This window comes from Aulonocara sp. 'chitande type north' Nkhata Bay, linkage group LG17, assembly GCF_057382095.1.
Source record: "Aulonocara sp. 'chitande type north' Nkhata Bay isolate Kocher_YH1m ecotype deep benthic linkage group LG17, A_spYH_male_GT1.1, whole genome shotgun sequence".
Taxonomy (NCBI): Eukaryota; Metazoa; Chordata; class Actinopteri; order Cichliformes; family Cichlidae; genus Aulonocara; species Aulonocara sp. 'chitande type north' Nkhata Bay.
Genome location: NC_141360.1, coordinates 1,424,564 through 1,536,234, shown reverse-complemented (window position 1 = coordinate 1,536,234; position 111,671 = coordinate 1,424,564). Strand labels below are relative to the sequence as shown.

Below are 111,671 nucleotides of genomic sequence, written 5' to 3'. Positions count from 1 at the left end.
ATGGTCTCCCTCACTAGTTTCTCTCCAGGTTGAATGTAGCTGTTATACATAATATGGATTATTATTAAATAAAAAGAACACATTACACTACACTACTGAAACCTTCTGCTGCTGTTTTTAAAGTTTCCATGTTACCAGGATGTAGACTAGAGATTTAAACAGTTTTAGATCCATTACACTTAGTCTTAAATGTTAAAATCTCAAAGGACAGCATGATATTAACAGTAACACTGGGCCTCTGTGGAGTGTGCAGCCGATCTGATCGCTGTCTAAAAATGGATAAAAAAAAACATGAGTGCTGAATCCTTCAATAACACAGACTATTAGAGTAGCAGGTGTGTAGCATCGCTAACTAGCTAGCAACAAGCCTCCAACACAGTGCGTATGCTAGCAGCTAATCTAGCAAACGAATTAACAACAGAGCGATTTTAGAACTATGAGACGATAAGCTGCGTGTCTTTTCTTATAACAGTGACATGGTTGTACAGGGAGTGCAGAATTATTAGGCAAGTTGTATTTTTGAGGAATAATTTTATTATTGAACAACAACAATGTTCTCAATGAACCCAAAAAACTCATTAATATCAAAGCTGAATGTTTTTGGAAGTAGTTTTTAGTTTGTTTTTAGTTTTAGCTATTTTAGGGGGATATCTGTGTGTGCAGGTGACTATTACTGTGCATAATTATTAGGCAACTTAACAAAAAACAAATATATACCCATTTCAATTATTTATTTTTACCAGTGACACCAATATAACATCTCCACATTCACAAATATACATTTCTGACATTCAAAAACAAAACAAAAACAAATCAGCGACCAATATAGCCACCTTTCTTTGCAAGGACACTCAAAAGCCTGCCATCCATGGATTCTGTCAGTGTTTTGATCTGTTCACCACCAACATTGCGTGCAGCAGCAACCACAGCCTCCCAGACACTGTTCAGAGAGGTGTACTGTTTTCCCTCCTTGTAAATCTCACATTTGATGATGGACCACAGGTTCTCAATGGGGTTCAGATCAGGTGAACAAGGAGGCCATGTCATTAGTTTTTCTTCTTTTATACCCTTTCTTGCAGCCACGCTGTGGAGTACTTGGACGCGTGTGATGGAGCATTGTCCTGCATGAAAATCATGTTTTTCTTGAAGGATGCAGACTTCTTCCTGTACCACTGCTTGAAGAAGGTGTCTTCCAGAAACTGGCAGTAGGACTGGGAGTTGAGCTTGACTCCATCCTCAACCCGAAAAGGCCCCACAAGCTCATCTTTGATGATACCAGCCCAAACCAGTACTCCACCTCCACCTTGCTGGCGTCTGAGTGGGACTGGAGCTCTCTGCCCTTTACCAATCCAGCCACGGGCCCATCCATCTGGCCCATCAAGACTCACTCTCATTTCATCAGTCCATAAAACCTTAGAAAAACCAGTCTTGAGATATTTCTTGGCCCAGTCTTGACGTTTCAGCTTGTGTGTCTTGTTCAGTGGTGGTCGTCTTTCAGCCTTTCTTACCTTGGCCATGTCTCTGAGTATTGCACACCTTGTGCTTTTGGGCACTCCAGTGATGTTGCAGCTCTGAAATATGGCCAAACTGGTGGCAAGTGGCATCTTGGCAGCTGCACGCTTGACTTTTCTCAGTTCATGGGCAGTTATTTTGCGCCTTGGTTTTTCCACACGCTTCTTGCGACCCTGTTGACTATTTTGAATGAAACGCTTGATTGTTCGATGATCACGCTTCAGAAGCTTTGCAATTTTGAGACTGCTGCATCCCTCTGCAAGATATCTCACTATTTTTGACTTTTCTGAGCCTGTCAAGTCCTTCTTTTGACCCATTTTGCCAAAGGAAAGGACGTTGCCTAATAATTATGCACACCTGATATAGGGTGTTGATGCCATTAGACCACACCCCTTCTCATTACAGAGATGCACATCACCTAATATGCTTAATTGGTAGTAGGCTTTCGAGCCTATACAGCTTGGAGTAAGACAACATGCATGAAGAGGATGATGTGGACAAAATACTCATTTGCCTAATAATTCTGCACTCCCTGTATTTACCTTAATTAAATGAGTCGTCAGTCGCGATAAACCAGCAAAAAACTTGAGCCACAGGTGCTACGTAAAAAGTGTAGGGGGCGTGTTTGCGGTCACGTCCAGCGGGTGTGTGGGCGGGAGTGTTACACAGTCGCTCCACCTCAAGTCACTACTGCGCAGACTCTGGCTCCAAATTTGCAAGATGGCAGCCTCCACAAGCGGGATATTTTGGCTTCATTTTTGCACAATGGTAGGAGGCGGGGTCGCGTCGTCCATCTTTTATACAGTCATTGGGTCAGACCCACACGAGCATACAGAGTGGAGTAAGGACGTTAGCGTGCTGCCCAACTTTCATCACGCACATTATTATTATTATATGGTCCTAAGTGTGAGTGCATACACTCACAACATGTTTAGTAACTTCAGATCCTGCAACAAGCCCAGGTCCAGTTTACTTTGGTGATTTGGACGATTCCATCTCACAGCTGTTGTTTTTTCCTTTATCTCCTGTACAGGCAAACGCATCTATTTGTCGTTTCAGGTTGTATTGTTACACAACATTTTCAGATCTAATAGAAATAAAATGAGTTTCGTAATTCATTCAATTATTGTCTTTATTTATAACTGACATTATTGTTTCATTCTGTTATAGAATCTTACAGGAAAGAGGCAAAATTGTAAAAATCCACCGTGCTCTATTAGCTGCTTCGGTGAAAAACAAATCAACAATGCAAAAAAAAAAAACAAACATTGCAAAACAACATACTGGAAAACAGTTGGCGGGACGTTTCGTGGCTGTTTTGATATCACTCTCACTCTCTTAACCAATCAAATCTGGCTGTGGTAGCAGCTTTAAACTCGGTGTGACCCAGGCTGACAGAGGGGCCCAGTCTGGATCGCATTCCAGCATTTTGTTGGCTGGTTTTCCTACAAAACACAACAAACATTAGCCTGCAAAGCCACAGTGAACAAAGCAGCATAGCAACGAATTCAATTCAAATTAAGACTTATTTGTAACCTACATCAACAATTATGTTATGATAAATGACGCATTAACTACAACAGAAGACTGACCTTTGTGTAAATGCTTGTGAGCTGGAGTGTTCTGGGACGTTATATTTGGTCTTCGAATGGCTGCAATCCAGGCCATCCGTCGCCTCTTTGTTACTTCGGTAACACAGCTTGAACAATTTCTGTTCAACGATGGAATCCAATAAAAACCGATCTCTTTCCCCGTCGGCTTCCCCTGGCTGTCATGCGACCGGCTATTGCAGTTAATAATACAACAGCTTCTTGCCACTCTGTTTCTTTTTATCGCTGTGTGACTTTTTCATGTGAAAGCCTGCGTGCGTTAGTACTGCTTGCCACTCGTTCCCAGAATCCTTTGCAGTTTTACCCCTGAATAATGTCACATTTTCAATCTCTATAGGGCTTTGGAACGTGATGTCACGGGAGGGGGCCATGACAGTAGGCCAAACGAAGCACACGGAAGCGTCAGCTATGGTTCGTACGTACTGCGTGGTCGGTTGCAACGTTAGATCACATGATGGGCTCTCTTTTCATCGTTTCCCCTCCTGGAGGCAACGGGAGGGATCTCATGTATCCGATATTACTAAACGAAGACGTCAGGCACGCAAGGCAAGTGCAACGAAAGCGAAAAAGAGCACCCAAAAACATACAAAATTGTGCTCATTGTACGCTAATCTGCACATAACTTTCAGATGAATCACACACCTGGAATACTGGTGTACATTTACCTTATGTGTATGCACTAATTTTATCTTACAGGCTTTCATTATACAGCTGCAGAGTCTGAAGGTGTGCACCGTGCAGAAGTAATAGATGAAGATCTGACAGAAGACCAACAACAAAATCACCATGTCATGGAGGCTGCGGACAGGAGTTACTCATATCATGTGAGGGTGAAGACACAACACTGCTTGATAACAATGTTAAGGTGTGCTGTGTTTTGGTGAACATGTGTGGTTGTCAAACCAGGGCCAAATGAAGCTTGCTCTTGTTGAATATTCATAAAACTGCTGTGTTGCATGTACAGTTCATTGTAAATAATTGTACTTTCTGTGAAGTGGTTTCAATACAACAGAAATGAAAAGTATGTTGTTGTTTTTTTATTATTATTCAAGATCTGTTCACATGTACTTAGCAAATACATGTGCGGTTACACATGAAATGCAAACTATTTACATGGCAACGCACAGCTGGCACCAATGGTGAATCGTTCATCTAGAGCAATTTTTGGGGCAGCTGCTGAGGAGAAGTCAATGTTATGTGCAACCTGTGGCTGTATCTTGGTCATATGGTGAACGTACTCACAACGTGGAGGCTTAAAAACGGCCAAATCTTGTACCCAACTGTTTGGGTATTAGGTGTGCGCCTCCAGCGATTTATAATTCCGAAAATGATTCGCCGTGTATGCGCTGACTCCACAGACAAGGTACGCGAAAATATCGGGATAGGACAACGGCGGTAGGCTGTCTGGGTTCCCGCTCCACTGCCTTATTTCAGACGGGTCCACATTACCAATGCACGCTACCATCTCTTGGCGTCTGGGCGCAATCGGTCGCGATACAGCCCTTTGTCTTTTGTGCTGATTTTAAGCATGGTTCTGGCAGTCCTGCTTCCAACACTTACTGTGTTTTGATTTGTGGCCTTCTGTCATGGCGCCGCGATCCCACAATGCACTGCGGCGTGACGTCAACTCCAAAGCCCAATACCGTCCTTTTTCTTTTGAGCTACTTTTCAGAATGCTTCGTAACAATCTTGTTTTGATTCGTGGCCTGCCAAGCTGGTGCTGCGCTCCCACAATGCATTGCGCCGTTACGTCAACTCCAAAGCCCTTTGCGTGCAGGAGGATATGCGCATGCGCATTACCATGGTGATTTTAAAAATAAAGATAAAATGAAAAGTAATTAATAAAAAGTACAGATTTAAATATTCCCACAAATGTGCAATGAACGTGCAAAAACTCTGTTTATTAGTTGTTGCTGTTTCTTTCTTTCTTTTTTTTTTTGAAAAATAACTTCGTCTCTGAGGCGCGAATTCCGACAGCGAGAGGAACGGCCGGATACAGGAGACGGGAAGAAACAAGCCGATAGACTATGCACCTTACCATATGCTACTTCCGGTGGGGAAACTCCTGTAGGCGCTTCGTTTCCGGTGTGATATTCGCGTCTTGTTTACGGTCGGGTTTTCCAAAAAAAAGGCCACCAAATGGACAAATCAAGCAGCGAGTTACATTTCTCAAGATGTCTTGGGCATTTACCAAATATATCTGTAGATGATGTTCATCGACTTGTCGATATTTTTCCCTTGCCCCTCAGAGCAAAAGAGAAAAGGGATTGAAAATTCTCAGTATTTGTATATAGCGTTCCCTCGTTTATCGCGGGTGTTATGTTCTACAAATAACCAGCGAGAGGTGAAATCTGCGAAGTAGCCAGCTTTATTTTTTACAATACTTTTAGATGTTTTAAGGCTGTAAAACCCGTCACTACACACTTTATACACTTTTCTCAGACAGGCATGAACAGTTTCACACTTTTCTCTCTTGTTTTGAAACCAAAGATCAAAACCTGTTTTCAGTCCCAAACATTTATTTGAGAAATAAACATACAGTATATTTGTTTATCTATAAATAATAATGACAGATTTTTGAACTAATGAATTTAACTTTAAGCTTAATTGTTTAATTTAAGCTAGTGATGTGTGGATCGATCCTGAAATATCGATTCCTCCGATACCAATCATTTATGTTCTAGAATCGATTCTCACATTAAAATATCGATATTTTAGTAATTTAGAGTAAATTTGTAGTTTATCATTAACAGGAACACAGTGGAAAGAAACTATAACATTCGGATTTTCTACATTCAAAGGAACTACTTCCTCTTCCGCCTTTCATAGTCATGTGCGAAATACGGCTGTATAAATGTCTCGCGGCCCTTTGGCGTGCGCACTCACAACAATGGCTGAGCATAATTGGAGTCATGTGCGGACTTATTTTACCTCCACAAACAGCTGAGACGTGGTTTGCAATACATGTGGAAAAAAGGTGAGGTGTTGTGGCCATACTAGGGAGACATTCAAAAAGGCTGTTGGGGGCGGTGTTAAATACATTTTACAGTGTTGATTTATCAGATAAAATACGTTAAATGTCCGGAAATAGCGGTGGTGTCCAAATTCAGAGGCTGCTTCCACCTGAGGACGCGGCCTTCGCAGTCTAAAGAAAGCTGGATAGTACATCATGAGCTCCCTCAGTGGAGTGAAACTCTGCTGTCTGCTCATTGCTATCTAAAATATAACCCGGGCGCTGACTTAAACTCTTCTGTTTAATCATTTTCTGTTTGACGTTTATTCAGCTGTGTGAAAACCCGGAGGAACCCTCCCGAGGGATTAATAAAGTTTAATTTAATTTAATCTAAGATAATAACTTAACAGCTAAACCAATTTACTCACAAACAAATAAAACACTGAAAAAGCCAAACAATAACCAGCTGTAACCGGAAGGTCGCCGGTTCGATCCCTGGGCTCTCTGTCCTGGTCGCTGTGTCCTTGGGCAAGACACTTCACCTACCACCTACTGGTGTTGGCCAGAGGGGCCGATGGCGCGATATGGCAGCCTCGCCTCTGTCAGTCTGCCCCAGGGCAGCTGTGGCTACAACTGTAGCTGCCTCCACCAGTGTGTGAATGTGAGAGTGAATGAATAGTGGTATTGTAAAGCGCTTTGGGTGCCTTGAAAAGCGCTATATAAATCCAATCCATTATTATTAGTATGACCAGAAGTCCAACGTTTTGTGCATGGTGCTACCGCAGGTGCCTTTGACGGTGCAAAACGTTTCGTTGACATTGTTGTTTCTTGGGGAGAAAACTTACAAACAAACAGTGCAGCACTTCAGAGTCACACTGCTAGTGATTGATGTAGCGATTCTGTACTGTACAGGAGAGACGGCATGCAGGAGATCGACAGTGATCTACAGCTAATCAGGACGCAGAACACAATGCGCTTAGAAAAAAAAAAGCATGCAAAATTGCACTAAAAGAATCCGCGAAACAGCAAGGCTGCAAAAGGTGAACCGCATTATAGCGAGGGACCACTGTAATTGAGAAGATAGGTCACAACATACCCTTCGTAAATACTAATATATAGAAACCGTTACCAGCAATCATTCATGTATTTTTTTTATATCCTGTGGCTTTTTTTCACGGTTTGTTAACATGCTGTGTAGGTGTGTACTGGTATCGACATAACAGAGAAACATCTGGTTTGACTATTCTTCACCTGTAGTTTGAATGCTGAACATTTGCCTGTTTAAATCATGAGACCAGTCACTATACAGAGATGTGCTTCTGCATGTGGACGATGTGTCTTCTGCTGCAGTGATGCAGTTCTGCTTGTGCTGAGTGATGTAAACAGCTGATCGATCTAAACGCTTTAAACGTCAAAGTTGATCATTAGATTTTTTATGACACAGCAGTGGTGAGTGTTCCCACCTCCTGCTCTTTGTAACTTAACGTAATCTTTCTGTTTTCGTATTTTGGACATGATTTTTGAGTCGACCTTCGCAGTAGCGATTGACTGCAAAATAAAGCTACTGGAAATGTACAACCCTACATCCGGTCTTAAAACAGGAAGTTAGCATTTTCTTGTGCACAGGGTCTATTATGTTCGTGTTAATTAAGTGGTTGGAAGATGTAAAATTCTGCCAACTGAACATATACGAGATTTTAATGAGGATGAATAATTAGCCGGCATGGAGGAAACTGACCTTTTTTTCGTGGAGTGGCAGCAAGGAGCCAAAAGGTGGCCGGTCTACGAAGCCTCCATCATCAAGCTAGCAGGTGCCTTTTCTCAAATATTACTTTATTCTCGCTTATTTGGCACGGAAGCGTGGAGCTGCCACCCAGGCAAAAGAGAAATATAAGTATATCACGTTATAACGTGAAAAGTATATCGTGCTAACAATATACTATCATGTTTGTACAATATATTATCACCTTATTACAATAATCAATACAATACAATATATATTGTAATAATGTGATATTATATTATACAAACATGAAAAGCATAATGTTAGAACAATAAACTTTTCACGTTATAATGTGATATAGCTCTATTTTGCTTTTGCCTGGGTGGCAGCTCCACGCTTCCATAATTTGGTAATCAAAATATGTAACTTAATGAATTATATTGTGACGTAGCACAGCGGTGCAGCCTGTGATCTGGACACAAGCGATGGAGGCACAACTTGTAGAACTTTGGAAAGCTCATCCGAGCTTTTTTTCGATGTGGCCTCACAAAATTATCACGACCACAACAACCGTGAAAATAGTTGGATCTACACTGCTGCTCAATCACAGCTGATCATGTTTTTCATTAGCAATTTAGCAAAGTTGATGGTGGTGGTGTGTCTGTGTGAGTGAAAGACAGAGAGAGAGAGTGAGCGACAGATTTTGTTATAACCTTCATTTTTATGGACGCACAGTGTGAGCACTCGGGTCGCATCAGAGCATCGGGCCGTATAGTGTGAGACCTGCATCGTGACCCACCAACTTCTAACCTCTGCGAGTCAATCGTGCAGGTTGAGCAGGAGCTGAATCGTGCGACTGAAAAAGTCGCACAGTGTCTGCCCAGCTTGACTCCCATCATTCAAGCCCCTCACACACCGACTCTGTTCAGACCGAGTCTCTTCTTCGCATCTCTGAAACTTTTTTGTTCTCTGTGTGCCTTTGTTTTATTTTTAGTATTTGTTTCTCTTGTTTTGTCTACATTCCTCTTGATTGTGTGTATCTCTCCTGTTTTCTCTTTAGTCCTGTGGTCCACTATTTCCTGGCACAGTCGGTGTGGAGAACCCACAACTTTGCTGCACATGTACAATGACAATAAAGGCTATTCTGGAACTATCAACACTGGGAAATCGTGTTTTGTTGAAGGAAGGAGACATCATGTGTGTGTGTGTGTGTGTGTGTGTGTGTGTGTGTGTGTGTGTGTGTGTGTGTGTGTGTGTGTGTGTGTGTGTTCAAGTGAAACTGCTGTTACAAATGAAATAAGTTGATAAATGCTTCATATATAATGTTACGGAGTTCAATGTGAGTCTAGATTGAATATCAGGGTGGTGTACGGCTGACATTCAGTAATGTTGGACATGTTTGGAAGAAGAAATTGCAGCAGTGCATCAGTGAGAGTACTTTACATTTGGGAAAATAAACATGAATGTTTAAACTTGAGGTATGAGTTGTTATCTAATGTTCATTTTTAATTGATTTTTACTAGTGCTGTCAGCGTTAATCTTGTTAAAATGATGTTAACGCCATAACCACATTGACGCGGCAAATCGGCATTAGCGAGTTAGCACGGATCGCCCTGTGCGTGGGGCTGCACGGCTAACTGCGCTACACGTTAATGAGCTAACCGCGTCCAGCCACACGCACGGGGCGATCTGTGCTAACTCACTAACGCAGATTTGCTGCGTTAATGCGGGTAGGCGTTAGCGTCATTCTAACGCTGGCAGCTCTAACTTTTACATTTTTGGTCACTCCATCCCTCTGTTTTTATGTAACCTTTATTTCACAACCTTATGTGGTCTGTGTATTTTGCCAGGTCTCTCTTGGAAATGAGATTTTTTTTTACCTGGATGAATAAAGGACTAATAAAAATTCTACACGTCCTCTCAAAATGAGCATGTACCGAGATGAGCTCTGAACACTCAGACACTGAAAATAAACTTGTCATCCTGCGAAACGGTGGTTCCCCACGTCTGTGGAATTCACTGAGCGACCCATTTCTTTCACAAGTATCTGTAGAAGCAGATTAGGTGTTTGATTTGATACACTTGTTGCCATGGGAGTGATTGGAGCACATGAAATCAATGATTTAGGAGGGTGAATGAATACTTTTGGCAATATAATGTATCAACACAGAAACACAGCCTACATCTTTATTTTTAAAATGTATTTTAAAACATTAATAACAAAAAGCAACTGAATTGAAAGACTCAAGCAGTGTGTTACATGGTTAACTGTCAGTAGCTAAAAATATTAATGAAAAAAGAATAAGGAGAGTTGGGGAAAAAATTGTTTTTAAAAAGTTTCTCAAAGATGTTTCCTGTTTTATTAGACCAGGCCTCTCTGTTGTTGTCACACTTCCCTATATAATAACTATTTGCTGATGCTTTTGATACTTTTGTTTCCATAAAAGTGCAAATTGTAACTAATCTCAGAGAATCTGAGCAGAGCAGAGGCAGGTTGAACTGTACGGCAGCTGAAGTTCAGTATTGACTACAGCAGTTGGTGCAGTGATGTATAGGATGGATGCAAGCTGGTGAGGAGCCGTATGACCGAGCCGTCTGAGGTGAAAGGAGAAAGATCACTTTACTTTGACATGTTTTAATATATCTTTATTTATAGACCCAGTCCTTCCTTTGTCCTTGTTTTTGTCATAGTGTTATTTCCCCTGTGTCCTCTACATCAAAGCATTTAGTTTGCTGTTTCCTTTTCATGGATTCTGAGTGTCTGCACTTTGCTTTCAACCTAAATGAAGATTTTGCATTGTGTTATATCTGTCTACATGCATCTGCATGCTGGGCTTTTCTTCCTCAATGTTGCCATGCTAAATAAAGCTGTTGCCGGTGGTGTCCAGGTGATACTGCATGTTGTCCTTAAATCACAACCATGCTGAGCTATGTCGGGTTTTTAGCTCTTTTCTGTTACAGAAGTGCTATTTTATGTCTGTCAAACTGTGTTAACCTTGGCGTTTGTCTTAGATTCAACTAAAGGAAGAGGAACAAACGACTTGTTTTTGCAGCAGGCTGTTAGCAGTGCCTAAAGTTATCATTTAAAACTGGTTCTTTTCTGAGTTGTGTTATGTGTTGATACAACTCTGGTTCATTCCTTGACTTAGGTGCCTTTTTTGATTAACAGAGTTACAGATTAATGTTAAATGGATTAAAAAACGCTTTCCTGTGAAATAGCTCAGCTACAGGGACTGGACTGGAAAAGAGTGAACAAGCAGCCAGTGTTCAAAGATATACTGGGAAAATAAAACCTGGAAAACTATTGCTCAAGACCACTTTAAAAATGTGACTCAGTATCAGTACTCAACACTTCTGCACAGTACTGTACACAGATGCTTGTTTTATACCGTTAGTTTGGAGACATTCATTTATAACCACACAGTTAAAAAATACAGTGAGAGTTTTCTACTTTGATTTCTACGTTTTTTAATTGCTCTCAAAGTAAAATTAGCATATTATTTGTTTATCTTTGTTTCTCCTTTTTTACATTAAACTTCACATCTTCAGTGAAAATGTGCTGATACGTTCTGCTAGTGTTGCACTCGTGCAGCAGAGATAACTGTTTGGGAAACCAACACACTTGTTCTTTGTGCTTCTAGCTGCTTGTAGATGTAACACTTTCATTTATGGCTTGTGATGATGTATTCAGTTCAGCATTATTTATATGGTGCTATGGTGCCACATCACTTTGACTTTAAATGATAATGACAACAGCAAACGCACGGTCGCCCCGAGACTTCAGCCGAGAACGAGGTTGCTCCAGAAGAAGTTGGGTAGCAGATCTAAGTGCTCTGACAGGAGTGTGTAACCTAAGAAGCTCATTGAGGTAGTTCGGCACCAAATTATTGATAATTTTGGACATGAAGAGCAGTATTTTAAAATGAATACGGTACTTAACTGGCAGCCAGTGCAAGCCAGCAAGAACAGGAGTGATGGAGGAAAATTTCCTGCTACCCGTCAAAAGGCGTGCCGCCTGGGGCTCGGTCACTCAGGCGCAGCTGGGGGCCGGCGGAGCTCACGGGCGCGTCACTGCAACTCCCCCTGACTTCTGCTCCGCGGCTGCTGGGCGAGCCCTCATCTGGGACTCTCCTCAGCTCTTACTGGGACAGTGGCGCGGCTGCCCCTCTGTTGGTCTTCCTTGGTCTCTTGTGTTCTGGGGGCCTCTGGATGTCTGGAGTTTTGATCTCCTCCATACCCGCTTCACACCCTGGAGGACGGGGCTGTGGCCCCCCCACACTCCCTAGCAGGTCATTACATGGAGAAACCTTTGGAATGCAAGCATGCTGATCCACACAGGTATGCACACATGGGTATTCACAGACGCGGACTAAAGCTTTCTTGGCTGCTGCCTCAAAGCACACTGTGCGCTGTCTATCTTGCGTGCTGCACAATATCGTTTATTATTTAGTAAATACTGATATCTATGACTAGCTAGTTTATTGTGATGGTGCTTTGTTTTCTCTATTATTATGTTGCTCTTTGTTGTTTGCTGTCTCCTCTGTTTGTTTTTTTTGTTTGTTTTTTTTTTTTTCTCCATACAGGTGACCCAGGAGTTCTTTTTTTTTTTTCTCTCTCTTCCCCCCCCTTCTCACCGTCTCTTCTCCCCTTTGGTTTTCTTTCTTTCTCTCCCCCTCTTTCTCTCATTCATTCCCCCTGTCCTATTTATTTAAAAAAAAAAAGACAAAGGATGAACTGAAGCTCTGCCATCACGTAATGTCGCATACTGCTGTTTCTGATGTCATTTAAAAAAAAAAAAAAAAAAAAAAAAAGGCGTGCCGCCGCATTCTGGACAGTCTGCAATCTAAGGAGAAGGGAGGAGGAAAGGCCAATGTAAAGAGAGCTGCAGTAGTCCAACCTGGGAGTCACGAATGCATGAATATGTTTCTCCAGATCTTTATGCGGCATATAGCGCTTAGCCTTTGAAATGAGGCGCAGCTGATGAAAACTAGACCACAGTACAGCAAACACTTGCTTGGCAAATTTAAACAAGCTATCCAGTAATATGCCCAAGTTACTGGCATAATCAGAAGGGGAGCTAGCAAATTTAACAGTCCAATCAGAGAACAGATGGGCTTGGCTGTCGGACGGGCGCTTTTCAGGTTGTGGAAGGCTAAAACAGTCTGAAGCTGGAGGACAGCGACAGCTACGTCCCTTAACTTTTGGTAGCAGTGTACCATTGGTATACCACATGGATTAGGTTGTGGTATACCAAAGGTCAAAAATATGATTATTACTTTAGTATTGCTTTGTGTACACAAAGTCAGGGGTGACCCAGGACCAGTGCTGTGAGTCACACCACAGAGTGACTCACACTGAGCCGCAGAAGCGCTGTCACCATCATCCATCTTCAAACTGTATTACCCTCCCAGAACCTGAAGCTCAGTAAAGCACACCTCTGATAGTCAAACCCATCTGTTCTCTGATTGGATTGTTACATTTGTGACGGCCATGACATTGACCAATCAGCTGAAAGGAAGAAAATCGAGTCAGTCTTGCACTTGCAAGTTGAAACTCGCACACGGAACATGAACGCAGAGTTTTACACCTATTGTTTTGCTTTGTATGAGCAAACAGACCGAAACAACAATGAAAAAGCAACTTGTGTAATTATTTTTACAAACACACACGTTCTCCTGTATGGATGCACAAACATAACATTTCCAGATATTTTCCTACAAGTACAAAATCTTTACATATGGACCTCAGGAACACGCTTCCTTAGGTTTTGCACCGAGGAGTTGATGGTGATGGAGTCTGCACCAGCACTGACAGTGTGTCTGACATGCACTTGATTTTTTTATGCTTAATCATATATTAATGTTTACAAGATTCAGTGAAATACCTCCTGAGAAAAAAGAAAATTACTATCTCTTGAGATTTTCCTTCAGCATCCTTGCTCCATCCCATCACTGTTGATCTGCACTACAGAGTCTTTGTTCACAGGCTCATTTGAAGGGGCTGTGCTTAAGTGCTGGGAGCTCACTGTGTACCTCCCGCGGGAGTCTATCCTGAAAGCAGGGGCAAAGCAGTGGTTTAATTTGATTTCTTGGCGAAGGTAGGAGGTCCTCTTCTGGCATGAGTCACCAGTTCCCTCCTGCAAGGCCGACAGAAAAACCACCAACTCAAAGTTAGTGGAGGACCCCTCACACAGGGCAGGGTAGAGCGGGCTCTGAGGCTCCAGGGGGTGGTAAAAGGTGAGTGGGAATATGAACAAAGGACATGCCTTTTGGCCCAAATGGTCCAAATAGAAGTCCAGAGAGGTATGGTGGAGAGCCTGACCTTCACACTTGTAAAGCACAGCACTCAACTTTACATCGACCAGAGGCCGCTTCAGCAGATTGGTGGCTCGGACCATGAGGCACGTCTGGCCCAGGTGTTGACCTACCACTGCCTGGGGGCTGAACTGGATGGCTCCTGCTTGTTTCTGGGGGCGGGAGAGCTTGGCTACAAATGCACCTGAATGTTAAGACAATGACATCATTCATGAACAAATATGTCATACTGTGACATCATCAGGAATAAATACGCATGCTTATGCAATGATTTGATCTGCTGTTATTTAAGGCAAGGCAGCAAGTCTCAAAGCAAGTGAAAGAACAAAGTGACCAATTTTTATAACGTTTTTACTGAAATAAATAAAATCACAGTGACGTCACTTTTGGAATAAAGTCCTGATTCTTTTCATGCCTCTTTCAGATGTGCTCTATGTGAGCATACAGGGATTGATTTGACACTGCTACCATAGACTCAGATTAACGAGGAAAATTTCAAAATGCCCTTTTTTACAAGTAAATCATTGCAAGATTTCATGAAAAGGCCTAATCTTCTGAAATTGTAAATGTCATTTACTTTTTACAAAGTAGAAAAACTGTTACCTTCTCTTTTGTCTTACAATTTATACGTTAAAACTAGAATTAGAATACCTGATGAGCGCTTTACCTGTGATAAATACTTCCAGCATGAGCCCCAGCAGCATCTGTACAGCTAGCAACGCTATGGCACTGGGACAGTCTCCACTGGGGAACATGGTGCCATAACCGATGGTTAGCTGTGTCTCCAAAGAGAAAGAAAAGGCAGCAGAGAAGCTTGTAATGTACTTTACACAGACAACATGCCCCTGTGGTGGGGCATCGTGATCTTGCACATCAAGGTCTCCATTCAGATGAGCCAACAAATACCAGAGACAGGCAAAAAACAACCAGTGAGCCACGAAGGAGCTGCAGAAGGCCAGAAGAGTCCATCTCCAGCGAAGATTTACCAGCAGTCCCCACAGGTCCTGCAGGGCCAGCAGCCAAGCTCTGTGCAAAGACTCTCTCCGTGAGCCTGAAGAAGACAGAGGGACACGAAAAGCACAGCGTCCCTCTTTGGTGATCAGGCGCTGATAAGGTGGAGAGGACAGAAGTAGAGATGAGGACGCCTTGTCACCTGGAACACTACCCTTGGATTTGGAAGTCATAGTTGTGATCCTGGAATGACTTTACTGGAAAATGTCAGCAGTTGGTATCAGACAGACTTTTGTATGTCACCATACAGAGATCGATCTGAGACTAGACTAAAGCAAACCTTGGCATCCTTTAAATACATTTTAATTCTGCTGAGCGATGAAGATTTAAATGTAAAATATTATCCATCTAGCTCATACTAATAGTTAACCATACCGTGAGACAGACGGCATGGAAAAAAGGTGGGGGCCAGAGCACTGAGCTGTGGGTGAATTATTGTATGACGAGTTAACCTTTGAACAGGTCAATTTCTTGGGTTTCTCTCTGTTTGTCCTAAACTGTTTAGTGACAGAAAAATAAGATCTCAATAGATACGTCGTAATATCTTCTGAAGCGTTATTCTCGATTTTCCCTCTACGTAAATTTTATATAAAAAATTATTTTTATATTGGCCTCAATATTGGCTCAAAAGAGATGCTGATGAAGGCTAGCACTAAGCTGAAAAATCTAGATGTACCAGTGAGAGTCACCAAGTTAAAAATGTTCAAAGTATGCACTACACGGCTCATTAACACCAGAAGGTCTGAAAAACCAGAAAAAAATAACTGAAGTGGACAACCAAACAGTGGAACCTCTTTGTGAGGTAAAAAATAAGACACAATCATAAATAGAAGTACAGTGCCATGTCAGGGGCATGTGCAGGCAGAGAGACTGACCCAGAATGCAATAAAGAAGCAAACTGAAAATCTCAGCTAGCTCACAAAGGTGGAGTAGATAAAACAGTAACAACGCAAACTAACTGGGAAACATACAGCTGGAAGCTCACGCGCCATACGGAAGACTATCAAAGTAAAACAGGAAGTAATACACTCACAGAATTTGCCTTAGAATCCTTTGTTTTAAGGATTTCTTCAGGTAAAGTAATCCAGATTCAGTTTGTAATGTGGTTCAAAACAGCGCTGCCATGGTGTAACTCAGTTTAACGCATTAACCTGAACTGTCCATCAAAGTGACCAAACAGTAACTATGGGTGCAGTTCAAATCGATTTTGGGTGCTGACAGCAGACGTCTCACGGGTTTGGTCACTCTGACCAAAATTCACTGAACCAGCAGCAAAAGATCAAAACTACGCGTCACGTTTGACAAAGATGACTTCCCTCTGACTCGTGCTTTTACTTCCTGCACAGCTTTCTCTCTCTCAGTGTACTCAGAGACCAGTTTACCATCAAAATCTCTATTTTCTGCATTACTCGCTTGCTTATGGTGCTTTGGTGCTTATTACGCACCGGTCTACAGCTGTGTGCAGCAATGTCAGGTGCTTTTGTTTTTTCCAAAAATGACCTCCAACAAGAAAGCCTCATTTCTGTTCTTCAAACCGAAGACACTTAAATTGTTTTAAATTCTGCCAAGCTGCAAAACTCTCAGCTCTGTAACTTTGCTTCACTTCAGCAGGTCATGTTCACATGTTGATTCATGGTTTTCTTCCATTTTTGTTCTACTGCAGAATATTTTGAAGGTTATCTGCTGTAAATAGCCAGAACAGGAAAATCTGCTTCATGTTTTTCTGTTTTATCCTCCGTTACTTTGACGCAAAGGCCTCTGCTGTGATGATCACACCTCTGATCAAGTCTCAGCTTCGTTTTTATACATAGATATAAAAATATGTACTGATAAATGATCAGAATTATAATATTTCTCACTGTCTGATTCAAAATTGAATTGAATGGAATCAAATTGAATTGAATCGGGACCTTGTGAATTGGAATCGAATCAGTAAATAAAGTTTTTTTTTATTTATTAAAGTGTATTTATTGTAACTGGGTTTCACGTTTTTCAGAAACTCTAATTATTGCTCCAGACCACATGGTCCCAGAAATTAGACAGCATATCAGCTTCTTAGACCCTTACGTAAAATCAAGCCTTAGAAATCTCGGTGTCTTATTTGACAGCTCGATGTCGCTCGAGCAGCATTCTGAGCAGCTGGTCCGAAACTGTTTTTATCATTTACGGAATATTTCTAAACTCAGACTAATGGTATCAAAGCTTGAACTTGAGATGATTATTCATGCTTTTATTTCTTCTCGTTTAGACTATTGTAATGGCCTTTTTACTTGTTTTAACAAATCTGCCTTAAATCGTCTTCAGACTGTGCAGAAGGCTGCAGCACGTCTCTTAACAGGCACCAAGAGAAGATCGCATATCACTCCAGTCTTGGCCTCCCTTCACTGGTTGCCTGTAAATTTTAGGTTTCAGTTTAAAATTTTAGTTCTAACCTTTAGGGCCCTGCATGGTCAGGCTCCTCAATATTTATCTGACCTGCTGAAATCACATACATCTTCTCGGGCTTTAAGGTCATTAGATCAGAGACTGTTGGTGGTACCACGCACTCGTTTTAAAACTCGTGGTGATCGGGCCTTTCAGACTGTGGCACCACGGTTGTGGAATTCTCTCCCACTGTCTCTTCGCTGCACGGACTCCATTGATTGTTTTAAGAAACAGCTGAAGACATTTTTATTTAGAAAAGCATTTGATTAATTTCTTCTTATGCTGTTTTTATAGTTTTATTGTTTTACATTGTTTTATTTACTGTTATATTGTTTTATATTCCCATTTTCTGTGTTGTAAAGCACTTTGTGATTTTTATCTGTGAAAAGCGCTTTATAAATAAATTTTACTTACTTACTTACTTACTTCTGTTGCTGTGATCATCCCCTGCTGCTCTTCCCTTCTAGCATACACCCGATTCAGGATACGTGTTTTCAAACAGTTTGAGGTGACAGGGGAGCAGAAAGATGATGATGTCCCGGGGCTGTCGAAGTTTAAAGGGCCACCCGAGCAGAGGGTGATGGACAGTGTGTGCGCAGATATAGTGTTAGGCCACGAGAAGAGTAGCAGAAAAAGGTCAAATTTAAGGTGTCATGGGAGGTTAGCTGCAGGGTTGTGGGGTCGAGATTTGCTGCTAGCCAGTGGTGCTTGGGATTCAGCATGAAGCCAGGTTAGGCCCCCACAGGACCAGCTAAGTTTGGCTTATGCCTCATGCTTCCTGTGGCAGTGGATGGAGTGACGCACCTGGTTATATTTTTGCTCGGGAGGGTAGAAAAGGAACTCGAGACCATGATAAGGTTGGAGACTGTCGCTGATACCCCTGATAACTGCATGACTGGAAACGGTGCACGTAGCAGGGACTGCTAACATTTTTGTGAGGGGAGATGTCACAGTGTGGAACTGACATGTTTTAACCTGGGTTTTTATTATTTTGCATGTATTGCTGTGTGCGGGTTTGGTGTGTTCTCTTGAATGTTTTATCTTTACAGTTTTGCATGCTTTTATTGTGTTTATTTGATGTGGACGGGGAGACTCCCGCCCCCTCACCTACTGAGCACTAAGGCTGCACACCTAGCAGTCAGCCCACACAGGACTGCAACCAATCAGGGCTCCCTTTGTGGCTGCCAAAGGCCAATAAGAGGGCTGGCGGGTTGGATGAAAGAGAGGACTCAGAGCCATGGAGCGGTAACAGGTAGCTACCGTGGGAAGCAGCTGAGCTGAGCTGAGCAGAGCTGGGCGAAGTAAGTATGCCCGGAGGATGGCAGTAAGGACGCCAGTTTGACGCCAACCATACATTCGAGCACGTAGCAGCGGCGGGCAGAGTTTAGAGTTCTGCCCTCGCAGGGTAAGTCCCAATCGTTAAGATTCATAAGACACCCCGGGAAACTAAGAAGGTTGACTGCCACTGCTCTCCTGTGCTTAGTGGCAGCGGTGTGAAAGAGGAGACGATGGAGGACGGTGTCGGCTGGGCTCCCACTGGTGGACTCGACGGACCCTTAATGGCCAAGAAGTGTGGCGGAGCCCGATTGGGACTCTTGTAAAGTGTAACGTGTGCGTGTTAGTCCCCATAGGGAAATAGTTCCTCTGCATTTAACCCATTCACCCAGTGAAGCAGTGGGCAGCCGCCAGTGCAGCGCCCGGGGAGCAGTGTGTAGGGACGGTACCTTGCTCAGGGGTACCTCAGGGTAGCCGTTCAGTGGAGTCGAACCCCCGACCTTCCGATCGCAGGGCCACCACTCTACCTACTGAGCTATCCCTGCCCTACTGAGCTATCCCTGCCCTTGGGACTTTAGCTCGCTGACTGAGGCTCTTTTTTTTATTGTGCTGAGTTTTATGTTTTTTTTTATTATTCCCTTCCCTGATCAGGGTATTTTTATGCTGTAAATAAAGTGTATTTATTTTTTAACTATTTTAACTGGGTTTCACATGCCGTGATCATCCCTTGCTGCTCTTCCCGTTTGAAAGGGTTTCCCTTCTTGTATACACCCGTGACACATACAGCATACCGGTGAGGTGCCGAGGCGATATACGCCAGGTCTTGGTGGATACGGGGTGCATGCAAACCCTGGTTGGACCCGGGGCATTATTGGAGGCTTGCATGGGGAAATACACAAATATCCCAAAGTGCTGCTGCAAATTAAATACAAGAGCAAAACATACAGAGTAAAGGCTGCAGTTAGCCCACGCCTGACACACCCCTTAATATTCTGGACAGATTGGCCGGGGATGTGTTTCCGACTGGTGTGCAGCTTCTGCGCTGCACTCAGCAGAGACATGGGGTCGCCCGACACTCTGGGGAGGACGATATGGCACAGCCTTCTTATGAGGCCCCGGGGGTTTTCTCAGGTCATCTGCTGAGTCAGCATCCCAAAAGAGATACTGACTGACCAGGACAATTCTTTCATGTCTTGCACACTAAAAGAACTGTGTGAATTACTGGGAATTAAATCTGTTCGGACCAGTGTCTACCACCCCCAGACTGATGGGGGTCGTGGAGCGGCTGAATAAGACTTTAAAGCTACACATTGGGAAGGTTATCATGAGAAAATTTGCTTCAGGCCCAGCAAAGTCAGCAGCGCCTGTACAACAGAGTGGATAGACTCTGGCAATTCTAAACGGGAGACAGAGTGCTAATATTACTCCCTTCTTCAGTGGGTTTAGGGTGTGGTGGAGGCTGACTCACACACCTGACCTCATCATCTAATCATGTTTCCTCTTTAAAGGATGTTGCCACGATAGGCAGAGACGAAGCAGCTGGAAAGCTGCACCTTTAAAACTGTAAATCCCTGGAGGGTCTTAGAAAAATGCATACACTATCGGTCTTAGAGCCACAAATCGACCACGCCCAAAAAAGTGCTATAAAAAATTTATATATTAATATTTTTTTCCACTTTAAATTAGCCAATCTTTTAGACCTACTTCTCCTTGAAATATTCATGTCAAGTTTTAATTACATTTCGCGGATTTTAACCCTTTATATCCCGGTTTCGTCACATGAGCGCACTGCTTTTTTTGCCCCAAAAACATAAAACATAAAATATTTTCCAAAAAAAACATTTGAAGTAATATTTTATTGTTATTATAATTAGGCCTTTAGATGGACAAAAGATTGGCACGAACATTAATTTCGATCCGGTTTTAATTTTTTTTCCAGAAGCCAAAAATGTCCCCAGGCGGCGCTGCTGCTCCTGCTCCCCCGGGGAGGAGTGCCTCTGCCGCGGGTGTGTTTCGCGCAGCGCCGGAGCATATGGTTCGGTTCCCGTGTCTGCAGCACACACTTCCGCTACCACGTGAAAACAAATACGTCATTTCCTGTTGATTAAAAAAAATTAATGCACCCTCAAATGATCCTAAGGTCAGAAAATGGTCCGGAACGAGCAGCGGGCCAAGCTGCTGCTGTACGCGGGAAATTAGTCTGCCTTTTCCGGGTATCTGTCTCGAGCAGGCCGCTGGAGAAGGTGTGTATGTTCCAGCAGGCGTCACATGTGGAGCAAGGGCGCCACCCGGTGGACAAATAAAAAAATTACAACTCTAAGGCCAGTACTGCAAGCGGAAGCGGAAACATAACTGATCACGATCGATTTGACCGTAATTTTTTTGCCGTGAAAAATAGCGTTTATAATGGGTTTCAATGGGGCACAAATCGACCACTAGGACCAATAGCATAAGTTTATCGCTAGCTTAGCCACTGAAGCTAATTTCCGGAAGTCATACTGAAATTTTAACAGTAAATGTGACCGAACTTTTTTTTTGCAGACTTTCGCTATATTCCATTCAACACAGTGCAAATGGCATGTAATCGAAATTTGAAAAAGCCACAAATCAACCCTAAGACTCTCCTTAAGGACAAACTACAATGCTGTGGTCATCGGGTTCATTGTGTCAAGCTGGTATAACTCCACCCAGACCCACAAAAGTAATGAGCATGTTTTGAAAATGTAAGGAGTAGAAAGTACAGATGTTTGTTTAAAAATGTAGAGAGTAAAAGTAAAATGTATTCAGAAAAAAATGCTCAAGTAAAGTTTAGATATCTGAATTAATTGTACTTCCTGCCTCTGTAGGCAAGACAGGTAACCCTGACTAGCATGGAGACAGGAAGCAGAGAGAGCAGACAGGCATGGTGACACGACTGAGGAGGCAGAAAGAGTAACAAAACATGGAGGCATGACTGACTTATACAGGAGATGATGACGACACAGAGACAAGACTGGGACACACTGGGTTTGAAAGGGAAGTAACATAATCAGACAAGAAACCAAGAACTACAAAATAACCAACTCAGAAGTATGAGAAAGAACAAGCTCAAAATCCTGGGGCTAAGACCCAGCATCATGGCACACAGAGGGCTTGAAACAATATGTAAACCACTGGTAACAATCAGTAACAGGAAGGCAGATTACACTTTGTCCAAAATCTTTCCTAGAAGTCTGTGACACCAAGATTAACTGAGTTGGAAAAGTATGCAGAGGGAAAGGGAAACTTTGACACACAAAACATTATCACTTGTCAAACATGGATGCATGGCGTGAAAAATCTCTCTCTCACTCCACACACACACAGACACACACACACACATATATATATATATACACACACACACACACACATGCAAATACCTACAAAAACCTATTAAAAATAATTATGCAAATTGGTTTTGAGTGACTGGAAAATAATTTAATAACCCGAGGTAATCAGTGTGCAAGGTTAATGTGCAGCTGGTCTGTTGAGAGGCTTAACTTTAACAAAAGGAGTCAGAGAACATTTAGCAAAGTTGGTACAGGTGAGTTAGTACAACTCGGTGGTTTCCAAAGTGGGGGGGCAGGTCCATTGCAGGGGTGTTTGAATGCGGAGTATGAATTAAACAAAATGCTTGGACACTGCTAGCACAATGGACAGGTTTTTGACGAGGCTCCCACACAAACATGCTTCAAAACGAGCTTCCTTAAAGTCAAAGACTAGAAAATATGATGACATATCCTGCCTTTGTCTTCACCTGCACGTGGGTACCAAGGTAGGGCTCCCCGACAGAAGTTATTTCCCCTGCGTCAGCAGCAGCTGCGCTGTCCAAATCACGGACAAACAATATCCACTCTCTGCATTTTTAATTCTTATAACGACTAACTACTCCTGACATTTTGGAGATGTTAGCTCTTTATACAGTAAAGTTACAGGAGGCTACAAATAACGTCACGGTGATCCTGCCACGATTTGTTGCCCCTGCCCAAATTGGGGACACAAAGTATCTCACAGTCGTTTATGTTTTTGAACCCATTTTGCACAGAGAGGCATTTTTGAAAAATGTGTTGATAGCAATGTTGAATATTATTACACAGGAAAGAAACAACTACACGTAAAATAATGAAACCATAAAGATGTATTTCTGTTATTTAAGGCTGCATCCACACATACATGAGTATTTTTGAAAACTTTTCCATTTTCGTTTATAAAATTCTGTCCACATGTAAATGATAAAAAAACAAAGTCAAACGCTGTTAAGAACATGCCAAATCCTAACCGTGTAGAAATGTTGGCCAATCAGAAGTCTAGCAGCCTGGGGGGGAGTAAACAGCATTTGGGCGCCTCACCAAACCTGAAGCCCTTCTAAAAGGTTTTTGTGTTTTTCTGCAAAGGCAGCTGTGTTACTTTTCAAGTGCCTTCATCATTTAAATGTTAATGACTAAAGACTGTATTTTAGATGTTGTCTCACAGGCTCTCATGGCGCTGTGAAGTACGGCTGGTGTGGACTCACAGCTTTGGACAAAATGCATACAGCAAATTTAATTTAAAAAAAAAAAGACATTTATTCGTTGGCGTCGGGATTTGTTTGTGAGAGCGTCTGTGTGTAGATGCCACAAAGTTCACTCTGACGCTTTCTTAAAGCAGGGACAGTAACTGTGTGTCTATGTGCGCGTGTAGAAACTGCACATAGATTAGCAGTAACAGCATTTTGTCTCTATCCGCCACTGTAGAAATTCATCTTACGTAAACAATAACGTGGCGCACAGCGTGACATCAAACCAAAGCTACAACGCACCTCCACCCGGCAGGAGTTTTTAAAGGTCTCTGTCTTCAGTGATCCAAGACACCGTTTCCGTGTGGACGAAAGGCCCAACAACAAACCTCGGATTACCCTAGAAATTAAAGTTGTCCTCAAGCAGAAGAGGAGGGCCTTCAAATCTGGAGACAAGGAGGAGCTGAAAAGGGTGCAGAGAGAGCTGAGGGGACTGATCAGGAATGGGAAGGACAGCTACAGGCAGAAGATTGTTAGCGAGGTCTGGAGAGGCCTTATAACCATCTCAGGCCACAAAGATCAAAACTCTCTGCTGGGGGGTTGATGTGAGGTGGGCAAATGAACTGAATCACTGTTAAACAGTTTGAGAATGAGGAGACTCCACTCAGGCAAGTTTGCTGGACCAGACGGGGTGAGTCCCCGTGTCCTCAAGGTCTCTGCCCCCCAGCTTTGTGGAGTCTTTCATAAACTGTTCATGACGAGTCTGCAGGGGGTCCCAGTGCAGTGGAAGACATCATGCCTCATCCCTGTACCAAAGACATCACGTCCCAGGATTACAGGCCTGTGGCACTGCCCTCCCACATCATGAAGACCCTGAAAAAAACCCTTGACCAGCTCCGACCCATAGTAAGACAACATCTGGGTCCCCTTCAGCTTACCAACCCTTTGTCACGTGGTGTGAGCAAAATCATCTGCAGCTCAATGTGGCTAATTGTGGTCTTTAGGAGGACCAGGAAAATCTTGACCCCTGTTTCAATCCAGGGGGTCAACGTAGACATTGTGGAGGACTACAAATACCTTGGAGTACACATGGACAATAAACTGGACTGGGCTAAAAACACCACAGCACTTTGCAGGAAGGGCCAGAGTCGTCTCTATTTTCTGAGGCTGCTGAGGTCTTTCAATGACAATGATCAGGATTTTCTATGAGTCTGTTGTGGCCAGTGCGATCCTCTATGCTGTTGCATGCTGGGACAGCAGCTTGAGGGTCACAGACACCAACAGACTAAATAAACTGATCTCTAAGGCCAATAATGTTGTGGGGATGGAGCTGGGCTCCGTTAGGGTGGTGTAGATAAGGACAATGCTGGATAATACAGGAGCATGCTCAGTGAGAGACTGAGATTACCCATATTGCGACACAGGAAATCATTCCTGCCTGTGGATTATTAAAGTATTCTGATTCAGTAAAAAGGACTAGATGTTACAGTCCCTGATAAAGCATTGCTTTAGATGGAGAGACTCTTGAGGGATGGCTGTTATGAGGTAAGGCAGCCCAGAAACACATCGTTGTGTGCCTCAACTTTCAGTCTTTTACCCAGGCTAATCTGCCATTTTCCTTCCTTGGTTAGGTTTAGGGATTAGAGATCGATCTAGATTATCATTTAAAAATGTGGGACACATCATCAGTAGTAGACCTTGGATTCATCGAGTGTTTTGGCCATTATCACTAGTCACCCTCATCCAAGGAGGCCCTGCCAGGGTTGATCAGGCCCTGGAGTGTGTCACTGGTTTATGCTTCTTTCTTCTGTTTAGTTTCCTACAGGTTCCTTCTGATTCTGATTCTGATTTGATTAATCCAGGATGCAGTCTTCAACATCGGCTGCAGACTCACCCACCCCCACTGCTGCTGTTCTACCCCTGACACCTCAGCCACTTCACACGTCCTCCACACACCTGGCTCCTCCACACCTCCAACCACAGCACCCAACACAAGGCTCCAGCCTGTCTCTCTCAACTATCCAGGTTAGGAGGGAACTGATGAGGATTAAAGCCAAGAAGGAAGCGGGTCCAGATGGTATCAGCTCAAAGGTTGTTAGGTCCTGTGCAGATCAACTGTGTGGGGTGATGGAGCGCATATCCAACCTGAGACTGGAGACAGTCCCACAGCTCTGAAAAACCTCTTGTGTGGTACTGGTGCCAAAGACTCCACGTCCCAAGGACCTCAACTGCTACAGGCCGGAGGCTCTGACATCCCACCTGATGAAGACCCTGGAGCGGTTGGTCCTGGCTCAGCTTCGGCGCCTAACAAGCTCATCACTGGACCCACTTCAGTTTGCCTACCAGCCTGGCATTGGAGCGGATGATGCCGTCATTCACCTCCTGCATCGTTCCCTCGCTCACCTGGAGACCGCTGGAAGCACTGTGAGAATCATGTTCTTTGATTTCTCCAGTGCCTTCAACACTATTCTTCCCTCGGTCCTGAAGGACAAGCTGGTGAACTCTGGAGTGGACCATCACCTCACTACCTGGATTCTGGACTACCTCACCGACCGACCACAGTATGTGAGGACTCAGGGCTGTGTGTCGGACAGGGTCGTCTGCAGTACGGGGCCCCACAGGGAACGGTTCTGGCTCCGTTCCTCTTCACCATCTACACTGCAGACTTCTCCCACAACTCCACCCAGTGCTTCCTGCAGAAGTTCTCTGATGACTCTGCAATAGTCACCTCATCACTGATGGGGACGACAAGGAGTACAGAGGACTGACCCTAGGCTTTGTGGCGACTTTGTAGCGAGCTCAAAGTATAAAACCAATTCCTTAGCCATGGAGTCTGCCTTTACAGATATTTATGAAAGAAAGAATTCCTCTAAAGACAAAACTGAATTTGAGCATGGTGCTGTAATAAAATGCTGCGTTTGCAACCAATCACTGTTGCATTGCTTCTCTCCTGGGAATTCTTTGCCAACTGGAAGTGGTACTGGCATTGAAGAAGGTCGGGCTAAAATCAAAATGAAATGATCATTTAACGTCCTACACTGGGCTTTGAGTAAAATAAAGCTTACAGCTCTGTCTATTCTAAAATGATTTTTTAGTACCATTTACCCCGTCAATTTTCTTTTTAATCAAGATGAATCTGTCACATTACGCTACTCGGAGACTGTACTCAGTTACTCTCAATAAGATAAATAACTAAGTATACATGGAAAGCTCATGTAAATCTCATATTTCCTGTGGGTGGGCCCACCTTAGGGCCCCTGGGCTTGTCTATATCAGACCCACGCCCACGTGGCTCATTTCCTCCTATAGAATTGAAGGGATTGCCCCTGGTCTTTTTCCCCAGGAAGCTTCTGTTTCCTGAGCCGCTCCCACTCCACGAATAAACGGCATACTTCAGTGTCCACCCACAGACTCTCATGTCGCTTGACTGACACACAGACAGGCTCCTACTTTCATTATAAATTGGCTGCATAGCAATCCTCTGTCTAAGGAGCTGTTCCCAGATCTGTGCACACATAACAGCACAACCTAGTCTCCTCCCTTTCCTTTTCCTCCTTTTCTAAAGTTTTACCCATTTGTCTGTTCATCCTTCCCTCCACCCTCCACCCATCCGTTTACTTCAGACACCATAAATAAGAGCAAACAATCTTTTAAGAATGGAAGAAGAATGAAGTTCAAGTTTGTCTGTGGCCTCTTTTCAAAATGCTAAATATGCTGCAGAGAAATGTGATGTTACATCCCAGTTTATCAAAGGACTAAAATACTGACGCTTTTTAAAAATAGTTTGCCTTCAGGATATTGGAATTCTAATCCATTTGAAGACATTAAACAATGAGTATTCCTCCTGCCACATCAGCTCTGATATAGAAAGAGAAGAAGTCAAAACTGGCAGCAAAGACACAGACAGAGGTAATGTTGAGGTTAGACCTCACAGCGTTAACAAAATGCCACATTAGAAAGTCTTTTTCAGCCTAACCGTGGTCTGTGTTTGCTGTCACATTGTAAGAAAATGAACATTATGCAAACTGTGATATAATTTTTTCATTTTGAGGAGAAAATGTTTCACCATGATCATCCATCCATCTTCAAATACAAAGCAGACTTTGATGAGAGTCAAGGTTTTTAATTTCAACTCAATTCAATAAACTTTATTGATCCCAAAGGGTGGCCCCGAAGGAAATTCGGTCTGAAGGAAATTGGGTGGTTTGACTGTCATCATCCACTGAAGTACAGATCTGGTCTCATCAGGAGCTACATTACAGAGGGAACACTATCCCCACAGACAGCGCTGACAGGAAGCAGAACAGCATCATATCAAACAGGACCTGAGTGAATGTGGTTACCCCAGCTGGATATTTGTCAAAGCTGGGAAGCTGCCTAAAGAATGCTCCAGACGATCCATGAGAGAAGAAGGATGACTGCTAAATGTGAACTTTCATGTGTCAAAAGTATCAGCCCAGCTGAGATGGATTTTTCTTTAATGCTGGATGTCTGTGGCTTTCAAACATACTCTAAACCAGAAACTGGTCCACCCCAGGAATCAGGTCTAACCGCACAGTGATACAGTGTATGCAGTTCAGCACCAACTGGATAGAAATTGAGGAAATCAAACAACAGCTGGGTCTATGCTGCAATAGAGAAGCAGTCCAGCTACACTGTGCAGTGACCACTCTTTCAGTGTTGTGCATGTTTGTGGACGACCTGGACAGAGAGGGAAGCTGTTTGAATGGGGAGTCAAGGAGGCCTTTTCCAGTCGGGTCCATAAATATTTGGACAGAGACCACTTTTTTTGCTACAAGATACATTTGTAAAAAAAAGGTATTGTTAAAGAGCTGGATTCCCATTAAAACGTTTGAGAAACACATGGTGGTCATTCTGCGTGCTCATGGATCAGGTCAACACTTGGTGGTGTCACTCAGAGATGTGCCCATTTAGCAGCATCTGCAGATAAGTTCTATCTCACACTGAAGCATCTGTCCACAAGCTGGGCCCCTGCTGTCGCTCATTCCTCCGAGGCTCCGCAGACTGATAGCGTCCTCTCAGACCTTGCATCTGGAGAATGTTCATTCAGGACAAACACACACACACATTCTCCATCCTTCCACTCCTTTTTTAGCTTATCCTACGTCAGCTCCTTCCTCCCTTTAACCCTCGACCCCTTGTCCTGCCCATCTATTCTGCAAGCAAAGATGTTTGCACGGTTTGTAGCTTAAAAGATCATCAAAGCTTTTCACAAATCACAGGAAGGACACATTTACCCGGAGCAGAACCCCCTGACACTAAATCTTTTCCAAAAAATCTTTTTCACACACACGCGGTTAATGTTAGGCATGCAGCTCCACTTGGTACCACGCTTCTGATAACAAGGTGTGGGGTGTTCTGCCTTGCATCATTACTCTCATACCTCCTCCCACACGAGACATCCTGTGCAGAGCAAAGAAACAAATAATGGAGAACATCTTCCTGATGAAAGCTTTGCAGTGCACACATCATCCCTCACCCTAATGAAAAATCTCTGAAGATGAAACTTAAGCAGATTGTAAAATGCTTACTGAGAGTCAAAACCTGCAGGAAGGACAGATAAACAAAGTAATTATGTTTAAACTCATTTTCAAAGACTGCTGTGCTCCTGAGAGATTCACTAAGCATTACTTGAAAGAGACCAGTTTGTGACAGAGATACTGCAGTTAGGAAAGTGTTAATATCATCAGACTGAAACAGCTCATAGATTCGTCACCACCTCACCCACACCGATGCAGGTCTATCAGCATTTACAGTTTTTTCTGATTGCTTAAGCACATTTTTTGTAACTATTGGCTAATTTTGCAAAACTCTTCACACAAATAAGAAAACCTGTCACCCAATAATCAAAACATTGTAGTTCTCTTGCAAAAGCAAACACAGCTAGATTAACTCTTCACACCTTCGTAAAAATGGTGTTTCCGTATCAAACAGTACACACAAGCCATCATCTACTAAGCACACAATGCGCCAACTGCACACTGATGGTATGAATACAAAACACATCTGGCTTTTGCTTTCTCTGTGCACAAGGTAGGCTATGTCAGTTTGAGCTCATACTTCTGTCATAGATCCATAAGCATAGAGGGATCCAAACTTCAAGTACTGGTGTTTATTCACACACATCAAAACAAACACAAGTGTTTATTTCCAAGTATAGGAGTATTTGCAATCGCCATAATGACTCTATGGGTTACTTGGTCTGCAGTGAACATGCTTCCTCTGCCCCAGCATCTGGTCATCTAGCAATTCTGTAAAGTAACAATTTCAGTATTTTTACATCAATGGTATTGGTGTGTTTCTCATTGGCATACGGCAGTGCTACAGATCTTAGTGCGAAGTGACTGTACTCACCGATTCTCATTTCAAAATGTCCTTATGGTGCCTGCTACAGTGTAGCGGCTCGAGTTAGGCTGGACCCGTTGGCCAGCTACCCTCAGGGTCATTCCACGGTTGATGACATGGTCCACTATTGTAGCTCTGATGTCATCAGCAATTCTATTTCTTACTCTTCTTACCCTTCCTCTCCGCCCTCCTCATCTTCCTCTCCCCCCTCCTCGTCCTCCTCTTGCTCCTCCTTGTCCTTGTCGTCCTCTTCATCCTACTTCTTCACCTCCACGTCCTCTTCCTCGGCCTCCTCTACTTCTCACTCTTTCTGCTCCCTCCATTGTACTCCGCACACACAGCTTACCTGTATTATAGTGCTTAGGCTGATTGCAAAGTGAACTAATTATCTAAAAAAGTTTTCACATGTGAAAGTGTGCCAGACAGTTGGCAAATTAGTGTTAATGATAGCCATACATGTGTATACTTTTGCTAGGAGTGTGTTGGAAATTTGGTAATTGAGTGTTGTGCAGTGAATTGTGCCTACAGTTTTGCAAAGTGTGTGTTACAAAATTGCAAACTGAGTGCAAAGCAGTTTTTGTGCTTTTAGTTTTGCAAACTCAGTGAGTGGTTTTGCTATAAGTCTGAATAGTTTTAGAGATTGTGCTACAGGAATCACAGTTAGGGTTTAAGCATTCACAAAAAACTGTAATCATTGAAAGCATGAGGTACTGGCTGTGTACATTCCAGCCAGCGTATGTCTCATCTGTAAACACGAATGCACTGACTGGTTCTTAGATCCTGCTTTTCTGCTGTCTGCACTCAAAGTGCTCACACTCTAGGTGCTAAGGCCTGTTTTTAATCAAAGAAAACAACTGAGAACTTGAAAATAATTACAGAATTAATAATTAATGATTTAGTGAATTAAAAATAAATATGATTTTTGCCATTGCCAGTATGATTGCATGGGATGCAGACCCCATCTCAGTGGTGTCCAATGTCCTTTGCACTGTGCTGCTCTTCATAATCACATAGATTCCTCTTTGACCTGGCTTATGGAGAATGTTCCTTTAGGACACAGACAAAGACAGAAACCTGAAAATGATACGTCAGCTGACCTTTGGCTTGACGTGGGATGTAAACTTCCCTTTCCTGGTTTGGACTTATGTGTGACCCAGTCGTCCATCATAACCAGGCCAGTGTGCCAGCTTTGTCACGTTTGTGAGTCCTGAAGGCCAAACTCTCCACAGGCTGGTAGAAAGTCAGTGAGTCCTAGAAGACTCTACAGAGTCAAAGGCTGCAGAAATACCAGACACAACATTTTGGTTTCTTTTGAATTTCTGTTTGTTTGGGTTTTTCAATCAGTTTTGATCCAAACTGAAAAATAAATACATCAATAAATAAATAACCTGGAAATCTGTCCCCTGAGTTCTTGTAGTTCTTGTCCCTTCACTGTATTCACTTTATTACACAGAATATGTTCTTTTAAAACAGGAAGTTGCAGAAACTCGGAGTCCAGGGAGGCCACCATCTGCAGCACGCATTTCTTAAGGTTACACAGTATTTCTGTATGTTTCAGGCCAAAATATGTAAAAATAAAATATGTAACATCACCACAAGCCCAACACAGTTTTTAATGCTTTGTGATAGACCGGTGACCTGTCCTGTACCCACCTCTCACTCTATGACAGCAGAGATAAGCTCCAGAGACACACACACATTCACACACACAGCCAGTTTGGATGTGTGTGTTTAGACTGTGGTTTGAAGCAGACATCACTCACTTATAAAGAAGTCCAAAGATGTCTGTTACATGGATGGATCTCATCATGGCATACAGTATGGTCTCTTTATAATATCAACTATAAGATTATAAACTTACCATGAAAAAGAACAGCTGTTTGAATCCTGCTCTATTCATGTAAGAGTACCCGCAGTCCAAGGACACGCAGGTACACACAGTGTTGGGCAAGTTACTTGAAAAAAGTAATTAGTAACTAATTACTGTTTACATCGCCAAAAAAGTGATCCCATTACTTATTTTCAAAAGTAATTAGTTTCTTAGTTACACAGATTTGAAGTTTCATTTTTTGCTGTAGTAAGAAGTTTTCTTCCCACGCAGAGTGTGGATGCTAATGTTTTTGTCTAAAATTCAAAGTAATGTTAGTACTTCCAAGCTTTAAACGCTGCATGGTCATACTCTCTCCTGTGCTCCATATTATCCATTGTTGGTCTGCACGCGTCTGTTGCTGCCACGGACGTCGCACACTCGTGTCATGAGACACTCTCACAAACAAAATCACAACGGTTTAGTAACACAGTGTGCTTACAAGAAAGCAACAGTAATCTAATTACTTATTTGCAATAGTAATCCCTTAAATTACTCATTACCTGACAAAAGTAATCAGATTACAGTAATGCATTACTTCTCTCGCCCCAACCAATCACAGCAGATGGCCCCGCCCCTCCCTGAGCCTGGTTCTGCTGGAGGTTTCTTCCTGTTAAAAGGGAGTTTTTCCTTCCCACTGTCGCCAAAGTGCTTGCTCACAGGGGGTCATATGATTGTTGGTTTCTTCTCTGTATCTATTATTGTAGAATCTACTGTACATTATAAAGCGCCTTGAGGCGACTGTTGTTGTGATTTGGCGCTGTGTAAATAAATTGAATTGAAATTACTTGTAACGTGTTACTGCCCAGCTCTGGGTGCAGACATATTGCTTAAAGAAAGTTTTTTATTTCACTCCAAAAGTAAAAGAGAACTGTGACCTAAACAGAATGTGAAAGCCTGCGTAACAAAACAAGAACAAATCAGCAGCATGTATCAGAGGAGCTGGTCACTGGGACCATAAGCAAACCCATTTACCCTCTATTTCAACCAGCCTCAACCCCAGTGTCCACTCTTTCTGACACAGGAAGGAAACCGTGTCCTCATCACTTGATGATCATTGCCAGATCTTTTTGTCAGTGGCACGGCTGTGAATAGGACAATCCACCAAAGTGAAGGGGGCGGGGTGATTTGCTATCCTCTGTGGTTGGGAAAGAAACGTTTCATCATCACCAGAGCATCTGGATCGTCTCACTCTAGGAGTCCAGGAATGGTTTTTGCTTTGATTTTGTCATTGACTTGATTTATTTTAGGTAAAACTATGGATGGAAAATGTTACATAAAACAATTATCAGGAAAAATAAACTGGCTGTGAGGGGGTCGCTGCACTTTTCCAAGCCTGTGAAAGTGTTTCGTTTTGCCTACTTGCGTAATCAGGTGCTTCTGTGATTAATTTCCTTTTCCTCATATTTTTTACTGATTAAAATTTAGCTCACACACCTTATCTGCTCAAGAAAAAGCAATGAGAAACATGTCCAGAGAGCATTGGTAAACAATCAATCTGCTCAAAGGTGATGCAAAGAATGCCTTAAATCACGGGGAGGATTAGCATCTTATCTCCCTGTGAATGGTACCATGTCTCAAGAGAATGTCAGAAAGCTACATGATAGCCCTGGAGAGAAGCAGGGAGCAGCACCGAGGTGGGAGGTTTGAGCCTGGTGAGGGGGACACCAGGGGGGCAAAAGGGGATGTGTGAGAGGGATGCTATGCAAGATGCAGGGGAGTGTGTATGTGTGTGAGGGGAGTGGATGGTAGGGTGGGGGTATGAATCAGACTGTGAGTGTTTAAAGGAGACCCAGAAGGTGCTGAGGAGGTTACTGGTGGGGAGTTGTGGGGAGGAGAGCAAGGGGAGTGTAAGGAAAAATGTACGCTCACATTCCTGGAATGCCCACCTCATTGTAGCAGGCTAATGAGGCAAGGGAGGGAGCGAATGGTGCTGCTCCAAGCCCGGAGACAGGACAAAACGTGGAGAGTGGCGGACGGCACAGGGCGTCTGAGCTCACGGCGAAGGAATTCCAAACACCGGACATGAGAGCGCGGGCTCCATGCCAGCATCTCTCACCCTGGGATTTAGCAAAGCTGGGCTGCTCTGCAAAATCACACATCATCACAAGCAAACAAACACATTTGATTCACAAGTGTTTCTTTTTCTCTTAGCAGAGCAGCAGAACATCCAGAGGCTGTCTGCACACTGAAGGAGGCAGGGATGGTGGAGACAGAGGGCTTTCACTGACTCCCTGAGTGGAAATGCCACTGGAGAAAGTTACAGTTTTTCTCAAATGCTAAAACACATGTCACAAACGTTACCACCAGGTCCCCCAATGTCCAAACACAACACCCTTCTCTAAAGCTACATAAACACAACCACACCTTCCCACTGCAAAACTCAAACTCCCACACCAAGAGAGCAGCTCGAAGCTGTCAAAACTGTAAACACTATACACAGCATTACACACTACAGCAAAACAATTGAAAACACAATGCTCAATTTGTGAGAAGGTTCTTTGTTCCATAACTGCCAATGCATATTTTAGAAACTATACAGTAACGGATCGTCGTAGATCTCTGCAGAGGATTAGGCATTTAGATTTGTGAGTTTCATATGAGTAGTATAAATCTATAGAAAATCCTGCATGTACGTACACTACTGTAACACAACTCAATGCAAAAACAGAATCTATTGCACACAACAGTAATCTTGAAAACATGAACAGGGTGTGAAGTGTATTTACATTATTCACACCACACACGCACCACAATCACTGTGCGGCATCATGTCGCTGAGCTGTTGCTCGCATCTCGTCCGTAATGATGGTGCGAGGTTGTCTTGCTCTCCCTCCTGGACCTTCTCCTCTCCCATGTTGGCCTTCTCCTCTTCCTCGTTGGTCGCTCCTCTTCCTCCTCTCATTTGAACTCCTCTTCCTCATTGGCCTGCTCCTCTTCTTCCAGGGCCAGCTCTTCTCCCTCCTCTGCATCAAATTCCTCTTCCCCTGACTCTGCCTTCATCCATTGTGTTTGTTTGGAACCTTCAGCATACTGTGCACTCTGAACTTGCTTTTACATGTGGGTACAGCATTAGCAACAAGTGTCTTCAATTTTGAGTCATTGTGTGTAGTGACTGACGCCAGGTGTGTTCCCTGTGTTCAAAGATTGGTGACTGTGGCAAGCATTTTGCATCACATGGGCTTTCATTTGAGAATATGAGCAGAGTTGTTTTGCAACATGTGTTTTAGCAAGGAAAAATGTGTTTAGATTTATGAGTACAGAGGGTTGTGTTTTGTGACTTGTGTCTTCATGTGACATGTGTTTATGGTACTGGAATATGGTGGCTACATTTAGTAAATGTGTTTAGACTACTGGTCATTTGGGTTACAGGATTGGCTTTTGTGTTTTAACATTTGAGAAAAACTGTAACAATCCATTAAACATCAGACTTTCCTGGGATGTTATTCCCATTTTAGTGCACCGTGTTACAGTTTTTCTCAAATGTTAAAACACAAAAGCCAATCCTGTAACCCAAATGACCAGTAGTCTAAACACATTTACTAAATGTAGCCACCATATTCCAGTACCATAAACACATGTCACATGAAGACACAATTCACAAAACACAACCCTCTGTACTCATAAATCTAAACACATTTTTCCTTGCTAAAACACATGTTGCAAAACAACTCTGCTCATATTCTCAAATGAAAGCCCATGTGATGCAAAATGCTTGCCACAGTCACCAATCTTTGAACACAGGGAACACACCTGGCGTCAGTCACTACACACAATGACTCAAAATTGAAGACACTTGTTGCTAATGCTGTACCCACATGTAAAAGCAAGTTCAGAGTGCACAGTATGCTGAAGGTTCCAAACAAACACAATGGATGAAGGCAGAGTCAGGGGAAGAGGAATTTGATGCAGAGGAGGGAGAAGAGCTGGCCCTGGAAGAAGAGGAGCAGGCCAATGAGGAAGAGGAGTTCAAATGAGAGGAGGAAGAGGAGCGACCAACGAGGAAGAGGAGAAGGCCAACATGGGAGAAGAGAAGGTCCAGGAGGGAGAGCAAGACAACCTCGCACCATCATTACGGACGAGATGCGAGCAACAGCTCAGCGACATGATGCCGCACAGTGATTGTGGTGTGTGTGGTGTGAATAACGTAAATAAAAAAACTTCACCCCCTGTTCATGTTTTCAAGATTACTGTTGTGTGCAATAGATTCTGTTTTTGCATTGAGTTGTGTTACAGTAGTGTACGTACATGCAGGATTTTCCATAGATTTATACTACTCATATGAAACTCACAAATCTAAATGCCTAATCCTCTGCAGAGATCTACGACGATCCGTTACTGTATAGTTTCTAAAATATGCATTGGCAGTTATGGAACAAAGAACCTTCTCACAAATTGAGCATTGTGTTTTCAATTGTTTTGCTGTAGTGTGTAATGCTGTGTATAGTGTTTACAGTTTTGACAGCTTCGAGCTGCTCTCTTGGTGTGGGAGTTTGAGTTTTGCAGTGGGAAGGTGTGGTTGTGTTTATGTAGCTTTAGAGAAGGGTGTTGTGTTTGGACATTGGGGAACATGGTGGAAACGTTTGTGACATGTGTTTTAGCATTTGAGAAAAACTGTAATAGGTAGCTCCTGTTCAACTCATACTGGGAGAGTTGATGCATCCTTAGGCGTGTTTCATCTTTTTAACCACATTGTTACATCAGCAAAGGGCTGACTCTGAATGAGATGCCACCGTGGACACCAGTCCATCACAACCCTCCAAGTCCATAAAACAGCTGAAATAGGATAACTGAGCTGTGACACATCAGTCACAAACAAGACAGGAACAGACATAGAGAGCTCAGAAACTGTTCACATCATCCATTCATGATCAGGTTGTAATTAAAGCTTAAAATGGGAATATTTAGATCAAGACCACAGTTTATATAACTGGAGAATTTCTCTGCTCGTGTCCATCTGTTACGTAATAGCCTTAATTCAGCCCAGCAGATGAAAAGAGTCAGTTTTGTTCAAACTTTTATGGCAATATGTGTTAATATCTCAGTAAATATCACAGTTCCAGTGAAGTTTAATGTCTGTCGTAGCGTAACAGAAACAACATGGTACCCTCAATGCTTTATCTGGTTTTTGCAGTTCTCACACATCAGCAACAGTGTGGGCCTCCTCGGTTTTACAGTTTTTTCTGATTGCTTAAGCACATTTTTTGTAACTATTGGCTAATTTTGCAAAACTCTTCACACAAATAAGAAAACCTGTCACCCAATCATCAAAACATTGTAGTTCTCTTGCAAAAGCAAACACAGCTAGATTAACTCTTCACACCTTCGTAAAAATGGTGTTTCCGTATCAAACAGTACACACAAGCCATCATCTACTAAGCACACAATGCGCCAACTGCACACTGATGGTATGAATACAAAACACATCTGGCTTTTGCTTTCTCTGTGCACAAGGTAGGCTATGTCAGTTTGAGCTCATACTGCTGTCATAGATCCATAAGCATAGAGGGATCCAAACTTCAAGTACTGCTGTTTATTCAAACACATCAAAACAAACACAAGTGTTTATTTCCAAGTATAGGATTATTTGCAATCGCCATAATGACTCTATGGGTTACTTGGTCTGCAGTGAACATGCTTCCTCTGCCCCAGCATCTGGTCATCTAGCAATTCTGTAAAGTAACAATTTCAGTATTTTTACATCAATGGTATTGGTGTGTTTCTCATTGGCATATGGCAGTGCTACAGATCTTAGTGCGAAGTGACTGTACTCACCGATTCTCATTTCAAGATGTCCTTATGATGCCTGCTACAGTGTAGCGGCTCGAGTTAGGCTGGACCCGTTGGCCAGCTACCCTCAGGGTCATTCCACGGTTGATTACATGGTCCACTATTGTAGCTCTGATGTCATCAGCAATTCTATTTCTTACTCTTCCTACCCTTCCTCTCCCCCCTCCTCATCTTCCTCTCCCCCCTTCTCGTCTTCCTCTTGCTCCTCCTTGTCCTTGTCGTCCTCTTCATCCTACTTCTTCACCTCCACGTCCTCTTCCTCGGCCTCCTCTACTTCTCACTCTTCCTGCTCCCTCCATTGTACTCCGCACACACAGCTTACCTGTATTATAGTGCTTAGGCTGATTGCAAAGTGAACTAATTATCTAAAAAAGTTTTCACATGTGAAAGTGTGCCAGACAGTTGGCAAATTAGTGTTAATGATAGCCATACATGTGTATACTTTTGCTAGGAGTGTGTTGGAAATTTGGTAATTGAGTGTTGTGCAGTGAATTGTGCCTACAGTTGTGCAAAGTGTGTGTTACAAAATTGCAAACTGAGTGCAAAGCAGTTTTTGTGCTTTTAGTTTTGCAAACTCAGTGAGTGGTTTTGCTATAAGTCTGAATAGTTTTAGAGATTGTGCTACAGGAATCACAGTTAGGGTTTAAGCATTCACAAAAAACTGTAAATGGGTTATGATCAGCAGTCTGCAGGGAACTGAAGTGAACATCAAAGTGGATAAAGAACATCCTTTCAACTTTTAGATCACAGCAGGGAGAGTAGTGACAAGAGAAAATATCTCCACCACAGTCAGGAAGCTGTGTGACACATCCTTCCCTTTCCCCCAACCACAATCACTCAGTTTACTGAAGCATGAATGAGCCTCTCTGAGGCCACACAGAGGTGATGCACAGCTATGTGGACCTATGTGGAATTCCACATGCTGTGCAGAGGCTAAAGCTAACATCAAGCATGACTGCCAGCTGTATGCTGGCCAGTGCTCATCTGATGGCAGACAGTGGAAATACAACTGTTTTCTATTCTATTCTATTTTAAGTCGACTGCAGCATGAAGGGATGCAGGGGGGTGAGGGAAAGTGTAGGTTTTACTATATTCTGGCTAAATTAGACAGACATACCCCTCACATACAAGCAGTTACCTTAAATTAGTAAATGAGTTACATTACTAGTTACTTCTATCAAAGGTAACTCAGTTACTTCAAGTTACTCATTACTTTCAAAGTAACTAGTTACTAGGGAAAGTAACTTTGGTTTTACTCAGAATTCGTCAATGCGTTGCTTCTGTAACTGGATACCCAGCCAGACTGCCAGTCTTCTAGCTTGCTTACTTGCCACAGTGCACTGTGCCACCTACCAATAGAAAGGAAAAGATAATGTGCATATTTCCACGAGAGAAATCCCACGCCTGGACCATCGTTGACCGCCGCCATGATTCTAGCCTACGTCACAGCGTCATGTGCGCCTTTTACATCCAACACAAAAACTGCAGTCGTGGTGCTTTGATTGCACTCAGAACTCAGAAATTCTGCCTTCTGAATAGGAAGATGTAGGTAACAGCAGACTGCAGATGAGCTGCATACAGAGCTGGACTGGGACAGAAAATCAGCCCGGGCGTTTTGACTAGAGACCAGCCCACCATTATAGGAAAAATCATAAAGCCTTTGAATGATAATAAACACTGTTGTGACAGTGATGTGCACTGTTCTGATGGTATATATGCATCAATCTATCAATCGTTTGTTGTAAGATTCAGATAATTATTTAATAACAGCCAGACATTTTAAATGAGAATAAGAAAGTATTTCTTTGTGCCCCCCTCTCCCTGTTAATGCCTACCTGCCCCCCTGGCAACACTTTGCTAGACCCGCCCCTGCACAGTTACCAGCTGTCAGCTACTTAGAAAAGGATCCTGGTGTTATTTGTCTCTCAGAAACAGTTCATAACTTCCCTTCAACTCATTCATGTCACCTAAAAGGTAAACCTGTTTCTCCATCACCTGTTCAGCTCTGATGATTCAGTAAGGACATCTCCTGGTTTCATCTTCATGTTTCCCTCTCACCACATATCCAAACCATATCATGACCAGCAGCTTTACAGCTGTGGCTCCAGCAAACATCAGCTGATACTAGAAATTAATATTAAATACATTCTAACAACAGCTGATCAAACGCCCCGCTGTTGTTTAACGCGACAACGACTGGTTTCTTCTTTCTGGCGCAAAGTGAGCGATAAACAAACAAGAGAGACGATCAGCTGATCATTGATCAGTTTCATGATTGAAGTAGAAACAGGAGAGAGAGGGGAGAGAATGAGAGAAGAAGAAGCAGCTGTGCAGCAAAGACACAGAATAACTCCAGCTTTGTGTCTTTTCCATTGTAGCTGTCAGCACAATGAAAATAAACTCCACCTAAACTTGGTTTATATCTGACCCAGATACCTGAAGTTCAGTTCACCTGACACTCAGACCGGCGGCCGCCTTGGATCTCTCCTCCTCCTCCTGCCTCCCCTTTCCCTCATCCACCTGCTGGCCATACCATATCACCCTATTAGAGCACTTCGCTCTCGCTCTGCAGGCCTACTTGTTGTTCCTAGAGTATTTAAAAGTAGAATGGGAGGCAGAGCCTTCAGTTTTCAGGCCCCTCTTCTGTGGAACCAGCTTCCAGTTTGGATTCAGGAGACAGACACTATCTCTACTTTCAAGATTAGGCTTCAAACTTTCCTTTTTGCTAAAGCATATAGTTAGGGCTGGACCAGGTGACCCTGAATCCTCCCTTAGTTATGCTGCAATAGGTGTAGGACGCCGGGGATTCCCATGATGCACTGGGTGTTTCTTCTTCACTCACTATGTATTACAGTTTTTGCCCACTGCTTGAACACATTTTGCAAAACTCCGCTCTCTGTGCCAAAACTGTACACACAAGTACACATGACACAACACTGGGAAATATACCAGTCACATCTGTGCCAAATTGAAACTCTACTCTCAAAACCTAAACTCTGCTGTCAAAACCTGACATTCCTTTGTCAAAATGTAACTCTGTTGACAAAATGACACATACTTGCATCATATGCAAACACTCACAGATCAGGGGGAACACACTAGTCTGCTGTACATAAAACACTGCAGTCCTTGATTTCCATTGTTTATTCAGAAGGCACATTTACAGGAGACACATTTCCAAACAACCAAAAACGCAAATAGACCTACTCAATATTGTACATTGCAGTACCATGAATTCAGATAAAGCAAAAAAAAACAACAACAACAACAACAACACAATAATACTGCAATAGAAAAAACACTATACTGTAAACACAAAAAACCATGACAATTGTGCATACGTGGGCTCATGGATCCCGCCGTCTGTTGGGGTCTGGCCACAGGACCTCATCAACATCGCAAGCAATGTCTTCTCCCGCTGGGCACCGGGGAAAATATCCTCTTGCATGTCGAAACCATCCATGGATTGCTGTCACCTGAATGTCGCCGCAGGCCTGTTCCATTGCCTGCAGAAGAGGCATGCGGGCATGTGGTTGGCGGTCATATACTCGCCATCTCCAAGCCTAAAAAAATCCTCTATAGGGTTTAAAAATGGTGAGTAAGGGGGCAAGCATACCACTTCAAGTTGGTTGTGGTTGGAGAACCAGGCCTGGACCAGAGCAGCCCGATGGAAACTGACATTATCCCATATCACCACAAACCTGGGCTGATCTGGTCTGTTCTGTACAACTATATCATGGAGAGCATCTAGAAATGTGAGTATGTGTTGGCTATTGTATGGACCTAGTGTTGCATGATGGTGCAGAAGCCCTCGAAGGCATATGGCGGCACATAATGTGATGTTTCCCCCGCGCTGCCCTGGGACGTGCACAATTGCCCTTTGGCCAATTACATTACGACCCCGTCGTCTTGTTTTGCTCAGGTCGAATCCAGCTTCATCAATGAAAATGTATTCATGAGGCTGTGCAGCTCCATCCATGGCCATGATCCTCTGAAAAAAAGGGGAACATATCACTGTACTACAGTGCTACACATGCAGCACCCTCACCCCATCACACAGGTACCTGTGTAGCTCTCAGAATAGATCCATGTGGTACTGATATGGTACATATTCAGCTGCTACTGGACTTCACCAATACTCTATTGTAAATGTAAGGGACAGTTACACGTAGCCGTACATATTCAGCTCGAAGTCCTTTGACCCTGTCACTGTTCCTCTCGAATGGGACTCTGTAGAGCTGCTTCATGGTGATGCTGTGTTTACCCAAGATGCGTCTGATGGTGGTGATGCTCACATGGTTTATGTTGCTGAACACTCGCCTGTCTGCAAGTATTTTCCGTCGTAGCTGGTGGAGACGGATGGCATTGTCTGCCCTCACTAGGTCCACAACAGCAAGTTCCTGCTGTTGTGTGAACAGGCGTTGGCGTCCTCCCCCAGAAGGTCTTCGAGTCATTCTAGAGAAATACAACCACATATTGTCATCGGTTTGCTTATTTTTCTTACAGTACTTTACTGTATGTACTGTGTCATCCACTGTACAACACTGTACTTCAATATAAGGAATCAGCCACTTTGGCTGCAAAAGGAGCATTAGCACCCCGTACACTTGATATGGTAATGTGATATACTGTAGAACAGTGCTATGGAACCATCTGAGTAGAGCAGAAGGTATGGAGGTGAAGACAGACCTGTTTTCTAGTCTGAATGTTCGTATTACAGATGCCACTGTGAAGCGGCTTAGATGTGGGTGGACTCTCTGCCCAGCTTCCCTCATAGTCAGGCCGTGGTTGATGACATGGTCCACCAAAGTTGCTCTTATTTCATCAGAAATATGGGTCCGTGCATGGCCTCTTCGGCCTCCTCCTCCTCTTCCTCCTCCTCCTCTACCTCTTCCTCTTGCTCTCCCTCCATCCATGCTTGCAAAGTTCTTGAAATGGCTACGCTGAGGGCTTTTTGTAGTTGGCTAATTGGTGTTCGGTTTTGCAAGTAAGTGCCTTCAGGTGTGTATTTGAGTGGTTGCAATTACCCGATGTGTTTTGTATTTTGGATACATGTGTTTTCCGAATGGCACCCTGAAATTTCATTTTGTGAGCGAAGTGTCTTATGTATGAAATGGAGTGTAGCATGCAGGACCATGTGTGTTGCATAAGGGAGTAGGTGTGTTGCATAATTGGAACTGGGGTGCAAAGCAGCGCTTTTGTTCAAGGTATGGGTACATGTGTTTGAGGTATGGTAACAAAAGCTTCAAGGTGTGTTACTTTAGTCTAAGCATGGGTTTATAGTGTTCAAGCAACGGGCAAAAACTGTAACAGACCTCTCTGCACTGACTCATACCTGTTATTAACCTCTGTCTCTCTTCCACAGCATGTCTTCATCCTGTCTTCCTTCTCTCACCCCAACCAATCACAGCAGATGGCCCCGCCCCTCCCTGAGCCTGGTTCTGCTGGAGGTTTCTTCCTGTTAAAAGGGAGTTTTTCCTTCCCACTGTCGCCAAAGTGCTGCTCATAGGGGGTCACTGTTGCATCCTTTCTACATGCTTGATATCCTGTCGTTGGTAGATATAAACTGGATGTACATGATGGCCTTTGTCCCATAGAAGAGGGTGGAGTTCATTTTCTAAACCACAGATGACAGACTCAAATCTAAAAAAAGAAAACTGTCATATGATCTACTCACACTAACTGAGATCTACTGGTTGATCACAGTCGGTGTACGGGGAACCTCTGCTGCAGTAATTCAATGCCCCATCATACTGTGTGAACACCCTGGAAGAAACTCTACCAGCATGGAAACGTTTCATCGTAGGAGATCAGTCAGAGCAACTTTGTATCAACTAACAGGGACTTTTCACCCTGAGGGCACAACTCAGCCCAGAGTGTAGCGGAGGCATCACACTGTCTTGTGTCATTGTAGCGTCTTCACCTGACATTATAAGGTGCCTGCTGTTGTGATTTAGTGCTATATACATACAGGGATCGGAGGGTCAGGGGTTGAGGTTTCCCTCATTGACAGCTCTCTGTGTCTTTGGGTAAATATTCATGAAGAAACAGGCTAACAGCAGGATACACCACAGCTCACAGGAGTGATAGCAACACACACGTACTCACACAGTTGCAATCCTGACATCATTTAGTGTAATTTTCACTGTCTTGGAGTCCGAGCGTGACTCCTGATTGGTGACTATGTCTCTGATGCTCAGGCTTTTCATTAATGACTTCTAAATGTTCCATGGTAGGAAACACCCTTGAGAACCTCCACACCCCTGATCTTATCTCTCCTGTCTACGTTTCCTTTTACAGACGCTTCCCATCAACAGGCGGCAGAGCCTGAAGGTTTACTTTGACTTCATTTTTATGTGCAAATCATTTTTCAGTTACAAAATGATTAACAATAATGAATGCGACAAATATGAGAAGTTAAAAATAAAGACAAAGGACACGAAGAACTATTTAAAATGTGAACGAGTAAGAAAAGAGAAGAAAAACAGCAACATACTTATATTCGTGAGTGATAAAGGCACTAGCATTTATAGAAAGCCAAATAATAAAATGATGTGTCAGGAAGAGATTTTAAAAAACGGTTACAAGATTTGCATCTGAGGTCGTCAGCCAGGAGACTCCAGAGCTGCTGAGCTCAGACTGAAAAGGCAACAAGAACATGCCAATATCCCAGAACATAGGCAGCATGTCACAGGTAGAGGCGGGGCCAGACTGTGTAAGGACAGTGAATGAATGATATTGTTTTATGATGCATTATACTGCTGAGTTATAAGAAATACTGTTCGCAGAAAGTCATCGCCTTATTTGTCTGAGTAGAAGAGAACAGAACATGCTGGAGTTTTCTGCCCCATCTCAGCAGGAGCAGATAAACAGGGAGCCAAGGTCGTAGCTTAGGCGCTGTGTGAGAGAAAGCATGTGAATGTTTAGGCTTTTTATGATAAGGTGGGGGCCACTAGAGGCTATAAGAGGTTGATCAATGCTCCACCATTTTGAGATCTGATGCTGTCTGCGTACGGTGTCCATCTCCCACGCGTGTGATCATTAAAATCATCGTTTGACTCGACCCGGCCGGACCAGTGTTGTTATTGTGGTTTTTCTCTTGTCTCCATCCCCAATATTTGAATCCGTAACAGGTACCAATCACACTTTGTTAAAATAAAAAGTATTTTGAAATTGTGACAGGTTGTGAAAGAAAAGTGTTTCTTTCTTCCTCGAGTTTCAGGTCATGAGCAAACATCACAATCTTAAAAGCAGACAGGAAGCATTGACTTTGTTCTTTTTCCGTTTTGTCTCATTTTGTAAATGTCTTAATTCCTCATTTAACCAAAAGAGAGCATTGGATTTTAATATTCTGGAGCTGACTGGGGCTGCAGAGCACAGAACACATCGTGTTTACTGCTCAACACATTGTGGGAAATCAAAGATTAACATGCCGAGGTGCTTCACATGTGGAACCAGAGTGAAGGACTCGATCTGTGATCAGAAAATTCTTACATTAAATGAAAGTCATCTTTTGGAAACTGCAGATTAAAGAACATAAAAGAGACAATTTACACTTCCACATAAAACCGACACATTCAGAATGGAATAAGTCATCATACACACCCGAGTGCACTGTCACAGCAGTTAGTCTCACTTAAAGAAGTGAAGTTTATACTGTAGTAGTTTCCTTTTGCATTCACAGAAGGTTCTGGATAAGATCCAGTGCCATTCAAGTCAGATTTGGACTCTTATGAATGGAGGCATAGTAAAAGTGTACTGCAAGCAATTCCTGGAACCTTTGTAAATATTCGTCATCGTGGCTACTTCGACTCCGGGGTTCCAGTAGGGCAAGAATCCAACAAGCTGCCAGAGTTGAATCCAAACGTCAAACACAGCACCAGCAGGACCAGTGTGACCCTTTCTAGAGTCGGTGCTATTGGAGGATAACACCAAGGGACCAAATAAATATTCTTTAAAAACTTCCGCTTGAACAAAAACAACTAAAACGTGTTTAAAGATCCACAGTGGGAGAGAATGGCAGCGATAATCAGGGTCTGGTGCTTTTGATTGAATGCTGAATAAGAATAAAGGCAAGCAGTTGGCTGATCAGTGTTTGCAGTTTTTAAAGTCTGTTTTCTATATCACAGTTAACTATATATATATATATATATATATATATATATATATATATATATATATATATATATATATATATATATATATATATATATATATATATATATGCAGTAATGCAGCGTCTGCATTACTGCAGCTGCAGCCCCAATCCGTCTGTCGATCTCCGGCTCCCTTCTCCCATCACTCGCGAACAAGACCCCGAGATACTTGAACTCCTCCACTTGGGACAGGGTCTCGTCCCTGACCCGGAGTGGGCACTCCACCCTTTTCTGGCTGAGAACAATGGCCTCAGATTTGGAGGTGCTGATCCTCATTCCCGCTGCTTCACACTCGGCTGCGAACCGTTCCAGTGCGAGCTGGAGGCCTTCACCCGATGAAGCCAACAGAACCACATCATCCGCAAAAATCAGAGATGAGATTCTGAGGCCACCAAAGCGAAAGCCCTCCGCCACTTGGCTGCGCCTAGAAATCCTGTCCATAAAAATTATGAACAGAACCGGAGACAAAGGGCAGCCCTGGCGGAGCCCATCACCCACCGGGAACGAGTCCGACTTATTGCCGGCAATGCGAACCAAGCTCTTGCAACGGTTGTATAGGGATCGAATGGCCCGTAGCAATGGGCCAGACACCCCAAACTCCCGCAACACCTCCCACAGGACACCCCGAGAGACACGGTCGAATGCCTTCTCCAAGTCCACAAAACACATGTAGACTGGTTGGGCAAACTCCCATGCACCCTCAAGTATCCTGGAGAGGATAAAGAGCTGGTCCAGTGTTCCGCGACCAGGACGAAAACCGCATTGTTCCTCCTGTATCCGAGGTTCGACTAACGGACGAACTCTCCTTTCCAGCACCCTGGCATAGACTTTCCCAGGGAGGCTGAGGAGTGTGATCCCCCTGTAGTTGGAACACACCCTCCGGTCCCCCTTCTTAAAAATGGGGACCACCACCAGGGGCTCTGCCACCAAGGAGTTGTTTAACTGCCTCAGTGACCTCGCCCCCGGAAATTGGCGGGTCATCCCCCTCATCCCCAGATTCTGCTTCCTCCTCGGAAGACGTGTCAGTGGGATTAAGGAGGTCCTCGAAGTATTCCTTCCACCCCCCGACAATTTTCTCAGTCGAAGTCAGCAGCGCTCCTCTAGCACTATACACAGTGCAGGTAGAGCACCGCTTTCCCCTCCTGAGACGTCTGACGGTTTGACAGAATCTCTTCGAGGCAGTCCGAAAGTCTTTTTCCATGGCCTCAGCGAACTCCTCCCACACCCGAGTTTTTGTTTCAGCCACTGCCCGAGCCACATTCTGCTTGGCCTGTCGATACCTGTCAGCTGCCTCCGAAGTCCCACAGGCTAACCAAGCCCGATAGGACTCCTTCTTCAGCCTGGTGGCTCCCTTCACCTCTGGTGTCCACCATTTGGTGCAGCAGCTTCAGCAATGGAGATGCTGAACATGGTCCATTCGGACTCAGTGTCCCCAGCCTCCCTCAGAATGCTGTTGAAGCTCTGCCGGAGGTGTGCGTTGAAGATCTCACGGTCTTCTGATATTTCTCTATTAGAATATTTACTTTTCAACAATGTTCAACTGTTGGTATTATTTGGTGTTCAAAACAACTATCAGTTAAGCAAGTTTACGTAGACCTTTAATAAACCAACAAAGACTTTGAGCAGATAAACTGCTCTCTCTCTTTTATTACAGCGAGCCTCAGTAGACACTCCAGTTCGTGGCACTTACACAGGTTTCATTTTTCAGTCCAAGAGGTGGCCAAACCTTGTCTGCTGGGCAATACACACACACACACACACACACACACACACACACACACACACACACACACACACACACACACACACAAGAATCCGGGTCCCCTCAGTGAAGCAGGCATTTCCTTTGATCCGGCTGCATGTGTGACTTCACCCCGCGTCCTCCAGTCAATTTTGATCATTTTAACTAATGAATCAAAGTCAGTGGAACACATTGTCTCACTGCTTCCTATGTTATCCAAAGTGTCAGGAGAAGCGGTGAGTTGTGGGACTGGATCTGCCCCTGCTTTCTCATGATAAGGGAGGCAGGGCAGTGCTTCTGGTCTGCAAACAGCTGAACACTTTGCAGAAGAGTGAGAACTGACGATACAGCAGTGGGAGAGAGAGCCTGAGGAACAACGGTGCAGCCAAGGAGACCACAGAAGCACTCTTCCCCCAAATCCCCGACTCTGTGGAGAGAGAGGGGAGAAAGACGCGGTGCACACACACAAAGACATTCTTGGCTTTCAGTTTAAAAGAAGAAGAAGAAAATTACAATACGTGGGGCGCGATCATTTGTTCTGAGATACAAATTCAAGAAGAAAGGCGTGACAGCCGGCTGCAGGACTCAGTTTTACCATTAGCGCAACATCTCCCGATACAAAGTGAGGGATTGTAGCGCAGCGCTGCATGAAGGATAAATCCATCCGGGAGAAGAGAGCATCAGAGACAGGATGAGAGCGACTCTGCGGATCAAGTGGCTGACAGTTTTACTCGGTGAGTAGCCCACGCGTTCACATCAGACAGCTCCACTGGTTTGTTTGTTCAGCCTTTCTGTCAGAATTCGGGCTTTTCTATCGTTTATGTCTCTTTATCTCTTCATTGTGTGTGAAAGAGTGCTGCAGCAACAGGTGCTGGATCCCGGTGGTCTGTGTGACACGTTTTTTAAACTTTTGCTGTCTGTTTGTTCAACCTCCTAAGACCCAAACTCTTTAACGGCATGCATTTTTAATTTCTCTTTGCTACCTGGGCTGATTGGGAACTGACGAATGTAAAAACAAAGAATGATCTTTTTACCTGATTTTGCTCTACAAAGGCCTGATATCAGCGTAGTAGGACATTCATTTGAAATTTCAATAGCACAGGGGCAGTATAACGTCCTCACAAGTGGATATCAGCCCTTGTACATATGTGGACGCCAGGTCCTAGGAGGTTAAGTGCAGTGATGAACCAGTGAGCTTTTAAAGCGTTTAAAACTCCTTTTACTTCTAACAGTCTGGTAAAATTAACAAAGCCATGCTTAAGTTATAGGAAACATAAATTGTAGATGATAACCAAACACAGAAGTCAACTGTAAAGTCGTCTGCATGTGCATATCGTGCTGGACTCTTTTACATACATCACGCCTTAACAGTGATGGAGCACACGAAGTACACAGTGCATTACAACTATGAGCTTAAGATGTGAAATCAGTGGAATAAACTTATTAGCATCAAAGCAGAAACACTAAAACCTAAAGGAATACTGGCTGTTTCATTAGCTTTCCACTCTGTTAGTTAAACCTGGCTGTTTTCTGGGGATTTGAGGTCAGGTCTTAATTACTGACTGCAATCGTCTGTAGGTGGAAGTGTGCAGCATCTCCTCACAAAAGTCTTGTGTAACCTTTAAAATAGAAAACAGCGTTGTCACTTGTAAAATCTAACATTTTATTTACTCATGTTGGCACTGCAGAGTTGTTTCTTTCCCCTCGTCGTGTAAATTCATCCCAAAAAACATGTTCGTGTGTGTGTGTGTGTGTGTGTGTGTGTGTGTGTGTGTGTGTGTGCGTGCGTGCGTACTGTAGCTACATAAATGCCAGTTCATTTCTAATCTTTCTTCTCATCCCCTCTGCTATATTATGTGGTTGTAGAACAACAAACTGTAGCTCATATGTAGGATGCAGGTTATGGTTAGGTAGTAATGCTGCATCACACAAACACTGCAACACTCTAATGTAGAAACTAGAAAAGTGTAAATGGTACATGAGCTCAGGATCAATGAACCGAACAGTGACAGATGAAGGAGTGAGTTTGGACTGACGAACACTTTAAGCCTTTTTTATAGATGCTTTTATTTCAAACTCAGATTCTGTCTCAGCATTAATAATAAGAGCTCTTTTCTTCTTTGCTCCGTTTTTCCACCGTTTTTGTCTGAAACTTGCAGTAAAACAGTCACAAACACAGACCAAGTGGCGCACTCGGGCTCAGACCTGAAACATCTGCCTCCACCCCCCACAGTCGAGGACTCACCACTGCTTCGCCCTCCCTCCAAAAACACACAAAGTCCACTCAGAGCTTTGCAGAGAGACAGAAGGAGCCTGAATAATGAAGTGCAACCCCTGACCCCCCTCCAGGGCTGAAAGACCACAAAAGTGTTTTTCTTTAATTACGCACCTGCTGCTTTCTCACCACTGCAGTAGGTGATTTCAGACGGGAGGCTTTTATTCATTTATTTCTTGTAAGCGTGTGAAAAAGAGTAAGCGACACAGCCCCAAAATTCCACCCGAAGGCTGTCAGCACCTTTTTTTCTAAAGATAAACGCTGGCATGTTTTTGTGCTTGTGAACAGCCACCTGTGTCTATTTGTTTAACACTATGTGCATGTAAGTAAATGCTCCACACATGTGCAAGACCTACTGCTTTTGTCTCTGCTCTATGAGATCACTCTAAAGTGAGCGCTCCTGATGTCTTATTGTTTTTATACATATATGAGATTTCAGTGGTGCTGTGGTTTGCACAGTCCGCTGTAAAACTCAAGCTTGCAGAGCAGCCTGCTGTGGCCACACGTTGCAGGATGGGAGCGTCTCCATGAATATGAATCACTGGCCTTTAAGTGCAGGTCTGGATTCACAGACTGTATTACAGCACACAAACCTTTGCCACTGACAAACACCAAGCATATTATATTTAAAAAGACCTGAATTAACAATGAAATGAATCAAAACTAAACAAACTCTTTGAACACTAAGTGAAACTAAACTCCAGAATATGAACCACAATGAAAACTCGGCCCAGTGATGTGAAAAAGAAACGTTTTCACAGGAGTCACTAAATGGAATCTAAGAACTGGGAAAAACCCTGAGATTCAGCAGCTTGTAGCAGAGATAACTTGAAGTAATCAGGGTTTTCTTTACAATATTCCTTCATTTCATGGAGCTTTGCGCGTAGTGATTAATGCACAGCTCTCTTGGGGTCCCGCTGCAGCAGGTGGAGGTCTGGACTTTGACTGGGGCGTTGCACCACCTTGATTCTTTTCTTTGTCAGTTGCAGATTTGAATTTAATGCTGGTGAATCATTGTCCTGTTTGTGCCGAGTGTTCGCTGTCCTACGGGACTGATAATAGACATAGTGGAGTCTGCAGGGTGCCCGGGTCCTGTGGCTGCAAAACAAACATCAGCTCTCCACCACCGAGCTTCACAGCGAGCGGGTTTGTTCAAACGCAGCTTTGCCTGTAAAGTAATGCTGCCATGGTCTTTGACCCTTTAACACCAACTGTATCCTGTTTGATGCGTGAGAAGATGTTGAAACCGTTACATCATCAGTGTGATTTCTCCCCTGAAAAATAACTTGCACAATACATTGTATTACTTGAAGATATCAGTGCTTACAAAATACATAAGATGGAATTTAAGAAGAAGGTATCATTTCTTATCAGTTTGCTCCCGGACTTCCTAACTTCTTCTCACACCATCTGCTTTTCCTTTATCACTTCCTACAAGAGAACAGACAGTCAGGGTTCCAGGTTCAGTCAAACACCAGCGAAGAAGCTGCCTGCCTGGCACACTCGTCTGAGTCTGCAGCAGCCAGTCGATGGGAGAAAACCGAGTAACAATAGAAGGGGGGAAATACCTTATCAACATCCCAGTTCCCAAGGAGGGTGTGGTGACAGGAAATGACCTTGAGCACCGTGTTGCAATCAGGCCTTTTTCTACAGAACTGTTTTTAAGTCATTGTGGTTTCAGTTCAAATGAATGTTAACATAAAGATGAACTGAAACTGGAGTGAAGAAGGTCCTGGGTTTGAATCTGGTCTTTCTGTGTGAAGCACGTTCTCCTTGTATCTGTGTCGTGGGTTCTCTCAGGTCCTCGGGCTTCCTCCCACAGTGCAAAGACACGCACTGAGTGGGGTGCTGTCTCTCTGTGTTAGCCCCGGGACAGCGACCTGTCCTGAGTGGACCTCGCCTCCTGCCCTAAGGCTGCCGTCCTAGCGTCCGGCCCATCCACACCCCTCGGTTGGATTATGGAGGGAAATACATGGGTGGGGCTCCACAATGTTGTGCACCCAGTTGCAAACCAGTGGAACCAGTGAATGCTAATTAAGTAGATACGGACAATTTGTTGGTTTGATTTAAACTGACTAACTAGTTAAGTTACGCTCTCTCGTGTTGCTGCATTCAAACGCAGTAATAACTCTGATGTCCATGCACTACAAGAAGAGCGCTTTGCCAACATGCGATCCGTGCTGTGGAAACATGTGAGCTCTCAGGTTTTTTCATTATTGTCATACGGAAGTTGTTCATTAGTGACAGACATATTATTTAGTTTTAAATGAATATATATTGTACATGCCTGTGTTTGCTGGTCCCTGCTCACAAAAAATGGATGCGATGTCATCCCAGTGTCCTCCTGTGTGCTCGGCCCTGTGGTGCAAAACCCACCAAGCCTGAAGCTAAAAGGCTGCTGCTGGTAAATATGTAAAGACAGAAAAAAATGAGATTTTTGTAGATATAAACTTTCATATGCCAAATGTCATAACATTTACACCTCACAAACGCAATAGCTGAGAAACAGCTAAGCAGCGTCTGAAAGCACCTTTACTCTGCAGACGAGCTGATTTTAAACGCCAGACACTTCTGGCAGCCACGTGCAGGTTTTATCAGGGAGGAACTTTTACTCTCCGTAAAGCCAAGCCATTCATAGCTGTCCATCGCTGCAGCCTTCAGCTTCACCTCCAGAACACACTCCTTCCCTCCATGCTACGCTGGCACCCAGGTGTCCATTAATCATCGCTGTGGCTGGTACCATCAAGGACGTGAGCTTACCTCCTCCTCGTTCTTCGTCTTTCACTCCTTACTGTCTCAGCACGATTCTCGTCTGCCTCATCAGTTTGCGAGCACTCCCCTCACGTCTCAGCTTTCAGAGCAAACACAAAATTGCTGTTGCTCCATTAGCTGGGATCAAACTGTTTGTGATTTACCCTCCTAATAAAATATTTGTTCGTTCAATAAGAAACACCCTCACTTTCTGCTCAACAAGATCAAACGTTTGGTTTTAGCCTCATTTGCTTGCCTGGTTTAAATCATTAACAGTAAATGAAAAAGAAAGAAATAATAATAATGTGCATTATTTTCCAACACCAAGTGTATTTGATAATGGGTTTTTTTTAATTAGTACAACAGCAAAAAGGGATATTTTGGGTCATCAGTACAGGTCGGTGTCATTGATGACATTATAACTGTCACACCTGGACTAAAGGTTTGGCTCCAAACTGGTCTGAGGATAAATAAACATGTATGCATCCTTCAGTCACGTATGTTCTGACCTCAGAGGAGGTTAGGCTTCAGACATGGTTACAGGACAGAAGAAACTGAGTGTACTCGCATGTGACAGGAGGAGCGAGCTGACGCATGTCTAACACTCAACTTTTGCAATGAGAGCACCGACTTGTATAAACACACATACCAGTCTGCTTCCAAGGATAGGGAGTGTGTTGTTTGTGGATAATGTGTGTGTGGTCAGTCGTTACCATGTGGCTGGTGGAATTACTGCTCTTCATCTTATTCCTCTTTCTCACCGTTTCCCTCCCTCCTCCCTTTGGCTCGTCTCTGTCTTTTATTCTCACCGAGTGCTTTTAGATTCACAGCTTCTCGCCTCCTTTCAGTAAAGCAGAGGGACCCTTTGCTTCCTTACCCACGCACCACCAGCAGCCCACCCCAGACCCACAGAGAGCTGAAATACCTCTCTCAATAGGACACAGATGGGGGCCTAGCTGCAGCGGTCTGCAGCGAGGAGGTGGCTCATCCGTGCGCGACCGAACGAGGGGCCTTTGTGTGGACTGTCAACAAGCTAATGGGGTAGCACTGCCTTACCAGCGCTTTGGAGTGACAGCCACATTCATTTATTCCCTTGGCTCAGTTTGGCGTGTTCACATCAGGCTGAGCTTACAGTCAGACTGCTTGGCATGATGGAGCGATAGCTGACGCTCACACAAAAGGCCAGCCTGCTGGTTTCTCTAAGCCCACAGATCAACGTGTACTGAGTTCTGGCTCTCTTCCACTGTGTGGCTTTTGTCCCGCCTTCCTCCCTCACAGCTGGTTGCCCTCCCCGAGCCTGCTTCTGCCAGAGGTTTCTATGTATTTGAAGGGAGTTTGTCCTTCCCACTGTCGCCAAGTGCTGGCTTGAGTGTTTTTCTGTATTATTGTCTGTGCCCTACAACGTAAAGCGCCCTGAAGCGACTGTTGTTTTCATTTGGTGCTATACAAATAAATACAAAGTGAAATCAGTGTTTTCTGAGGAGAAATGTTTTCAGGAATACAAACGTGAACAGCTGCTCAGGAGACACGTTTTCATAAATCATGGGAGCTGTGCCAAAGACGACAGCACATTCAGTGAAAAATGAACACCTGATACAGTCCATAATAACTTCGAATGAAGCTTTTGGTTACTTTAAGAATAGAAAAATGTAATTCCTATCATTAGTACAATAAACACACATTCTGGACCATCCATCCATTTTATCAAATGTGGGATGACAGGGGAGGGCTGGAGCCAATCCCAGCTGCCGTAGGGTGAGAGGCGGAGACGCGCTGGCCACGGTGCCAGGCTAACACGGAGACAACCACCCCCAGACGAGTTTAAACCCCCAGTTTCATCTCCAACAGCTTTCGTCATGAACCTTCTTTTTGCATCATCCTTTATATCACTGCTGGTTGTTTGTCGAGGCCAGAGGCCAAACCGCTGATCTTTAACAGGAGAATGATGGGAGGCCGTCATGGTGGACGAGCCGATGGTGGCTCTGCTGTCACGGCTCTGCTCGGTTACCACGTGTGCATCTGTGGAAACATCGAGATTTATGTCTGGAACCTCGGTGACAAGTTAGAGTGCAGTTTATTAAAAACTGTCTCGATGACATCAGCGAATGTTTGGGTCAGTAAAACAAGCAAATTGATGGAACTGATTTCTCTGATAAATCACTTGGTTAAATAAAGGCACAAAGTTTGCTGTCCTGTTTTGTTACAACACCTTAATCTTTCTCTTTATTTTTAATCCTTAAGATCAGGCTCTAATACTCTGAATCCACCTTTTAAAAACAGCGTGTAGACTGTGGTCCTTACAAGACAGCCAACAAACATGATCACATAGAATATTATACACTACTGGAGGTTAAAGACAATAAATAGAATTTAGGGTTAAAAGTCTAGAGCAGTAATACTGATCCATGTAAGACTGCTTTGACCGTTAATGTTTTATCTACAATTTGCCAATAAAGCCATTTCCTGTGTGGTGAGGCGCTTTCATACTGTTTCACTGCTCCATTTCTAAAAGAATGGCTCTAAAAGATCCTCCACCACCCTCTAATGTTAGCTAATACTACTTATTTAATAAATAGTTATTTAACAATTAAATGTTCTCTCAGCCAGGAGTGAGTGGAGCGAGATGAAGCACAGGCGGTGTTTCAGTCATGTGCTCGGATAATGTTCTCAAATTAAAACACCATGAGTAGCAAACGCCGCAGCGAACGACCGCTGCTGTAAGCGGTCAGCCAAGTCGTTTCCTTTCCTCACTTTACAAATCAAAATGACAGAAAAACCAAGATGATGACTCGGCTGTTGGTTTTTTCTCATGTTGTCAGTTTGAAGTTTTATTTAAACAGAAGTAAAGACGGGCGGAGGTTTCTCTGCAGCTGTCAGTCATGATGCTACACCCAAATTTCACATTAATTACTAAATAAAATATTATTGTGGTAAAAACGACGCTTTGAGCCCAAAGCAGCACAGATGACCTGCTGACGGTTGGAGGAGCTTTATTGCTTTAACCCAGCAAGGTGTCGGTAACATCCCAAACTAGCCGGTTCTCAGGCAACACCTCGGGGAATAATGTGCTTCAAACTTCCCATTTCCTGGAACAGACTGAGGAAGAAGGAGCTTTTCACCCCACTGCATGCGACCATTACATGTTTGTATCCGAGTACAGATGTTCTGGTGTTTCCTAAACTGATGCTAAATGAATATTGGCTTTAAAAACCAACACACGCTCAGCAGACAGAAACACGTCTGCAGCCGCCCTGATCGCGCTCTTCCTTTGCAGTAGCACTGGTGTGTCGGTTCAGGTACCAGGGTTTCCTGTAACCCAAATTTATTTATATACTGATGTTGATCCAATTCACAAAGTCCCAAATCACTGAGCTGTTTTGCCTCACTGAAGGGAGCCAGAAAGAAGAGCCAGGGAAAGGACAGCAGGTCATTTCCCACACAGGCTGCTGTCTGACGCCCAGTGATGTCTGACAGATCACTGAAGCATAGAGTCAGCTGGCTGATGGAAGTCATGGCAAAATTCAGATCAGAAAGGTCAGACAGCTTCAGACGACGGAAGATGTTCAGAGGAAACAGCAACAGATCGAGGTGATATTTTAAAATTCAGAGCTCGACAAGTGTCCAAGCACAGGAAAGGACGTCTGTTACTGAGAGCTGTTCAAATGAAAGATTGTGACAGCTTGTAACATTTTATTTATATAATACAAACAATGTATTTACAGCTTCACTGTATGCGCTGTAAAGTCTACAGTCCTGAGGATGGGCCGTCTATGTTCTCTCAAAAAGAAACGTCAGGCTTCACGACAGAATAGCTTTCAGTCCATTTTAAACAAGCTTTGCTCCACAACAGACGGTGGCCTTTCTTATCAATATTAGCACATGGCTTCTTTTGTGGCTGGTCTGTCAAACTGTGCAACGATTTCCATGACAGTCGTGTTTTTATGTCTCCTGGAGATCACTGCTGTCCCACAATCATCTGTGGCCTTGTCTCGTGAATCTTTAGATGACATCATGTGCTGTAGATGACGAGATATTCACAGTTTTACATAGTTCCACAATTTGTAGATGCAGTTTCGTTTAGGTTGAGTGAGCATCTTTCCGTCTCCCTCTCCACGATGCCAGGAAACCCAATCAGGTCATCCTGCTTCTTTTTCAAGCTCTACATACTTTCTCTCATCTTGTTGCTCCGTCTCAACTTTTTAGAGGCGTGTGGCTGCCATCAAATTCAAAATGAGTTAGTATTTATCATGAAAGGACAGAAAATGTCCCACTTTAAATACCTGTTTATGTACTATATTTAATAAAATATGATGAATAAAATGAGCAGATCGTTTCACATAGTGAGCGAGCGTTTGGGATTCGTGGTGTGAGCTCTTTGTGTGGATGTTTAAATGTGATTAACAGGTAGTGTGTGTGGTGAGGAATGTGTGGCTGAGGTAAACAGAGGCTTGGTGCAGATAACAGCAGGACTAGCTGCTGCCGTCACATGTTAAGAAGCAGATACATCAGTGACAGGGTCACCGGGGTCAAGACCAACAAGACAGCACATCTGGGGGAGGGGGCGCGTGGATTATGAAGACGCGAACAGTGCAGACAGGCCTCACCTCTGACTGCACTCGTGTAACAGTGGTTCAGCTGATTGATATTTTTGTATTTGTGGATCAATTTCTGCCACACAAAGTAAGAAAACATACGAGCATCTATTAGGAGAGCCTCTAAACTCTGAAATGCAGTGAAGAAAAAGCAGGTTATCTGCTGTCAGGAGACTTAGCTGCAGATAACGCTGACACTCTTAGTCTCTGAGTAGCAGTGTTAAGGCAGCGGGCTGACAGGAGACAGGCCAGGCTCGGCTCTGCCAGCCTCCGTCTGCCCGAGAGGATGCAGCAGATTCACGGGGTAAACTGACCGCTCACATCTGCTTGATGTTATAACACAAAATTATATGTTGAGCAATATTTCAGAATGAACCAAACAAACTGATCATTAACGTGATGATGCGTTTGTCTGGGAAACGGGCCGTGCACTGTATGTAACGGCACTTTACTGGTTTGTCTGTTTATGCACCAGTTTGGATTCAATCATTAGGTATTATTCATCTCTGGCTCTTTTCCAGAGTCCGTCCTTTGTCCTGTCCCTCCTCTAACCCACAAGTTGAGCCTGGTTCTGCTTTCTTCCTCTTCCCACCGTCGCCCGGCTCACTGGAGTCATCTGATTGATGGGTTTTCAGGATTGTCTTTATCTTACGATACAAAGCACCTGGTTGTTTTTACTAAACTGACATTGAAGCTGAATTGTAGGCCATAAGAAGCTTGAAGCACAGATGCAATATTGCAATATGAAAGAAATGTATTGCTCACTTTCTATACAGTGACGATGCTAAAGAGGAGTCAGCTGACTGAAAGCTGGATGTGAGCGTACAAACGCCACAACCTTTCTGCTCAAACATTAAATAATGAACACGATGTGCAAACTAAACTACAAGTTAGCCCCTCGTTTCACGTCTTATCTACTCAGGACAGTTTGGTCATTGTCTCTCATTTAGCATGTGTGTGTGTTTGCATGTATCAGCAGAGATCTATGGTGAAACTCCAGCGACTGAGCATGGAGCGAAGCTGCCATGAGGTCATACGAGGGTGTATAAGGCCATTGTTTTCTTGGTGCTGAGGAGCGTTCGCAGAGGGCACTCCAAACAGGCTGTGGTCAAGGGTGTGGTGCCTCCAAGTTTATTGTGCACAGCATCCTGTCCTCGTCCCTATAAATAGACCAAGAGAAAAAGATAGCTTACAGTTGTCAGCACAGCAGGAAGTCCAGGAGTAGCTGCTTCGAGCTGAGGAGAGCGGCTCCACTCACTGTGAACAACAACAGCACAGAGAAAGAAATGTTCGATTCGAGCTTTTTCATGATGCGTACTTTCCTTTTGCTTTACAGTTTCTCGTTTGTTGCCAGCAGCAGCAGATAATGTTCATTAAATTACAAGCAGACCACGTGGTCAGTAGCAAAGAGCAGGCAGACCGCGAGCTCAGGAAGTGGTCCAAACATTTGTCTTCAGAGTAGGCGGAGACTAAAATAGACATACAGGTAAACAGTGAGTGCTTATTTGATCTGCATTTTCTGGATACTCCAATATATTAGGCTGCAGTTCTCTACTGTATGCACTAATATGACTGTACTGCCCCCAAGTGACTATTACAAATGCAGGTCTATAAGATGCTGTCTTTGATGGGTTTGATGCAGAGCCTCATGCAGCTGTGCTGTGAAGGTAACCGCTCGTGTCTTTTCCTCCTCAGGCTTTCTGTGTCACAGCGTCTATGCAGATACTACTGCAGAGACAGCCACTGGGACACCTGCTGATGTCACAAGTGTTGCTGCCACAGATGGGGATGAACCTACAAAGACTACAGCCACAACTGTGTCAGCAGCAACAGCAATAGCAACAGCGGGAGTCACTACCAGTCAGAAGAACACCGACAAACAGAGCACAGCAGTGCAGACAACACAGACTATCCCAACTCAGAGCACACCAACTCTCAAAGCAGAAACAACAGGAACAAGCCCCACAGCAGCTCTCACTTCTCCCACCAAAGAGGCTACGACTGCGATCACCACTTCGACCTTGGCTGCTACACCCACGCCAGCCCCATCAGAAACAGTCACTAGCCCCAGCACCCAATCAGTGCTGAGCACTAAGCCTTCCACAGTAACGGCATCAACATATTCTCTGTCCAGTAAAATCACTGCACCATATGTGTCATCAGCAAACGAGAGCACAAACAGGCCCACAGTACCAACATCCAGCGCTCCAGCTTTGACCACTGTAGCCGCGGCACAGACGCTTCCCACAGGTAAGGACTTTTGTCCCCTGGATGTGAATCTGAAAATGAAATATTTAAAGTGAGAAGACACCACAACAAATACTTAAACCTGACCGAACTAGTATAAATAAGACTGTGAGAGCGTGGCGTTCAAACTGCGCTCCAATGACATGAAAACTTGGATGTGAACAGCTGTGAAAAAGGGTAAAAGGTCTCGTTTCCAGGTGGAAGCACGGCGTGCGCAGGTTTAGGTACCATGTGAATGATTTTAACGTCGTGTATTTTACAGGGAAGAAGACGCAGTTTGCACTTTACGTACTTTTAAGTACTTCATAATTCCTTAGTAATTTTGGGGAAAGCAGTATTTCTGTCTTTCATGGTATGCATTTTTGATTATTATTCGAGTGTTCCTACTTTAAGTATTTGTTGCCTCATGTGACGGAGACCACACACACAGTCCTGACCCTGTTAAACTTGGTATTGTACAAGCGTTGGTCCATCTGCTCAGTTCTTCAAGTAGCTGGAAAGTTAAAGGAGGTGGTGTTGACTGTGGTGTATTTTGTTCTTTTAATACTTCCTCCAAACCTTAAAATGTGACGTGGCTGTCACTGATTGGCTGGCTCAGAGGGATCTGCATCACTACGACGACGCTTCCTTATTCTTGTTGTTCTTGTTGTTATTTCTGGTCCAAGTTTCCACCGAAATCCCTGAATCTACAATAGTACCTGGAGAGGCCAGAGCGAACACTCAGCTTACAAACCCAGGGGACTCCAGCACCTCCTCCATCACCTCCTCCATCACCTCCTCCAGCACCTCCTCCATCACCTCCTCCAGCACCTCCTCCAGCACCTCCTCCAGCACCTCCTTCAGTGTGAAAAAAGGAGTTAATACAGCAACTACAGATTCAGCCATGCAAGCCACCACGGCCACTATCAAGACTCCAACATCCACCCAGAAGTTTGTTGTAAGCACTGAAGTGGCGCACATACAGCTTCTATGTTGTTATCATTATTACTTGCATCTAATAGAAGTGTCGGTGCCTTTGAATGAGATGCTTGTTGTTTTTCTCTGCAGTATTTCCACAAAGGCAACGAGGAGGTAAGATTTTGTTTTGCTCTGATCTATTTGAAGCCTGCAGACTGAATGCCGTTACCTGTATCTATGCAGGGCAGAGTTTATTAGTAAAATCATGAATCACTGAGGGATCTGTGGATGCACAGTCACATGCTGCATTTCCTGTGCTTACACTCGTACTGTTCTAGGTGTTACTGAAACTTTTTACCTTTGAGCCTCGAAACTTTACAAGATTCAACAGCTGATGACCATTTGTGTTCAGACAGGCGCTGGGTGGATCTGTTAGGCGTGCGAGCTTTGTCTGAGTGGAGCAGTGAAGCCTGCTATTAAAACAAAACAACCATTTCAGTCACTGGGTGGAAAAAGTGTCTTAGTGGGAACCCTTCCTGCCTTTCTCTAGTTTCCTTTGTTCCCACAACTCTTTTTGAAGCAGCTTTGACCCTCTGAGTCCCTCAGTTGTGCCCTTTAATAGTACACCAGAAATAAGCAACACATCACAACACAGGAAAATACGGCCTTGGCTGTGGCCTCTGACCTTCCTGTCCTCCCACTGGCAGCACGGCAGCGTAGAAGAGCGCTTTCTGGTTCATGAAACAAAAAAGGACTTGTGCTGCGTGCATCAATGTTTTTGTTTAACAGCATTTACAGACGTGTCATTTTTACGCAGACCAAAGAAAAAGATGGCGAGAAAAATTTCAGAAAAGTGTGCAAGAGGCTGATGGAGAGCATGGACAACGGATCCTGCACCGTGAACTGGCTCGTCCAAAACGGATCAGTGAAAATCGAATCTGTGGAGATAAATGGCAAAGGTAAAAGAATATCCTAGTCCGTTCAGAAAGGGGACATTCACTGAGTTTATAATTCAGATTATTTTTCTCTGGAAATCAATCAATGTGATCCTGATCTTTCAGTGAACGAAAGCCTTGCGCAGCAGTATTATGACGAGCTCGCCCAGGTGAGGATTCGGCTCTTTAGATCAGCCTCGGGACCCTCGGCCTCTACAGCAACTACTTATTCCTCTGTTTGTTCCTCTCCTAGAAAGAACAGATAAAGACCGATAACAAAACCCTGATCGCTATCCTGGCCTCCTGCGGAGCCCTTCTTATCATGATCGTCATCCTCGGTGCCTGCGCCTCCCACCACCGTAAGCCTTACAATGAGAACCAGGTAAGAAGAGACATCCATCCCACTATCCCCAGTATGCTTCCATTATAGTCTGAGTTTCCAGAACTAGTGAACGTATTAGCTGCTCGCTTTGCTTCTTCATTTATAATCTGACCTCTTTCAAAGAGGAATAGAGATGATGAAACAGGAAAAGAGATGTTCCAGATGCTTCACATTTCAAGGCTACATCAGCCAATCATATGTGCTTATTAGGTGCTTATAAAATCTTTGATGAGTGTTGGCCTGGGTTGTTCCAGACATGGTATTATTCGTTATATCTTCTAAGCTAACCGGTGATAGACAAACGATGACACATCGATTCATGTTTAACTTTTTATTCTGTGTCCCTGCAGGTTTGGTTCATGCTTTAATGCCACTAATTGGGATTTGATTCCCATCCTTTTCAGCTTATTTAGTACTTTTTAACACATGTTGGAGCTAAAGAGCAGAGAGGTTAGAATTCTGGGCTTTTTGTTTCCCCTGATTTTTCACCCCTCTCAAATCTTTTTTGGTTTTTTTTCCTTTTTTAAAATTTTGCATCGATGTGGTGGGACTATCGTTTCAGCAGAAACCAATTTTACTTTTAGCCACTGAACTACCAAATACCTGACAGGAGCTCCAGCAGCGGTGACCTACGGGGGTGCCTGACACTTTCAGAACTGTGTCAGGATCAAAACTCGGTGTTTAATTGGTTTTCTGAATATTCTGTGGAGAAAACTTTTAGCAAACGTTCTAGGACATATGACCGTGTGGGGACGATGACTGGGCAGGAGCAAAGGCCTCCTTTTTATCTGTTTTGATTCTGGCCTCTTCTTCTAGCCAAAATTCCTTCTGTGCCGAAATACTTTTCCAAAAGGAAAGTGTCGTATCGTGCAGTGCTTTCATTTAAAGCTGTGGTAGCCTGAATCCCTGATTCATCCACGGATAGTTGTTGGATTTGTGGACTTTGGAGTATGTTTAGAAGTTAAACAACAGTCGTGTGAGAGCAGTTAGATTCCACTCAGATTTATGAATTTTTTTAAGACTGGGTCTGTGTAACAGGAAGTAACAGTGGGCATGTTTTTACTTTGCCCTCTCAATCTCCACAGCAACACCTAACAGAAGAGCTGCACACTGTGGAAAACGGTTACCATGACAACCCCACGCTGGAAGTGATGGAAGTGCAGCCCGAGATGCTGGAGAAGAAGATGGTGCTGAACGGAGAGTTCAACGACAGCTGGATGGTACCTTTGGACCACCTGTCGAAAGAGGACCACCCCGAAGAGGAGGACACCCACCTGTAAGGACGGGTGGGAGAGGGGCGGGTCACAGGGCGCGCAACGCCACAACAAATCGAGCTATACCCACGCATCTTAAACTCTTGTCTCTCATGCCCTTGTAGCCAGGCAACACTTCCTCCAGAGCAGGTGACGGCGTGGCGTGTAGAAGCTGCTCGGTTCGATGTAGCAAACTTCATGAAACATGTTTGAAAAATGCACCAAATCAATCACTGTTGTGTTTATGCTGCACTTTTCCATGCGCGTGACTTCCTGTGGAGCACAACCTTTTCATATTGGTTTTTACACATATTTCTGTGCCTGTTCGCTATTGTACTAACAAAGAGGTTGCACACTGTGACCTGTTTTTGAGTGTTTTCTTGCATCTGACGAAGGAGCGGCAATATTACAAACCAATCACTTTGCATTCGCTCTTGAGGAACAGAGGTCATCTGCGTTGACCACTCTAGAGTTACTAACATAGAAATGTGATCAGGGGGCACTTTAAAGCCCCCAGTGATTTAAAGATAGAGGCTGTGCACTAACCCTACAGAAGGAAGGACACGGCCACAGAGATGCTGCTTACACTGGGCGGACAAAGGACCGGTTTGAATCCAAAGTGCCTCATATTGACTCTGTTGTGTATGGAAAGCCAGAGACGACAAATTCTTGTCCTTTAAAGTCATTCTGATGCAAACAGGCGTCATTTCTGTTCATCTGAAATCCTGTATTCGGGTTTGCATAGGAGAGCCATGAAGTTGTTTCTAGGGCCAACAAGGCAAAGCCCACATCTTTTTATGTTAGTGTGTTTTAAGTTGTTACCCTGAAATCTAATTTCATGGTGACCTGCTCATGTTGGACTCTACCATGTCAATTGTGGCTGTTGTACAATAAACACAAGCTATAATCATGCCAAACTACTTTTTAACTACTTTGTTAGTTGCATTATTAGTAAGCAGACGTGCGCCCATTCTCAGTCAGCTGAGCCACGCTGTAAATAGCTGCACGCTCTTTGTTGGTGAGGCTGGACGGAGTCGGGCTAAACCCTCACAGCAGAACCCCAGCTTAACACTTTTATTTTGAAATTCTCATCAGTCCAATAATTTCAATTAATATACATTTACTTTCACTTCAACCTATATTATGTGCAAGTGACTCAATCACACTGGGCTCTCCAGTCCAGCCAGTATGTTTGCTTGACTGCTGTGAGTGTTTGCGTCTGCCACTGTTATCATAGTTGTGTATAGTTTCTCACGTACGTTACTGTACCAGGATTTTATGTATTTATGGTTTGTTTGCTGCAGAAGGCAAACAGCAGGGGTCTGACACACTGGAAGCTGTAAAGCACGGATGGTCTCGACTGGTATTCTGTTGTACCTGTTCAGGTTTGAAAATAAATCTTTTTCCCACTTTGGAGACTTTCCTTTAAAATGAACCACACAAAGATGGCAGTTAGGAAAACTTGAACAAAATACAATCTTTATTCATTATATACAGTACATACAATGCAATACTGCAAGGCTTTCTACACATTCACTGTAATCCAGAGTAGTGCTCACTGATCATAGAGTACCAGCTTTAAAACTCCTGAGTCCCACCCAAAGAAAGACAAAGAAAAGTCGTATTTGGCATTGTGTGTTCTTACAAAGGTGCTTTGAATTAGTCTTGAACACAAAACTAACGCTACAGCCAGTGTGGTGAGCCCTGCATGTTATCAAAATGTCATCATTTTCTTACTTCTTCACATTTCTCCTCGTCCGAAACAGATTAGCAGACAAAAAGAACATTTATTAGTGTAAACCGTTACACTTCCTCAGTATGTAAATTTAGGCCACTTCTGCTGATCCCTGCTACCTGTCTGAGATTAGTCACACATGAACATAGAACAGAGCATCTCCATCCTGGGAAGGCTCCATAGAAGGAATAAAGGGTGAACAGTGAGGAGTCTTGGCTGAAATAACTGGATACAAATTCCACATTGAGACCTGTAGGTGGTGTGTTGATGTCAGAAACTGAAAGGATCACCTCTGTGAGGTCATTAACGTGACCACACACACAGTAGGCCATTTGTTACAAACCACACATCGTTAAAGAACAGCTGACACAAAGTGTGGAGGGAAGCAGCTCGGCTGGTCTGTCCAAACGCTCAAAGACGAAATCTTTGTCTCTTTTGTTTAATCTGTAAAACCAAACATCAACTTTCAGCCTGAAGCACCAAGTCAATGAAGAACTGCCAATAAAATGTAGTCGTTTGGAGGCCGTCTCCACACACTCGCCATCGTTCATCTCTACAGCATTGAAAACCTCTGGCCTTTATGGACACTTCCTCCTCCATGACAGCATAGCTCGTCCCAGGTGTAGACTGGTGAGGCTGAGTTAGGGGCTTAGCTGTCCTGACACCACCCAAACATTTCCAAACTCATCTCTGTGTGGTGGTGCAGTGGCTACGCTCCTATGGACAAACACTTGCTATGTGCTCAGATTAAGATTATTCATTTACTGCGCCTTGTTGAAGTGTCCTACCATTATGGTTGCCAGGCAACCAGAAAACTATGCTGACTATGTTAACAGTTACAAAGCTGGTAACAGTGTTGCAAGTGAAGCTTCCTGTTAGAGTGTATCACTCTATCAACACATGTCAAATGTAGTGCACAGATATAGTGTGGTATCCTCTGAGGCAAAGATAGTAACATCGTCATAGCAGCAGGAAGTCAATGGAAGCAGTTACATGCAGCTCACGTTATCATCACGCTGTTTGGAGGTCGAGTGTGCTAGAATTTCACTCACTGCTCTCATTTTACGAATGAATTTGATTTGTTCATATTTTAAAACACATTTTGGAGCTACAAAAGAATCGAGCAGGCGATGACAAATCCAGGTCTTTGTACGTTTGAAGCACAAAGGAAGCAAGAACACTGCCGTGGATTTGTGATGCATCAGCGGACTAACAGCTCTCCAACACTAAGCCCCACAGCTCAGGAAATTCAATTATGGAAGTTTATTAAAAAAATAAAAACAAACAGAAACGTTCTTAAGGTTCTTTAATTTCAAAATAAGAGCATTATCTATAATTCATGTGTCCAATGAATGAGATTGAATCAGTTGGCATCTTTGATTCAAACTATGAGGGAAAGAGTGTGAAACGTAAATTTGGCCTGCGTTACACGACTGTAAAAGAATCCACTCTTTCATTAAACTGTGCCGAACGTTCTTTGAATCTCCCAGGAAGAAGTCTGTTCAAGTACAGCATACGCTCGACGGACGGTGCTCAAGAGTCCCAGCAGCTGTGTGACTGCGTCTGTAGTGTTCTACTGCATCACAGCTATCAGAAACAAAGCACTGGAAGAAATATAAGCGAAAAGGTTTCCTGTGAAATGCAATTAGTGAGAGTCTGACTCAGTCAGGGAAGACGGCAAACAGGAAGCGAATGGGGAGTAAGCACCTGCATGAAACACGGATCCCTCAGAGGTGACAGAGAAACTGCAGCTGCCACAGCTTCAGTCCATTTCAACACTGCTACACATATCCAGCTACTCGGACCTTCGACATCCTCCAAAAGCATTTTATCCAAACTTCCCAGCTCAATGTTTTCCTTCCGTATGTGAGGTTACAATCAGGTCTGTGTGTTACACATGGTTGGTAAGAAAGTCTCAGGCGTATAATAAAAATAATCCGAAGCAGCTGAGGATCAAATTTTACAAACTGCAAATGTCTCCATGATCTGAAGATGCGCCTGTTCGTGGACCAAGGAGTCCTCAGCGAGGCTAATCGCACAATGAGAAGCTTCAGGATCTCCTTCTGTGTTTGTGTGATCAGGAGGTACAGCAGCCGATGAAGGAAGGTTGTGTGTGTTCACGACAACAAAGGTGGGAAAGGTGACCCCAGCACATTATTTTGCCACCTGACCAATCAGCATGCTTTTATGTCACAGACTCTGCTGAACCTAAAGAACAGGGTGGGATCGTTTCTAGCTGTAACTGCAGCACATCCAGGTCAACCACAGGAACTCAGTCAACAGAAGATTAATTAGCGATACCGGTTTGTGCTTCTTTTTTTAAGCTGCTCTCCATTTTCTTGGGCCGAGCCAGCAGCTCGTTGGTTACACGATGAGATTAGTCATGAAGATCATAACTGTAGCCCAGTTGAGTTATTATTAGTGCTGTGAGCGTTGATCCAGTTGAAATCACGTTAACGCCATAACCGCTTTGAAGCGGCAAATCTCCGTTAGCGAGTTAACGCGGCTCGCTCGTTGGGCTGCACGCCACCAACGGGTTAGTGCTGTCCAGCCCCACGCACGGGCGAGCCACGCTAACTCGGAGATTTGCCGCATTAATTCAGGTATGACGTTAACGTCATTTTAATGAGATTAACGCTCACAGCACTAATTATTATCAGTACAGAAAAGTTGATAACCCAGACTTTAATATTCAACACAGATTATAAGCTGGAAGTTCCATGATCGTATATGTGACTGACTGATAATCAGACCAGAGCTTCATGCACTTCATCCTCCCATTGAAGGAACATGCTGCCAAACTGAAAACACCTTTAGCTGCTCTGCAAAGATCACGGTGGATACCTGCACCAGCACCTCACTCACGTCTCGTTTAAACTGTCCTTAGTAAGTAACTGCTAAATGTGGAGCCACAGAGTGACTGGACCCTGATGTTTTTTTGTTTTTGACATTTGTTGATAAGGATGGGGAGAAAGAGCATGACCTGACACAAGCCCAGGACACGTGGAGCAAATTCCTATATGTATATTTACATATTCTGTACATCCACTCAGAATTCAACGACAGGCCAATCATTTCACTGTTATCAGCCAGTTTTACAGGGATAGCAACCAAAACCTATATACCTATATATTTAATATATATATATTAAACTTTATCTCATAGAATCATTCCTCTACTGTTCCTACGATGCTTAAAACTGCTGACTTTTTCCAGCCTGTGCAGCCGTCACGCTCATAAATAGGGGCAGGTGCTGCAGGAAAGCCAGCTTACCAACTCATTAAAATGACGCTGACATGTGGTTTTATAGGAGAAACAACAAAAAAACAACACAATCTTAATTTTTTAACAACTGGCCTCAGATGGAAACATGTGAATGGACATGTGTGGTTGATTCTGAAAGCACAGATCGAAGAAGAGTCAGCAAACAAATGTGCAAATTATTTGTGTTTAGCTTCAACAACAAAAAACAAACAAAAACAAAAGTGATGCGCTGGGCTTGGCTCCTGCAGTCTCCATCAGCAAGACAAAAGGAAAAAAAGCACACGTGTACACACACACGCACACACACACCCTCAGGCTGTTGTAGAAATTTCACGTATTCAACAAGGACAGCAGTGTGTGTGTGTTTGCTGCCCTCATCGTCATGGTAACGCAGCCCGTGATAGCAGCAGATCAGTGGGGTGGAGGTGGGTGAAGTGTGATCCCACCAGCAGGGGGCGTTCCAGAATAGAAAAATAACTGGTCTCTGTCTCCACACGGTGTGTGCGGCTGGGCGTTCAGTCAGAGCAGTGTGGCGAGCGGCAGGCTGGGAGGGGCTAGAGCGTGATAAGGTCTACCAAGTTGCCCTTAGGTGGAGTCATGCTGTCTGGGAAGAAGTTGACGAGCGTATCGAAGAGCTGTGTCCGCTGAGCGTACGTCTGGTCTATGTCTGAGAAACCTGAGGGGGAGAAAGAAAACGCAGGTGAGCAGAGACGCATGTACAGAGCAGAGCGCCATGCTTTCTGCTCCTCAGGCCGGGTCTAGAAGATGCTGACTGGAAACCATCTGTGTAGACTCAATGCACAGAATCAGGCCTCAGCACACAACCTCTCAAAGTAATCATGTAGACACATATATGGCTTTACATCAGCCCTCTTTTGTTTATGTGATGTAGTTTGTGAAACACAGACAGGAAGCAATAAAATATCATTTCAGCACCTTCTTGATGACGTTTGTCACAAGCTGGTTTTAGTCAGTGTGCAGTGAAGACAGGCTGTACAGATATCTGGTAATCCTGCACCTTCATCAACCTGAACAAAAGTGCTGCCTGAAGTGAAATACTGAGGTTTTGCAGACACATGACTGGTGACCATGTGACATTAACTTGTCCAGCATTTGGGACATGTGACAATCAATGAATCATTCTCCAGAGACACGGGAATAACGAGGGGAAAAGAAAGATTATTATCCAACAGACTGAGTGGCTGCTGGAGGTGGATGGCAGTCGCTGGTAAAGCTTCAGTCTCACTGTAAACCAGTCAGTGACCCATGGTCCCATCCCATGGTAACCACCCGTCTCTAGGGAAAAATGCCTAACCCCTACTGGTTGGCAGAGTCTTTTCTACAAACACTGGCACTCTGCGCAGGAGTGGAACTGTGAAACGAAGACCATTTGCCTTCAAAGTAAAAGTTGTGCCTCAGCGTTGCAACCAACTTGTTTCATTAAGTGCAACTTTTACTCTGAAAACCTCTCCACTTGCAGTTTCTGTCACACTTTTATAAAGACTATAAACCTGATGGTTCCCATGTGTGCAGAGCGTGAGCTTTTATGAACTCTGAACAGGTTCTTACCAAGAGGGATGAAGTCAGAGCTGGACTTGAAGAGCGCCGAGGGCAGCAGCTGGAACTGAAGCACACAGAACAAACGTCACTTTAACGTTCAACAGCAACGAACAAACAAACGCACTGATCAGAGTCCTGCTGCAGCAGGTGCTGCGCCGGTCTGAATGCAGATGAGGGCAGGATACACCTGAGCTCACGTCTGTCTACACAGACTCAACCTACCAACTGCAGCAGAGGCTTAACGCCTGCATTACTCACAAACCAGCAAGTGTTTAAAGCAGTGCTGTCAATAGATCGTGATTAATCGCGATTAATCGCAATTACTTGATCAATAGCCTGGCTGTAATTACATTTTTTCAACTTTATATTTAAGCTTGTAACTGACATTTATGCAGTTACAAGATACTAATAGGGAAGTATACACTAATATATATATTAGTGCTGTCAAACTATTAAAATGTTTATGCAGACTGATCACAGGGGAACTGTGGATTAATTTGGATTAATGATTAAACATCATTTATTTTTATTCTATATTAATCACGTTTCATTTTGCATGAGCAAACAGACTCGAGAAAAAAGGGCAAACATCGCACTTAACATGTTGAACATTCATGTAAAAACTCTGTAAACATGTATCCTCTCTCTGTCTGTCTTGGGGAGGCTTCACGTGCTTGAACGAGGAACCAAAGCTGTGTAAAGGTTCTCAGTGATGTTAACAGGTCTGCAGTTTGTTCCGCGTGGCGTCAGTCGATGTGTCCGAGGTCGACTTCCTGAGGCCCCGATGCTCCGCGAGTGTCCAAGCTGGGTGAGGCGTTAGCCAAAGTGCTAGCAGCATCCTGGCTAACGTGTGCTTCGAGTCAATGTGATATTTTAAGCTGGAAGCGCTTCGGTGAAAACAGAATTCCTTCTTGCACAACGTGCAAAATACCTTATGTGGGTCGACTGTTCCCTCTTATTTTTTTAATGCTAAATTTCCCACGGAGAGGGCCGAAGCGCGTTTATCATCTTCCACATCGAGTTGATTGGTGCAGCTGGCCGTCACTACACACCAGCTGCCCCGTGCGCATGTGCGCAGCTGACTCTACTTGGACAAACTGCCCGAAATGCCTTTATAGAAACATTGCAGGGATTCTGAGTCGCTCTGCACTCCAGGTGTGTTAAAAATTGTAATCCTGTTGCCCGTGATGGCGGATTAATATTAACACGTTAATTTTGACAGCACTACTTAATATTCTCAGTTTTATTATATGCACATATATGAATGCATTAAAAGACTGGATTGTATACAAACGTAGACGTTTAAGGGAAATCTTGTACCTCTTTGGTCTCATCCGGGTCTGTGTGGTCTACAGTGAGAGACAGGTCGTTCTGGAGATACTTCAGTGCACTCAGTGGCTCTGACTGGGCCTTTTCTTCAAACCTGTGAAACCAACACACAGTGATGGCATGAATACCAACAGAGGAGGCTGCAGTTACAGCTACTGGCAACTTGATGGCAACAGAAGCAAAGCAACTAAGTGCATGCTAGATTCCCAAAGGTGCTAGACAGGAAGTACTCATCCCTTCTCACACAGATCTGCACCTCTGCATTGCTACTGCTACAGTTACACTTACTCTTTTTAACTTTACGTATGCAAATCATGTCACCACAGTCACAAAAGCTGCCCCAATTTATAACTTTATAACTATAAATGAAGCAATTTAAAAAAAAATCATATTTATTGTTAGTTTATCACAGCGGGAAGAAAAAAAAACTCTTTAACAAGAAGAAGCCCCCAGGAGTGCTGGGCTCATGAAGAGGCAGCTCTCTGCTGCAGCCGGCTGGGAGTGAGAAACAGCTTATATGTGAAGTAAGAAATAATATGAAAGTAGAAGAAGAATCTCAATAATAAAATCATTTAGATCGTGAGAGAAATCCAGAAGATTCCACGTTAAACTTGATAAACGGTTCACTTTAGAGGTGGAATACTTACTGAGCATTACTGCTCCAAGGTAAAGGGTTCAGGGTATAGACTACACTGCTGGCTGCTGGTAGCTTTTAAAGGCACAGACCTGTATTTTCTGATGAGGTATCTGCAGTGGCGGAGCAGGTATTCCTTGGAGGGCCGACACAGTTTGAGGGACCAAAAGTCATCCAGGCGCATCTTAGGAGAACAAGACTTCCCGGGGTTTCCCCCAAACAAGTAATGCACCTGCACACACACAAACAAGGATAAGATACATTTATCATTCACTCTTTAGTATGTTTTAGATATGTGCACAAGATAAATCTGCCTGTTGGTGTCTGCCGTATGAATAAAACACACCGCTCTCATCTGAATTTAGCTTCTAAAATACGTGTTGATCTGATCGAGCTGTAGGCCCGATGCAAACGAACCAGGCCTGTACTAGGCTTCGTTCCACTCCACTGTTAATCCACACTTCCTTCACATTTACCTGCTGTCTGTTTACACAGGAAGTCTCACTTTTACAATACAGTTTGAAGCACTTAAAATAAAAAAAGGTCAGACTTGTTGTTAGGTTAACATCGGTCAGAATGTCAAAGGGAAAAATGCTGGACTTCAGTCAAGCTGCGCAAATCTAAATTCTGCAAGTGACATAGTTGTTTGTTCATAGTGATTCTCCTTCTTTATTAAGGAAAAGGGGACGACCTACAAACAGTTTAAAGCATCATTAACTGAATTTTTGTTTTTTCACTGTAAACATTTCAACTTTGCAAGCACTGAAATTCTACGCAAGCGCTTCGTGTTGCCAGATGTGTGAACGGGCAGTGGGAGCTGGGCTGTGTTTGTGTAATACAGTGTACATTACTTTGTGCATCTCATCGTAGACCAGCTGGTGAGCAAAGCGTGGACATGGCTCCTCCTCCTGCAGAGCCTTGCTTGGGTTTTCTTTCACTGCCTGATCGTTCTTATACACACAAGACCTGAGCAGGAGCACACACACAACTTACATCAGCGGTAAAGATACACAACACTTCCTGAAGCCCTCGGGAACAACTGTTTGTTACAGCACAAACACACATTTGTGAGAAGCATTACTGACAATACTGCATTTCCAAGTCCTTCCAGTCACATTAACCCACAACTCCAACCTAAACCTGAATCATAAAGCCAAGTGTGAAACCTCAAACAACCATTTGATCGAGTTAAGAAAAATGTTTACGCCCCAACGTTTAAAAGTTGGCTGTCTCAAAGAGATGGGAGCCGCTCACACGATGCTGCAGGTGTCTCACTGAAGGATTTCACTGGACACAGAGTACAAGAACATTTACTGAACTCAATGTTCAGGAACACGGAGGCCTGCAGCCTGTTCTCACACACACACACACGCACACGCACACGCACACACACACGCACACGCACACGCACACACGCGCGCGCGCACACACACACACACACACGCACACGCACGCGCACACACACACGCACGCGCGCGCACACGCACACACACACGCGCGCACACACGCGCACAAACACACACGGACGCGCACACACACGCGCACACACACACACGGACGCGCACGCGCACACACACGGACGCGCACGCACACACACACACACACACGGACGCGCACGCACACACACACACGGACGCGCACGCACACACACACACACGGACGCGCACGCACACACACACACGGACGCGCACACACACACACGGACGCGCACGCACACACACACACGGACGCGCACGCACACACACACACGGACGCGCACGCACACACACACACACACACACACACGGACGCGCACGCACACACACACACGGACGCGCACGCACACACACACACACACACACACACACACACACACACACGCACGCACACGCACGCACACACGCGCACACACACACGCGCACACACGCACGCACGCGCACACACACACGCGCACGCGCGCACACACTCACACACACACACACGCACACACGCGCACGCACACACGCGCACACACTCACGCACGCACGCGCACACACTCACACACGCACACACACACACGCGCACGCACACACGCGCACACACTCACGCACGCGCATGCACGCACGCACGCACACGCGCACACACACGCGCGCACACACACACACACACACACACACACACACACACACACACACACACACACACACACACGCGCGCACGCACACACACACCTCTCAGGGATTACCAGCGCTGTGTGTGGAGAGGTCGTGAAATACTCTGCAGTGCTGACATTTGTATAGAAATGTTGAGTGCGAAGCGCATGCGAGTAGTGTTTGCATGCATGCTCTGCTGTGTGTTGTGGTGAACATCTTGGCTACAAAGAGCTGGTGTGTGAAAGTACTTCCTGTGAGTGTTGTTGTGGTTATGATCAGAGGAAGTTTTTAGTAGGACGAAGCGAGTGTTTATCTCTCCGTCTCCTACCAGTTGTTGCGGGCGATGTCGTAGATCCAGAAGGAGTTGCGCACATTTTCCTCGCGTTTGTCCTTGTCTTTACTGAGGCCGGACAGGACATGGATCTCGTTGAGTTCAGGGTCGATGGTGGCTCTCTGGGTGAAGCCCGTCATCGGCACTGCATACACAAGCGGAGCAAACAGACGGTCAAAGACAAACACATTTACCTGCAGGTCTGATTTAGCTAAATCAGGTCAGGGTTTCAAGCTGATAATAGCAAAACTTCTGTCTCCACAAAATGAAAGAAAGCGGCAGCGTTAGGGGCCATCAAAGAAAACTACTCGATAACATAGCAACGAGCACCATGGCAACAAGGACTGACACAGAAAGAAACAATGAACAGCATGCAAATGCAGCTCGGTGTGATCAGACATCCCAACACACACGGTTGATCTTCTACGATTACAGCGGGCTAAAGGATCGAGCCAGGTTAAAACAGCACGGGGGCGGGGTCTCTGCAGATCAATGATTAGAGCGAAGCACAGGAGGAACTGTGCACGGTTATGATATGAAATCCTAACGAGGAGCTCGAGTCTGCCTGCAGGCCTGAAGCACACATCGTTTACATCTTCATACTGCGCCATTTCATAAAATCAGGAATTCAATTAAAACCACAAATGCGGAGTTCTGGGTCAGCTATAACAAAACGTTCACACGTTATGACGCTGGCAGGTCAATCTAATGCAGCGCAAATGTCCAGTAGAAACAGTAGCCACAGCTCAGCTCACAGCAGCAACATGGAATCGTGACTCCACTGTCAGCACGGCTGCTTTTCCCTCCCTGAAACGTCCACACGATGGGCAGAGCATGAAATAAGCTGCTGACAGCTCAGCACTCAGCTGACTCAGGATGAGATGCTGTGGTGCTGATTTCATTTCTGGAAAATTACCATTTAAATGTGTGAAATTCAACTGATCGACTCAACAAATGTGTGTTTAATGAATTATTAATGATATTTCCGACAGAGCAACAGACTGTAAAGCTTTGTGAGGGGAGCCAATACTGGGTCAATGAGTAGTAATAATATAAGTTATTTATACCTTTGTTCCTTAAATTTTTAAACACATATCTGTACTTTGTACTCCTTAAACAGGCTCGTATACTTTGGCTTTTGACTGGACTTCTTTCAGGTCACTGGGCCTTATGAAAGGCAGGTGTGTTCAGGTACGAATCAGCAGCGGATGTCACACAAACACAGATGAAGAGTCGCAGTCAGGGGTCGGCCGGTTTGGAGTTTTGGCACAACACTGGAAGAAGTGCAGATGTGCATATGTTGTGACTGCAGTTCAGCATCTAGTTGGCGATACCGAAGAGGAGCGTGCATGAAGGGAGTGACGTTTTCTGTTTGTCAGGTCATCGTAAATGCAAAGTTTCTATCAGCTCAACAAACATCAGCAAACACACAAACCAACACGACCTGCCTGCACCACCCTCAAAAAAACCCCAACCAAACAAACAAAAAACCTCCAACAACTTCAAGAACCGAATGTGTTAGCTTCACCCTGCAAACTACATCTGTTATAGTCGACAGTTACCAGTCAGCACAACAGGACAAGCTGGCGTTTCAGTGCTGAGCTCACATCAACATGAGACGTGTTTGGCTTCATAATCAAATCCTTTCGGTTCTTTCCTGCTCACATTTTTCATCAAATCATACAGATTTGATGATAGCTCCAGCAGGGTAAGACAGAGGTAAGTGGTGGGTAGACAAGGTCTATTTATACTGGCTTTGAGGTGAAGCTGAGACTGTAGCAGACATTTTAGTCGATCTGGCAGGAAGTGTCTGAAGAGTGGAGGAGCTCCTTAACCAGACAATCGTCATCTCTGTTCTGATAGCTCACAGAATCTATTAGCCTCGATCATTTTATCATATTGTTAATGTAGCTGAGTCAAACAGAGCCCAGAAGACTACGAGGCAGCTACCACAAACGTGCAAATGAATATCTACCACGAGAGGAGTGCTCTCAAACAAAGCTGTAGGTTTTTAGTATGAATTTATCAATACGTTTCAGAACTGAAGCTAGCGAGCTAGTTTAATAAAAGGGTGATATTTGTTTCCAGGGATGTGTTCAGTAGCGCCTCGTTTTCAGGGTCGGGACAAACCCTTAAAGTAGAGCACTGCCCTGAATACAGGATCTGTGATTCCTCTAATAGAAAACAGCGAATGCTCCTTTTCCAACGGTTCCTCGGCTCAACTTGGTTTTCAGGGTTTCTCAGTATAATACCTGGTACCAGCTACGCTGTTCAAGTGAACCGAGTCGACACCACTAAAATCTAAATCACCACTTTTGAAACCCGGCAGTGTAAAAAACTGATGAGGTCTGAAAATACGCTACGATGATTACAGGCCACCTGTATTTGTTGTTACTGATAGCTTAATCTGTGTCGTCTCTCCCTGTGTGCAGCTCTATAAACCAGTGGACCTCATCATCCAATATGAGATGTTCTTACCCATCCCAGAGTCTTTCTTGGTGCCATCAGATATGATTTCTACGTGATCTCCATCCACATCGTAACTGAAGAAATCATTGAGGTACGTCTTTGACCTCTGACCACCAAACACGTAGAGGCAGCGGTTCCTCTGGCGAAGAAACAGAAATAATGGCCGACATTAAAGTCAGTCGCTGACGGGATTGTCCTCAGAAATAGATCCAATGACGCACTCACAGTGTGGAAGAGCATGCAGTGCCCGATACGGGACTGAACATCCTCTGGGCCAGCGTTGCACGAGTCCTCCCGCAGGAGGCTCCACGTCCCCAGTTGGCAGTGGTAGGCGTACAGGCCGCTGAACTGCGGCTCCGACGTCCGGCTGTCATCCACGCTTCCATTACACGTCAGGATCCGACCGCCAAACGTGTAGATCATGTGCTTCTCAGAGTCCATGCACATCTGCAGGAAGAGCAGTTTGTCACTGTTAATAAAAATGCATCTCTGAGCTGAAACTAATTTACTTTGATTTAAATGCTTCAGATTAAAGCAAAGCTTCCTTCATTACATTTTCTCCATTTGTTTTTTTGAGTTGAAGCTTTTTAACTGCCTTGTGTTTTCTTGGACACGACTCAGCTTTAAAATCATTCTGCCTAACAAATGTCCAAAGTGGGGATGTGTGCGACTACACGACTACTCGATTGCTCGTTGCTGTTCTTACGAGTCGTTTAACTAACTGTTGAAATTTAAATTTGATGCCCAATGCTGGTCAATTATTGTCCTAAATGTTATGCAGACATCTGCCACCAGATGGCGCATCGTTGTTTAAAAAAACTAATCCGTTAATAGGCTGATATTTTTGTTAACACCATCAGAATGAGATGGGCTCTCTATTAGTGCTACTCCTCCACATCAGGAGGAGACAGCTAAGGCTGTCAACTCCTGGGTAAGGCGTTCAGGCCCAGCACGTCCTACTGGGAGGAGACGCTGGAGAGATTACACCTATCGACTGGCCTAGGCGATGTTTCCCAGGAGGAGGAGGGCCCAGAGGGAAGTCTGGGCTTCCTGCTGCACCCAAGATCCAACTTCAAAATAAGTGGGAGCAAATGGATGGATTCAGATCTATATTTGGTATATTTTAATAATAAGTTAAGCTCTTCTGTAGTAACACACTTTCATATCATATTTTAGTAGAACATGTGCTGTTGATAATGCAGGATGTGAGGTGCTGCGCTGTGAAGCAGCAAGAATGTGGAAAATGGTTTAAAATGCTCTTGGTTTTCAAGTTTAACTTGATGCCTGAACGTTTCTTGGTCGCCAGCAACAGCCCTGGTCCAAAGTGACAAACATCTGCCTTAGTTTCACCCCAACCCTAAGGTGACATCTTAGAGCTGCTTTTGGATGATGTTAAAAATAGTTAAGCTGCAGCATCTAAACGCTGCCTCTCAAAGAGTGAGGAGAGCACAGCACAGACAAGTCTCCACTGTTGCTGTGAGGTCACGTGTGCGTCACAGCTTTGTCGATCAAACAAACATGAACGCCAGCAGCAGCTACAGAGTATGACCACAAAGAGCTGCTCGTGTTTTTCAGCTTGGGCTTAGCCAGGACTCAAGTTGACTTCTGCTGGAGCTAAAAGTGGCAGCAAGACTAAGCCCTTTCAAACCAACGCAACAGTGAAATGAAACCAATGTATATTTAACATTAGCTGTGCCACTTTCCTTTATCTGACATACACAAGGAAACTACACAAGGTGCACCTACCCTTTCCCCCTGTGGTCTTTATTTATGTGCAGGTTTGATGAAAACATTTTTGAATCCTTTTGTCTCGTACGCAAGGAAACGATGCACCGAATACAAGAGTTGTATTTATTTATACGTCACGGGGTGAACACCTAGTGCAAACATACTTTTACTCCACGTACATGAAGGTTGGAAATGTTTAAAAATGTGTGAACAAAAATTAAAGACATTTAGAGCTAAAACTAAAGATTTGCAATTACTAATCAGCTAAGGTAAGGCTTCTCCTTGAGCTGTTAAACTTAAGCCAGGTTCAGACTACACACAGCCCCTCCATCTCACCTCCTGTTGGTTCAGGAGTGGAGGCCCCTGTTGTGTCCGACAGTGTTCGGACACAATGGACAAACACGAGGAAGATGCAGTGAGTACACGTATTTAAAGAACTGGAGTCAACTAAGCAACTGACGGGGGTGAGTGGAGCTGAGTGTCAGGTCTGATGTGTGACAGAAGGTTAGCAGCAAGAGTCAAAGGGAAGGTGCCCAAGATGATGGTGAGACCTGTTATGATGTTTGCTTTGGAGACGGAGGCACTAACAAAAAGCAGCTGGAGGTGACACAGTTGAAGATTTTTGTTTTTGGAAGTGACAGGAAGGAACAGGACTGATAATGATTAACTCAGAGGGACAGGTCAGGTCGAGTTATCTGCAGACAGAGGAGGAGGAGGACGGCTTAAAGGTTTAGGACATCTACAGAGGAAGAACGGTGAATGGACGGGACAAAGGATGTTGAATATGGAGGGAAAGTGGAGTGTAAGAGATCGTTTTGCCTTTGCAGCTACCTGGTGGTCAAACACCAACTTTGGCCCTCCGTCGGCCGACGTATCCTCGCTTAGTAGCGTCCAGGTGTTGGCGTCTATGTCATAGCGGTAAAAATCGCTCTTCAGCGACTTGCTGTTCCTGACACTGGAGTCCAGGTAGCGGCCCAGCGTGTAGATCTGTCGCCGCTGTGAGTCGATGCACATCTTGTGGCATGAGCGAGCACTCGGACCACTCTGTTACACAGGAGACATGCTTACACGTATGTCTAACATGCACAGACAGTGATTTTTCTTTTCTAGTCAAAAACAATCAGAAGACACTGGTGAGTGTTTGATCACCTCTTTCTCTGTGTCTCTGGAGATGCAGGCCCACTGGTTCTCCTGCACACTGTAGGCCCAGAAGTCTGCCAAATCCTGCGTCCCATCCCAGCCTCCAAACAGGTACACCGTCTCTGTGGGTTAGAAATGACCAGCACTGAGCCTTTTGTAACCATGCTCCTGCAAACAAGGTTGTTGTTTTTCCCTTAACCTCCTACGACCTGAACTCTTTCAGCATTTTGAACGTGTCTTTGCTATTTGGGCTGATTGGGACCTAAAGAATGTAAAAACAAAGCATCACCAGATTTTTACCTAATTTTTGTTTCTGAGAAAAATGAGATCCACATATGAGGACATTTGTTTCAAATTTTGATAGAACAGTGGCAGCATGATGTCCTTGTAAGTGGATATCAGGCCCTTGTAGAGAGAAATTAAGTATTTTGGTCTAGACGTCCCAAAATGTGACGTCCACATATGTGGATGGTCCTAGGAGGTTAAATAAGCATCTGTTTTCTTATTGTACATGAAATCAGAAAAGATATTATGTTGCAGTTCACAGCACCCACCATCACAAGTCTCTGTTCAGAACTACGTTTTATCAATAACACATGGTGGTGGGGGTTCAATTAGTTCAATTCAATTAGCAGGAATTTGGGATTTAAAGTGCTTTCAGATCACATTCCCCCTTTGAAGTGACACACTGTGTGGAGGTAAATATGACGCTCGTGAAGCAACAGCTTTGTTAAAAAGCCCGTTTTGTGCCAGAAGGGCGATTAAGCAAAAACATAACAAAAGGTGACGGGAAAGAAAAGGAATATATGAGCAGGGTGTTTATAAAACACTGGTTTCACCATGAGATCATGATGTGCTTGCTTCATACAAAGTGGAAATCCCCTATTCAAGTTCTTTTTAAGCATATCAGCATCTGTGGCAGTATATGATGTATATGACCGAGTGTACATAAGCCTGGAAACGGCTGCAAATGAGCACTTGGAATGAGGCAAATATATGTAATTATATCCAATAATTAATAATTCTGCCATAAAGCAACATTTGAAAGTCCATAACAAAAATGTTATTTTGTATCATCATCTAGAGGCCGAGCTAAAACTACAGAGCAAATCAACATTTCTGCAAAAACAGCCTCCGTGCCTTCCTGTCAGTCCATCTTTTTGCTGACTGCAGGTCTTGTCAGATGAAGGCAGCTAGCATGACATGAGTATGATTGGTTTAGTTTGGTTGGCACCATGGCACCGTCATTCACCTCCTACATCGTTCCCTCGCTCACCTGGAGACCGCTGGAAGCACTGTGAGAATCATGTTCTTTGAGTTCTCCAGTGCCTTCAACACCATTCTTCCCTCGGTTCTGAAGGACAAGCTGGTGAACTCAGGAGTGGACCATCACCTCACTACCTGGATCCTGGACTACCTCACCGACCGACCACAGTATGTGAGGACTCAGGGCTGTGTGTCGGACAGGGTCGTCTGCAGTACGGGGGCCCACAGGGAACGGTTCTGGCTCCGTTCCTCTTCACCATCTACACTGCAAACTTCTCCCACAATTCCACCCAGTGCTTCCTGCAGAAGTTCTCTGATGACTCTGCAATAGTCGGCCTCATCACTGATGGGGACGACAAGGAGTACAGAGGTCTGACCCAAGACTTTGTGGACTGGTGCCAGCTGAACTACCTCCAGATCAACGCCAGTAAAACCAAGGAACTGGTGGTAGACTTCCGCAGGCACAAGCATTCTCCACTGCAACCACTGAACATCCAAGGTATGGACATTGAGGCTGTGGACAGCTACAGGTACCTTGGTGTTCATCTGAACAATAGACTGGACTGGACTCATAACTCAGACGCCCTCTACAGGAAAGGGCAGAGCAGGCTGTACCTGCTGCGGAGACTCAGGTCGTTTGGGGTGGAGGGCCCACTCCTGAAGACCTTCTATGACTCTGTGGTGGCTTCTGCTATCTTTTATGGTGTGGTCTGCTGGGGCGGCAGCATCTCTGCTGGGGACAGGAAGAGACTGAACAGGGTGATCCGAAGGGCCAGCTCTGTTCTAGGATGCCCTCTGGACCCAGTGGAGGTGGTGAGTGACAGGAGAATGGTGGCTAAGCTGTCATCCCTGTTGGACAACGTCTCCCACCCCATGCAGCAGACTGTGACAGCACTGAGCAGCTCCTTCAGTGGGAGACTGCGGCACCCACGGTGTGGGACGGAGAGATTTCGCAGGTCTTTCCTCCCCACTGCTGTCAGACTCCATAATAAAGACTTTAACTGATCAAGCACACACATCCATACATATGCAATAATACTAAGTGCAATAATCCTTTCTGTCATCGTTGTATTTTTACTCAGTTGTATATAGTATTTGTATTTGTATTCTATTTTTATCTTATTGTATATTTATTTTATTTTATTCTATTCTACTGTATATAGTATTTTATTTTATTCTATTCTGTACAGTTGTGTACTGTATTTATTCTTATTGTATTCTAATTTTTGCCTCATAACTTTTGCACTGTCCACTTCCTGCTGTGACAAAACAAATTTCCCACGTGTGGGACTAATAAAGGTTATCTTATCTTATCTTATGTTTGCAATGCAAACTTCGACCAGCTGGCGTGGGAGCTGAGAGCTGCTGACATCCTCAGCTCAACATAAGACAAACTGGTTTCCGCTGACATGTTTCAGGTGTTAGTTTGTATTTTGTTAATCACATTATTAACTAGGGCTGTTCGATGTAACGATATATATCGGACGACGATATAAAAACATCTATCGTTTCATTTTACGCTATCGTTTGTTTCGTGGTGTCGCAAAATAAACTGTTTACAGTAATATTTGTTCATGGTTCTGATGTCACTGTAGTGGTTATATTCATTTCTTAAAGTTCTCTCTTTCTCTTATATTTTATATAACCACACTACGGACGGACAAGCGCCTGTTTTTATGCGTTGTCGTTAGCAACAACGACGGTAAAACCATCACGTGTCCGCTTGTTTATTTTCCACATAAACCTTTCACAATAAAGCTCAAGATCCTGTTGAGACTTTTCAAAATAAACTGAATCACGTGAAAGATGCAGATTATTTACGGATGAGAAGTAAAAAAGAGCCGCCAGGTGCTAAAAAATAAACCTTAGACTCAAACGTTAGAACAGGCTTCTCCCCGCAGCACGCCGTGTAATAAATACTCACAAAGAAAACGGCGCCGTTACAACTTATGTCTAAAAATGTATCGTTTCATGCATCGGTTAAAACACTCGACTCAGCTACACGACGCGCAGCTGGAAACACTTCACCTACCTGAGATTCACAGAATTTACAGAAAATGTTACATGTTTGTGATTTATATCGTTATCGGACGACAGATGTCTGATATCGAGATATGAGATTTTGGTCATATCGCACAGCCCTACTATTAACTGCAGCTTTCCACGTGTCACGCTATAATAACTCCCACCATGTGGCAACTGTCTGAAAGGACTCGAGGTTCATGTGATAGAAATATAATTTTATATGGTATAAGTTTATTGTTAAATTACTGAGTAAACTATATTCATCAACTTTGTAAGTGTACTGTTAAATGTTAAATCTACTGCATTCTTTGTATTTTGCCTCCAAGCAGCCAGACTGTCATTTTTTAAACTGTTGTCTTGTGCAAGCTTTCTAAAAGGTCTTCCAGAGTTTTTCTTTGTGTTTGTATTGTTTCATGTAAATTGTTGTAATGACAACAAAATGTCCAAACCAACAGGCTTTACTGAAACACAATCAGTGCAGCCTCCCACACAACCACAACAAATGCTGCATATCATCCAGAAACCTCAGGAAAACCCTGGATAACCAAGTGTTCTGTCCCTTTGTCCCTCTCATGCCGTAAACATTTACCAGATAAGCTGTGTGTTCAAATAGAGAGCGGTTCATCATAACCAGAATGTACAGTACAAATCCCAACAGCCAGTAAAGGGACTCAGATCAGGGGCTGTGACGCCATAGCTTAACTGGTCCTTCCTTGTGTTTAAATAAATAAAACAAACTGACAAGAAATTCTAAATAAAATAAAATAACACTAATTACGAGAATGTAAACGATATCAGGCACCGGACAGAGAAATCACTGGGAAGTCCTGCACCACGACTCCTGTGGTGGGACACAGAGGTCAGTGTGTGCTGCCTGATGCAGAGCAGAGATGCTGCCTTCTCACAGCTCATACACGAGCTGCAGACACTGCATCACTCAGTCTCACATACACACACTAACAATGCAGGCTTCTGTTTTTCCTGGCAGCCAGCAGGGAAGTACACTGCCAACAATGTTGTCAGATCCAAGGGTTAAAATAAATTAATTCATTAAAAAGCAGCGGTGCGTCTGTCGAAACAAAAGCCGAGATTAATGTGTTTTTACAAATAGAACGGTTTGGTTGGAAGGAGAACGTTCGAGGTGGGGGAACTGTGGAGGGTTCATTTGATTAAACGGCAGCAGAGCTTTGCGAGCTCAGTGTGCATAGGTGGACGTGAGTCATAGCCAAGTCATAGCAGTACGCTGTGTGAGTCTCACCAGTTTGGACGTCAATGACCATTTGATGTCCTCCCCTCATCCCCGGCCTGTTGTCGTCACCGTCACCTGCAAAGAGAAAAGAGGATGGAAAAGACAAAGATGGAGTGTGAGCGTGGGGGGGACAGACGACGAAGCAGAGAGGTGAGGCGTGGATCAGGCAAAATGGGGTGGAGCGAAGGGATGGGCGGGGCAGCAAACAGACAAGAAAGACAGCGCTGCTTTAGACAGGTGGCAAAGTTGTCAGCATGTATTGAAATGTGTGATAAGCGGGAACATTTCCCACTGGAAAGATGGGCTCACTGTTCATTTCGTCGTGGTTGATTTCTTGGGCGCTTGTACCTTTGTTGCATTTGGGGATGATCTGACTCCACCTGGGCTTGTACTCCTGCTGGCTGATGTACTGGTTAAACAAGCCGTCTAGCAAGAGGACACATGAATCAAATATGAGAAAGAAAACAAGCGTAATCCCATGAGCATTTCTCTCAGTCAGAACAAACACTATGGCTGCATACCTCTCACAGCTTTGTCTATCAGCTCCTCACAGGCATCAAAGTCTCCTTGCAGCACCAGTCGGTCGTGCAGGTGGGTTAGCATGGGGTGCTCCAGAGCTATTCGAGTCTTCTTCTGCAGCGACTCGAAGGCCTCTGTGTAGTTATGCTGTCGGAAGTGCTTCAGGCAAAGGCGGATGGCTTCCTGTTCTCGGTACTATAAGGACATGATGGAGAGCAAACTGATGAGTTCAACTCACTGCACGAATGCTTGGACCACACCCGACTCAGCATCAGGTCTATCAAACACGTGTGAAACCAAATGACACTGAAGGTTGAGTATTACGCCTCAAAGCTTTTTTTAAAAACAAAAACACAACGCAGCGCATGATGCCACCAGTCTAGTATTTTACATTATGCTGCCTTCACACGTATATGAATTCAAGCGACGTTCGATTCTTAATCCATACGGTGGTTATGAGCATCGTGTTCCAGAAGCGCATTCGTGAACTCAGACACAGTGATGCTGGACGAGGCCTGGCTCCCAGTCTCCACTCCAATTCATCCTAACAGTGCTTTTTTGGGGTCGAGGTCAGGATCTGTGTAGGCCAGTCAGGTTCTTCCACACCAAACTCCCTTATCCATGTTCCAACAGGACGGCGACATCCCCAACTGTTCCCACAAAGTTGAGAGCATGAAATTGTCTAGAGTGTCTTGATTTGCTGAAGCATTAAGAGTTCCTTTCACTAACGGGCTGAGCCAACAGTCCCACCCCACAGTCCCCCTCCACCAAGCTTCACACTTGGCAAAACGCAGTCAGACAAGTAGCATTCTCCTGGCAACCACCAACCCAGACTCATCCATCAGATTGTCAGATGGAGAAACCTGAATCATCACTCCAGAGAACACGTGTCCGCTGCTCCATAGCGTCTAGGGGTGGGTGCTTTGCACCACCGCACTGGATGCTTTACAGTTGGAGGACTAGATACAGCCGCTCAGCCATGCAAACACCCGACAGGTGTAGCCTGCCAAAACCTGCAGGATACTGTTGTTCAGAGCAGCGGCTACTGTCGTCCTGTGCACGACTAGTTCATATAGTTAGTTAAATGTTTCTGCCATTGTTAAGGGACCGGTGTATCTGTGCATTGGTCCTACACAAAGCGTGTGCACTGAACCATGTTGTGGCCGTGTACTGTCACAAGGAGGCAGCATCAAAAATATATGGAACATCGAGTCTCTGGGAAATTCTTTTTGTGTGTGAAGTCATTAGTCAGCCGACTCTGAACAAGACAGAACATCTAAGTTACAGCTTCTTTTAGTGACATGAAACTGAACAAGATATACACGCACACACGTGTGCGCGTGTGTGTGTGTGTGTGTGTGTGTGTGTGTGTGTGTGTGTGTGTGTGTGAGTGAGTGAGTGAGTGAGAGAGAGAGAGAGAGGTAAACCTAAGGATGTACTCAAAGCGGTGTGCTGCTTGTGCAGATGTAAAGTGCGAGCAAAGTACTCAAACACGACTAACTTGCATGAGCATGTACGCGTCCACCATCCGGCAGAGTATGCTAGGCTATCACCAGCGTCTGCAGCTCCATCAAGCATTTGGGCGCACTCTGAGATGTTTAAATAAACAGCTGTGTATCGGCTATAATTTGTAAACTAAAGTAAACTGGAAACAGCTGAACTAGTGAAGCAGCAACAAACCACATGCACAGATATTGTTGATGGTTACGGGTCAGGGAAGGAATGGCTTGTGTTAGCACTGTTAATGTTAGTCACTAATCCAAAAGCACCACACATTTCAGCAGTTTGTTAGTTCTCTGTTTGTAGGAACCTCCCTGATCAGAACACGGCTGCTGCTGGTTAACTCGAACAGTAGCAGGTACAGTTATTTTATATTCTTCATGTTGTAGTAGAGCTGGGCGATATGAGATTTTTCCATATCACGATATGTTTTTTTCATTTCAGGCGATAACGATATATATCACGATATAAGCCAAATAACTAAATTTGTAAGATTTAAATGTGCCGTTGCTCACAAGTAAAATGTGAAATAATCAGCCGCTTGTTTTGATTTAAATATTTATTTACCATAATAAGTTAAACAGGGCAGATGTACTTAAGGAAAATGAGACTTCAGTTTCAAATAAATAAAGGCAAATATTGCAAACTAAACAAAAAGCAGCCGCTAAAGCGTTTAAGTTTGAAAATAGAACAAACAAAACAGACTACTAAATTGTCACTTCCACTTAGAAACAAAATATTAATTCTAAAAATAAATCTTAGGTTTTTTTTTTTACAGAAGAACAGACAAAATTGACTAACTTTTGTCAATGTCAATATCAAATGAACTGAGAACTAAAAGGAAATTCTCACTCTCCTTGTTGTATAGCTGAGCTTTTCCAACAGTTTTAAAATAAAGATGCTAACAGAACATTCTTTAAATCCTAGGTACACATCCAAGGTGCAACACACACACACACACATATATATATACACACATATATATATATATATATATATATATATATATATACACACACACACACACACATATATATATATATATATATATATATATATATATATATATATATATATATATATATATATATATATATATATATATATATATATATATATATATATATATAAATAAACTTTAGTCTGAAAAAAGCCTACAGGTTGTGGGACAGGAAGACAAGTCTATCCACTGCTTCAGGCTTTAAAGCGGCCCTGTGGCAAGTCACAATATTACCCCCTGTACTAAATACCCTCTCAGAGGGGCTGCTGGTTGCGGGGATGCACAGGTAGCGCTTTGCCAGGCAGCTAACTCTTGGGAAGCTTCTGTTGTTGATTTTCCACCACTCAAGTGGGTCCATTTCACTGTCTGCATCAGGTGCCAGCAAGTACTTTTCAAGCTCCTTTTCAACTGTCTCTTTCTCAGTGAGCCCTGTGCTGGTGGGGTGGGATTTCTTAAAGAAACTGCCCAGTGACTTTCTCTGTTTCTTCTGGGTTGGTAGTACTGCAGCAGCTCCACCATCTTCTGTTTCCTCCGTTCCAGCTGAAGTGGATGGGTGCTCAATTTGCCCCAACATCTCATACACTGCTCTCATTTTGATGGCATCAACGTGTTCTGCATTAATGTATTGTACTTTGAAGCGCGGATCTAGCAGGGTTGCAACATCAAGCAGTTCATTTGTAATCTGGTCATTGTACTTTTCATCAAGGTATGTCATGACTGTCATCTTAAGGTCTTTTGTAAGTTGTGTTTCAACCTCAGATGGTTTCAGAATCTGTGTTCTGAAAAGGTGAAGCATCGGCTTGAGGTAGGACACGTAACACTCTCCAGAAAGTGAATCTGTGAATTCCAGTAGTGGGTTCAGGGCCACATGCACAGACTCCAGAACATCTAGATCTTGCCAGGAGGGAACCAAGTGCCTGGTCTTCTTATCTGCACTGAGGACCTGAGAGATAGCTTTATGTTGCTCCAGAACCCTCCCAACCATTTTTTGGCGTGAGCCCCACCTGGTGGGCGACTCTGTCACTAACTTGTGCTGGGGTAGGTGAAGCTCCTCCTGAGCAGCAGCTAATTCCCTTTTCTTCTTCCAAGAGAAACTGAAGGTGGCCACCACTCTCTTACACACGGCCACAGCTCGCTCCATCCTCTTGTCTTTGCCGGCTTTTTCTGTGGATAAAAAGGTAAATAATAGCACATATTAACCTCAGAATTTAATTTAAGATTTTTGATTTTTTTTTTCCAGTCACAAATAAATTTCACTGCCCTGAAAACACATTTACTTGCTATGATTGTACTTTTACTTTTTTAAATTTTGCTGACAGAATGACCAAATTTTTTTTTCTTATATTTAAAAAGGTGACAGAGGCTGGTGTTATCAACATCATTGTTTGACCTTTTCATCACTTGTTCTTAAAGAGCTGAGGTTCTGTATTAGCCAATTGGGATCCTGATAGAACCCCAAAATTCTAAATTTTATTTGGCACATTTTGTCAACTTGATTTACACTGAAGAGTGACTGAATATTTGCCTATTATGCATGCCAACAGCAACTATTACCTCAAATAAATAGGCTGACATGAAGAATATTCTTTCTGATGTTTATTTTTTAACAATAACCATTGAAGTGATTTAGATCTCTAGCTTTTAATATGTTTACATGGGCTCAAAAACACAATTAAAAGAGGCATTTTTAATTTTATTCTGCTTCCCAACTTACCGATAGCTGAGTGAAGTCGATGTCCGAAGCACTGCAGCCGGGTCCAGTTATTCAGGGATGTGGCCTTCACTATATTTGTCCCACTATCGGTTGTGATGCAGACTTGTTTGTCTTCACTCAGTCCCCAGGATGCAAGCGCTTCTGACAGTCCTAATGCAATTACTTCACCCGTGTGGTCGTCGGGAAGGTAGGCAGCTTGAAGACATTTGCTTTTCAGATTCCAGTCTTGGTCGATATAGTGGGCAGTAAGGCTAAGGTAAGGTTCTGACGTGCGACTTGACCACATGTCGGATGTAGTAGCGAAGAACGATACAGTTTGTAGCTCCTTCTCAACAGCCTCACGGCACTCTCTATATAGCATTGGAAGCGCTATCTGAGAGAAATGTTTACGTCCAGGGAGTTGGTAACGAGGATCCAGTACCTTAATTAGCTGCTTGAATCCTTCATTTTCGACCGTGTTTATTGGTAGCATGTCTTTAGCAAGACAGTAGGCTATGGCATTCGTTATGTCGCTATGTCTCTTAGCTTTTTTGTCATATGGTAAGACGCTGGAGAAAGCCGACTCAATTGACTGTTGCTGCTTCGCAGGGATTCCCCCGGTTGTTTTCGATGACAAATTAGCACTTTCAGTCAGAGATTGAGCGTGCTCTTGTGGGTGGCACTGCTTCAGGTGATGAAACAGGTTAGTTGTATTTCCAGTCTTGGTGGGAACATGCTGTCGGCACAACTTACAGTGCGTGCTACTCTGTTTTTTGTCGGACTTCAAATAGCCGAAATATCTCCACACTACGGAACTTTTCCGGCCCTTCCTTTCGACAATCTCTTCGGCATTCGAGCTGTCATCTGTGTTCTCTTCCGTTCTCTCGGTTGATTTTTCTCTACTTGGTGCACTCATTTTCTCCATCACCCAGTCGACACGGCGGTTAGCTGCTAGCTGCTTCACAAACAAATACGCACGTGCGCCTTGGCACTTGTGCTGTACGTAACAAGTCACGTGACGTGACGCTGCGGCTGTGATTGGTTCGGCTCTGCGCTACTTAATTTGGATTGGATGACTTTTTTTTTTCTTTTTTTTTTTTTTTAAGAGGACAAGAGCGGCGAGGTCTATCGCGATAGTTTAATTTCTCTATCGAGTAAAAGTTATATCGCGATACATATCGTTATCGTTATATCGCCCAGCTCTATGTTGTAGTAAAATATACAAGAAACGATGTGGTCGTAAGAAGCACGGGTATAATGTCCCGGCTCCTTCATATGCAAGTTAATGATTAAGCTAGCAACACATGTACAGCAGAGACCACACGATACCACTTTACAGCAACATTAACTCATGTGAGCAGGTAGGCGGACGATGAGAATTGTCAGCAGTCTGGAGATATTTTAAGACAACAAAAGTAAAGGAGCCTGCCAGCTCGGCTCTGCTACATCGTCAGAGGAGGAGGAGGACTGAGAAAAAGTTCATTTGTCTCATGTAAAATATCTAAAGTCCTAACCAAACGCAAACTGCAACGAGTCTGCTAATGTGTGTGGAAGCAAATGGCGACAACCGACACTGGAGACATCACGGGAAATGTCCAGAGGCAGACAACCAGCAGGAGAAACCAAAAGAAACTGCAGCTCTTTGCCTTTACAGGATTAGAGCATAAATTTAAGCCTAAACTCGAATCAGCAGATAAAAGCAGGTTTTTCTTTGCTTACATTTGAAAGGCATGGCCTAAAATCCACAGAGGCCAAACTATCTTTTGTAATTAAGTAATAAACTACGATATTCATAAATTACATGGAATCCAACACATGAATTTAAGACAGAAGTGAAACTATGTGAATGCAATTAAAGAAACTGTCCCAGAGACAAACTGAGTTTGTGGGTTTCCAAATGTAATCAGCACCTCTGACATCCCAGAAGTTTTCATTCAAGCTGATATTACGCAGGAAGGCAAATCCACTCTTCCACCTCTGCCCCACCCCTCTAACATCCAGGCTGAGGCCTACCTTGCTATACCAGTTAAGGCAGGGCTGCACCACATCTGGGTCTTCAATTCCATGCAGCTCAATGTACCAGATGCTGAAGTTGAAACTCGGACCCCAAGACATCAGAGGCACTGAAGTTAAACAAACAAGTGGTAAGAAGTGTTAACAGCAACAAACACATGACAACACAAAGCGTGCCAAACTGCTCTCACCTATTTTGACAAATCTGCAGGGGAACATCTGCTCGTCGATCTTGTGCTTTAAGGTGAACGTTTCCTTGTTGTAGTCATTCTTAAGGCCACTGGCAGATGGAGAAAGACAATCAACATGACACAGCTGTTTCACTAATCCTACTGGTGAGTTGAGATACCGACTGAATCCATTTGCTGGACAGCCCTCCACCTCTGGCAGCTAACTAGACTTCATGTGTGGCCTTGCAGCTGCAGTTCAGGCTGTTAACAAACATGCAGCCTGCTAATGCAGCTCTTCAGCTGGATGGACTCATTTGCCAGTTGCAGGTTCTCCAGAAACAATTTGCAACAATTGAAGTTGCACATTTACAACTACTACAATCCTCTGTTCTTTGAATTTGTATTTATTGAAGTTCAAATTCAACATAACACCTGAGGCAATTTATTACTTAAGACAATTTTTTTTAAAAATCTGTTCAACCAGTGAATTTCTGTCAACTAGAAGTCGTCTCGACAGCCACAATTGAGAGCACTTCTGATGGCACTGTCATTCTCCTGGTATTGTGTCTACCAATAAAGACACTACAGGACCAGACAAACACAGAAACATGTCTCCCTGAAGCTACAGGGGCATCTCACCTGGACAAAAGCTCGGTCATGTTTTCTTCGCTCATCCCACCAAACACTTTGAACTTCTTCAAGTTGCACACATGAGTCTTCTCATATTTCCCAAAGGTGATGCTCTGAACAATTGCTGGCCTTTCCAATTTTAAGATTAAAAACTGTGGAAAGAGATCAAGACAGGTGAAACAGACTGAAAGCACAGAACAGAGTTATGACGTATTTAGTGCTTGTAGAGAGCTCCAGGAAATTTGCCTGAAATTATGCCTGCCCCGTCGCTGTGAAGGGATTCTCTCCTTATCTAAACGACTACAGCATCAGGTAAGTGGCAGCACAACACACTATGAACTGCATCCACATGTCACTGGTGCTCTAACAAGCCAAGACATCAAATGACAATCCACCCATGGCCACAGCACCGATTAAACAGGAAATGTGAAAACATTTAAATCCACAGAGACCAACATGTTCACATCCGCTGTGAAAGCATCAATATCAATCTGAAATGAAGCATTAATGAATCACACAAACTCCCCACCTTTACGGTAAATAAAAAAGTAGCAACACTGAGTTGACTTTCCATTTTGTGTTTGTAATGAGACAACGTGTGATGAAACAATGGGCTCCTCCCATCACCCTCCCGTGACGACTCACATCCAAGGTTATAATTTACTCACCAGTAATTTGGCACACAGTTTTTTAATTAGTCGATGGAGGTGGGGGTACGCTACTGATTTGAACGTCATGTTTTGGACAATCACACCAGTTTGAATTTAACCCTTTAAGACCTGCCATAGAACCAAGTCCACCAGAGCTTATAGTATATTTTTAAATGCTGTGGGGCCATTTTTGGGAGCATTTCAAGTTGCAACCATTACAGCCCAAATTTTAATAATATGTCTGCATTAAGTGCATAGTAATTACATAAATTGCGAAAAACTACAAAAACTTATCCCTCAAAACTGTAAATACAAAAAAGTTAAAAGTTGCACAAAATAGTTTCCCACCACAGGAAATTTATTTTAAGAGTCTTCATAGTTTTATTTTTGAAATACACCAATTTTTATATACTGCAGGAAAAACGAAAATAAATATTATAATGCAAATTTGCAAAAAAAATAAAATAAAATAAATTCCACAAAATGACGTCACTTCCGGTTTCGGGCAGGTCATGGCGGACATGCGATAGTTCACGCTGATGGACGTAGGAAGTGTTACGAACAGCTGATCGGATCGGCAAAACCTGTTTCTGGAATATTATGTTTTTGTTGCTGCAAGTGCTTTTTATGCAGTTTTTGCAAAGCTATATGTGGAAGGAAACCGTGACCGAGGACAAGCTGATGGCATCAGATGTAAGTACAACTCCTCCGGTTTAATATGCAAAAAAAATTATTGCGCTAGCTTACACGGTTGCAGAGCTACCGGGATTTAAAAATAGTTACGCAAAACGGAGCGTGCTGCTCTGACCGGCTTTAAAGGGTTAAAAACGTATCCCAACGCTGAAGGTTTCCCTGTGGACGGTGAGCTACATGACCTGCTGCTGTCAGTGTGGATTCGTGTGAAAATGCTTCCACTCTGGGATTCGATCATGTGGTTTTCAGAAGCAGCACAAATGAACAATCTTAGTGTTGTTTTCTTTATGAACAGATCCCATCGGCAAGGATGCAATCTCCCAGGGGGAGGACAGAATGCCCCCCAAGCCCCAAAACTGTTTAGTTTATGCTCCACGTTTTATAAAAAATGGAAAGAAATGTTCTGCATCATTTCTCATGGGGAACTGTTACTTTAGATTGACAAATCAATTGTTTAACCAGCAGTTTTCTACCATCCAAACACCGCCTACTCCTACTCTAAATTACAGGCAGATTCCTGCAGTTTTCCTTCATTTAAAGCATAAAGGACATACCTGAGCTGCAGAATTATTAGAATTTGTGAAGCCTGCGTAACACCCAGCTGCTCTACTAGAAACAGAGTATTTTGAGTCTGGGGTGCTCAGTCCTCCAAGTGAGTGGTTAACCATTGTTTTGCAATGTTTCACTTCCTATTGTCAGTCAATGCAAACTTTCAGATTTAACCTCAAAGTCGTGCAACACTATCTATGACGGTGTTGTCAAAGGGAGTCAATGAGTTCAAGAGAGAGGAAGGCAAACTTTTTCTTTCAGAAGTGTGAACGTAAACAGTTGCTGTTGCTGCTCACTGCTAGGTGGAACCTCCTCATACAGCTGCAAGATAAAGTTAGTGAACTCTTTGGAATTGAAGCCTTAAAAACGAAGCCTCCTGCAGTCGTGCTGCTGTTCGAGGACCCGTCACAAACCTGGATAAATGGGAAGGTTGTATTTGGTGTGAAATGGGGATCCGTGCACTGTGGTAACCCCCTGGGAAATAAGAGAGTAGCTAAGAGTAGCTAATCTACATCGCCTGTGTAGGCTCTCAGTCATCCAGGCCATAGTTAAAATTAGGGCTGTTCGATTTAAGGAACGACATATATCTAAAGACGATATGAAAATGCCTGTCGTTTCATATTAAGCTATCATTTGTTTTTTTTCATGGTTTTGATGGTCACCGTAGTGGCTACATTCATTCCTTAAAGTTCTCTAACCTTACTCCTAAACGAGGGGCTCCCTCTGTAACATATGGTTTGTTTATGTCTGACACGGACCAGAAAACTGTAAAATTATGCAGGAAAACGAACCCCCAACTCAGACTAGGGCTGTGCGATATGACCAAAATCTCATATCCCGATATATATATCGTTATATCAAACAGCCCTACCTCAGACTCAAACACGACAAACCTTTTCATACACCTACGCAAGAATCATGTGAGGGAGTTTACGGATGAGAAGCAACAAAGAGCCGTCAGGTGCTCAAAATAAACCTCAGACTCAAAGGTAGTAAATACAAAGAAAATGGCGGCCGTTACAGTCAAAACACTCGACTCCAGCTACACGACGCCCAGCTGAAAACACTTTACACAAGTCGAGCTGCCTGAGATCCACAGAATTTACAGAAAATGTGAAATTTTGTGATACATATACCGTTGTCGGGGCGATAAATGTCTTCTATCGGGATATGAGATCTTGGTCATAGTGCACAGCCCTAGTTAAAATAGACCCAGACCATGATGCTTCACATGCGAAATTTAGATACTGGCATTCATTCTGCCCAAACATAGAATCGTTTTTGCCAAAAATGTCATATTTGTCTCATCTGGTATTAAAACTTTACTATTTGGTTTTTTTTTTTAGGTTTTTCTTATATCAAGACAATTCCTATTCACTTTTTTATTATCATCTTATTTGTAATCGACAAAATAAACGTCCTTTTTGTTAACATTGATACATTTGTTGGACCTAAAGTAAAAACTGATGACAGAGCTGCATCTCATCTCCTTACTATGAATTACAAACATTCACTTAATGTTTCTTATCTTTGTCCAACCCTTTGAATTATTATTTCAGTTAGTTTGTGTATAACTGACTTTTTTAAAATATCACATTTAGGCACATTCACACTTGCTGAGAAGCTTTTAATCCACTCACTACTCTTACATCAACTTGAGTAACTGAGACCTGACTTAAAACCATGTTACATTCAGGCAGATCAAGGTCAGCCTTGAGATATTCCATGTACTGAGCACTCAAATATAAACAAGCCCAGCAAGACACTGTAAGCGAGGCCAACCCCCCCAAACAACTGAAAGCATAGGTATGCTTTTCACATGACTTTACCATTCAGTTAGAAAACAACACTGTGTAAATAAACATTAATAGTTCTACTGAATAACATTGGATTCATTTTTATTAAACTGTAAAACACAAACGGCATAAACTGTTGAGAATTCACACCTGCAAGAAAAATAAGTCTAACAGAGTGAATGTATAATGGAATTGTAAAGCGCTTTGGGTGCCTTGAAAAGCGCTATATAAATCCAATCCATCATCATTATTATTATTATTATTATTATTATTATTATTATTATAACAATAAAGAGGAAAAGCACCAGACATGATGAATGATGGTCTACCAGCAACAGCTGGAGCAAGGTCGAGCCAAAGAATGTAAGTGTTCAAGTGGAGTTACAGAAGTTGATGAAAACCCATCAAGTTAAATGCAAAGGAAGAATTCCCACAAGTGTTACCTGTTTAAAACAAACAAACTTACTTTTTTGGTGAGAAGGTTACAGAAAATGGAGTACTGGTTATTGTATCAGTAATAACACAGACGTGACGCAGAAGTGTGATTGACATGTTTTCAAATGCCCCATCTTAAAATGTCAAAATTTCCCAAAGAGCATTCCCAGTAAAGCAAAGGGTTTCTCAATCCCATTGGCCTCTCTGTGCAGACTGCAGTTTCCTGTTTATGCACCCTCTCTAAAATATTAATGTTAATTAATTAGCCAAGCCAATTACCTATGAACTGTGACGCTATGAACCTACACAAATCACGACTTTCATAGACAACTGCTGTTCCAGGTCAACAAAATTAAAGCTCATCAGAAATGAACCTACCTGTGGAGGATAGTTGCTCTCAGAAGACCACCTGGAGGACTGATCGTTAGGTTTATCCACCAAGATATTCCTAAACAAAATAAAGAGACAAGTATTTACCCACTGTGGAATACCATCCCACCAAGTGAGCAGAAAACGCGGAAAGACAGCAGTGCAAGGTTGAGCCGAATACAGGTCTGTGTGTCCTGGAAGCTTATGACAGTAGATTTATCACATAACAAAACTACTTTCTTGTAGTCACGCTACATTCTGTTAGAAAGCTCATTTAGGTAACTGTTGTTGTTAGCCAACTAGCATTAAGTCAGCTACTGCTGAACTGTTTGCTGAGTGCTGAACCAGCAACAGGCGAAAGCCGCGGAACTATGGGTGACTTCGTTTATATTAGATTAAAACATGGGTGCTGGCGTGAGCGACAAGTAAGTTTTCCTTTCGTTGCAACAGTTGCAGGTAGCCTATAACCAAGCTCATTAGCATAGCTGCTAAAGCAAAGCTCTATGGTTAGATAACAACAGCTAGTTGCCTACTTCAGCTCTGGAGTCCAGTTAGCTAACGTGGACGTTCGTTTTTCACGTATTAAGATACCGAAGTGTACACTACGTAATCAAAGCGTAAAATATTATACAGCTGTGACAACGGAAGTAACAAAGAATAATCTGGGCGTGTTCCAATGCCAAGTTTTCGGGGTTGTCACTCTAGAATAATATAACTATAAGAGAAGAATACACCATTCAGTTGCTTTGTTTACGTTTTGAGATAACGCTCCAATTGACATCCTACACTGAAGTAGGAAACTGTCCCTTAGTTGCCCACACATTTCACAGAAATTACTGAGCGTCATTTCATCACACAGAAAGTACATCGTAAGCTATTGCTTCCAACAAACGTTTAGCGGAAAAACAACATTATCATTATCGGGCGGCTAAATATCCGAAACCAAACGCCCCACACGGTAGCTAGCGCTAGCTTGCTCGCAGACAAGCTAGGCCAGTCGCGCAGGGTGGAAGAAACACAAGTGCGCCGAGATGACAAAAGACCACCTTCCACCGCAAAACCTAATGCATACGCTGGGCCAGAGGATGGGAAAGATACTCACTCAGGTAAATATGTAGACGAGTAAGAGCTCCATTTAAAAACGCTGAAAGTGAGGACTCTGCTCTCGGGAGCGACAGCCATCTTGTTGCAGAAAATAACAGACAGCGAGAGGTTAGCAAGGAGCGAATATTGACAGCTCTTAAAGAGACAGTACACATATTTGTGTTGTTTACGACGCCTCCTCGGTAGCATGAACACACTGCACGATACAGTTATCACGTCAGCTCTTCATATTCATCGTAACAAAACTCGTATTTTTTTAAATTATCATTTTTTCCGAATATCATTCCAGCTGAAACATGTTAATTTCAATCGATAAAACATAAAAAGCGAATGATAATAAAATAATAACAATACCTCCATCACATTAATGTGGCCACAGGCCAAAGATGATCTTCTACAGCCCCGTTCCTAAATATGTACATCATCCCTAATTACTACACAGCTACACACACACAGCTACTGGAAGTCGAGTTAACCAAAACTCTTTAAACCTGATCCATAAGTAGGGGTTTCGAAATTAATGCATACATATAAATAGAATAAAGACTCCCACAGAAATAATCAGCCGATCATATAGTATCATACAGTTGACTGCAGTGTTTCCTTTTTGAGACAAAGACAGCAGTGTCCCTTTTCAAACAGCGTAGTGTTTTACTATATGTGAAGTCATTCTAGCTTAGAGTGGGTGAGTCATCTGGTGACTAATGCGCTTTATTCCGGTTAGACAAAGCTACTCAGCCTCCTAATTTGCAGCATACACTTTGAAAGAAGATGACTCGACATTTTTTCATCTTGACATTAAGCCAGTATGTAGTTGGTTGTGCGTCTTGCTTTGAGCTAAACGCTATAAATTACCTCCACGAATTAACATACAACTGGTCACAGCTGCCATAACGTCAAACACTGGTTTTCTTGACTGGTTATGTTGGATCACCACAAGCTGCTCTGCTGCAACTGGACATTTTACTGTCAGTTGACTGAAGACACTCAAAAAGGTCACATGGCAGCCAAGTTCTGTAACCGGATGCTTGTTTTTAACAGATATCTGTGCCGACCTGAGAGCAACACTTTGTAAAAATGTAGAAAATAGTCTCTGAGATCAAAGTGATACCATCATAATACTCGCTCTGTACCAACTAATAGATCTATGAATAGTTTGGGCTGGAAAGCGCTGGTCACCTGATAAAGCCGTTTTCTCTTGCTTTAACAGTAGCACCCCCAGGCTTCTACCTTTCTACCTTTAAAACCCGGAGAGCAGCCAAATGGCTGGTAGGCTTTTAGCTAAGCTTTAGCTTCAGCCAAGTGGAAGCTAAATTGGCTAGTCATTCATATGTATATTAGGTTGTTACCTGGGAATTCTGGAGGGAGGGTAGTGGGGGTTTGAGTGGATTGAGGAATTTCCCTGCGAATCTTGCTGACTGTGCCGAGGATGGTGGTTTTCCGTCTAAGAAGTTTTTGCGCAAGTGAAAGCGATGTGAAAAAATTGTCCGTGGTAACATTTCTGCCCTTGTCTAGGAATGGTTCCATCAGCCTCATTACTACATTTTCAGAAAGTCTCTCCTCACTGGGACGATTGGGGTCCTTGCCAAGATATGGGAAGACATTGCAAATGTACTTGGATTTTAGGTCGCAGGCCACCCAAAACTTGATCCCAAACTTGTCAGGTTTACTTGCAATATACTGCAGGAAACAGCACCGAGTCTTTGATGGGAAAAGCTGCTCATCAACGGTGATATGTAGACCAGGGTTGTAGCACGTGATGCAGTTGGTGACCAATGATCCCCACACACTGGAAATTGCAGCGAACTTATCAGTCTTTGCTCGATCACTGCGGGTGGACTTGTCATCAAAGCGTAGGTGTTGCATGATGTCTTGGAAGCGGTTTCGTGCCATAGTTCCAATTATCTGTGGGTTTCCCAGGTTTGCTGACCAGCAGTCATTTAGAGATGGAACCCTGTTAACCCCCCGCAAGATGACAATTGCAATAAATGCCATTAGTTCAGGGAGGTCCATGAACCAATGAACATGCTCCGTGCACCACTCAGCAGGCCATTTGTAAATATGTGTACAAATGGTTGGTTTTTTGTACTGTTTTTATCAATAAATCTCAGCAACAAAGGACATACACCCATGTGTGTTGATTTCTCCCTAAGATTAAGTATCCTGGAGCCTTCACGTCATCCGATGTTTGTCTCCATGCACCTTGGAAGTAGGTGAAGTTGTGCCAGAATAATTTGTTGCTATCGAAGATTTTTTTAAAGCAAAGTCTCAGGCCTGACAGTGACTGTCAGGGGATAACGCGGTGCATGGGACTGTACATATGGAGTGCTTTTCTGCTCTCGCTGAACATCGAACAGCACTTTGCACTACGAGCCACATTCATCCATGGACACAGAAGCTTTTCTAACAGTTACACAAACACTGGAACACTCCACCGGGGATAATGTCAGCATCTTGCCAAGGGCACTTTCAAGACATGGGCTGGAGAATGTCGGGGATTGAACCAGTGACCTTCAAACCAGTTGCTGACCTGTTCCAGTTCCTGCCTATTTAGAAGGAAAGCTGTAGCATTCATATGGGCCTCATTCGGCACATGGTTTTGTAGCAAACAGTTGGTGCAGTGAGTGCTCTCGCCTCTGGCAGCCTAGCTAACCCTTTTGTGGATTAACCAACCCTGCATATATCAGTCAGCTGTATCCTCGTCCCCCTTTGTTCCCCATTCACTTCACACGTTGTTTTATTGTCCATATTAGTTTGAGTTGATATTCAGTTGTTGCAGCATGCACTTCCTATCATGCAATTCAAATTTTTTCAATCTATTTTGTTCTTAAAAAGAAATCGAAGCTCATTTCCAGAGCAACAGTTAAATGGTGACTAAAACAATCAATACAAATTGTTGCGATGATGTTATTGTCTTGATACGGCTGTGTGACAGGCAGGATGCAAAACACTCAGAGGAATAAACTAAAAGAGGCTGCTTCATCGCAGTAGCATCATTTTACAAAACCAAAACTAGAAACTAATAACAAAGACAACGGGAAACCTGGAAACTACGGACAGCAATCTCAGGGACGCATGGAAGGAGAAGCACACAGCGTGGAGCGAGGACGAAACACAGGGCTAAAATACTCTGAGGGATAAGCAGGGAATGGGACACCGGAGCAGAGCACAGCTGGGAGGAATCACACATAAGACAAGGGAAAGCAAAACTATACACACCGACATGAGACAGGAAGAATAACAGAGAGACGCAGACTTGATCTGAACAAAGGGAACACAGAGGGACACGACCGGGGAGCAAGATCAATATTAATAATGATAATAATGATGATGATGATGAAAATAAAAAACAAAACACTGAGTCACTGACCCAGGACCGTAACAGTTATATGATGTATTTGAAATCAAACGTTTTAATTGAGTTCATAAAAGTGAAAATTGGCAATGAAAAGCTTTGCTTCAACAGCTGATTGCATGTGGCAGCATCTTTCATGCTTCATCTTTTCTAGATTGGTTACTTAAAATAAACGAACCAACGATTGTGAGTTTCGGCCTGATAGTTTAAAGTTAGCAGTGTGCGCACGGCGATGGACGTCCTGCTAGACTCGCACTGTGGCTTTGCTGCATAAAAGCATCCACGTTTTGCGGGCTGTGTCACTCGTTCAGACGAGCACAGAGGGGGAGCCGAGAGGTGTCTTTTGTTGCTGAGAGTTGTAATCCACTCTAATTCAAACCACAGGGGGTCTGTGAGCCTCAGAGACCCTCAGACTTCTGGTATTTTCACACGGTCCCGACTGCCACCAAGTCCCTCCATCACACATCACACATAGACTTCAAAGAGCCGTATGTACTGAGCCTAATCTACTGTACTCGCTAACCTTGTGGCAGCTGCGATACACGATACCTTTATCAACCTGTGTTTATAATTTAGTCCAATATTCAACAACACCACGGAGCATCACATCTGATACGCGGATGAAGTTCTAGGCTCTCATTGTTGTCCTTAGTATTCACCCACCCACTGACAGCTATCCAGAGTCCAACATTACAGAGGGCAAAGACAACACGCGCACCAAAGCTGAACAGCGAACACGAGATAATAGAGCTAACAACAGTTTTTGTCTTGTTTCAGGTGTTTTCTTCAAGTCAGTGTAAGGCAGTGAGTACTACATTATTGGTTTCTATAGCAATTTAATTAAATCAATCTCTGCAAAAACATGCTTTAAAGACATAAAGATGTACTAAATGAGAAACGGCAGCCCACGGCTACCCGACATGGCCCAGTCTGTCTTTGGAATATTTTTCTCATATCTCAGCAAAAGTGTTAGTTTTTGATGACTCGTCCACGAGTGGACTCCATCCAGGCTTGATGATGGTGTGCAGAGTGATAACAGTGTGTCTTTTAAGCACACTTCCAGCTCTTGGCAAACCCTTACTTCCACTTACTAGAAATGGAAAAGGACGCTCGTCAAGTTTCCTGTGCGTGGATGTAAACTGGGAACACAAGTGAGACGTGGTTTACCACTGTGGAATAACCATATAAAGTGATGGCCCATAATGTGTTACAGCCAACATTAAGCAGACAAAGAGAAACATTAGCACTGTCTCGAGGTTTGTTTCGCATCCAGTATTCATTATCCTGCGGTTCCTCGGCCTTTGCTTTCCAACAACTCTTCAGTGAAATATAGAAATCCTTAAGGAAGTGTTAATGCCTCGCTGCGTGAAGCCGCCAGTGAGTAAATGTCTTTGTTGTACACAGGCTTTGTTAGAGTGTTCCCTGCTGCCTTGGCAAGAAGCAACATAGACTGTATATAAAGGATGGCTGTGGCCACAGTGAAGTCATCCACCAGTTTATGGAACATTGGTTTAGAGCCTTTAGAGCTGGCGCTGACTAGCTACCCAGGTGGATGAGGTGCATCGCTTAATGTGAAACTGAAAGTTCATTTTGTTTTTAAATATAACTTTATTGAATAACTTCAGTTTTTTTAAGCTTTAATGTCGTTCCAACCGTTCTGGGCACGGCTGCTGTTCAGCTGTAATTAACAAGGAAGAAACGATTTTTTTTGTCTCTTGGTCCTCAGTGGTAGAGTGGGGTGATGGTCACCGTGAGGGGACCCTTTACATTTGACATGGCAGTCTGATCTGTGGTAAAACTAAAAGTATTTTTCAGATCAGCTCTAAAGTCCACGACTTTTAAGTCTTCTGACTACCGTGCTGCTGGCCTCAGCTTCCAAAAACATCCTTGTTTAAATTCACAACATTAGCTTTTTCAGTCAGATGTGTTAATGAGGGATTTAAACCCCTGTATTCAGCCATGCTAACACATTCACAGAGGATATAAAAATAAACAAAATGCAAATGTAATGTAAAATAATCTAAATGTAAAGTCAGTGTAAATAGAGCAAGATTCACACAAAGTGTCCCTCTGTCCACTGTCCTAGACACACAGCTTTACATCCAGTTTCGGTAATCTGCCTCTGATATGAGATCAGGTGTTTTCCCCACAACGTTAGTCACCCTGTGATGATGTCATACAGGCCATGAGCTCATTGGTGGAAAAAAAAGCTAACAAAGAGCATCAGCCTGTTCATTAAGAATAACAAAGGTTACCTTCATCATCATTGTCACGTCTAATAAGGATTCTCTTTACTATCATGATAATCATTTTATTTATCATCATCATCTTTATTATAACCAGTGAGGATTATCTCCATCATCATCATCATCATCATTCTCACATTCATCACCACGACCATCATCGTTATCTTCACCAGCCAAATGTAGTTATCTTCATCGCTGCCATCAGGTTTTCTTTATCATCATCATCACAACTTTTACAGGCTCACTGTCATAATCATCATCATCATAACCACAAATGGTTGTCTGACTATAGCAGTTGTCATTGTCGTTACAATAAAACACCACGCTCTATTTTCATCATAGTCTTCATCAGCAGCAGCATCAACTTATCTTCATCATCATTACTGTTACTAGAGATGACCGACATTACTACAATGACCATTAGAGCCAGCGGCAAAATCTTCCAGATAAAAAACAGACAAACCCCCCCAAACAAGTTATCAACCAGCCCGAGCGGGTCTGGTTCCTGCTGCCTTGCATCTTATTTCTTAATTCTCCTGGACGCGCTCGCTGTCGTGAGCGCGCCATCACGTGGGAGGTCCCTTTAAGTTTCCATCGACTGAGGCCTGAGCGTGTCACATGGACATGATATAATGAAAAGGCAGGAACAGAGTGAGTGCGCTGGGCTCTTTGCTAAAGCAGAAGGGAGCAGAAATGTACGCAGTCATCTGCCGACAGTGTAGAGGGCCAGGGGGCCGAGCCCAACCGAACGCTGCCGATCTCGACCGGGCTGGGCCGAGCCGGACAGACTGCGCCTCATCGGACGGGACCTCTGTGTTAGCCGTTGCACCTGCCAGCTGTGACGCGCACTTTAAAAGAGGAGGAAAATGTCGCCTGTGCGCGTATTTCGCACAGTCCCGGAGCAAAGGAGGAGCGCCCTTCGGTGTGAGTGAACTTATTTCTAATAGCTCGGCTGGTGTGGGGATCGGCTCCGGGTTGCTGCCGCAGGTGCGTTTTCGCGCTTGAGTTGTGCCTGGTAGCCAGCCTGCTGTACCCTAGTGAGGACCCGCATCTCTGGGCTTTTGGAATAGTGCGTTTGTTGAAGAAAGCGCAATCACCCTGCAGGGGAGTCTTGATCACGGGCCATGTGCGTGTTTGCCAGTGTCCGCATTCCAGGTGGTGTTGCGCACATAGAAATTGAAGTTGAAGTAAACAAGTGGGCATAAGGGTTCGACTCCGGTGCTTTGAGAACGCGTTTTCACGTTGAGCATGTTGGACTGGAAACATCCCGCGCCTCTGTGGCGAACCCGAAGCTCTGAGTCGAGGTGCCAAGAGCAAGTGAAGTTGTCAGTGGTGATTTTGTGCGGCTTTTACAGCGAGATGGATTATTTGTATGTTTCACCGTTTAATGAGGGCTCGCAGTGTTTGACAGTTCTCCAACTTAACATTGAGATGTGCCCAAAAGGATGACATTCTGTAAACTCCGAGTGTTAAACTGGCTGTGCTGGTTTTCTGGCTCCGGTGCTCATTTACGAGAGCGTCGCTTTAAAGCAGCGGTCCTATGTGTTTAATAAAGCCACCCAATTTCCCTGCGGGATGCCTGCGAGGTGCCGTCAGCGCTTCATTGTGTCAATACTGACTGGTGAGGAAAACAAGAAAACACCTGCCTGCTGCTCTGGTTATTGCGCAAACACACACACATTCCCTCTCCCTCAGACACACACACCATCCAGCGTTTTGCTGATTCATAACTGGGCAGTCACATCATTGTGTATATGACACACACAGTTCAAAGAGCGTCCTATTCTGGCCGCCGTCTCACCCAGAAAGGGGAAGTACTTCAATATTTTAATGCGAGAGGCTCTTCCGGAGTCGCTCTCCAAGTGTTCCAAGAAGCAGCTGATACAAAAGGCTGTCCAGATCCGATCAGCAGAGCAGACAAGAAAACCCCTAAAGACGTATGTAAACTCTTTATAATATCACGACTTATTCCAGACTGTAGTGTCTAAAATAATCAGATTCTTCCATTTCTTACTCGTTTGATATAATAATGATACAGAAGAAGTAGCAAGTTATTAAAACTATTTGTTACTGTAGCACCGAAGAAGAGCTGAAATATTTTTATTAGGAAATGAACAAATTAGTCGACTGGCAGGAAACTAAAGACTGATAACACCAGCAGTCTGTATTTGAAGTTGTGGACAGTGTGGCTGGAACAAAAAGTCAGGTTGGCAACGCTGCCTGTGTGTCCACTGTTTCTCTTTGTTTATAGTGAAAAAGAATGAACAAGTTACAGATGGTGTTTAATTCAAGAATGTAAAAAACAGAATGAGTGCAAAAGAGTTTTTAACTTTTCAAACACTGACTGCAGTAATTATAACAACATGCTTCAGTACAACCCAGAGGAGATAAGGAAAACTCTTTCTTTATGATGTGACAGCGCTAGCCTAATAATTTATTTCGTTAAAAAAAGTCCAATAAGATAAACTTGGTTCTGCTTCAAAGAAGTGAGCTAAAGTGTGCTGTGTTAAAGTCCAGCGTTCTGTCCATCCATCGTCCGTCTGCTGTTTCTGTGGCTTCGTAAGACATTATTTGATTTCCTTCTTTGTTCCTGTCACAATTATCACGTCCGCTGGAGGATGGGTGCAGTATGCTGTTACGATGCATTGCTAGAGGTCGGCGAACAATCAGTTTCACTTGCAACGAGCCACTTTCACAAAGCAAACCTTTAAGGCTGTGACAGGATTCCCCGCTTACACCTGTCATTAACGTTTGTATCACAGTGTTGTACTGTGGAGCATGTGGCCTGAGCTTTGCAATCCAGGGCAGACATTACATAACAGTAACACAGTGATTCTGTAGTGCACAGCCAACCAATAACAAAGCTCTGACATCATGTTTCCTCTGTTCAAATTACATCAAGTTCACTAATAATTTGGTAGCGCAGGTCCTGCTCCAGTACAAACTTACGGGACTGCATCAGCTCTGATTCGTGCATCTGCCACTGCATCATTTCTTTCAAGTTCAAATGAAACCAACCAAATTCTGTTTGTTTGACTGGAGGAATGGTCGGCTTCCCGATAAACAGCATCTGCGCCCTGACAAGTATAAGCATTGTAAAACGTGACCTCTGCTGTCCTCCAGTAGTTGTATAGTAATGAAATTTGCAATAATCCCACAGCATTAACCATTAACCGCATTAATCCTGCTGTGTTTGGCCTTATTAGAACACGAGAACAAATCCATCATCCTTTTGAAGCAAACTTTCGCAGCTCTAAGCTGTTATTTCCGTCCTCGAGAGCATTACTTGGCAAAGTGAATTTGAACTGGGATTAGCCGCATGCTGGAAATGGCTGGAGTGTGTCAGTGGTGTTCAGCGGCGATAGCATGGCCTCCCTGTTACTGTGGGTTCCTGTTTATCTGTGACTGTTTTTGTGGGTGCATACACGTGCTGACTGAAGACAGACTTTCCAATCTGCGTCACAGACTGTGCCTGACGTCTGTCAGATGTTTGTGCTCGCCTTGTCTCAACAAATAGCTCTGTTTCATTTGAATACATTGTTTTCATCCTTTCTTCTGCTAGCTTGTGTAAATGGTCAGCGCAGAAGCCGATTTGTTCAACTGCACCGTCCACTGAGTCTCTTTGCTGCCACACAGCAGTCTGTGCTACTTGGATCCCCAGCATCAGAGGCTAATCTGAGAAATGTTTTTTCCCTTTGTTGTGATCTGAAGTAAACGGTGTATGTTTTTTTTCCTGTGAACAACGAGCTACAGTGTGAGAGCAGCTCACACAGCCAGCTGTAAAAGTTGTGTTTCCGCTGGCTTTATGTGGTCATAATTAGCAGCTCCCATGTGACTCAGTGATGTGTGCGTGTGTGTTTGAGCCTTTATGTAAGAGCATGCCTTTGAGCAGGGGCATGCTTGTGTTTACATGACAGCCGATCAGAAAGGGAAGTGACGCGGGCGGCAGCGGAGGGGTGAGAGCGGCAGACATTATGCTGCTGCAGAGTGGGAGAGAAAGGAGTGAGAGCACGGGGAGCAGGAAAACCACAGACAGATAAAAAGGTGAGACAGGAACAAAGAAGCTAACGAGCGATCGCTTTCTTGGTTACTGCGTGCTCGCTGGCCTGCACTGTGGCTGGATCCATCGTAAACAAATGCAAACATGCAGTAAAAATGAGCCAGTGTCCATGTGGGCTGGGCGAGTGCGCATTTGATTATGAAATGTGTTTACGCTCAGCTCACTACAAAAGTAGTGGCACAGGCTTTTGTTTGTCCAGAGCTGTGCTCGTTCCAGCTCGGAGCCAACCTCCTTAGTCGCTGTTCAAAGTGACCTCATCATCTCGCTGGCCAGCCGCCCTCCCAGACTCGAGCTGACTGCAACTTACTTGTCGGTTAAATGACTTTCATAACAGCTTCAGTAATGGACACTCCTCAAATATTTCCTCAGCAAACGGAGGTCTTCCTAAGGGATGGGAAATGGACATGGGAAGATGGGTTCTCAGATGTATCTCAGGCCCAACGAGCCATCTAACACAACGAGAGACGTGGCAAAGGAATAAGCAAAATCAGGTTACTCTGCAATGAGTTTAGGCTGTGCTGACCTTCCCTGACTGACAGCAGTATTATCGAATCTGGGTCCTTCTGTGGATTCTTCATATCGTACTGTAAATCACCGATCGTGTTCCCAAGAGACTGCAGCATTCATTATAGTCAGACAAACACGAAGGTTGTACTTCAATCACCAAATCTCCACCCGTGTGAGCGGCGTGACAGCAGAGGTAACTGGGTCATCACCATCAGCTGGGTTCTTCCTCTTTTCTTCCTCCTGTAGTCTGCACAGCTGTGCCTGTAAATACATGTCTCTTATATCAGATGGTGACATACATTTAATAGCAAATTAACAGCGTTCATCCCACGAGGAGCACGAGCATGCTTATTAAGTGGCGTTCTGTGATTTTACTTTAAGTAACACATTATAGTCCAACACTGGCAAAGAGAACCGGGTCTATCCTCTGTGGAGCCTGGTTTATGACTGCAGGTCAGCTCCTTTAATTATTAGTCCAGAGAGTTCATATCCAGTGTGGCTGAATGTGCTGAGCAGATGTTTGAGAAACACTTGATTTCCTCTATTAACAACTTGTCCTGCTGTAAAGCTACAATTCTAAAAATTTGGAAATCTGAAGAAACCTCTGTGGTTGGAAATCGGCATAGTTCAAACTGAGAACTGCAGATTGTTGCGCTACAATGACACTGATCTCTGGCTCCTCGGTACATGCAGCAAAGAAGCTCTGAGGAAGTAGAAGGAAATCATTTGGTGAGCTAATCATTTTGAGCCATCTACAAATGTAGGCTCTCCCAGCTTTTCACAGTTTGGGGTTGTACCATCAGAAATGTAAAGGCTTTATCCTTGAAGCTTGAAACTTCACGGTACTGCACTGCATTTCCATGACATGGGTTTGCATTTGGAGCTGGACCCAAGATGCTGCGCAGCAGCTGCACACTTGTTTAACACCAGTCTGCCGCACAGAGAGACAATCATTCGCAGCCACGTTCACACCCACGGCCAATTTACAATCGCTTCTTATTTCACTTATGACTGCCGTGGGATATGCATTGTGATTGAACTGGGAGGTGGTCTGGTCAGAGGTGAGTGGCGCATTGCATTGTTGAGCAGTCTGCAGGATGGAGGCTGAATTGGCAGCGAGAGTCTGGCCTGGCACCAAGCTGCTTGGCATACAACCGGCCTGGGGAGGACGTGAAACGAAGCCTCAGCAGGGCTCGGGTAATGGAGGAGAAAACTGCCCACAGCTTTATTAGGGAGGATCAGAGAGGTAAGACACAGACGCAAATAAAAGATTTGTATTAAAAGACAAAAGTCTTATTTAAGTGAATTTCTTCTACTTCCTCTCGTTTGGCAGAGCCTCTTTACTGTGGGAACATCAGGTCTGCCTTTAACAAAGATGTAACATCGTGTGGGTAACAGCCCACTGCCCATATGTCTGCTGGTCGGAGCAATGACACAACACAGGGAAAGGAAATGTGTGGCGGAGGTGAGATATAAACACAGGAACGTAAAGAGGGAGAGTGATGGTCTGGGTCATAGATGGGCTTCAGCCGGAAGAGTCCACAAACTCTGTGCTTCTGTTTCCTTTCACAAGTCTTTCCACTTCAGCCACATGCATACAACTCACACCATTTCTGCTTGCGCTGTTCCTGGATAAGCCTTCAGATCGCAGGACACAGCAGACAGAGCTTTGCTGCTAAGCGATGACAGTAGTACAGAGTGACACATAAAGAAGAAGAAGAATCCACACCTAAATCCTAATGGATGGTTTTGTTGGTGACCCCGCCCCCACAAAGTGATAGGAGTAATATGAACCGTACGAGGATGAAAACAATAGCTAGCACTGGGGTTTCAGGAACTGCAGTTCCTCTAATGGCCACTTGAAGCTAGCTCCAAGAGTGAATGACGCCCCACAGAGTCCCATGTTAAAATGACCAACTCACACAACATTAAAAAGCATATTTAAAGACTAGCACAAGAAGTGTTTTTGGTCTCTATGGATACTTTCCATTGTCATAAGAATAATCTGCTGTTTTGACTGACAGACGTATGGACACTGAGCTGGACCTCTCCTCTCTGTTTGTACTGTTAAGCATTTATTCTAATCATCTAACTAACACATCGTTCTGTTCGGCACAGCCAATCTCAGTTTTGTTGAGTGAAATCTCGAATTTTATTAGTCGTTGTTCAGCACTAATTAGCAGAGACGTGACGAGTGACTGCACTGTGTGGTTATCAATGCTTTCATGCAAAAGATTCTTGGTTCAAGCCTGGGAGGAGTCACAAACTGGCCGCCTACTGCCTCCTAATGGGAGGGTGGGCTCGGTAAGGGCATCTAGTATAAACATGGATCAGCTGTAGCAATCCACTGGGAAATAAGGAAGCAGTTGAAAGCCGATCTCAGGAAAACAACATGGCGACAGTTGTCTGTCTTTTATATACAGTCTACACTCTGAAACTTTATATTGATTTCAGTTCCCAGTTTTAGGAGTGAAACAAATGACCACAAAGTATAAATAGTAAAGGACAGGAGGGTTTGATGAGTCCCTTGATGGTTTTGATTCGATATGTGAAAGGATACAAGAGGCATTCGAGAATTTTGTCACATGGTGAGGCTGTACTTGGAAATGTTACTGAAGCAGGAGAGTTTCTGTGAGCTAGCGAGTGCTACTGCTCTGCAAAGTAGGCCAAAGGCACAGGGGAGTGTCACATGAACCAACACTGCTATGTTAGCCATCCTCCAGTGTCTTGTTCAAGCCACAGATGGGAAGAGAGACACTCACCGAGAGAGAGAGAGCGAGCACTCAGCATGCGTCATGTATCCCATGCTGCTTGACGTCTGTGCATGACACCCAAAACCGCACTGCTGAAAAGGGGAAGTGCTCATTTCTGTCGGCCTGGAAACCACACTGACCTTCTCCGTAACCACTTTAACTAGTGCTGAAGGTCAGCAGAGCACAGGGATTTCTCTGAGCTTAGGGTGAGTGTCCAGCTCTCATGTCGGGCCACAGGAGACCCAGGAAGTCTGACCCGGTCCCTAATGCCACAGAAGCCAAACCGACAAAACTATTGTCAGTTTGTCGCCTAGCGTGCTGTCACCTCCTCCGCCGCTGACTCTCTCTGCAAGCCTGCTAAAGTGAGAAGCATCCCCAAGGAAACAGAGGGGTTAGTGAGAAAGGCTGTGGGAAAATAATAAAGCAGTGCGGTTGGTCAGAGTAACAGTTGTGAGGTCATAGGAAAACCAACTGGTGCTTCTGACGCGGCTGGATTTATTCCTGTTTGAACATCGTTGTCTAGGAGGCTTTCTGTCATCTGCCTCTGTAAAGTACAGTGAGGAGGGAACACCAGTTTCCCCAGTGGCTGGAAACCAAATAGACTGGCCATACCAGTTCACTCCACAAGAGAAAACGGCAGGGTTACGTGGGGATAACACAAGATCTCGGGTTCCTGTGAATTCACAAAAACGGCACACAAAGAAGGCTTTGGTTTCTGAGAAAGCCTCTTGATGTGGGCTTGCTGAAGCTGCTGACACTGTGATGTTTGTCACACACACTCTCTCATCCCTTGTCAGCCACTTCCACTTCTACACGTTGATTGTACATGCAACAGCTCTACTCTGACCTACATGTTGAGAATGGACATGGAACACTTGCCATTTATAGCCTCGTTTCCTGTGCCGGTCCCTGACGTAACAGCAGAGCACAAAGTTCCCTGAAAAAGTTCTGCTGCCCTTTCCGAGACGTGGAACAATAGAAAGGAGACCGCTTGTACAGGCTTTGTTTTCCATCATGCTGGGTATCACTTTGTCCAAAAGTAAAACACTTCCAGTTTGACTTCACACGCTGTGTTTGCTTGTGCAATGCACTTTCACACACACCAACTGAATCCACTGTGCCAGAGAAGCTGACACTCAGGAGACGCTTGCTCACAGAGATGCACTCATTCTGTTGTTCAGTTTCACTGCACAGGCTTAACTATGCTGCACAGTATTATATATACATGTTTATTATAATGTGATTTTTATTTGACAAGACTGTCGGCGCCCTCGTGTCTGCAGGATGGAGTTAATGAACTGATGGGCCGACGTTTTCTTCAGGGTTTTCTGACAGCAATCAGAATAAAGATAAACCTTTATTAGTCCCACACGGGGGACATGTCTTTGGTCACAGCAGAGAGAACAAGTTAAGAGCAGTAAAATTTTAGAAAAACACAAAAGAATAAGATTAGATAAAATAGAAAAACATACTAGTTCATGCAGCCCGGACCATGACACTACCTCTACTGTGTTTGACTTTGGGAATGTTTTGTTTCTGGAACGCTGTGCTGGTTTGATGCCCGATGTAACGAGTCGGACACTCCTTTGTGCTCTCTTTGGTCGACACTTTGTTTCTATTGTTGAATCGTAAACACTGACATTGGTAAAATGGCCTGTATTTGTACAGCGCTTTACTAGTCCCTAAGGACCCCAAAGCACTTTACACACCCATTCACACACACATTCACACACTGGTGATGGCAGCTACATTGTACCCACAGCTGGGGCGCACTGACAGAGGCGAGGCTGCCGGACACTGGCGCCACCGGGCCCTCTGACCACCACCAGTAGGCAACGGGTGAAGCGTCTCGCCCAAGGACACAACGACCGAGACTGTCCGAGCCGGGGCTCGAACTGGCAACCTTCCGATTACAAGACGAACTCCCAACTCCAGGATCGCACATTAACTGAGACAAGTGTGCCCTGCAGGTTGTTCTTGTTCTGGGTTCTTTTGCGACCTCCTGGATGAGTTGTCGATGTGGTCTTGAAGTCATTTTGGCAGACCAGACACTCCCGGGAAGTACACATTGTTCCAGATTTTCTCAGCAAATGTGATTTGTGATTGGTTAGGATCCCAAAGCCTTGGAGATGGCTCTGTAACATGATAGATGTCAGTGACTTTGTTTCTTCTCTGGCGCTTGTTCAGATCGTGGCGTG

At 43.9% G+C, this 111,671-nt stretch overlaps 5 protein-coding genes across 6 annotated transcripts; 1 reads left to right on the top strand and 4 right to left on the bottom strand.

Moving 5' to 3' along the window:
- Positions 1–12,614: 12,614 nt before the first annotated feature.
- On the bottom strand, positions 12,615–15,376 carry LOC147309404 (inward rectifier potassium channel 13-like). The gene is made up of 2 exons (XM_086269882.1): positions 14,780–15,376; positions 12,615–14,296 (listed from the first exon to the last, which is right to left on the bottom strand). The coding sequence occupies exons 1-2, from the start codon at positions 15,294–15,296 to the stop codon at positions 13,725–13,727; spliced, it is 1,089 nt and encodes a 362-aa protein (XP_086126008.1). The 5' UTR covers positions 15,297–15,376; the 3' UTR covers positions 12,615–13,724.
- Positions 15,377–40,457: 25,081 nt separating this feature from the next.
- On the bottom strand, positions 40,458–42,490 carry LOC147309403 (uncharacterized). The gene is made up of 3 exons (XM_086269692.1): positions 41,528–42,490; positions 40,978–41,352; positions 40,458–40,867 (listed from the first exon to the last, which is right to left on the bottom strand). Exons 1-3 carry the CDS (start codon positions 42,275–42,277, stop codon positions 40,709–40,711), a joined length of 1,284 nt encoding a protein of 427 aa, XP_086125818.1. The 5' UTR covers positions 42,278–42,490; the 3' UTR covers positions 40,458–40,708.
- Positions 42,491–47,393: 4,903 nt separating this feature from the next.
- Positions 47,394–64,000, top strand: podxl (podocalyxin-like). The gene is made up of 8 exons (XM_086269574.1): positions 47,394–47,992; positions 58,572–59,126; positions 59,789–60,060; positions 60,171–60,194; positions 60,838–60,979; positions 61,082–61,125; positions 61,209–61,337; positions 62,423–64,000. Exons 1-8 carry the CDS (start codon positions 47,950–47,952, stop codon positions 62,615–62,617), a joined length of 1,404 nt encoding a protein of 467 aa, XP_086125700.1. The 5' UTR covers positions 47,394–47,949; the 3' UTR covers positions 62,618–64,000.
- Positions 64,001–64,042: 42 nt separating this feature from the next.
- On the bottom strand, positions 64,043–96,671 carry mkln1 (muskelin 1, intracellular mediator containing kelch motifs). Of its 2 annotated transcripts, none has more exons than XM_086268706.1 (18): positions 96,551–96,671; positions 95,458–95,527; positions 90,966–91,108; positions 90,348–90,436; positions 90,157–90,266; positions 83,953–84,145; positions 83,741–83,857; positions 83,441–83,506; positions 78,901–79,013; positions 78,583–78,795; positions 76,249–76,470; positions 76,033–76,162; positions 73,552–73,699; positions 71,964–72,078; positions 71,205–71,344; positions 70,470–70,572; positions 69,159–69,213; positions 64,043–68,265 (listed from the first exon to the last, which is right to left on the bottom strand). In XM_086268706.1, exons 1-18 carry the CDS (start codon positions 96,628–96,630, stop codon positions 68,144–68,146), a joined length of 2,229 nt encoding a protein of 742 aa, XP_086124832.1. In that variant the 5' UTR covers positions 96,631–96,671; the 3' UTR covers positions 64,043–68,143. The 2 variants fall into 2 exon arrangements, with proteins under 2 accessions (XP_086124832.1, XP_086124833.1); XM_086268707.1 differs by having other exon boundaries at positions 83,780–83,857.
- On the bottom strand, positions 86,597–90,124 carry LOC147309401 (E3 SUMO-protein ligase ZBED1-like). The gene is made up of 2 exons (XM_086269974.1): positions 88,165–90,124; positions 86,597–87,614 (listed from the first exon to the last, which is right to left on the bottom strand). Exons 1-2 carry the CDS (start codon positions 89,066–89,068, stop codon positions 86,605–86,607), a joined length of 1,914 nt encoding a protein of 637 aa, XP_086126100.1. The 5' UTR covers positions 89,069–90,124; the 3' UTR covers positions 86,597–86,604.
- Positions 96,672–111,671: the final 15,000 nt, after the last annotated feature.

Coding starts and splice junctions, on each gene's coding strand:
- mkln1 (XM_086268706.1), bottom strand. CDS start 96,630: ATGGCTGTCGCTCCCGAGAGCAGAGTCCTCACTTTCAGCGTTTTTAAA. Junction 76,163..76,248: donor ACTGCATGCTCTTCCACACT/GTGAGTGCGTCA, acceptor TTTCTTCGCCAG/AGGAACCGCTGCCTCTACGT. Junction 70,573..71,204: donor TACCTCATCAGAAAATACAG/GTCTGTGCCTTT, acceptor TTGGTTTCACAG/GTTTGAAGAAAAGGCCCAGT.
- LOC147309401 (XM_086269974.1), bottom strand. CDS start 89,068: ATGGAGAAAATGAGTGCACCAAGTAGAGAAAAATCAACCGAGAGAACG. Junction 87,615..88,164: donor TCGACTTCACTCAGCTATCG/GTAAGTTGGGAA, acceptor TTTTATCCACAG/AAAAAGCCGGCAAAGACAAG.
- LOC147309404 (XM_086269882.1), bottom strand. CDS start 15,296: ATGACTTCCAAATCCAAGGGTAGTGTTCCAGGTGACAAGGCGTCCTCA. Junction 14,297..14,779: donor GCTGGAAGTATTTATCACAG/GTAAAGCGCTCA, acceptor CTTAACATTCAG/GTGCATTTGTAGCCAAGCTC.
- LOC147309403 (XM_086269692.1), bottom strand. CDS start 42,277: ATGGATGGAGGGAGAGCAAGAGGAAGAGGTAGAGGAGGAGGAGGAAGA. Junction 41,353..41,527: donor CTGAATATGTACGGCTACGT/GTAACTGTCCCT, acceptor CCTTTTTTTCAG/AGGATCATGGCCATGGATGG. Junction 40,868..40,977: donor ACCACAACCAACTTGAAGTG/GTATGCTTGCCC, acceptor CCTCTTCTGCAG/GCAATGGAACAGGCCTGCGG.
- podxl (XM_086269574.1), top strand. CDS start 47,950: ATGAGAGCGACTCTGCGGATCAAGTGGCTGACAGTTTTACTCG. Junction 60,061..60,170: donor CATCCACCCAGAAGTTTGTT/GTAAGCACTGAA, acceptor TTTTCTCTGCAG/TATTTCCACAAAGGCAACGA. Junction 61,126..61,208: donor ATTATGACGAGCTCGCCCAG/GTGAGGATTCGG, acceptor TTCCTCTCCTAG/AAAGAACAGATAAAGACCGA.